General features: G+C 38.5%; 9 protein-coding genes across 13 annotated transcripts in view; 8 read left to right on the top strand and 1 right to left on the bottom strand.

Annotated features, from left to right (window-relative positions):
* The window catches only part of LOC119886428 (CMRF35-like molecule 8), a 5,791-nt gene extending 658 nt beyond the window's left edge, over nt 1-5,133 (top strand). Inside the window, exons 2-5 of the mRNA XM_038697144.1 lie at nt 1,124-1,216; nt 1,356-1,433; nt 2,487-2,539; nt 4,478-5,133. Coding sequence (XP_038553072.1) covers nt 1,124-1,216; nt 1,356-1,433; nt 2,487-2,539; nt 4,478-4,780 — 527 coding nt within the window. The 3' untranslated portion in view covers nt 4,781-5,133. The remainder of the gene's footprint in view (nt 1-1,123; nt 1,217-1,355; nt 1,434-2,486; nt 2,540-4,477) is intronic.
* Nucleotides 5,134-11,827: 6,694 nt separating this feature from the next.
* On the top strand, nt 11,828-40,278 carry LOC119886260 (receptor-type tyrosine-protein phosphatase S-like). Its single transcript, XM_038696884.1, has 20 exons — nt 11,828-11,922; nt 17,752-17,897; nt 19,476-19,617; nt 20,963-21,151; nt 22,631-22,741; nt 23,145-23,414; nt 24,440-24,549; nt 25,117-25,311; nt 25,626-25,751; nt 25,842-25,989; nt 26,125-26,270; nt 26,548-26,692; nt 27,676-27,815; nt 31,382-31,523; nt 33,312-33,500; nt 36,456-36,566; nt 36,970-37,239; nt 38,124-38,233; nt 38,781-38,988; nt 39,657-40,278. The coding sequence occupies exons 1-20, from the start codon at nt 11,883-11,885 to the stop codon at nt 39,668-39,670; spliced, it is 2,952 nt and encodes a 983-aa protein (XP_038552812.1). The 5' UTR covers nt 11,828-11,882; the 3' UTR covers nt 39,671-40,278.
* On the bottom strand, nt 40,277-56,827 carry cand2 (cullin-associated and neddylation-dissociated 2 (putative)). Its single transcript, XM_038696925.1, has 24 exons — nt 56,626-56,827; nt 56,021-56,164; nt 55,686-55,840; nt 54,524-54,647; nt 53,804-53,861; nt 53,061-53,259; nt 52,743-52,848; nt 52,512-52,654; nt 50,276-50,586; nt 49,392-49,533; nt 49,130-49,248; nt 48,200-48,355; nt 47,712-47,933; nt 47,364-47,570; nt 46,636-46,823; nt 45,330-45,495; nt 45,112-45,252; nt 44,381-44,520; nt 43,746-43,928; nt 43,295-43,389; nt 42,447-42,616; nt 42,207-42,371; nt 41,687-41,794; nt 40,277-40,768 (listed from the first exon to the last, which is right to left on the bottom strand). The coding sequence occupies exons 1-24, from the start codon at nt 56,691-56,693 to the stop codon at nt 40,538-40,540; spliced, it is 3,741 nt and encodes a 1,246-aa protein (XP_038552853.1). The 5' UTR covers nt 56,694-56,827; the 3' UTR covers nt 40,277-40,537.
* A 732-nt stretch (nt 56,828-57,559) lies between these two features.
* Nucleotides 57,560-63,684, top strand: sec13 (SEC13 homolog, nuclear pore and COPII coat complex component). The gene is given in 10 exon segments (XM_038696901.1): nt 57,560-57,705; nt 57,908-57,952; nt 59,005-59,047; nt 59,050-59,119; nt 59,414-59,565; nt 59,847-59,980; nt 61,354-61,487; nt 61,593-61,713; nt 62,195-62,341; nt 62,611-63,684. Coding segments are annotated over 10 exon segments (960 nt in total). The 5' UTR covers nt 57,560-57,702; the 3' UTR covers nt 62,722-63,684.
* A 2,746-nt stretch (nt 63,685-66,430) lies between these two features.
* LOC119886279 (deoxyribonuclease-1-like) lies at nt 66,431-74,522 on the top strand. Its single transcript, XM_038696908.1, is given in 10 exon segments — nt 66,431-66,545; nt 68,606-68,691; nt 69,879-69,967; nt 70,502-70,588; nt 71,265-71,365; nt 71,455-71,567; nt 72,269-72,423; nt 73,445-73,494; nt 73,497-73,540; nt 73,665-74,522. Coding segments are annotated over 9 exon segments (801 nt in total). The 5' UTR covers nt 66,431-66,545; nt 68,606-68,610; the 3' UTR covers nt 73,746-74,522.
* Nucleotides 74,523-75,113: 591 nt separating this feature from the next.
* On the top strand, nt 75,114-88,658 carry LOC119886280 (deoxyribonuclease-1-like). The gene is made up of 9 exons (XM_038696909.1): nt 75,114-75,259; nt 79,972-80,057; nt 80,605-80,693; nt 81,094-81,180; nt 82,048-82,151; nt 83,580-83,692; nt 86,698-86,852; nt 87,595-87,691; nt 87,812-88,658. The coding sequence occupies exons 2-9, from the start codon at nt 79,977-79,979 to the stop codon at nt 87,869-87,871; spliced, it is 786 nt and encodes a 261-aa protein (XP_038552837.1). The 5' UTR covers nt 75,114-75,259; nt 79,972-79,976; the 3' UTR covers nt 87,872-88,658.
* A 3,311-nt stretch (nt 88,659-91,969) lies between these two features.
* On the top strand, nt 91,970-102,798 carry LOC119886278 (deoxyribonuclease-1-like; the record flags this gene model as incomplete). Its single annotated transcript, XM_038696907.1, has 9 exons — nt 91,970-92,313; nt 93,452-93,537; nt 94,120-94,208; nt 96,718-96,804; nt 99,824-99,924; nt 100,058-100,167; nt 101,220-101,374; nt 102,489-102,585; nt 102,712-102,798. Coding segments are annotated over exons 2-9 (807 nt in total), but the record flags the coding sequence as incomplete, so codon positions are not given.
* A 3,188-nt stretch (nt 102,799-105,986) lies between these two features.
* On the top strand, nt 105,987-114,962 carry LOC119886275 (deoxyribonuclease-1-like). 2 transcript variants are annotated; one of them, XM_038696902.1, is made up of 10 exons: nt 105,992-106,143; nt 107,174-107,266; nt 108,574-108,659; nt 108,756-108,844; nt 112,417-112,509; nt 112,864-112,967; nt 113,273-113,385; nt 113,939-114,093; nt 114,516-114,612; nt 114,738-114,961. In XM_038696902.1, the coding sequence occupies exons 3-10, from the start codon at nt 108,579-108,581 to the stop codon at nt 114,879-114,881; spliced, it is 876 nt and encodes a 291-aa protein (XP_038552830.1). In that variant the 5' UTR covers nt 105,992-106,143; nt 107,174-107,266; nt 108,574-108,578; the 3' UTR covers nt 114,882-114,961. The 2 variants fall into 2 exon arrangements, with proteins under 2 accessions (XP_038552831.1, XP_038552830.1); XM_038696903.1 differs by lacking the exon at nt 107,174-107,266 and having other exon boundaries at nt 105,987-106,143; nt 114,738-114,962.
* Nucleotides 114,963-125,463: 10,501 nt separating this feature from the next.
* Nucleotides 125,464-133,576, top strand: LOC119886272 (deoxyribonuclease-1-like). Of its 4 annotated transcripts, XM_038696900.1 has the most exons (12): nt 125,464-126,391; nt 126,478-126,543; nt 127,372-127,468; nt 128,503-128,635; nt 128,751-128,839; nt 129,694-129,780; nt 130,027-130,139; nt 130,227-130,339; nt 131,381-131,535; nt 131,612-131,708; nt 131,795-131,927; nt 132,706-133,576. In XM_038696900.1, the coding sequence occupies exons 4-12, from the start codon at nt 128,555-128,557 to the stop codon at nt 132,819-132,821; spliced, it is 984 nt and encodes a 327-aa protein (XP_038552828.1). In that variant the 5' UTR covers nt 125,464-126,391; nt 126,478-126,543; nt 127,372-127,468; nt 128,503-128,554; the 3' UTR covers nt 132,822-133,576. The 4 variants fall into 4 exon arrangements, with proteins under 4 accessions (XP_038552828.1, XP_038552825.1, XP_038552826.1 ...); XM_038696897.1 differs by having other exon boundaries at nt 126,478-127,468; XM_038696898.1 differs by having other exon boundaries at nt 125,464-127,468.
* The last annotated feature ends 10,603 nt before the right edge of the window (nt 133,577-144,179 follow it).

Raw genomic sequence — 144,179 nt, forward strand, 5'->3', positions numbered from 1 at the left:
ATTTAGCTGCTGCAGTTTCAGGGTCCTGATATTGTTCATGCTGCCTCACTGTCATGACTTACTGTTAGACTTGAATATAACTGTCTGATCTGGTCACCAAACAGTTGTTTACTATCATATGCTGATGGCTCTTTTCTAACTGTACTGTCTCTAACTATCTGTACCAGTTTTTGGGACTGTCACAGTGTGTAACAACCGTAAAACAGCTGAATTGGTTTTTCCTTTCTTGTTCTTGATCAAAAGCGCTCCACCCTTCATCTTGGCCCGACCTGAACAAATATGCCACATAACACACTGGATTATAAACACAAGCCAAAGCAAGAGCATCATTCCGAAACAGAATGCATCACAAAAATTGTTTGATCTCGATGATCTTGTTTTCATAATTATTGGAAGCCAAAATCACAATCAGATCCCTCATACTGTATGTGAAGAAGGAAACTGTTGTTTATTACTTCTTTGTAAAAGCATTTCACTTTTTTTTTTCAAATGGCAGTCAGCTGTGATATCCTGACGCTGACTAAGATCACCTGATGTTGTTGCTGTTTGTGCTCATTTTCATTTCCTGCACGTCTCAGAGCAGCATCCTGCAGTGATTTGACAGCAGAACTTTATCAGCAACAACCAAAACCCTTATCAAGTGTTCAGTTTCATCAACACAGATTTAGTGTTTATGCATGTTTTATAATCTTTAAGGATAAGCTGAAATTTTGTCTTGAATGTACAATGAAAGTGTTACTGTTCACTGTAAATATGATCCATACTGGCTGTGACGAGAACTCTCTGTCAGAAAGCAAATGAGAGCATTTCTCACACTGAGACTATTCCTTTAAAAGGCTGTTACACAATAGACCAAGTGTCCCATTAAGTCATAACAGTAAGTCAGCATGAACACCAGGAAACTGAAGTAGCTGAATGGATTCAGTCTCATTCATTATCATTTATTCATTATTTAGTTTCCCATTTTTATTGTGTTTCAGAAACACGGGAGACCAATTTAAAAGATGCGAACATTTGTGCTCTCGGTGAATCTATTAACAAACCCAAGAGAAAAAGAGAGTTCTGTGGAATCGGACCTCTAAGGGTTATCCTTTTGCCAAATTAAATTGTCTTTTTTTTTCAGTATCACCAGCAGTATCAACAGCAATGTCACCGACATTATCCACATCTCTGGTTTCTTCAAACCAGTCAACTACTGCGTCTGCAGAGAATTGTGGTAAGAGAGCAATTTGGATATATTACACCATCTGCTGGAGAAGAGCAAGAGGAGGGGGGGATATTTTAAATTAACCGCCCACTTAAATATACTCAACACAGACAGCTGTGGATGATAATGAATCTGGTTTATATTGCAGGTGACCGTCAGGTCGTCATTACTGTGATCGTCTGTGTAGCTGTGCTGCTGCTGTTTGTGCTGATTTTGATCTACAAACGTAAGAGTTATTACCATTTTCCAGAAGAAACACACACAATGCCCTGGGTAACCCTTTAGCATCATTTTTAGACGTGTAAGGCTCGGCGGTCAAGTTAGCAACGCTTAGCAACAATAAATATGCAACATCCAGATAGACTCTCAAAATAAAACAATAGCGTTTCGAAACATCAGCATTTTGAAACATCACATTATTAAAGTCGTGAAACGTTGCAATTTGGTTAGGTTTAGGAACAAAACTACTTGGTTTGGAAAAGATCATGGTTTGGGCTAAAATAACTATATACGTCACTTAACGCGCAAGTTCACTTACGTCACGTAACTTACGAAATTTATGTAACTTGCTTAACTTAAATAAAAATATTTAATGTTGACTTTTTGTTTCACACTGGACACGGACCCCAGTCTCCTGGTACAAAGTCCAGGTGCTGGTCCTCCATCCACCCCAACCACCTCCTTACTCAGTCTTTTCTATTAAATATCATATACCTGCCTTTACCGTCCAAAACTAACGCTACAGTGCTTCCACCGAAGCGTTGAACTATGATGCTATAGGGATCCCCATTGGGTTACAAACTGATGCTGATGGGTGTTAAGTCAGAACTTATTCAGCAAAAGTGTTTCCATCTCCCATTTGGCACATTAACTATTTCTTGACAAAGACTAAAAAGCACCTCAAGCGAGTGTTAAACCTTTCTGCGAAATTAAGGAAGTTTTTTCAAATTTTGCATATTTTGTATTTCCATCAAACTAATGCGATACTTCTTAATGGATATTTAAAAAATGTATCTGGAAACAAAGCTAATAACACAGTCTCTGGGCCACAGAAATGACAGAGATCCCATTCTTCCTATTACAAGTCAGTGTACCATGATATGGATTTTGAAACTTTTGAAACTTTTAAGATAAAATTACTACATAACGTTGCTTTACGGCTTAAAGTTTAAGGCTTAAAGAGACTGTGTCTCAATTTGATGAAAAGCATGAAATTAATCCATATGTGTCCTTCTGCTTGTTTACTTAGTTATTGTTCTCTTACATTTTCTTCTGCCAGGATTTTCACATTTAAAGAACACAAGAAATGGAGCAGCAGCACAGCACAAACAGGTCAGTGTATAAATGAGACTGTCCTCCATAGAAAAACGACCATATAGGTTGTTTAATCCACACAAAAGTACAACTCATGTTTACGTTCATTGTGGCAGCGACCTCTAGTGGCCGTACAACACAAACACATGACAAGGACGCTCACTTGGGGCGGCAGTAGTCAGTCCATAAGCATTAGGCTGGGAACCGGAGGTCGCCGGTTGGAATCCAGCTCGGACCAGAGTTGTGGAGCGTGACTGGTAGTTCACCTCCTGGGCTCTGCCGAAGGAGGACTTGAGCAAGCCCCTGAACCCCCAACTGCTCGGGGCGCCGTACTGACTGGCAGCCTCTGACACCCTGACATCTCTCAGTGTGTTGCTATGGGTCGTGTTTGAGCATGTGTGTGTCTTTCAGACCTGTGTGTATACTAACATAATAACAGAGTGAAAACATTGAGTTTCCCCTCTGGGGATTAAATAAAGTATGTCTTCTTCTTCATCTTCTTCTTCTTATAAATAGCCAATGTTGTACTGCTGTGGTTGTGGGGTTGGTGGAAGGAAAGCAATTAGCTGCCTTTCACCTGGGTTCTAGTGTGAAACAAGATTGATTTGTTTTTTTAATAAAGTTAATTAGCACCAGCTACCTTAGCTTAGAGTTAGGTTAGCTAGTTAGCTAACTGCGTTAGTCTTAAAGGCGTTGACGGCCCCCCACAGCCCCCAACCCTTACCCTAACCATCACAGTCTGTAAATGCATGCATGTTGAACGGTGAACCCTACAGCTATTCAACTTCTGGGACTCTCGTTTCATAGAAAAAAATATAAATTAACACTGGCCATCAAGGATGCTCTTCACTCTTTCAGTGACAGAATCTCTTTTTTCTATATGTGGCGAACCTGTTGTGTTTGTTATGAATATTTTACCGACAGTGGTCAGATACAGGAAATATGTTACTGTATGATATAATGTATATGGGAATGTTTTAAAACTTAAATTATAATACAATATTGTTAATAGCTATTGTTCTTTTAAAGGTTCAGTGTGTAATATTTCTGAGGATCTATTGACAGAAATGCAATATAATATCCGTAACTATGTTTTCAGTGGTGTGTAAAGAACTTACATAATGAACCATTATGTTTTTATTACCTTAGAATGAGCCATTTCTGTCTACATAACCACGGCCCCCCCCACACCGGCCCGTCTGGCACCAACAACCATGCCACGCTCAAAATTGCTTAAATCACCTTTCTTTCACATTCTGACATTCAGTTTGGAGTTCAGGAGATTGTCTTGACCAGGACCACACCCCTAAATGCATTGAAGCAACTGCCATGTGATTGGTTGATTACATAATTGCATTAATGAGAAATTGAACAGGTGTATGGCATATTTCAACATCAAGGTAATTCAAAGTGCTTTACATAAAACATAAAAGGAACAGGGAAATATAAAAAGTTTTAAAAGTTAAAACAGGCAGGTCTCCCACCTTTGCTTATTTTACTCCTTTGATTCCCCATCTCCCACTCTATCCCCCCTTTAGTTACTTAGGGACTCTAATCTTAAGGGGACTCTAACCCTTCTTTAGATACAGTCATCACTGTAAACCCAGATTTCCACGCTACAAACTCTGGTAAAAGCAATTGACAGCGGGCCCAGTCAACAAGTTAACAACGGAGAAACCGGGGACTCTAACCCTTGTAATTTCGCTTGGCCCTGTTAACTGAGAATCAGCTGTGTGAGATGGTAGAATCAAAAGAGCAATCTAATTTGCAACTCTCACCACTAGATGCCACTAAAGCTTAAACACTGAACCTTTAAATTTTAATTTTATTTAAAATCCGTTACTCAGACCTGTTTAACTGACAATGTTGAGCACATTTTGAATGGAGAGTTCTTATTTTATGGATTTAATATGATTTTGTCAGACTGTATTTTTTTTATTTTTTCTATCCTGGTAGGATCATGTCTATGAGGAGATACAGCAGCACATCCAGACACCAGACCCAGGAAATAAGATAGACACGATTTATGCCACTGCCACCTTTCCCACAAACCCGTCTGCCTCGCTGCATTACTCTACCATCAACTTCCAAAGCAGCTCTGACAGAGTTAGTGGTGAGGCAGTGACCTTCAAACCCAGCTCTGTTGCCTGCAAATATTCTCTTTTGAAGCAAAATCCAGCCTACTGTACTGTCGACCTGCCGTCCAGCTCTTCAGAGGATCCTGTCTACGCAACAGTCAACAAGCCACAGCAGCACTGAGCAAAGATCAGCACTGTTAGGAATTTATGACATTTACTACATGGCCAAAATTTCAGGTCATTCATTTCTGATGTAGTTGTTTACAATGAATCCAGCTCAGACTTCATGAACTTCACCAAGATATTCAGATGTTGGACCTTGTTGACTTAACATCTCATCTCTTTCATTTCTCTGCTGATGATACCTTGCTTTAACTTTAACAGGATACTATCTGTGTATCTGACCACATTCAAACTTGAAAACCAATGTTTCTTTCTTAGTTTTTGCCTTCGTTCTGATTTCTCTTGTTGTATTTGCTAGTGTCATGTAACTGTGTTCATTACTGCACCTATTTATTTGTGTTGGGAAATGTTGCCTGGTTTCAAAGACTGAAGAAGAGATACCGGGATGTACTATATGTCAACCTGGGAAGTTGCTGTATACAGGCTGAGGAGTGACGTCTGGCATCAAACAGTGGCATGGGAGGTCCTAGTTTTTCTTCTACATATTTGTAGGATCCATTTTACTTTGTGCACTTTTTACTATGTATTGCTTAGTAGCCCCTGTTTATGATTACACTGTTCGCTATGCTTAATCTGATTTCGACTGTATAACTCTTAACTGATGCTGAATATATAATAACAATAAATGTGTTGTATCACAGTTAATGTGTCCACATGTCATCTTTCTTGCAGTTTTTTGTATAATTTATATTTGATAAATAAGAAAAAAATTCGCTGGGAAATTGTAGCACAAAATGTGTTAACTCCAATGTTATAACTCAAATTAAGCGAAAAAATATAATTGTGCTCAATTTTATTTTGATTTTCCCAACTCACATTTTAACACTTCACAGGAATATCAATGTTACAAATTACTCTCTCAGCTGCTTAGATCAATGTAACTTTTTTGATGTCACGGTTTTGAGTGGACAATTGCTGTTTCGGGGAGGGATTTAGGGAACAGGCAATTATCTTAGCTACCTTTTGAATAAAGGTATATGGTAAATGCCCCCAAAATGTAAAAAACATGTGCGCATACAACTCTTCAAAATCTGAAGAAGGTTAACAAAGGACAGTTTGTTATACATATGTTTTTGTACTTTTAACTTCAATATAAGTAGATTTTATAAGACAGCCAAATACTCTTCATTTAAAACATGTCTGATGAGTCATGTTTGCAATGCCTGATGGTTAACTTGCTATTGACTTCTGAGAGCATCAGTACCTTGGTAGTGCAGGTAGTTTTAAGTGGTTCTAGTAGTCCGAACAGCAGCAGGAAACAAAGAGGCCAGTCTAGCTAGCATCAGGAAAGTCAGCATCTACAAAACGTTTGTGAATTGGTGCTATATTAATAAAAATTAAATTTAATTGAATTAATTAAATTGAAAAAATAAAAAAACATCAAGTTTCCCAAAACAGAATAATATCAGGTCCCTGAAACTGAAGCAACTGAAGCAAATTCTCATGTATTTAATTATTTTCACCTGTGCTTTTCATAATTTGACATGGTAAAATGTCTATGTTCAAAATAGTATTTTTTCCACACATTAACTGAACTTTATTTTTTGGTGTATTCATTATTTAGTTACCTGTTTTCATTGTTTTTCAGAAGCAGAGTCAGAAATTGAAACTGGAGGCTAGCTTTCAAAATGTTAACATTTGTCTTTAAGGCAGATATACTGTGTTAACAAATCCATTAACAAACTTATCCCAGTACATCCGTCAAATGTTTAGCGAAATATTTAATGTTTTAGTTTTTTCAGTATCACCGGCATCATCCACATCTCCTCAACACAGACAACACTGGATGATGACGAGCCGTGTTGAATGTGTTTTAAACAAGTCTGGATTTTTAATTTGTGGTTTATCTTGCAGGTGGCTCTCTGGTCGTTACTGTGTTGGTCTGTGTAGCTGAGCTGCTGCTGTTTGTGCTAATTTTAAACATTTTCTACAAACATATTGCATATTAGACAGGCATCTTCACTGTCTGTTTTTAAGTCTCTTCTTAAAACCCACCTCTTTTCTCTGGCTTTTTGAAAACTGAAGTTGACATTTCTTGTTTTAGTTGTATTGATTTTATTGTTTTATTGCATGGTTATTTTATTGTATTGTTTTTATTTGTATTTTATGCATTGTGGGAGCTTTGTCTTTAGTGTTGTTTATGTATTCATTTATTGTTTTACTGTACAGCCCTTTGTGTCCACTTGGACTGTAAAGCGCTCTATAAATCAATTTCGATTGATTGATTGAGGAGTCACACAAGCACACACACATAAAACATGAGACATTATGTAAGAGCAAATAGACAGAAAGACGAAAAAGAAGAGAGAAGGGTATAAAACCAGACTGAACAACCTCAGTTTTAGTTCTGCATTTTTATTTCCTGTTAGGTGTCTTGCAAAATAATAAATGACTCTTAGCGGAACCGAACTCTGCCTTTTCGGGATTTCGGAGACAAATATTTTCCCCAGGAGGTGGATGACACCAAAAATAGACCTAAAGAAGGAACAGTATATGTTACTGGCCAAGATTTCAGTTCATTAATTTTTGATGTAGTTGTTAAATTTAAATCCAGCTCAGACATCAGGAACTTCACCAAGATATTCAGATGTTGGGCCCTGTCAATTCAATGTCGCACAGGATCTCACTCACTTCATCATCCACATTGTTTGAGTCAATAAATTTTTAACAGGACTTTGGCACCAATCTGCAATGACTAGATTAGTCTTTTATTTGTCTTTGCTCTTGAAGCTCAGCTTGTAGACAGTTTCAATCTATATTATAGCTAAGTATTATCTCATTACCTGATTTAACTTATCACAGATACTGTATATTGTTGACCTGGTCTAAATGAGAACCCTCTCCCAGAAATAAAAGAAATGTGCTTCCCCCACAATTCTATGAGATTTATAAATGAAAATACAGCCTTCCTGTGTTACCAATGAACTTGTGCTTGTGATTGGTTGAATCATGGAAGGTGCAACACAAGGTGATATATATATATATATATATATATATATATATATATACAGTGAGGAAAATAAGTATTTGAACTCCCTGCTATTTTGCAAGTTCTCCCACTTAGAAATCATGGAGGGGTCTGAAATTGTCATCGTAGGTGCATGTCCACTGTGAGAGACATAATCTAAAAAAATAAATCCAGAAATCACAATGTATGATTTTTAACTATTTATTTGTATGAGACAGCTGCAAATAAGTATTTGAACACCTGTCTATCAGCTAGATATTCACACTATTCGTCATTGAACAGGGGAGGGGGTCTACGCCACCACTTATCCCCCACTTACAATGCTGTCCTTTCATCACTTCCCAGGAAACTCAACAAACGTAACCCATTGGCCTCAGGTGAAGATACCAACGATGGTCGTTCAGTCTTGGCCACAGGTAGTCTTAACGACTGTAACGACTGTCGTCACAGCAACAAGGAACACTAACGAACCAGCGGTATCGATGACCCGGGCCAACGACCCCACTGAGGTTAAATAGCTGAGTTTCCCTGCCAGTCAGTCAGAACTGAAGAAGTCCTTTGGATAAGGGACGAAACGTCTTCCAGTATCTTCAACCAAGTCCAGTTGCCCTTGATTTTAACCTTCGTTGGATAACTATGACCTGGATCACTGAGAATCTTCATAGACAACTTTTTGGTCATAATTCCACTAACTGTGTTTTGAGGAAGAAGAATGATGAGTACCATCCCAAGAACACCATCCCTACTGTGAAGCATGGGGGTGGTAGCATCATGCTTTGGGGCTGTTTTTCTGCACATGGGACAGGGCGACTGCACTGTATTAAAGAGAGGATGACCGGGGCCATGTATTGTGAGATTTTGGGGAACAACCTCCTTCCCTCAGTTAGAGCATTGAAGATGGGTCGAGGCTGGGTCTTCCAACATGACAATGACCCGAAGCACACAGCCAGGATAACCAAGGAGTGGCTCTGTAAGAAGCATATCAAGGTTCTGGCGTGGCCTAGCCAGTCTCCAGACCTAAACCCAATAGAAACTTTGGAGGGCGCTCAAACTCCGTGTTTCTCAGCAACAGCCCAGAAACCTGACTGATCTAGAGAAGATCTGTGTGGAGGAGTGGGCCAAAATCCTCCTGCAGTGTGTGCAAACCTGGTGAAAAACTACAGGAAACGTTTGACCTCTGTAATTGCAAACAAAGGCTACTGTACCAAATATTAACATGATTTTCTCAGGTGTTCAAATACTTATTTGCAGCTGTATCATACAAATAAATAGTTAAAAATCATACATTGTGATTTCTGGATTTTTTTATTTATTTTTTTAGATTTTGTCTCTCAGTGGACAGGCACCTACGATGACAATTTCAGACCCTCCATGATTTCTAAGTGGGAGAAGTTGCAAAATAGCAGGGAGTTCAAATACTTATTTTCCTCACTGTGTGTATATATATGTGTGTGTGTGTATATGTATGTGTACTATTCCCTTCTAACGTAGTATTCAACATAATGATAAGGGTCTGCACTGCCAGAATTCTACTAGAAGTAGAACAAGAACAATGTAGTGATGAAACATGCTCTGTTGTGCTGTTTGTTCATTTTCAACTACTGTAGAAACAAGACGATGCAACGTGGCGACGTCCAGGGAAGGGGGACCCGCAGTTATGTAGATATAAATGACTCATTATAAGTTAATAAAAACATGATGGTTTATTATGCAAGGTCTTCATACACGACTGAAAACATAGTTATGGAGCCTATATTTCATTTCTGTCAATAGATCCTCAGAAATGTTACACACTGAACCTTTAACTTTAACATTCTGAATATCTAGATACATTCATTTTCTATTTAAATCGCCCAATAAGCACAGTTTCCTGTGGTTTAGTGATGTCTGCAATGATGTATGCAATAACAGTGATAGAAAAACATGAGGGGTGGATCTTTCTGTAAGTGACCTGAAATACAATGACACTACTGCTAAGTTTTTCTGCTGTTTGGTGCTTTGCATTTGGGTTTTGTGTAGGTTGTTGAGATTTTTGCTGAAAATATCTGCCTTCCACTGGCAACAGTGCACAGTAAAGTTGCAAACCAAAACAACGAGCTGAAAGATGCTAAAATGCTCCAAATACCTGAGAGGAATTGCAGAGTCAAGCAATAATTCTCTGCAAACCCTTTTTCTTAATCCACTGTTAATATAAAAATATTGATTCTATGCACTTTATGTGTTGTTCTAATGCATTTCTTTGCCAAATCGACCACTGGAGAGCATAATCTGACTGAGGATGTTCAATCTGACCGAGATGCTTTTCTAATCCAGTTTTGTTGAATGACTAATTATTATCGAACAAGGAGACACTATAACACAAAGTCTGTGTTAAAACAATGCAGGTGGCTGTGATGATGGCTGTGTGTTGTTTAAAATGACAATGAGACATCAACGATCCAGCCCAGTTTGACAGTCCATTAGGTTAAAGGATCACAGTATCTAACAAAGATCTGAAAAATGATCACAGCATCAATAGTTTTATTTTTGGTTGTACTGATTGTGAGATAAACAGCAGAAATACAGCGATCCAGTTACAAAGAAATGTCTGCTTGCTTATGTTTCATTTGCCAACTCAGCTCCTTACCCGAAGACTTCCTTTTGCAGTCTGGCAAAAGCTGTTCCAGGTTTATCTTTTTGCCAGAGTACTCTGAAGGTGTTTTTTTTTTTCTCTGTCAACAAAAAACTCAATAAACCAAAGCAAAGCAGATACTGACACATCATAATTCAGTCAAATGAAGTCAACCAAAGCTGATTATACATGAGAACCTGTTTATGAATATAATATAATTCCAGCATTCATCAGCAGTAATTTCATGAGGGTTTGTGGTATGGGTGGAGACTTAAATGGTGTTGTGGTTAGCAGCCTTTCGGTTTTAAATAGCTCTTCTGGTAAAGGGTGAGAATGTTTCACTTCCAGAGATAGATGTAGGAAAAAGAAATGGCAAGAAAATGTTTCAACATGGGCATCATCCATGTAGTCACAGTCATCACAACTGTTGTTCTCACATTTCTCTGTGTAGGCTTGTTAGATTATAACAGCTTCTGGCTTAAACACAGCTACTGATCTCCTGCCATTAACACTGCCGAACACTATCTGACTATTAAAAAGTACTTATTTTCTTACTTACTGCTCTTTCCTGTCACACAGCATCACACACAGAGGTCTTTGGGAGGTGGGAAGGTGCCCTCTAGTTTTTGTTAGAATTAATACATAATAAATTAAAGTGGCTATGAACAATATTTATTTGACAGTGTGAAAGGTGTTGCTCACAGTGATGAACCTGCAGAGAATTATCAGCTTTTTATAATCAGATTTAAAATTAATTTCAGGTCAGTGTTTAGCTATCTTTTTTTGTTATGGCTGAAGCTGTTTTTAATTAAAAAGCTGTAAATATCTACTCTACCTGCTCAGCAGCAGACAGCAGACCGATATAGTGGAGCATTTTGCAGATGAAAAGTCAGATATTTCCCTCAGGAGCTGGTGGAGACCAAACACAGAGCTGAAAGAGAGGATTTTGGAGGTCACACAAACACAACTCCAAATGAATTACGGTGTTTCTCTGTAACGGCTGGATTTGCAAAAAAGTAATTGTTCAGCATATCAACTTAAAAGTGGTGATATGTCAGTATTATTTTTACAGTTTGCTTCTGCTGCCCCTGTAACAGGTTTAACTAATATCCAATATACAGTAGTTGTGATAGCCTCTAGTTTTATGTAAAAAACCTAACTTTAATGGAATAATGTTCCCTCAGTCACCTGTTTTACATTGAGGAAATGTGCAGATACACAATCTATTATGTAGTACATCATTCACAGTTTGTTAACATTTCTCGCGGAAATATAATATTTTATTGTTTGTCAGGGCACAGTACAAGTTCTTTGTCTCTCTCTCTTTACAGTGATTTCCTTTTGTAATGAAGTAATGTCTAAAGGGGAAACAGATGTGGCTAACACTTAAAGAAGGATAGAAAACTGGGCGGTAGTTTTTGGGTATATAAGACTACTTCAGGAAATGCAGCTGTCAACATAGTGGAGACGAACCAACTAACTGTGGTAAAATAATCTCAGAGGATCTCAGCGTCCAACAAAATGAAGACAATTCTTCTCCTCTTCCTCCCACTGATAACAGGTAAAGCGTTTTGTGCTATTGGACTACTGATTTTAGAGATTACACTTGTAATATCAGCCCTGCTTCTAAAATAATTAATTGGTTGGGTTTTTCAAATATTCTGTTTAATAAATGTATCAAACAAGGTAGTCAACTATCTTTATTTGAATATGTGCATGAAGTGCCTGGTATTGTAACTTAAATTGTAAAGTAATAAAGCAAGAATCCTCCACTGGAGAGACGGCAATTTGTTTAGCTGAATCTTTAAAAGCCACACAAACACGCACACATGTTTAGACTTAGACTACGCAGTAACTGAAGGGAAAATGTATGACATGTACATCGCTGGGAACATTGCACTGTTCTGACTTTCCCCTGCAGTATGTAGATTATAGTTTGTCCACCAGAGAGCACTGATTTCACTATAAAATGTTCCACATAGAACATCTTGGCGGCAATTCTTTAAAAACAAATTGAAGGGGAAAAACCAGGAGCACAAGAAGTCTGTAAACAAAGAACAAAGCGCCAAATCTCTGTCCATTAAGTCACACTAAGGATGAATTTAACAAAATGGTGTCCGCTTAATCAAATATAAACCAGTCGTCACCCAGCACAACACAGACTCCATTTAAGGATAAAAACCAACAACAAAGTTTTATGTGCTGAAGCCCATCAGGACAAACCAGAATCAGATCGACTTGAAACACAGTCAACAGCAGAAAGGCTTGAATTAAAGAGGCTTTGGCTTTGTTTTGGAACCGACAAAACTGACAGAGTTTGGGCTTTTATCTTAGGTTAAGTGTGTTCGTTTTAGCGAAATCTAGGTGGTGATGGCTGCTAACTGTAATACATTTCTACAATGGCCAACACAGGACAAAAGATGTCATCTCTGAGACAGCAGAGACTTGCCAGTCAAGAAGAGTAACAGTACATGAAATTACAATCCAATTACATATTTTACAACGAAGGGGTCACGTATTTTACACCACATATCAACCTCTTGCGCTCACCTCTTAGGGTTGTTTCTGCAGCAGATTGGCCTTCTTACTGTGTGAAATGTGAATTCAAGTTGCTCTTTCTTCTATTTTAACAGCTGTTGCTGTGGTGTTGTTAGCAGCACTTGATTTGGTCCCTACCAAAGTGGATGATGCCAGTGTTTTCTCTTTCACTAACACCCAATCACTAGGCTGGACCAGGATCGTTGATGGCATGTCAGCCATCACCTGTGGAGGAGACAGTCTTGAGAGCATCATGTCGTTTCAACAGTTTAGCCATATAATCTGCTTGTGTAGCTTCTGCTTCATCTTCGTGTCTATGAAGTGGCTTCAACTGTGTGATCATATAAGGTTTCCCATATAAGATCTCAAAAGGTGAAAAACCTCTGTCTGTCTTAAGGTCATGCATGCTTAACAATACCAGAGGATGGTATTGTTTAAAATGTCATCCAGCTCTTTCCTGTCTCATCCATTGCTTTCTTAAGCTTCAGTTTAATTTACCCATTTGTTCTTTCCACAGTTTATGCTGATTGTTGTTGATGCACAGTGATTCTTTAAGCATATTCCCAAGGTTGCTCAAAGTTGTTTAATCACTTAATTTACAATATGTGCACCATTATCACTGTACAGTATTTGTGGTATTACAAACATTAGAAAAATATCCCAGTCAGTGCATCTGCTTTAGCTGTTGGAAAAATCTCAACCCACATTGAAAACACATCAACAATTACCAGACAATACGTGTTGCATTTGCATGATGATTAATCTATAAAATCCATTGTTAATGTCTGAAAAGGTTGGTCTGGTTCTGGAAACTTGCCTGTCTGTCTTTATTTCCATTTCCTTTTCTCTTCTGGAGGTGCTTGTGTCTGCATTTTCTTTAGTGTCCAATTCACAGCTGGTGTCTGTCATGAAAGAGTAAATTGAATTAGTTAGATGAAGTTCTGCAGCTCTGTTTGCTTCTTCATCTGCTCTGTGATTTAATCTTGAAACGTCATCTTTTGCATGTGTGTGTGCTGCACATTTACAAATAGCAAGCTTAGACGGTAATTAAATAGCATCTAAGAGATTTAAAATGCCAAATTAAACTGAGATCTCAGTGTGTTATTGGCTTCCCTATAGATGTTACTATGCCTCTGTTAGCCCACTGCCTGGCAAATGTGTGACACATGGAAAATGCATCTGTCTGTCTGTATAAACTACTAGAGTTTTATCTTTTGCTAGTTTACAGGTTTCAGTCAGTGCAACGAGTTCAGCTGCTTGTGCAGAGTAGTGTGATAGTAATGGTTTAGTTATCACTGTCTGTTATTGTCACGACAGCAAATCCTGATCCCACCGTTTGTCCCATCTGTATGCTTTTTACATGAACCATCAACAAACAACACGAAATCTGGTTCTGCAAAAGGTGTCAGTCATGTCAGGTCTTGCTGAAACACACTATTAGTTATTGCCACACAATCATGTGGTTCACAATCTCCTCCAGTAGGGAGCAGTGTAGCTGGATTAAGAGTCACACATCTCTCAGTGATTATGTGTGGTTCAGTCAAGACTTTCATCAAAGAAATTATATTGTGGCATTGTAGTTTTGTTTGTCGGTGTGGCTCTGTTCTGGGATCTCCTTGCTCTTCTACACACCTACGTGAAGAGCCATGAGGGAGAGCAGCTCCCTGCCCAACCATGTGAATACATGGGAAGCCTGAGGCAGAGAGAAGCAGTAAAGAACCCCTGTACAGAACAGAGCAGGCATATGCAGAATTACATAATTAATTAGATACTAGATGGGCACTGAAAGGTGGTGTTAAACGGGCCCGGGGCTAAATAGCTGTTTATTATAAGGCTGCAGCCTCTGCTGCCTCTTGCATACATACACCACTTGCTGCTAATATTATTTTTGTCCCTTTTCAACAAATTGATATGAACAGATCATTTTACATAGCCTATTCACAATTAAGCAAGTGCAGGAGTGTGTGCCTTCCGGCATTTGGTCCACATCAACCTATAGACACATATTTTCATTTCCGCTGTATCTCCAGGCAGAGGAAATTCTTGCGTTTCTCATTCAGGGGAATCCGATCTCACGTTTTCTGATGGACTCTTTTGAATTTCCTTCAGAACTTTTCAAAGTAAAAGCTCTCAGTTAAACACAACCTACTGCTGCAAAATCGTTCTCACGTTTTTATTTTGTTGGCACAATCACTTAAGAAGAAGTGATTATGTGAGTGACTTTCGCTATCATGATTTTGATCTGTTTCAGCACCAGCTGCTATAATTAAAAAAAAATAAATGCTGTGCCGCTATCAAATTAATCTGGCCATGAGCCAGATATAATTGCTGGCAGGCCAGCTTTGGCCCGCGGGCTGCCTACCACTGCTCTATGTTATAAAAGCACACTGCACTAATGCTAGGCTGTTATTTAGATGTTCAACAAACTAAATGAAAGCATTCTGTCTAGTCTAAGTGTCTAGTCTAATTGCTTTGACTGATTGCCATGTAGCTTCAAACTGGCACATTGTTACCTGCAGTGAATCACAGCAGAGACAGAAGGAAGGAGGACAGGAGAAAGGACTAATGCCATATGCAGTGCGCTGTCTTTGGCTTTGGTACCTTTAGAATTGCCTGTTTTCTTGCATCATCAAGCTTTCTTCCTTCAGTTGAAATGTTATGACCTAGATACGTGACCTGGGGTCGACAAAACTGCAATTTAGCTTTACTAGCTTTATGGCCTTCCTGAGCTAGAAACTGTAACAATATAGTGTCCTGTTAACACTGTTATTTTGTTTCTGACCATAAAAGGATGTAGTCCAAATAAAGCAGAAACTTACTGCCTCTTGGCAGTAAGTGATTGGAATTTAGCCAGGTTTTGTTTGGTGATTTGGACAGAAAAGCTCAGTAAATCTGCACATGTACACCTACATAGCCATCTTTGTCGCAGGATAAATCTGTCAGTCTCAAAGAGGTGCTTGATATTTAGAAAAATAGTTTTTAGTGTATTTGGGTGTACCTGTAGTACACAGTGCAATGGAGCTCATCTGAATCTTAAAGAATGGCTTTTGGGCTTACTACATTTTTAGCTTTGTCCATTAAAGATTTTACAACATTCTGTGGTCCTTTGTGGATCCAACCAAGGGAAAAGTAATAGTTTATTATAATGTGTTCCAAGAAAGCAATAAAACCTTCATCGCCATCTCACTATTTTGAAACCATTTTTACTTGGAATAACTCCAATTCCCAAGGTTGATATAACATCTCTATCAAGCAAATCAGCTGAACAACTGATTGAGACAATGATCTGTTATTCAGTTTAACGTCCTTATTCACAGTCAACAAAATGTACTGCAGCTGAAACATGTTCTGCCAAAGCATTACCAGTAGCTGAGCTTATCAAAATGGTATCATTTGACATTTTTAGACCCTGGGAGTGTTTTTAATCTTAAAACTGGTCTATCACAATGAAACTTTACCAGTCACCCTCCCAGAATTACATTTACATATGCACTGCTAATACATAACACAAATTCACTTCATCTCCATTTTGATTGTCTGATTGCTTTTTGTGCGTTTCTACCTGATTCTGCCAGGTCCATAGTCAGTCATGCCTGGTCATCATGTCCACCTCCTTTCCGTCCAGGCTATGCACAATTTTCATATGTTATTTCATCACTAAAGCTGAGCTGGGACCAGCAATGGAAAAAGGGCTTACGTGACCTTTGAGGTGGTATAGGGCCCCGTGGCCAGAAGAGTGCCCCCTACACTCACTGCTCGCTAGTGGTGGAAAAAAATCAATACAATACAATAAAATGATGAAAGGGAGCTCTCTACATTACACATCATAATAAGCATAGTGGTTATTTAATTTTGTCATTTATTTTGGAACATCAGCTGCCCTGATTGTTCCGCTCGCTCGGATCTCCCGTGACATCTGACCCTGACTGACCCTGTGACGTCACGCTGGGTCAGCTTGATTTATTTGTCACAACAGGTTGTAATGAAATTTAGTTTGTAACTCTCTTCTGCTACGTAGCAGATAATATACATATATAAGCAAATAAACTATAATCAGTGGAGCAGTGCTGAGGATGACTTTGAGCTTAAGAGCCTGATAGCTTGGGGGTAAAACCTCTTTGCAGTCTGGTGGTGCAGCAGAGAGCTGAGTTTGTTGATCAGCTTCGTGAGGGAGATTGCGTTGAATGCTGAGCTGAAATCCACAAACAGCATTCTGATGTAGGTGTTTTTCTCAAGGTGTGTGAAGGCTGAGAAAAGGGCAGTGGAGATGTCTGGAGTAAGTCCTTATAAATCCTTTCTGGCACAGAAATATTAAGCTTCAGCACACACAAACACAAAGCCACACACGTGCACAACTATGCTGAGAAATAGGTGCATGTACTCCAAGACTTTGTTTCACATCGTAACACACACACAGAAACGAACCACAGTGTTCAAACATGTTTGAAACCATTATTGTGCTTCCTCTTTTGTTTTCACTTAAATTACATGCACACACACCTCCTGGCATTTTCCCTTTTCACACACTCTTGTTTTAGTACAACAGATGTCAAACATACAGTAAGTGTTACAAATTTGTGAATGACAGATTATAGTAGTATATTAAGTGGAAATCTGGTGCATTTAGAAAAACACAATAATCCATTAGAGAATATGTACATTTAAATGTAAAAATGCTTATAAGTAAAGTGGTAACAATGGTGATGTGAATGGTTGTCATTTTAAGAGCATTGTATAAATGTCCATCAAATCTTCTTCATCTTCAAATCTCCTGTACTTATTGACATGTGCATGTACACACTCAAACAGCAACATTGGGAGTTTGAACTTTTTTACACATCTTTCCGAACAGCAGGCCTCAGATTTACAAGAACCCCAGAAGACCAAACAGGAGTCGATGGGGGAGTGGCCTCCTTTGTGTGCCAGGCCACAGGGGATCCACCACCCAACATCGTCTGGAACAAGAATGGCAAAAAAATCCTAAACGAGAGATTTGAGGTATGATGCTGAGATGCTAATGAAGGTAGTGTAATTTTGTGTGTTTTCTATGATAGGATTGATTTCTTCTCATGCTAAAATGCTCTAAACTGAACTGGTTACCATCCCACAACAGAGCTACAACAGATGTTCATTGGCTGTGCGGATCGGTTCTGTAAAACAGTGGCTGCTGCAAAAATAAGAATGACTGTTGTTCCCATTAGTTTCTTTGTTTTTTAATATAACTTTCTCACAGCAGACATTTTTGACTTTGCAAGCATACGCGTAACACATGCTGTAGAACTGCTAATGGACAGTTAATTATTAGTATTGACAGAAAAATAATTGGCAACTGTTTAATTAATTGTTTAAAGGAAAAGTTTTGGGAAACACAATTATGCTTTCTTGCCAAGAGTTAGATGTGGAGATATATACTGTCACTCTCATGTCTGTCCTTTAAATACAGCCAATATACTGCCAAAAGTTTGGGGGCACCTGCCTTTACATGCACATGAAGGTTAATGACATCCCATTCTTAATCCGTAAGGTTTAATCTGGAGTTGCCCACCCTTTGAAGCTATAACAGTTTCAACTCTTCTGGGAAGGCTGTCCACAAAGTTTACAGTTAGGTTAGCCAGATTCAAAACCCCGGCTCATTCAAAGCCGGGGTTGCTGACTCATTCAAAGTTACTAAATGGAATAGTGCCATCATTAATGGTGTCAGATACACCTGTGCTTTTCCTTTAAAGAGAAGGGCACGCTGTGAGAACGATGTTAGGGTTTTAGGTTTTTCTTGTCCTGTCCTGTCAGTCAGGAGTCGATGTGGGATTTCTTTTTATTGGTTTTCAGTCAGCGAAAACCTTCTCATAATACAGAATCCCAATCTACATGCATAACCGTATGCTAGCACATTTAAAATCTACAGTCCAGTATTTCTGATAAACGCATTGTTACATATACTGAATATGAAAAGGACATAAGAGATAATATAATGTATTCTTAACTAACTCTCTTCTCCGTTCTTTCAATTCATTTCAAAATTACTTATAATGAGTGCATTGCTTGTCTGGTGCCACCTGAAGTCCATTATAATGTGTGTAGCGATTGATCCTAGACTGTTGATCATTGATCTTCACAGGCTCTGTCCACTCGGCTTCTCTCTGCAGACAGAAATTCATTATTGAGTTGCAAAGTTGATGGTAACATCAAAACCAAACCAAAAAGATGTAAACACAACATATTATCAGCTTTTAAATTGTAATGGTAAATAGTTGCCTATACAAACAGCAGACACAGAGCATCATTAGTATTCTTTTGAAGTTGTGTTTGATGAATGTCATTTCAATGTTCACTCTCTTTTAGCTCCTCCGGAGGGAAATATTTGGCTCTTTAACTGCTAAATGTTCCACTGTGTTCACCAGATAGTCGCTAATTTTCCATAAAACCTGCTAGGGCATAAACAACCAAGCGATGAACCAAAACAGTGAGCTTTAATTCTCTGTAGGTTCGTCGCTGCAAGTGACACCTTTTACTTTACGCATTTTGACCCATTGTTAATCTATTATACTGACTAAAGCCGCTGTCTTTTCCCTCTTACAGGCAACGGAGTTTGACAACGGGTCCGGCTCGATCCTGAGGATCCAGCCACTGAGGACTACCAGAGACAAGGGTATTTACGAATGTCACGCCTCCAACTCTGCAGGAGAAATCACCGCCTCCGCCAGACTAAGTGTGCTACGAGGTCAGTGTGAACACACATGCAAGCTTTGTTTCCATTCAGCTTGCTGTGAAGAAAATTGAAAATCATTATACTTGGAATCCACATAAAAAATGCCGTCTTTACACAACACTTTGCTTATTTCGTAAATGCGTTTTGTGTGTATCACCTGACTGTGACTGTAACTGACAAAGCAGACACACTCTATTGGTTCTGCGCAAAATTGAATAATGAATTCTAAAGTAGTGTATTGCACACTTTTAATTGAAATGTACTGCTATGTACACAAGAGTGTAATAACATGTGGTTTGCAAACACTTCAAACAAATAAGGTGCTTTTTACCAGCAGTATTCCCTTTACACAGTAACAATAAAATATTTCTTATCAATCTCAATTTTACATTAATGTAATCAAAACAAATAACTATTAACTACTATTTAATAGGGCACAATCCATAATTAAAGCTGCAAGCAGTATTGGGCGGGCCCTCATGTGAAGCACGTCGATGAGTGCCGCAGCTCTGCCTTAGTGGGTCTGAATTTTACGTGAAAAGGACTTAAAAGTCTCTTCCTGTGTCCCCTATGTAGCACTAGAGAGCACCTGGTAACTATAAATTATGTCTCAGTATGTCAAGTGTGGAACACATTGTGAAAATTTATATGAAAATCACATGATGATCGTCACACAGAGCTTACTTCCTGTTGCCAGTAGGTGGCGCTGCGACTATAACTGAGTATTTGCTTGTAGCTGTGCAGTATGTACAGTGAAGTTAAAATACTGTTTCGTGGGGAATCATTGATTTTGTAAAATGGGCCGATGGGTGCTGTGGGATTCAAAAAAGGAATATAACAAAAAGATCCTCAAAAGGAGGATTAACAACTCTAACTACACGGGAAAATATATAAGGGTAAATCAAAACCTCTCTAACTAAATTACTATGAAAACCAAAAGGCCATTTGAGAGTTTGTGAAAAAATGTTGCAAAAAATGTGCAGAGATGTCAAAATATAAAGTTAAAACTGCTGGTTAAATGGTAAATATATAAATATACCTAGTGTCTGCTCTACAAGTAGTAGTAGTAGTAGTAGTAGTCGTAGTAGTAGTAGTAGTAGCATGAATGTAACTAAACCCGCTGAAAAATGTGACAAAGCATAAACAATGAGAGTTTTAGTATCAGTCTTTTATTTACTATAACAACAAAAGTTACTGTAACAGCTACTTTTGAATAGTGTTAAAAAACATCTTGTATGAAATCATTCAAATTAACACAATTGAAACATCTGTTGGGATGGGAACCACCGCACTACACTACCAAGCTGAATATGTGAGTAATGTCCAGCTCTGTTTGACTCATCTTTAATCTTTCCAGAGCACCAGTTGCCCTCTGGGTTTCCCTCCATAGACATGGGTCCCCAGCTGAAAGTTGTTCAGCATTCTCAGACCGCCACCATGATCTGCGCTGCTAGCGGCAACCCTAACCCAGAAATTACCTGGTTCAAGGATTTCCTGCCAGTCAATACGTCAAGTAACAACGGACGAATCAAGCAGCTCCGCTCAGGTAACCGATGCTTTTATCCCTCCAGTCCCTTAAATCCTAGTTTTTATTTCTACCTTAAGGTTTTTTGTCCTCCCACTTTGCTTGTATCCCTTGTTCAATATACACTCTGTCTTATCCTCCTTCTGCTCACGCCCACAACCTAATTTTTATTTTCCGTTCCTACAAAGTTTCTGTTGTTCTTGCCCTCATTCACCCCTTTTCTTATGCTGCTTCGCACTCCTGCTGCCGTTGTTACTCCCTCAGTTATTTGTTTCAGCATTGCATGAAGACTACGTTCTCAGTAGCGTTGTAGTACTCGAGACCCGTTTTGGTCTTAAAACCAGTTTGATGGTCTTGATTTTGCTGTCTTTCCATGTTTTTGCGTTTTACTTTGGTAGATCTGTCCTTGTGTGTTCCTGTGAACTTTACTTCCTGTTTATTTTGGTCATCTCCTGTACCTGGTGTGCTTGTCCAGCTTTGTCTGATTACCTGATGTATCTCAGCTGTGCTTCCCTCCCTGCTCGTTTACCTGTGTATATATTGTCCTCAGTTTTGTCTTTGTCATGTCCTTGTATTGTCTGCGTTGAAGTTGAGTGTCCTGCCTTGTACCTTGTTTCCTGGTATTCTGGATTATTCCCTGAGTTTTGTGGATTTGTGCCTTGGATTCCCTTTTGTTCTTGTTTTTGGATTTCTTTCCCCCCGGATTTATGTTTTTGCTTTGGAGCCACTTTCTGTTTGAACTTGAGCCGCTGAGCTCCCAGCATTAGCCTGTTTGTCTTTTTGTAAATAAATCTTTGTTTAAACTGCATCCTCCTTGCCTACGTTTGCATTTGGGTCCACACCTCCGCCTTCACTCCGCCAATCCTGACAATATCAATAAATTGCTTTTGCATTGTCTGATTTACTTTGATTGGATATAAAATGTATTTCTTCAAATGCAACCAATAACCCTAATTGAAAATATGCTGTTTCCGTTAACGACTGTCACCCCTACCCCCGATAATAAGCATAGAAAAGGAGTGTTTGAGACATCCACATTTTATTGTGTGCCATGTAATGTGGGGAACTGGTCCTGGTCTCGACTTGGTTTCAGCCCCTAAAAGTCTTGGTCTTGTCTCTGTCTCGATAAACTCTTGTCTTTGTCTTGACTTGGTCTCGGTTTGGGCGGTCTTGACTGCAACACTAATTCTCATTTTTTGTAGGCTTTTTATCAGTGCTTTTATTGTTTGTTTTTGTTTTCTTCCCATTTCTGAATCAGGAAGCCGACCCTTGTTTTAGCTCACTGTTTAGCCTTGTGTTTCTCAGAGTTCAGCTTGTTTTTGCTGAAAACTCCCTCAGATTAATTTCTTCTTACCTATGTTGATGTATTTATAGACTATACCAATTATCTGACATCTTCCACGTCTGTGTAATTGCTCTTTCTTCCTCACTATCTTTCTATGTGACTGACTCTCCTCTCTATATCTTCTACTTCTCCTCTCCATCCCTCCATCCATCCAGGTGCCCTCCAGATAGAGATGAGTGAGGAGTCAGACCAGGGGAAGTATGAGTGCGTTGCCACCAACAGAGAGGGGACACGCTACTCCAGCCCAGCTAACCTCTATGTCAGAGGTAAGATGGGGGTTAAAAACCAGCCTGTCCTGTGGGAACCAGAGTCCAATGGATGTGACAATGGATGTGTAGATTGCGACATCTATTCCAAGAAAATATTCATACGTTTTTTTACAAAGACATCTTCTGCTAGGAATGTGTGTTTATCAATCAATGTGATGAAACTTACATTGGTTTTATAATTCTTAGCTGTATAGACATAAAACAGGATGGTTTTAAAACGAGAGCTCCCAACACCATGAATAAAACATTTTGATATCACATGCGCCCTAGTGGTCTTATAATAAATTATAATCATACAGACCCTGGTTGTCATTCACTGCCCTGCAACTCGGTGAACAACACAGTCACGAATTTATAATGACCTCACTTTTCTCCGTGTTTTCATTGCTATCTGGTCCAGTGCGTCGTGTCCCCCCTCGCATCTCCATCCCACCAGCAAACAGCGAGATCAAGCCAGGGGGGAACATCAACATCTCCTGTGTGGCTGTGGGCTCCCCTATGCCGTACGTGAAGTGGATGCTGGGAGCAGAGAACCTGACGTCTGAGGATGACATGCCCATAGGCCGCAACGTCCTGGAGCTGACTGACGTACGCCAGTCAAACAATTACACGTGTGTCGCTATGTCATCACTTGGTGTGATTAAGGCGGTGGCACAGATTATTGTGAAAGGTGGGTTTATTAGCATGTATATGAGGAGGCTTATGAGTGCGGGAAGTGATGGTTTGACCTTTCCCTCGGTGAGACTTTGGTTCTGACTTTATTCATAAGATCATTTTAAGGAGGACAAAACCAGTAGAGCCAGTTGAGGTGGTTCGGGCATCTGGTAAGGATGCCCCCTGGACGGCTCCCTAGGGAGGTGTTCCAGGCACGTCCGGTTGGGAGGAGACCTCGGGAAGACCCAGGTGGAGGGATTATATCTCCACACTGGCCTGGGAACGCCTCGGAATCCCCCAGTCGGAGCTGGTTAATGTGACTAAGGAAACGGAGGTTTGGGGTCTGCTGTTCTAACTGCTGCCCCAGCGACCCGACCCCGGATAAGCAGTTGAAGATGGATGGATGGAAAACCACAGCATAGAATTCTTCTCTCTGGGAATGAGCACTGGGACTATGTCTAGTACACTAAAAAGAAAATTTACATCACAAAAGAAATATGATGTAAGACTAGTAGGTAAAGTAACTTCCATCGCTCTGTTTTTCTATATACCAAATATCCATCCATCCATCGTCAACTGCTTATCCTGCGTACAGGGTCGCGGGGGGCTGGAGCCAATCCCAGCTGACATTGGGCGAAAGGCGGGGTACACCCTGGACAGGTCGCCAGTCCATTGCAGGGCATCTACCAAATATATGTTAACATATACGTATAATATATTTGGCATATACTATATTTACTTATACACTGTATATATTTATTGTATATACATATGATCCAACAATATTCAAAATCAGAAAAGGAATTTAATCAATTAATTACAGTATGTGAAAATAACACATTCAATTAAATATGGCCTACAGTCTCTGAAGTGAACTAGGAACTAACTATATTTGTTGAGTTTATATATTTGTCCAATTCTTGTAATTGTTGTGTAGAGTATGTCAACTGTATAATTTTAGGATACTGAGTCTATCACATGATTTCCTAACTATAAAGGTGTAAGTGTGAAAGATCTCTCTCTCTCTCTCTTCTGTCTCAGATCTGCCGAATGCTCCTGGTACCCCTGTGGTGACTGAGAGAACCGCAACAAGCGTTACACTCACCTGGGAGTCTGGCAACCCTGAGCCTGTTTCCTACTATATCTTACAGGTGTGTAACAGATGCAGAAGGGTTATTGCATTATAGCTAAAGCTGCAGTATTTGGACATAAACGGTTATTGACTGCCTAAATCAGTAAGTAGGGCTGCAAAAGAAAAATGTTCATTGTCTCTCCTGATAGTAATAAAATCACCTGAAATTGCTCAAATGTAATCTGGTGTTTTAGGAGTACTCAAGGACACACACAATGAAATGAACAATGAAATAGAAACTGCTTCACTAAAGGGATGACTCAGTACTCCATTCACAAAAAGCAGGACACCAACACCTACCTGTACATTATATGTGTAGTTCTGTATTTTTTGGCATACATCTTGGTTGGTATGAATATATTCCACAAGTGTATGAATGTTAGTTTCTGTTTGAGCACTTAGGCTCAGTGTATGAATGTGTGTGAATGGTGAATGCAATGTAGTGTAAAAGCGCTTTGAGTGGTCACAAAGACTTGAAAGGCTCTATACAAATACAGAGCATTTACACTGACATAGAGCTATATGTAGAGCTTTAAATCAGCATATTTTTGCCCTCTCTTGCTTCTTCCTCTCTTACTTCCTCCAGCACCGTGCCAAAGGTATAGAACCATACAAAGAGATTAATGGCATCACCAAACCACTGTACAGCATGGGCGGCCTCAGCCCATACTCTCACTATGACTTTCGGGTAGCTGCAGTTAACACCGTTGGCCAGGGCCCCTCCAGCGAGGTGGTGGAGGTTCTCACAGCCGAGCAAGCTCCCTCCTCGCCCCCTCGACGGGTCAGTTTCATTGAACAAATCAGAGTCAAAGAAATTTTATTCGTTCATCGATATTGCATCTATCATTTGAAATTGGCAATTTGTTCCTGCATGACAAGTAAGTTGACTTGAATGCTTAGCTGTAATTTCAATCTATTGTTATTGTGTATCATAGAATAACTTCACCTCAAGCTTGCCTGTTGTTCTGACTGACATAACAGTGTGTTACATAAATCCTATTTTAGGTTGCCTTTACTTCCCAACAATCCAACTTGCTTCAGTGTACATTTTATCCCAGGGCAGTGTTGCTGAAGTTCTTCCTGTCTGCCCTGCAGGTCAGAGGTCGTATGCTGAGCACAAGAACAGCAATCATCCACTGGGATGAACCAGATGAACCTAACGGACAGGTGGTGGGAAACAGAGTCTATTACACCTCAAACAACACGCTGCCAGTCAACCAGGTGTGTACCTGCAATTGCTTGGTGTCACTGACTTTTATTAATCACAAATGACTGATAACTTGTCTGTGTGTGTGTCCTTGTGTTGTGCAGTGGGAGAAGCAGATTGTGCGCAGCACGAACTTCACCATCATCCATGATTTGACTCCTAACAAGACTTATTACATCAGAGTGCTGGCCTTCACATCTGAAGGAGACGGCCCCCTGTCCCAGGACCTGCAGATTATGGCCAAGACTGGAGGTTAGAGACAGGAAGCAAGAGAGGGATGTCTTGATGGTTTTGCTTGCTGTTAGACAGACACAGTTATACTGAAAACATATGCACTTACTCTCTGCAAGAATAAAAGACTAATCCTGTTTTTCCTAAATTCTGTAGTTCCATCCCAACCTTCAGAATTTATGGGTGTGGCCAAGTCTGAGACCAGTATCTTGTTGTCCTGGGTAGCTCCACTCCAGGGTGATTCCGACAACCAGATCACAGGATATGATCTGGTCTACCGACGAGCTGACGACACAGAGGAGGTAAGATAAGAGGGAGAGACAGATGGATTGGTAGCTGAGAGGACTGTTTTGCATGACTAATAGGTTAATGGGATGGTTGGATGGATAAGATTAAAGGACAGATGTGTGAATAGATGGCTGGGTGGGAAAAACACAAGAACAATTGATTTTCACATTGAAAGTTAACTCTATATAGGGAATTTAAAGGATACTTTCACCCTGTGGAATAGTTAATTCAGCCTGTTTCTTTTGTTTTTCTCACAACCTGACGTCTTCCACTGTCCCGTTGTCCTTTTAGACGAAAGTGAGCTTTGAGCCTACCTCCTCTTACCTGCTGAAGTACCTGAAGCCTTTCTCCACCTACACCTTTCAACTGGCTGCCAAGAGCAAGCATGCAGTTGGGGTGTACACCAACGAGATGTCCATTGACACGCCACAGACACGTAGGTCCAACCACAAATACTGTGTGTGTGCAGTGTGTGTGTGCTTGAGAGACAGAGGTTTCCCTTCTGACAATCCAAAAATGAGAACTGCCACAGAAACTGAACCACAAATACATGAAATGCCAGATCTGACCATCATATATTTGTGTGTTACTAACAGTAATTGATGAGACATTTGGCAGTTGTTGCTTTTTTGCATTGTCACAAAGGGGCCGTCATGAATCCAAACATTATCTGAATGATTCCCACAGCTTATTCTTGACTGGCTACTCTCTACTGCCTCAGACGACGACATCCACTAAATCCGTGATTTCTGCTGTCAGCAGTCTGTAGTATCTTTCCCGACTTCTTCTGGCTGCATGGTATAAATCCATAGGCTGTTGGCTCTCGTGCTAAATAACACGCGTGTGCGCTCGTTCAGTTGTCCAAATGTCACTTCTCTTCTTACTTCTAATAAACCAGAAGACTACTCAGAGACTGTATATTACTATTATTATTATTCCCTCTTCTTCTTCTTTGTACGTATTCAATGTAGTGTCCAGCGTCTCCAATGTAGTGACCACCGGAATTACACAAGCAGAAGAAGAACGCCATGATGACGAAACACGCTCTGTAGCGCTGTTTGTTCGTTGACAGCTACAGTAGACACATGACGATAAAATTTCACGCAATCCAAATAAATTGAGACTTCAGACTCACTACGATCTGAACAGCCCCATTGTCAGCAAGTTTGACTCGGTTACCTGGGGATTTGAACCCTGGATCTGCAGATCTCTAGAGTAGGTGACTTACTGACTTAGCTACTGATGAGAGGCTCTTCCTACACACCTTCTCACAAGTGGAGGTAGTGACATCAGTTTGTCAGTTCAAATCTTCCTCATCTTCAAATCTCCTGTACTTATTGACATGTGCATGTACACACTCAAACAGCAACATTGGGAGTCTGAACTTGACTTAACTTTTTTACACATCTTTCCATACAGCAAGATTTACACGAACCCCAGAAGACCAAACAGGAGTCGAGGGAGGAGTGGCCTCCTTTGTGTGCCAGGCCACAGGGAATCCACAGCCCAACATCGTCTGGAACAAGAAAGGCAAAAAAGTCAGCAAGCACAGATATGAGGTACGATGCTGAGATACTAATGAAGGTAGCGTAACTTTGTGTGTTTTCTCTGATAGTATTGACTTCTTCTCATGCTAAAATGCTCTAAACTGAACTGGGAATGGGTTACAACAGAGGGATGTGTGGATCGGCTCTTTAAAACTGAAAACAGTGGAGAGATTATATGGCTGCCAGCATTTAGGTTAGCCAGATTTAGAGCCCAGGTATTGTGCATTCTGACTCACTGTAAGTTACTAAATAGAATAGAGCCATCATTAATGTTGTTAGTTACACCTGTGTTTTTCTTTGATGACAAGGGCCCGCTTTTTAGAAAGGTGTATTTTTAATAGAGGTTTGAATCTCTGGGCGCCTCACGATTCGATTACGATTCAGAGGGCTGCAATTTGATTATAAAACGATTATCGATGCATCTTGATGCATTATTTTTTTCTATACAGGATCCCTGGATAATTACTAAGCATTTAATTTGCTAATTAAAATCCAAAAGAAACATCTCCTAATCAGCTTAAAAGGACTAGTTCCCTTCATTTCATTAACAACCAGTTGTCAGACTCCTCTAAAAAACTGAAAAATATTTATAAGGATGTACAGTATGTGTACAGGACAGAGCTGTACACCAGTGTAGTCTAAGCTTGTGCCTGATGTTCCCAACACTTGACTAGCAGGTTAGTTAGTAATGACATACAGCTGATAATTAATATTGCTTCGTTAAGTTACTAATTTAGCTAACGACAGAAACTTAAAGCTAATATATTCCTCCGCTAACTTTCACCGTCACGTTCCGGTCCGGGTGCTGCACTTTGGAGAGTTCCGCCCTTTGCGTTTTGTCAACATTGGTATCATTTAAATAATTGATTTCTAGACATTTGTTAATCGATTCATAATCTTCAACATCCGCTTCGTGATGCATCTAAGAATCGATTATTTCGCCCACCCCTAATTGTTAGTACTGTATGTACAACCCGTTCTCACTCCACAAGTTGTCACAAATGGACCCATGGTCAAGACCCATCGGTGTCAGGTTGTAACGCACTGGAGATCCCTATAGTGTCATAGTTCAACACATTGGGGGAAGCCCTTTAGCGTCAGTTTTTGAAGGTAAAGGAAGGTATATGATAATTAACAGAAAAGAATGATTAAGGAGGTGGTTGGTGTGGATGGAGGGCCAGAACCCGGAAATTGAACCAGGAGTCCAGAGCAGAATCCAGGAGTAGTTTAGCCGGGCGGTTGTCCAGGCGGAGACTGCACGGGATGAGTGGTGTTTCCGGTAGCGGAACTAGATCTAACACCTTATTATGTGTCAAGTTCTGTGTGTTTTTAATTGATTACAGCTCAGCCCAAACTTGAAAACTGCTTTTCTCTCTGAAGAACGCAAAGGACAACTCAATCTTTTCACTTCTTGATTCTTTATTTTCTTTGAGATGGTTTGATAGACCAGTGATGGAATAATATGGTATAGTTTCTTGAATGTGACTTGATAGATCAGTGTGGGGCAGTAGGTATAGTTTGATAACCTTTAAAATACACAAACCAAAACATGAATTAGTTACAGATAAGTCATGAATCAGTCACACATAAATCACAATACCGCTTTCTCACAGAAGTAATAAATAAATGCTATTGAATCTTCAAACCAAACTAAACACGATCCTTAAGTCTAACCTAGGATTTTAACAAGAAAATACCAATCCCGTAATTAAACTCATGCACGTTACTTCTATCAAGTTCAACATTCACATAACAAATCCCCATTACTTATTTTAAATTGCAAATTACAATCCAAGCAGAACCTGAACATTTAAAACTCAATATATTCAAACACAGTCAATCATAAATTGTACTACCAGTTGCGTCTTTGAGTGATCAGGAGCTGTAATCATAGTGTCCTTTTCCAGGAATAAATGAGAGAACCAACCGAACTCTCTACAAACATTTCAATGCCATGCTCTCTCTGTGGGTGCGCAGGCAAATATAGTCCCAAAAGACCTGGGTGAACCTAGGCTTGGATTGCTCAGTACAACTAAAGCAAAGTAACCATAAATTGACACAACATTATGCAAAATTCACTTTTAATTTTAATTATAGCAACCAAATGCTCTTCTTCTACAATCGGCCTAATCTAATTAGTCTTATTTAATTCATTGTGTTGCTGTTTGTTTCCAGCCTATAGTTTGATACTGATTCATTTTAAAATGTAGGAAATTTGACTGTTTTGATCTGTAATGAAATTAAGAAATTGTAAAATCAATAAACAACATAACTTCCACACTACTGCTGTCATCACTCAGTTTAAAGTGCTCCCCACAGCTGAGGGCTTCATTTTGGAAGTGGTGACGCATGCATAGTAGAAGTATAACCAGTCGGGAAAAACGCTTTTTAAACCATATTTTGGTGCAAAGTTGTCAAAATTTTTGAGCGATTTTTATCAGATTTTAATGCTGATTCTAATGATGTAGTTTTTATGTCCCGGTGACCAGTAAGAGTGCAGTTCTGTCTCTCTCTCCATTCATTTAGATAGGAGCCTGGTCTTGTTAGTTCGAAATAGCTGCCTGGAAGTTTTGCCGAGTGGCATGAATAAAAGAACTTTGGTTAAACTACTGTTTTGTTATCTCGAGAACTTGAGAAAATGATCATAATAAAACAGAGTAAACATTTTTTTTTTTTAATTGATGGCCGCTTAGGGCTTCTGTACATATACTATCTAATTGTACTTAACAAAGAGATTAGTAGATGTCGAGTTTTGTAACATTTATTTTATCTGGTTTATCAAAGCCTCCGGAAAAGCACTGACTACTAAAGAATATTGTCTAATTGAGCAATCCAAATTAAATTATGTTTTAAAATTTAGACTTATGCTTATACAGCATGTTACAAAAGAGAGGTTACCTAGTGGCAGGTCCTCTGTTGCTTTGAGGATTACCCCTAATCATTACTAATGTTACTCGCTGCAAGTACAACTTGCAACAACAGCAGGTGGTATTTTTATCCCATTTAGTAGGGTTTAACCTGAACCTTTTTAACTATGGTACAAATATCCTGAATATGAAAAGGACCTGACTTGACCCCTCAGCTTTGTTTAGCAAATTAAAAACTAGGAAAAGACCTTGAAAAATGTGTCTGAAAATGACTTGCAAACAAAGTTGATGGTAACTAAACCATAAAAGATGTAAACACAACATTGACATATTACCAGATTTTAAATAGAAATGGTAAAACGTTGCCTGTATAATGATCCAGCAGACACAGAGCAACATTAAGATTCTTTTGAAGTTATATTTTTAACCGCCTGACGTAAGTTCAATGTTCACTCTCTTTTAGCTCCTCCTGAGGGAAATATTTGGTGTCTTTAGCTGCTAAATGTTCAATTATGTTCACCAGATAATCGCTAACTTTCTCTAAAAGCTGCTGCGGCCATAAACAATCAAGCGGTGAGAGTGAACCAAAACAGTGAGCTTTAATTCTCTGTAGGTTCGTCACTAAGTGACACCTTTCACTTAACGCATTTTGACCCATTTTTAATATATTATATTGACTAAAGCCGCTTTAACATGTTTTCCCTCTGACAGATAATAGAGTTTGACAACGGATCAGGCTCGGTCCTGAGGATCCAGCCACTGAGGACTATCATAGACGAGGTTATTTACGAATGTCACGCCTCCAACTCTGCAGGAGAAATCACTGCCTCCGCCAGACTGAGTGTGCTACGAGGTCAGTGTGAACACACATGCAAGCGAGAGTTTCCATTCATTGCCGTGAAGAAAATTGCCAATCATAATACTTTGAAGCCACATAAAAAACAGTCTTTATACGACACTTTGCTTATTTCATAAATGTGTTTTGTGTGTATCACCCGACTGTGAAGGTAACTGACAAAGCAGACAAACTTTATTGGTACTTATGTTTAACATTCCTCTAATTTAATGTTTGCATCCAGAAGGAATACTACAACACTAGAGTGGTTTTAAATCAGTTGACTTCATAAAGTCTTCGTAAAGTGTAAAGCATATCATTATATAGGTAGAAGGTCTTTAGTTTAAGATTATAACTGTCGGTGGGGATTGTATCACTGGATGGAGTACACAGGTATAATCGAAGTCAAAATCAGGTTTTTATACATGAAACTTGAGGATTGGAGGGATATGTCCTCAGTAGGGCTGATCCCGAATAGAAGACCCGATGCTTCGATGGGCGGAGCCTGATTCGACTGTCAATCTCACACTCGAAGCTTCACAGCGAAACGAGGATCATGCCATTTTGACTGTATGGGGGTGCTCAACGTACCAGTTTTCTCCCAATAAGTTAATATACAGCCTATTACAATATAAATTTAAACGTTTAATAAATAAATAAACATGTGAAAAGAAAAAAACTTTCAATAAATGTTTTTAAAGTGCTGAATAAATCAAAAATTGTAACCGTAACCATGGGGGGTCAGTGCACATGTGTAGGCGTAGCGTGCCTGTGTGTAGTGGCAGAAGAGGAACACTGGCTGAAGAGACGGAGCCCCAGCTTCACAGGTGTTGTGCCAAGTTGTCCACACCTTGCGGGACTTTCGGAAATTTGTCACCATTGATGAACCACACAAAGAATATTATATTGTTAAATAACAGGCTAGACACGCGAGTAACCATGTAGTGCACGCACTTGTCTATGATATAGAACGTGTATGTATGTATATGCATGCGAAGTATTACATTTTGGCCTAGGCGGCTTCTCATACTTGTCGGCAGCACACAAATCTCTACACAAGAAAGACCGGTGAATGGGTCTTCAGAAATTTACAGTGTAAGTTACACTGACTGACCTTGGAAAAGGTATCATGTAAATATGCATATAGAAATATTCAAATGTATGTGCAATTATTTATGGAGACAATTCACAATAAATGTATTGCAACAGTAGACAAATCTACTGAGTGCAAAGAGCAGTGTCAGTGTTGGAGCTCAAACCCTGGCCCACTTCCCCAACTTTACACTGGTATTAACAAGGCCAGTTACAAAAATGTCCAAATGTCTAAATAAATGCTACACAGTACACAAAACCTGCAAGGCAATCACAAATGTGCTCTGAGGCATGTGGCACAGAGGCAAGCTAATCAGTTATAAGACCTGAACTACATGCTGCGATTGAGAGTTTGTAAAAAATAAAGTTAAAAGTTCTGGATAAATGGTTAAAATACCTAGTGTCTGCTCTACAAGTAATAGTAGTAGTGGTAGTAGCATGAATGTGAACTTAACTTAACCCACTGAAAAACGTGACAAAGCCTAAACAATGAAAGTTTTAGCATCACTGTCTTTTATTTACTGTAACAACAAAAGTTACTGTAACAGCTACTTTTATATATTGAATAGTGTTAAAAAAACCATCTTGTATAAAGTCCATTCAAATTAACACAATTGAAACATCTGTTGGGATGGGAACTACAGCGCTACACTACCAAGCTGAAGATGTGAGTAATGTCCAGCTCTGTTTGACTCATGTATTTAATCTTTCCAGAGGACCAGTTGCCCTATGGGTTTCCCACCATAGACATGGGTCCCCAGCTGAAAGTGGTTGAGCATTCTCGGGGCGCCACCATGGTCTGTGCTGCTAGAGGCAACCCTAAACCAGAAATTACCTGGTTTAAGAATTTCCTGCCGGTCAATACATCCAATAACAACAGAAGAATCAAGCAGCTCCACTCAGGTAACCAATGCATTTATTGCTCCATTCTTTACCTTCGCTTCAATCCTAGTTTGCTTTTATCCCTCTTTCAATATCCACTTTCTCTTATCCTCCTTCTGCCGATTTTTGTAAACTCTTCAAGGCCTTAAAAAGTGAACTCCCAAGTTTCTCTGTTGTTCTCCAAACTCTCTTTGGTCTTCCTGGAGCAAATCACCGTCACAAAGGGTTTAATTATTTTCTAACTAAAAACATTTTGAATTAACAGCATCAGTGTGCAACATGTCCCTAGTCATATCTTATTACATTTCTTTACATGCAACATTTGCAAGGTAAACCCAGGTGCTCACTGCTGCAGGGACAGACTGGGATTAAACAATGGCCCTGGACTTTGATCCAGACCTGCCCACCAGAACGTTCCAACGTATACTCCACCACGGGCGCTAATGAACTCACATACAAACAGGTCCAGCCTCTAATACAACCACCTACCAGCATCACAGCCATTGATCACTAGGCTGCAGCACACCCTGGCCGTAACCAGCTATGAGGTCACATAGCGAATTTCAGGGTGGGTGAAATAGGGTGAAGCGTCTCCCCATCAAGACAGACAATGTGTGCATTTACGCACGAGCCACAGCAGCATAACCTCATATTTAAATCTCCCGACAAGCTGACTGGATCATCGGATCTAATGTTAAATAATATGCTGTGTTCTTCTATACACCCAAAAGGTCACACACACACAGTCCAGTCACACTGGAGGAGGTGCTGCGCTCTACATAAATACAATTTTTAATAGGCCTAGTGAAACAAAATCGAAAATCAATATGTATGTGGCGTACAGCGTTGATATTGAGGTGGGCCGCCACAAATCAATCAATGTATGGGAACTTTATACTGTTCAGCTGCCCTATCTGTGGCATCACTGTCCTCTCTGTCTAATCTTTCACCCTTGAACAGGGCTGTGGCAACTTTCTCTTCCCGGTCTTAGCATCGAGTTGGTTACTTTTTTACATGTACTTGCACTTCGGTTAAACTGTGCTTTTCAATTGTCTCTTGTAGCTCGTTTTCCAGCTGTCAGTGTCACTGTGGTGTGTGAGTGAGATGGATGGGGTGGAGCTAAGGGCTCCATAGACGTTCATATGGAATAGACCAACAGGCCTGGGGAGAAGGGGGGTAGGCCCGTGTCGCTCAACCTTCTGCCAACTTTTTCACTTTCCACCAGCCCCGAGTTCGGCCGGCCCACCAGGATTTTCCCGGTACTCCAGATGGCCAGACCGGCACTACACTTCTGTGATTAAACAATCAAATGACTTCCTTATTTCATGGAAAGTGTGTCTTTGTGTGGGTGTGAAACTGACTCACAGACATTGTATCCATGTGAAAATACATTCACAGAATTTTGTTAAATTAAAAAAACTAATTACTTGGAAGAACTCACATTGAACAAATTCCTTTCCAGTCAAGCAACTTAATCCATCTCAATCAGTTTTTCATTAGCATCAGTAGTGTGTAGTGTGTAAAATACTTCCAAGCCCTCTTTCTACTTCCAGGGACCCAAAATCTCTTGTGATTAGACACCCAACTCCCTGGCTTCTTCTTCTTCATCCTAGAGGTAGTTGGCCTCAATCTGACCTGTGCACCTGCATCCTTTCCAAGAATTACATTAACATTCTCCTCTCCTCTCCTTTCCTTTCCCACTCCTTCACTTATTAAATTATTCTTTCCTGCACTCGTCATTCACTCACCCACTTATACTCTCTTCACTCAATGGCGATCAAGTTTCAAACTACTAGACATTGATTGTACGTTGTAGTATGTATTTCTTAAGCCTGGTTACTACTGCTTAGAAGTGAATTATATAAATCATGTTTGATGTTTTGTAATTTTGCAATAAGGGCTGTAATTTCTTTGTTTATATTTACTTTAGTCAATGATGTCCTTCCCAGAATGCTTTATGACAACGTCCAGAGAATATGCCTGGGATATATAGTTGATAGATACTTTTCTTTTATCACAGTAAGCTGAAAATCTGAGGGTTTGGGACTGTTGGTTGAACAAAACAAGCACTTTTGGTCCTGGGATATTTTTGATTAAATGATTAATGGATTATTGAAGAAAATACTCAGATGAATTAGTAATTAACACGCACAAATGTGCACATACATTTCTTCATTGTTTTTTACCATTACTTTCTCTCTTATTACTGATAAAAGCCTCAAACAACCACTTTTTTGATTAAGTTTTTATTTTACCAACCCATCTCTAAAGAACCTCTGGTTGACATTTTTGACGTTTTTTCTGTCACAAAAAAGCATTGGTCCTTTCCCAAGTCTTTGAGTATTTTGTTCCTTTTTTTATCTGTTGGCCTTGATTGAGGTCGGTTGATGATCTTTATCTCCTTATTGGGTGTGTTTTAAAATGACATCACACTCCTGATCCCATTGATGGATGCGAAAGGGTTGGGGATATTTTATTGGCAGGACAACATCTTTGTAACATTTTATCCTTGAAGACTAAAAAATGATTAGCTCCCTAGTATATCTTAATTTTCAGCAAAGACTTTTCAGAATACTGTAATTTTCACTGGACTTCACATTTTGGTTTATTTGTTTCTGCCTTGCATGAAGACTGCATTCTCTGTTTTTGTAGGCTTTGTATCTGTGCTTTTATTGTTTGTTTTTGTTTTCTTCCCATAGCTAACTCAGGAAGCTGACTCTTGTTTGGGCAAATTCTTGCTGACAGTGGTAGAAATGTGTTAATTTGTCCCAAAAGTTTGGCTGAAAAATCCCACAGATTCATTTACCCTTTGTGCAGTTCTAACCATTTCTGTTTTGATGTATCTAGACTATACCCAGTTATCTGATGTCTTCCACATTTGTGTAATTGCTCTTTCTTCCTCACTATCTTTCTATGTGACTCTCTCTCTCCTGTCCCTATCTTCTACTTTTCCTCTCCATCCCTCCATCCATCCAGGTGCCCTCCAGATAGCGATGAGTGAAGAGTCAGACCAGGGGAAGTATGAGTGCGTTGCCACCAACAGAGATGGGACACTCTACTCCAGCCCAGCTAACCTCTATGTCAGAGGTAAGATGGGGGTTAAAAACCAGCCTGTCCTGTGGGAACCAGAGTCCAATGGATGTGACAATGGATGTATAGATTGCGACATCTATTCCAAGAAAATATTCATACGTTTTTTTACAAAGACATCTTCTGCTAGGAATGTGTGTTTATCAATCAATGTGATGAAACTTACATTGGTTTTATAATTCTTTGCTGTATAGACATAAAACAGGATGGTTTTAAAACGAGAGCTCCCAACACCATGAATAAAACATTTTGATATCACATGCGCCCTAGTGGTCTTATAATAAATTATAATCATACAGACCCTGGTTGTCATTCACTGCTCTGCAACTTGGTGAGCAACACAGTCACGAATTTATAATGACCTCACTTTTCTCCGTGTTTTCATTGCTATCTGGTCCAGTGCGTCGTGTCCCCCCTCGCATCTCCATCCCACCAGCAAACAGCGAGATCAAGCCAGGGGGGAACATCAACATCTCCTGTGTGGCTGTGGGCTCCCCTATGCCGTACGTGAAGTGGATGCTGGGAGCAGAGAACCTGACGCCTGAGGATGACATGCCCATTGGCCGCAACGTCCTGGAGCTGACTGACGTACGCCAGTCAAACAATTACACGTGTGTCGCTATGTCATCACTTGGTGTGATTAAGGCGGTGGCGCAGATTATTGTGAAAGGTGGGTTTATTAGCATGTATATGAGGAGGCTTATGGGTGAGGGAAGTGTTGGTTTGACCTTTCCCTCGGTGAGACTTTGGTTCTGACTTTATTCATAAGATCATTTTAAGGAGGACAAAACCAGTAGAGCCAGTTGAGGTGGTTCGGGCATCTGGTAAGGATGCCCCCTGGACGGCTCCTTAGGGAGGTGTTCCAGGCACGTCCGGTTGGGAGGAGACCTCGGGAAGACCCAGGTGGAGGGATTATATCTCCACACTGGCCTGGGAACGCCTCGGAATCCCCCAGTCGGAGCTGGTTAATGTGACTAAGGAAACGGAGGTTTGGGGTCTGCTGTTCTAACTGCTGCCCCAGCGACCCGACCCCGGATAAGCAGTTGAAGATGGATGGATGGAAAACCACAGCATAGAATTCTTCTCTCTGGGAATGAGCACTGGGACTATGTCTAGTACACTAAAAAGAAAATTTACATCACAAAAGAAATATGATGTAAGACTAGTAGGTAAAGTAACTCCCATCGCTCTGTTTTTATACATACCAAATATATGTTAACAATATATTTGGCATATACTATATTTATTTATGCACTGTATATAAATTTATTATAGATACATATGATCCAACAATATTCAAAATCAGAAGATAAAATTAATTTAATTACAGTTAATTACAGTATGTGAAAACAACAGCTACTTGAAACAGTCTTTGAAATGATAAACTAACTACATTTGTTTTGTCCAATTAAGTTTATATTTTTGACCAATTCTTATTATTGTTGTGTAGAGTATGTCCACTGTATAATTCTAGGATACTGAGTCTATCACATGATTTCCTAACTATAAAGGTGTAAGTGTGAAAGATCTCTCTCTCTCTCTCTTCTGTCTCAGATCTGCCGAATGTTCCTGGTACCCCTGTGGTGACTGAGAGAACCGCAACAAGCGTTACACTCACCTGGGATTCTGGCAACCCTGAGCCTGTTTCCTACTATATCTTACAGGTGTGTAACAGATGCAGAAGGGTTATTGCATTTGCACACAGTTCTTAAGAATACTAAAGCTGCAGTAGAGTTTTATATGGACATAAACTGTTAACAGCCTAAATCAGTAAGTAGGGCTGCAAAAGAAAAATGTTCATTGTCTCTCCTGATAGTAATAAAATCACCTCAAATTACTCAAATGTAATCTGGTGTTTTAGGAGTACTCTCTGCCCACAGGGACACACACATACATCTATATCTATATATCTATCTATAGGCTGCATGTCGAAGTGTCCTTGGCCAAGATACTGAACCCCGACTTGCCCCTGATGGCTGTTCCACCAGTGCATGAATGTTAGTTTCTGTTTGGGCACTAAGGCTCAGTGTATGAATGGTGAATGCAATGTAGTGTAAAGCACTTTGAGTGGTCGCAAAGTCTAAAAAGGCGCTATACAAATACTTAACATTTACATAGAACTATGCGTAGACCTCTGCACAATATTGGCTAATGCAGCTAAATCAGCATATTCTTCCTCTCTCTTGTCTCTTCCTCTCTTACTTCCTCCAGCACCGTGCCAAAGGGTCAGAGGACCCCTACAAAGAGATTGATGGCATCACCACAACACTCTACAGCGTGGGCGGCCTCAGCCCAAACTCCCACTATGACTTTCGGGTAGCAGCCGTTAACACCATTGGCCAGGGCCCCTCCAGTGAGGTGCTGGAGGTTCGCACAGCCCTCCTTGCCCCCTCAACAGGCCAGAGTTTCATTAAACAAAGTAAAGTCGTAAAATTTTATTCTTGCATCAATATTGCATCTGTCATTTGAAATGAACAAAACAGCTGTTGAATTGGTGTGATGCGTGGATCGGCTCTAACATTATCTGAATTCATCTGTATGCATAAATGGACTGTGTGTGAGACCTTTTGGATGTGTAGAAGAACACAAAACATTATTAGATACTGACCCATGTGAGGAGATTCAAATAGTCAATGAAGTTATGCTAGTGTGCCTCGTGCATAAATGGTGTGTCTCTTATTGGGGAGAGCTTCACCATATTTCCCCACTCGTTATTAAGAATGTTTTTATTTTATGATCCGGGCTGCCTGTCCACACATCACATTCAACAATAAAAACAACCGTAATATCAAAGGGAAATTTCATTTAGGAATGTGGTTAGAACAGCGCCTTACAAAGTGCTAAACAAATGGTGAGGGTCAGAAAGTTTGATTGCACTTTTGATAATCTTAACAAATGCTTACTTATGCATACAAAAGGAACAATGTAGAGACCTGCTCCCTAGCATGAGTGGTATTTTCCGGCTGTATGTCATGCCTCTTATAAACGTCACAGCTGCCGAAAAGACTATTCAAAGAATAGTATGAATAGTGTTTATTGTCACTGTTACATATTTACTGACACTATGTATTTTCCGTTCTTCCCCAGATGAAATGAAATAATATGAGGAGATACAGAAGCAGAGCAACTCTGACAAATGTGTACCCAAAACCAGCTACTCTGTGATCAGCAATCTTCACCTTTACCTGTCTGATACTTTTGTATATGCATTTGATTGTGCCTCTAATAACAGTATAACGTAATGCCAAAGGTTTTTATTTGTTTGTCTTGTTGTTGTTGTTGTTGTGTTTGGACCATTGCAATTTGCAATATCCTCAGAACTAATATGCAATCTGTGAAGTATTTCACTCCAGTTTTAGAGCATTTAAAATCACAGAATTTGTTCTCTTGTAAGTGTCAATTGTTTATTATGAGAAATGTTTTGGCTCTCAAGGAGCTTATGACATCCTTGCATTTCTTGAACATCACTGTTTGTCAGTCAGCGATAGGGCTGGAATTAAATGATTATGTTCATAGTTGATTAATCTGTTGATTATTTTCTTGATTAACCAATTAGTTGTCTGAAAAATTCAACTTGTGGTATTCTGTCCGGCTGAAGTCACGTTTCCTTCCTGAGTAAAAGATAAAGATGTGTGTGGTGATGTAACATGATGATTTAAACCCAGTGGCATATCAGATCAATTGAGTCAAAATAAACTGCACTGAAGTGTTGCTTCCACTTTATTTCATGTGAACCCAAATTAAACCCAATTCTTACTGGGAAGAACACGACATGGACAAAAAGAAACTGCAAAATCCATTTCAGTAAGCTCACCATATGTCTATCACAAAATGTATCTTTGTCAGACAGGAAGTTCATCCTAAAAAGCCCAAAGTTGAGTTGGAAAATATATAGTTTTCAAAATATACGTAGCTGTGATTGTATAACAAATTTGAAAAATCATCATAATAAAACATAATTCGGCATTCTAGCTCACATCCATGCTCTCTGCGGGCCCTAAGCCCCCTCCCTCCCCTCCCTGGACGCTCTGGTAGATGGATGCCATGTCAGCGTTTGTTCTGATCTGGTTTGCAAAGTCAGCCATGGTGGGACTCCTCTCTACCTCAGGCACGGCCAGCAGGGCGGCGACAGCGCGCATGGCCGAGCGACGCAGCTCCTCCTGCTTTTCAAACTCCTGCTTCACAGAACCGGCCTTCACCTGCGGGTGGTGGACACGGTGGGGGTTTAATTCACTGTGATTGCATAGTTATCCACAACGTAGTCCTCAATGCTACATGCATTATATATTTTATAAGAAGAAATACACACAGTTCTGGCCATCCCTCTTATCAGTTATGATATTTTTTTTATTTTTTATTTTTTATTTGAATATGTACCTCACATGGATGCCACTCAAATGTTGGAGTTCAGAGGGCAATGCATTACACATAAGCAGTTTATAACAATGTAGCATATTTGCCACTCAAAATTTGACAATAAAATGATACCGTGCCACATTTCTGTTGTAAATGTGTCCAGAGAAAAAATTGCTAAAATGAAATTAGGAGCAAAACAACCTTGCTGTAGCAGAATCTAGGACCAGCTTGCACTTGGCTTTTTCTAACATAACCTGTAATGACATCCATCTCCTTGGACTGGAAGTATCACCTAGGAGCTTACGTATGAAGTAAACTAGTTAGCCAGGCATGCTAATGTTAGTAGCTTGTGTAAACAGACACTGTTTAACTTAAGTTTTCTTCTGTGTTTTTGATTGGACAATTACTGTTTGAGGGATTTAGACTACCTTTTAAGTTAAATAAATAGTGAATGCCCTCAAAACATAAAAAAATGAAGAAGGTTAACAAAGAACAGTTTGTAATACAGATTTTTTTGTTTTTTTCATTCCAAAATAAACATATTATATAAGACAGCCAAATATTCTATATTTTAAACATGTCTGACGAGTCGTGTTTGCAAAGCCTGATGGTCAATTGCTACTGACTTTCAACTCAATTCAATTCAATTTTTTATATAGCACCAAATCACAACTTTATCGCTTTATCATAAAAGAGCAGGTCTAGACCATATATTATTTACAGAAACCCACTTCTTCCCAGACTTCTAAGAGCATCAGTACCTTGGTAGTGCAGGTAGCTTTAAGTGGCTCTATTAGTCTGTCCAGTCTTTGGAGAACAGCAGCAGGACACAGAGAGGCCAGTCTGGCTAGCATCAGGAAAGTCAGCATCTACAACACACACACACAAATAAGTGAGAGGACTGAGTCAAGAAGATGAAGACTAATGTTTGTAGTTGCTGATTCATATGTATAAAATAGTAATAAACTTTATTTATTAGGATATGTCCGAACAATTTTACAAATTAAGAACAATATGAGCAAAGATGACCTAAAGACAATACATTAAATAAGCACATCGCCAAATAAATGTAAATATTTCCAACAACTTTCACAACAAGAAATCGTAAAAGACTGTTCTGTTTGTGACCTTGCTGTGTGTGTTATGTGTGACTTAAATCTCATAGTGAAAATTGAACTCGATAGATTGTCATGGTTGTGCTAACCAGAGTAAGGAGGAGAAAGCTGCACCTACCTCTGATGTGATCTTTTAGTTTTGTATTTTCCAGTATTTTCTACCCACCCTGATATCATAGTGATCTTTGAGTCCTTCCTCGACATGATCTAAGAAGTGCAGGACGTCCAGCCCCTCCAGGCAGCTGTCCAGCAGAGTGTACATACACTCAAACGCTGCTTTACGCACATCCAAACCATCATCCACAGTGTGTTTGAATGGACCCATCTCCACCTGCAGAGCAAATGCAGAATTACACATCTACACATCAGACATGAAGGTTTTCAGCTTCCTGACCCGCCAACCCACCTCTCTGATGAGGTCCTTCCTGATCTGGGTCTCCTTATAGAGGTGAGGCAGCACTGACGCTAGGAGACCACGGATCAGAGATGGTTTGTTATGAGCTGCAGAGTTAAACATCACCAAAGCAACACGGCGCACGTTGATGTCGTCATCCTGCAGGGTCTTCAGGAAGTCACCTGCCAAACAGAGATGACATCATTGCTATAGCTATAAAGGAAAATTTAGTGTGTGTGTTTGTTTTTGTCAGAGCCTATTTATATTTTAGATGTTTGAAGCCAGTAAAACTGAACAGGTTCTGTCTTTTTCAGGTGTTTAGTTCAAGACTGGGATGATTGAAAGATTAAGTCTCATTATTCAAGTCTGTCTGAAAGGCAACACACATGTCCAAAATCACATTGAGATAGTGGGTTTTATACTAAAAAGACAATATTTGTAAGATACACACTTAAATGCAGACTCCTGAATCATTTACCCAATCATTTACACTGGAATGGGATCTCTTCACAGCCAGTATGGACAAGAGGAATGATTACAGCGACCAAAAACTCAATGTGCATATGTGCAATGTGAGAACTGCTTTAAAAACACAGTGGAATTAAAAATGCCTCTGTCCCTGTGTTATTATCTCTCATTACATGCTAAGCATGTGTCAAAACTCTTCTTAACCTCGGGGATGGTTACATAAACATAAACTAATGTTATTTTGGGGGACCCTGTCCATCATGTAAAACCACCATGTTAAAGATGCTGTAACTTCCGTTTCAATGTAATTTTCAAACAAACGTAACTACCAAAAATGAACAAACCTTTAAAATTAGAATTAGGTTCAGGTTTGTCCTCCAGGTGTGTCTTACCTATGCAGTCTTTCAGCAGTGAATCTATGGGAGCAGGGTGATCAACAATAGTGAACTTGATAGCTGTCACTACTGTGCTGCGAGCAGAGGAGAACCTGTGAGGGGGCGGGAAAAGGGTTCTTTAAATTATTGTTTTGTTTGTGCTGCTTTATAAATGAGCCTTTAACAGAATGTTAAAAAGAATGGTGGGCAGCAACAATATCTTCATCACAGTATGAGACAATGTTACTGGCAGCATAGAGTAACTTCAGAAACTGCCATCTTCATTTGCTTGTTTTGTAATTTAAATGTTCACTATTGTCTCTTTATGACAATCTGACCAGTATTCCTAGAGACACACTGCTCTGAAACAAAGTATTGGATTGACAGACAGAACGATTGGCCACCAACACTGTGCAGCTGTTATTTTAGTAAAGATCAAACCTTGACACACACATTTCCCTCCTCACACGTCGTACCAGCTTTAAGTTGCTGTTTAAGTTTTGGTAACAGCTGGGCAGCGTTGACTAAGGTCAGTTTTCCCAGACATTCAGCCACCAGGTTCCTGGTCCCCTCCTCTTGACACTCGCAGTTCTGAAACAGCAAAGTCCAGATAGAGTCCACATGGGGCGAGAGACTAGGGGCTGGACAGGCACTGCAGACAGAGAGAGAGAGAGAAAGTTATTCAGCAAGTGGACAGAAGAGGAGAGTAGAACATTTTACCAAACTTTAAAGGGAATCTGATTAAAGCTGCACTTTGTATGACACAAAGTATGCCTGTTTTACCAGCTTAAATAATAAAGTGGGGCTGCATAAAATATAATGTTGCAAATTCACACATTTTGCCAAAATTAAACTCTGCTTGGTTAAAAACAAACCCTGATTTAATAATGAAATATAAAGGTCAATATTTTTCTTTCACTGCCACTTGATGGCGCCAAATTGAGATGTAGCTTGGTGACGTTTTGTAACACAATAAATTCAGAAAGATATGAGAAAAAAAGGGACAGGTAACACTTAGGAGAAAAGGATGTAATATGCATTCAAAGATTAAAAGTTCAATTAAAACACACTTAAATGGACACAGAAACCCATGAACACACACACCTGATAACTTCTTTGAGGGAGTGCAGCAGCAGGTATTGTCTCCGTGGCTGGGAGGAGATCTCCTTCAGCATGAAGGGCAGGTAGTCGTTCAGGCTGCCGACCGCCATGCTGCCTAAAGCGCAGGACGCTGCCGTCTTCACCTGAAATCACAAACTTGACACTGTTAATATGAAAAAGTAAGTCATATTGTTTCTTCACCTGCCTTCATCCAGGAAAAGGTTTGGCTGAACATACATGCTGAACATGTTCTCAGCTCACCAGGTTACAGGCGAACCAGAGAACCTCACACATTGAACCATCCAGAGATGACTGAATGCTTCACTAAATTAAATGTTGAAAACATAAATATGTTTTTCTAGTTTCAACAGAGAGTATAACTTAAACAGTAACTTTTCACATTCACATATTTGAACGCTGTCCTATTCTTCAGAACATTATTGTCATCTGAGCAAGATTGATGAGGAAAGACAGTGGGATGCAATTGAAAGCTCCGTAAATAGCTATATGTGAACCGTCTCTTTGATTCTGGCTTATCAAATGTAAACATTTACAGATTTTCTCTGTTTTATATCTTTGTAAATAGGACAATTTTACCATTTGGACTCATGCCAATCATTATGAATGATTAACTCTGGGCTCTGGGAACATGTTTTTAGATATCTGATAGATGGACTGATAAAACTTAATGAAAATAATCATTATTTGCAGCCTGGGAACTGTGTACATCTTACCTCCTCATTGGTGGAGGAGATGGCCTCCAGGATGACTCCCTGCACCTCCTTACTTCCTCCCAGGCTGCCGCTTCTCCCCACCTCCCCGAGACACAACAGGGCCAGGACTCGAGCAGACTCTGGAGAACTAGGATTCTTTACCTGAGGAGAGCAGGGGAGATCCAGCAAAATCCGGACAGAAGGTGATGGACATTACGAGTGTACAAACACTGACTCACCTCCTGTATGAGGCTGGACACAGTTCCTGGTGTCTCTTTGGGGCAGACGGAGGACAGAGCAGCCACACAGCGAGCCACAGAGTGGTGGGACTGTCTGTGGATGACGATGCTCTCTGCTGAGGACTGAGAGTTGTGAAACGGATCTGTGAGAGACTTCAGCAACTGACTGAGGAGGAGTGGAGAGCAGAGGAGAGAAGAGGAGAAAACAAGAAGGAGAGGAGAGGAGAGGAGAGGAGAAGAGGAAACAAGGAAGATAGGAGGGGAGAGGAGAGGAAATTAATATCATGATGTCAATTCCCCCCCAAAAAAATCAATACATTACAACAGTGTTGATAAAACTTCCGGCAAAATGCAGCTTTGTTTTGTTTACAAATCTTTATTTCTGCCTTTATATTTAATGGAGATCTGCCAGATATTTAAAGGAGAATGCTTAAAATCAAAGCAGCAGAGGTCGAGAGATTCTGTCTCTCTGTCTTAGTCTGAGGGTCAAGCTCCAAAACTGTTGGATCTTAAATAAAACAACCAATAGCATCTTCTCATTAGACTCTCCCTACCTGGTAAAAGGCCATGTCTGTCTATCTCTGCACCCCAAGTTTGTAACGCAGACCTGCTATAAAACTCTCACAGCCCAAGCTGAGAAAACCTCTTATGGCATGAATATGGTTATTTTCTCAGACTTGACGAAGCTCCCCCTGAACCACAGAAGACATATTATAACTATTGAGATTGAGCAGGACTCCCTGTGACTAGTGAACTGATTATGTGTAATCAGTAAACCCTTTAAGGGTCATTTTGTAATCAGCTTAACGCACACACTTGAGACTTGAGGTTCTCCAATCAAAATAGTCTGTAACGTTTAAATATGCTGTTCTATGTATTTACTGTCCGATAAGGGGTTCCTGATCACCTAAAGGAATGTCAACACTGTGAGTTTTGGAAAGTGTTCATGTCACTTGATAAGATAAGTTCTGTTTACAAGCCTGAGGGAAACACTGGATTTTTGCATTCTTGCTTTCTTTTGCAACTTTTAAACCACGAAAATAGTCACATTTAAATATTGTCAGAGAGAACTGGCTATCTGCGACTAGCATCCAAAAATATCAGATTCATATCAGTATTAAAACCCTGTGTGGGTTAACAGAAACATTACAAACCATTAGCAATTATCCCAAACTCTAAACAGTCTTCCCACAAGAAAACTGTCGACTTGAGTAAACACTTTTCCTAGTTTCCTGTTGTTGTGGGGACATTTGGTCCTAAACAGATCCAACACACAGCTCACCCATACACACACACACCATCTTACCTGTAGCCCAGGTTAGTGGTTTTGGATAGCACCAGTGCCTGCAGGAAGTCCAGTATGGCTGCCAGCGCTCCACCCTGCAGCAGTGGAGAATGGACGAGCCTGAAGACTCCCGGCAGCACAGAGGAGCAGATCTTCGCTAGAGAGGTGGGGCAGGCTTTGGCCATGCAGGTCAGCAAGGTGACGGATACCTAAACAGATCACACTACATTTACAGTATACTACAACATGTAATATATATAACAATGTTGTTGTTTTGGTTGTTTGTCTGTTAATTAGCTGGATAACTCAAAAACGACTTGAAAGAGTTCTTCAACGATTTAACATTGCAAAAAGGATCAAAACTGATGCTGCAGAACCAGAGATGCTGTCTCTTACTGCATGCCTTCCTCTTTCTTTTAAAAACCTGGTGCCTAAATTTCCCACAATGCAACTTCATCACAGCCAGTTCATGTGAGCTCATTTCTTCTTCACTAATCTTTCATTACAGGACCTGGCCTTTTCTGCTTTAAGAGATTGTCCACTATTTTAAGGTGAAACTTAACAAAAAAACATGGGTATATGGCTATATCCATGCCTCTTTATTACCCCTTTCATTTATTCCAGCTATCCTTGACCAGATCACCTTGAACTCAAAATAAGCCAATCTTCAAACATTTGTTATTCTATAAATTTAACACTTCACCTGGTGGAAGGATCATCATTAATGTGTGTTAAATTCAGTGTGGTACCTGTGATACATGCATATCGTTCTCATCCACCAGACCAGGAAGCTCGCTCAGCACCGGCTCCAGTGCTGCGGGTTTGATGCTGGCACCGTGATGCGTGACCAGCGTGGTAAGACACGCCAGCGTGCCGAGCTTCAGAGCGCGCTGGTTCTTCCGCAGGAAAGATCCCAACACAGACAAAGCTTCTGGCAGGATGGACGACAAGTTAATCTGGACAGGAGGGTGGGGAGAAAAGACCGGAGAAGAGACAGAGAGAGAAAAGTCCTGTTATTTTGTTAGTCGCTGCTTTTTTTCTTATTCGGAAAAGTCTTTATTAAAAAAAAAAAAGTCAAATAAAGATTCACACTGAACCTTTAATGGAGAAGCAGCTATGAGGGTGATGGTCCTAACTGCTGTCAGTCTTGTGATCTCATTCTTTAACCTCTCCAGAAAGATCGCCAAAACACCCTGCAGCTCGGCCGCCAGGTGGTCGCCAAGGTGACATACCATGTGACCCATGCAGGAAATAGCCCTCTCTTTCACTTCCTGGTCGATGTCTGTTGCTTTCAGCCTCTTCATGGTTACAGAAAACACCTCGGAGAAACACAATTTTATGATTTTTCAAACTCTTCACAAACCAAACGATACCAACAGATGAGCTGTTGACCGTCTCTTCAGCTGAGCGGACACTGTGTGGTATTAGTGATCTTGTATGTTTTAGGCCACTTAAATTTACCAGCCTTCTGGGTGATAGAAACAGAGTAATACAGTTCTACGGTTATTATAGCCAGAGTTCAAAATAATTTACAGGAAAGTGTGAAACACAGCAAAACTGTCCTGTCAAACCTGACCTCTCGTACCTCTCTGACAAACGGCTTGGGGTCGAACTCTCCCGCTGTGGCGGTCTGTCCTTGCGGTCTCATCACTCTGACCAGCTGCTGGGTGACCAACAGAGCCTCTGAGGCGATCTTATAAAAAGTGTCTTCTACACACGCCACCACCGGGGGCAGCAGCACCTGCAGGGGCGATACACAGAAGTCTTTACATGTTCATTTTATTATCTAAATAAGCCATAAATACAAATACAAAACGTTCCAATACTTTTGTAAGACAATGATATTGCATGTTAACAGGCTGAGGTGATTGGTTCTCCAGCTACTGGCTCCTACAGGCGATTGCCTTCTTCCAGATAACACTTAACTGTATAATGATCCAAGCAGTCGGTATTGTATGGTGCAAAACCTTGTTTCCCAACAAGCCACACCCCCGATCCTGTTGTTTGTATTGTATTGCTTTTTGGAAACCAATGATTACTTTTTACTTCATTACCTTTATTTGGTAAATTATTGAGACAATGAGACACATGAGACAATTCATTTTCCAAAGCTGTGAAAGAAACTTTCATGTGCAATTTCATGTTCATCTGCATTCGAGCAGACATTATGAACTCTTTATTATTTCTGTTAGCACGTAGCCACAGGATCAGGCTGTTTTTCTAAGTATGCGTGGAGGCACAAAAACAGAGGACTGTGAAATTCTGACTGATGTTGTGCAATGTTTTGCATAAAAACCTAGAAACAGACTTCTTTAAGTGCAAAAGTAGAGAAGAATCAGATAACAGAAATGAACTGGCTCCCTGAGCCACAAACTGAAGATATGAAGCTAAACGCAGAGATTGTAGTCTGCAGGTTTACATTATTTATATGAACAAAGCATCTTGATAATATATGCATATTTCACAACCGCCTGCAAATATCCTGAAGCAAAGCTTGAAAAGAGGTTTAAAGAACCTGCATGTGTGGCTGAAAGGCTTGAGGAGGATGGGAGAGGAGGAGGACGTGGAAGAAGGAGAGAGCATCGATCCTCATGGTGGAGGAGGTGGACTTGTCTGTCAGGGAGAAGACAATACCTGGAGGAGGAAGGAGTGGGCAGGACGTAGAGAAAATGAAGCAGTTGAATGAAAAAACAGCCACATTTTAGATGAGGTGCAAACGAAAGAGAAATAAAAAGCAAGAATGAGGGAGCTGGGAAATTAAGTGTGTGTGTGCTTACCAGGTATTAGAGCAGGTATATGCTGCTCCAGGGCTCCGGGTACAGTGTGAGCCAGTTCAGTGAGGAGACAGAAGCAGCCCTGTCGAGACTTAATGCTCTTCTCCTTCAGCTGTCTGTGGAGAGCCTTCACTATCGCTGGCACCTGGACAGACAACACACATGTTGATGTTGTTTATATGGAGGTTATGCTTTTTAAGGGGGTGCACAGTATGGTTAAGGTAAGAGAAATATTGTGATTATGATAAAAAGGTTAAGGTTAAGGTGGTTAAGGTTTGTTAACTAAATCATCTGGTCCCTTAAGATTCTGGGCTGCTAAAATCAGGCAACAAGTAATCACTGACTTTTAAAATTAAACAAAACACAAAACAAGCAGAAACTTCAGATTTCCAGGAGATATATTGGGTTGTTTTTTAGCTTTAGTTTTACTCTGGATTTAAAAACCTTTTGAATTACAATTGATATCAACTTTTGCTATTGGCTTTGTGCACTAGTGTACAACAGTGAGGAGATGAACATGCTTCATTGTCTTTTGTCTGCATACCTTATTAATTGTTTGGGCTTAACTTACTATTTAACATTGCACTGAACAAATTGTTCAGCAACTGAATGGTGAAAACTCAGATATCTTCTTAAATGTTTTTTCAGGAATTTTGCAGCTTATAATGTTATGTTTTAAATAGTTTTACTATAAAAACTACAAAAACCCTGGTTACTTGCTCTGGCCAATGATAATTTAACTCAAAAATGTTCCAAAAATGTCTGTATAACTTAAACTCTGGTCCACTCCACCATCCCCTTCTCCCCTTCAGAAACAACATTTCATCTTTCACACACTGTAAATGCTCATTGCTGCATCTCGTAATTGTTGTAAAACCTTTCTGTACCTGTGACTTCAGCATGGCGACAGCTGGCTCTTCCTCCCTGGTCACCCCTGAGTCTGAACAGGCAGTGATGAGGCCATGGTGGCCTGATCCCACTCGTGTTTGTCTCAGCAGCATTGAAAAAGCAGCAAAGACGTCCGCCCTCACGTTCTCCTCGCGCTCCTTGAATCGGGCCAGCAGAGCGGGGCAGATGGAGGAGTAGAAGGAGAGGAGAAGGTCCCGGCGGGTGTTGATCAACGCCTCCAGACACTTGATCGAGGAGCGCCGCACCTTCCAGCTCATATCATCATCGTCACTGTACTCATCGCCTGACTCTGGGTGGAGAGATAAGATAAGCTATTCATACTGGAAGAAGCCTGACTTTAGTTTAAGTTTAATTCACTTTCACTCACTTTTCATGTATCTCTTTTATAAATGAGTAGCTTATTAATATCTATGAACCAAGAGCAGCACTCACTCAATCTAAACGAAAACACAAACCAATTGTAAATCTTTGTTGCTTTATCACATACAGTAAAAACATGAGACTTTCTTTAGACGATCTTCATCGAGGGAGGCCCCATACTTTTGTTTTATTTTGTTTTATTTTTTACTACCAACTGTAGAAGCTGGTAGTAAAAAATAAAACAAAATGTGTTGCCAGTCGTGCTTCTTGCACATTTTTTGTTTAACGTTAATAATTTAGTTTTTTCCGGCAGTGAGAGTGGGCAGCTATGATTGGGGTCAGACATGCATGACGTATTTGTATTTATTATTTATAGCTTGTTTGGAAAAGTGCACCGAAGTAAGTTAAATGCTTCAATCCCAGTTATTATTAAAATTAAATAAATAAAATTATTATTATTTTAAAGTTTTAATAATGTAATAATAATAATCTTTATTTGTAGAGCACTTTTCAAAAACAAGTTACAAAGTGCTTTAACAAGTGTAAAGACAATAATACCCAAGAGACAATAACACAAAAACAATACAAGGTAAAAGCATGAAAACACTGAAAAGACTAAAATACAATAAAATAAAAGGGATAAAATAAAGTCAAATAAGATCAGGAAAGGGGGTGGCACGGTGGGACGGTGGTTAGCACTGTCGCCTCACAGCAAGAAGGTCGTGGTCGTGGGTTTGCATGTTCTCCCCGTGTCTGCGTGGGTTCTCTCCGGGTGCTCCGGCTTCCTCCCACCATCCAAAGACATGCAGTCTAGGTTAATTGGCAACCCTAAATTGTCCTTAGGTGTGAGTGTGAGCGTGAGTGGTTGTTCATCTATGTGTGGCCCTGCAATGGACTGGCGACCTGTCCAGGGTGTACCCCGCCTTGTGCCCGATGTCAGCTGGGATTGGCTCCAGCCCCCCCCCGCGACCCTGTATGCAGGATAAGCGGTTGACGATGGATGGATGAAGATCGGGAAAGGCTCTCCTATAAAAGTATGTTTTAATTCTGTGGATCTGACGGGCAAGTATATTTGTGTGTCATCAGCATAAAATAATATGGATATGGTTTATGGATAATATGTCCAAGGGGAAGCAGATACAAGGAAAACAAAATGGGTCCTAAGACCGACCCCTGAGGCACACCATATTTAACTGGACAGAATGAAGAGACATAGTTGTTTACAGACACGCAAAACTTCGTATTTGACAGGTAGGATGAAAACCATTCTAGGGCAGTACCAGAGATCCCCACCCAGTGCCTCAGTCTGTCTAACATGATGTTGTGATCAATGGTGTCAAAAGCAGCGCTAAGGTCCAGGAGTACCAGGACTGAGCACATGCCTTCATCAGCAGACATTAAAAGGTCATTGGTGACTTTAAGCAGGGCAGTCTCAGTGCTGTGGTACTTCCTAAAACCAGACTGAAACTTTTCAAATAATTTGTTATTTTCCAGTACAGTGAGCAGCTGTTTGGACACAATTCTTTCTAGAATCTTTGCAATAAAAGGCAGTTTTGAAATTGGTCTAAAATTTTGTGGGAGGGAGGGATCTAAACCAGGTTTCTTTAAAAGTGGGTTCACGCAAGCCGTTTTAAAATAATCAGGGACACAACCAGTAGATAGGGAGCTGATCTCTGTTTTCAACAGCTCCCTATCTACTGGTTGTGTCCCTGATTATTTTAAAACAGCTTGCGTTTTTTTAGCACAACAAAGCAGAATTTACAAAGGAAGCACCAGATGAAATCTAAAACATATTAACAAACCAAAAGAAGAAATACTGCTTTAACAGAAAACGACAAAAAGAAAGACAAAGACCTTCATCAAGTCCGTCCTCTATGTCCATGCTATCTTCTTCCTCCTCCTCCTCATTGTCATAATTATAGTTGGGGTCAAAGGTCATGAACTTAAGACAAAGCTTTGTTACTGTGGCGACATGGGGAGACATCTCCTTTGGACACCTGTCAATCAATGCACACAACATGAGAAACGGACACAGATGACACGGTGTGTGTGTGTGTGTGTGTGTGTGTGTGTGTGTGTGTGTACCTGCGTATAAAGGCTTCAAAAGCCTGGAAACAATATTCTCTGAGCTCGTCGTCCTCCACACCGGTAAATTTAACCACCATGGGGATCAGCTTCTCTAAATGCTCACCTGCAGAACACACACACACACATATAAATTTGAAATCTGCGCTATCCTAGAATAAAAAGAAGTAACTCAGAATAGTGCAATAAGAAAGAAAATAAGAATAGTATAATAAGAATCAATAATTTAAAAATCTATATGAAAACTGAAAGGCGACCAATGAAACGACTGTATAAGGGCTCGCGAGCACTCGAATGAGACGCAGCAACACATCTCACCGACTCGATGGCCGCCCTGACGGCTAACAGTTGCCAGGCACTGGATGTATGTCCTCATCATTGAAGTGGGCGGACCTTTGGCCAACTCTGTCAAAAGGTGCTCAGTCAGCTGGGAGAAGAGGGCGGGGCTACAGCAGGGCACCAGGTGACCGAGAGCCAAGATGGAGCGCTTCCTGACCGCCATCCTGGCGCTGGTTAACTGACAGAGCATCAGGGTGAACAGTGATTGAATAAATTAATAAATGGACAGATGGACAGACAGATGAGAGATGGGAGGATAACAAATAAAAGAAAATACAATAAAAGAAAACATGGCTGCAGGTTGCAACATCCAAGCACAATATGTCACAATGAGTGAAAAAGAAAAGAAAGGAAAATCATACACATAATATACTGTTTATAAGTTACGATTATAAATTAATAATAGTTGATAATATTCCCATACTTTTAGCGTAATTTTAAAACAGCAACAGAGATTACAAACAATATTGAACTTATTTAACTTAACAATGGAGGTTAATAACGTTTGTGACTGTGATGAATTACTTATCTCATATAATAAGAAATTCACCATGAAATGTCACAGTTATTCAATTTTTCTGTGTGTAAAATAAAGACATGACACTTTTAATTAGTACATTAGTGCTGCAAAACCGACTATAACAAATACTACTACTGCTGCTACTATTTACTTTATTATTATAGATTATAGCATTTAGTGTTAAAGTCTGACTGTTTCTTACCTGAGGCAGCAGGCTGGAGAGCAGAGAGCTGTGGAAACTGACCAGTGCACCGCTCAGCCTGGAGAAAGATTAAAAACCCAGCAACAATCATCACTAGCATCATCTGTGACTTCTTCTTCTCTCAATATCACGTCCTGTCAGGTCATGTTGTTGATCATTGGATAAACACTCGAGCAATCAACTACTTTTGTTTAATATTTAAACCTGATCTCATTTTGACAAAGTATTCTTTTCTGTTCACCAGTGTGTCAATAGTTCTTACTAACATTCAGTGTGATTCAATGTTGAAACAAGTCTGTGTCAGCCATGCTAGCAGTACTTCAGCTAAAATGCTAACATGTTGGTGTTTAGTAGGTACAGTGTTTACCACGTTCACCATCTTCGTTTAGCTGTTACCATGCAACACTTGGTAATTACCACTAAACACCACAAACAGCTGGGGCTGATGGGAATGTCATTAGTCATAAACCAAAGTATTGGATAAATTAATATTGTAACCTTATGATGGTTCAATCCATCTAATTACTGTCAAGACATTTCACCTGAATCAAAAAAATGAGGATCACCAAAGTCAGTAGGATTGGAGAACATGAGTGTCTGTAGAAAATGTCATGTCTATCCATCCAGTAGTTATTGAGATATGATGAACTGACCGTCTGACATCGACAGAGCCACGCGGCTGAAAATATATATAAATAAATACTAATGTTTTGTTATTACCTTCCCAACATGTCCGACAGGATGTCCAGGGCCTCCAACTGAACTGACACATCTTCTTGTTTCCCGATGGCACCAATCAGCTGGGAGGTTATCTTCTTACACACACTGATTGTCAGTGTCAAACCTGGCAACCCACACATACGAGAACCCAGAGGGGAAATTTTGAAAAAGCTATGTGTAACATTAAGCAAAACACACGTAGGTAACTTCAGACTCTTTTATCTTAATTGTCTATGTTGGCACTGAGAAATATGAGAAATACAGTTATTCTAAATGCAGTGCATTTAAATTAAATTGAACAATCAATACAACTGACTGAAAAGTCAGAATTTAATGCTTAATAATGTTCGAGGTGTTGATTTATCAAATTTGTGGGACATTAAAAAAAAGACAGAAATGGTCAAAAGCAGCATCAGTGGACCAGCATCAATATCTGTATCATATATTACTAGATTGTATCTGCTCATGTTGTTTTACATTATACTTTTTAACACAATTTAATTTACTTAATTTAATAGCTTTACTATTTTTGGGTGCCTAACAACATCAGACAAAAGGACTAAAACTAGCCTGTGGCTAACTCATACATTTACATTTTTGTTTGAATGTTGATTAATGTACATTGTCCCTTCTCAAATGAACAATAGATGTGTCATAAGTTCATGATAAAAATAAACAAGTTTACAATTATGTTGTTGTTCTTCTATTTGTTTAACATGTGGTTATTTTAAGAATACTATACTCTAAGAATACCACAGGGCACTTGTGTAAACTAAGCTCTGAATGTAAAAGTGCACAGTTAAATTGACTGCGCTGCAGCTACACATGTGTAATGTCTGGTGTAATATATGTTTTGCTATGTATGTGAAACAGTGTACGAATATGCAACTTAGCTAGGCAATTCTTTAAAATATTATACCTAAAGCACATTTTAGTATCCTACTGGTAAGAATGACCCACTTAAAATAATATTTGTTTATTATTTTATAATATATTAAAATATCGGTATTAAAAGGCCTCTTCACACAGATTAATTTTAATATTTAAAGCCAAAATTCTGAATTTAAACATAGAAACATCTTTATAGTCAGATGGAAAGCTCGCATCTAAAGCTGGTCGTCACATAATTTTAAACAAGTAGAAAGCTGATCGCTGTCCTCACCTGACGAAGACAGCGGCAGCTCAGCGATCACAGTCTTCAGTCCCATGCTGGAAATGTCTCTCAGCTGCTCCTTGTCCGACATCATGTTTGAACACAGCGTGTCCACCATCGTCTCCACCTGAGGCTCCTTCACTTTGCTCACCAGAGGGGCCAGGCTGAAAATCAAACATACCCAGTGAATCAGCTTTACTGTGTGGAGTCCGAACAATAATGCTGTGATGATGTGTCATATGTTATACACCACAACTGAGCCAAGTATTTAAATACATACAAGTAAACACTGAGACTGTGTGCATGTGTGTGTGTGTGTGTGTGTGTGTGTGTGTGTGTTTTACCATTTAACAGCCAAGTTCTGCACCTCCCCGTTCTTGTCCTCCAGCAGCTTTAGCAGCATGGTCACCACTTTCCTCTCACTGTCCTCGTCCAGTTTGATGCTGTCCTTTTGGAGCTCCAGCATCAGGTCATTAGTGGCCATGAACCTGGTCACACACACAGAGAAGGGAGACACAGGAAGGGGAAAGAGGGATGACTTAAGACTAAACAGAAAGAGACAAAATGCAAAAACATACAAAATACCTGACTAGTAAAATTACAAAATGTCTTATTATGTTGCTGTGATATTACATTCCCAGCCGAGAACACACATAAACACACACACACAATAAATAGAAAATAGAAAAACTCAATTAATCAAGGTGATCAGCTGAGTAAAATCTGTATTATGTTGTTGTAGACACTCTTATCTCCCCACACACAGAGACATACTTTTTCAAATTTGGTAAAACTATACTTGTGATTACAAAAATCTAAAATTAAATATATTATTTAGAGGAAAGATACTGTGTAGTAAAATGACCCACACATACACTGAGCCAGGATTAAAAAGTGTCATCTCACTGTCAGACGCACGAGCTGTTCAGTAACAGTTACTCTGTCTTACCTAAAATCTTTGTCAGTAGATGTCATTTTCTCCAACAAGTTGGAGATGTGGTAAGACACATTCGACATCTTGGTACTTTGACAGCTGTCAGCGGCGCGATGAAAGTTATTCTGCGATAACAAAAATCTGGGGCGACAGATTTAACCCGAGAACATGGCGAGGCTGAAGGGGAGCGAGAGAAGCAACACAGGACGTCTAACCAGCGGGCAACTTGACACTTGGTGGGTCGAGATAAAAATAGATGTCAAAAGTTGAAAGTTGTTTTAAGGTTTATGGCGCTACCGTGTGGACACATTAAGTCCGGCACTTTTAGAAATCTGTAATTAAAAGTCACTTGGTGTTTTATTGTCTGTTAATTACAGTAAAACGTGAAATGTTAAGAGTAAATCATCGTTAATAGGCCTAACATTTAGTCCTAAACTTAACAACATACCAAATTGGATTAACCGTCTACATTTAGCTAGAAGGTTACATTTTATTTATTTTCATGTGGCTCTAATATGATATTATCAAAGTCAAAATCAACTTCATTGTCAAAAGGCACACAGAGGATTGAAATTGCGTTGCTCTCCTGACCCACGGTGAATGTAAGACAAAAACAAATAACAAAATCAATCATTTAAAAGCCAAACAGTAATTAACAAATTATTTACAATAGTAAAACGAATTATTTAAAATTCTTTACAATCAGTGTAACAGTTGAAAGAATCAGGTTTATTTATTACAAGTCTAAATGTACAACGCTTTATTATTATTATTATTATTATTATTATCATCATCATCATCATCATCATCATCATCATCATCATCATCATCATCATCATCATCATCATCATCATTATTATTATTATTATTATTATTTAATGATTGAACACAAATTAAACTTTTAGTATGTGGAACCTTTTCACCGTTTGTTGGTTCCGCCGGTGGAAACTATCGTCGGACCCTGTGGGTGGGAACGAAGCGTAGCGGCTTCTGTGCTTGTTGCCACGTCGGAATAGTTGATGAAACGGGTTTATTCAGTTTGAATAAAAGAAGGAGCATTTTTCTAGTGGGTTTCTTTTTTTGGCGGCAGTCATGGTGAGTGTAATTAATTAAAGCTGAGTATGAAACTGTTTGTTTACGGTTGTGTTGTTTTACGTTGACCGTTAGTTGCTGACGTGCCCAAGTGGCTAGCTGGTTAGCACGCAGGCTAACGGCACAGAGCTTATCCCTAAACCATTACAGTACATCTTTATATCTGTGTAATGTTAATGCTGATGTATTTGTTTGTCAATTTCAGGTTTCCGTTATCAACACGGTGGACACCTCTCATGAGGACATGATCGTAAGTTTCCTTCCTTGATGTAGCCCCTGTTAGCTGATGAATGAAGCTAACGTTAGCATTCGCTGTGGTTTATTGAGAATTTGTGATTTTCTAGCTTCATGTTACATGTAAGCGGTACGTGGCATTGCTTTTAAGGTTAGGATAAGATTAGGTTCAGGGTTAGTTAACGTGATGGGGAAACGAAACGATACTGCTGGTGGCTGCTGCTGCTGACATGTCAATATTAATACTCTCAGATCTCAATGTTATGATTTTTATTACACCGATTGTGCCACATGTTTGTGGAATGATCATGGCTAAAGTTTAGGAAACAATCTTACAAACCTACATTTCATCTCAGCGCATTAGAGAACTGTTTGATTTAACTTAGCATTTGGTTAAAAACATGGAAGCTGTGGATTCAGCAGTTTATTGTGTGCATTCTTACAAAACACCATTTGCCATCATCAGCATGTTTTAACTTTGGATTATTATTTCACTCTGACTGAATATATATATATATATATATATATATATATATATATATATATGGAAAAGTGATTGGGGGGAGTATTTTCTCTCTTAAGGTTAGTGTTACACAATATTGCCAAAATGTGATATTGATCATAAATATTGTGATAATGATATTAATTTCGACATTCTTAAACATATGAAAAAACTCAAAAGTTGATGGGCTCTGTTTCTGATGTTTCCTCTTCAATATCCGTTGTTGCGTTGTCTCCCTGAGCCTCACTCATCTTCTTAGTTTCTCTCTCTCTGCACTCACGCTGTCGAAGTATGCACTCAGTCACCTGGTATGCTCCATAGGATACGTTTGTGTAGTGGACCCGTGCGCTCACATTCTGCATGTGACAGGGCAACTGGCCAATGAAACATGATCATTATATAGCGGCTTCAAGCCGGCTCTAAATCAAATAAAACTAAGCCACACAGCCAACGGACGCAACTATCCACAAAATAGACAGTATATTGCACACGTTCCACAACATTTTCAACGTGATATTGTGTGCACCCGTATTTCAAGTCTTGTTGTCTTGTTCTGTCTATTGCAGCATGATGCCCAGATGGACTACTATGGTACCCGGCTCGCCACCTGCTCTCCGACCGCACTGTAAAGATCTTTGATGTCAGAAATGGAGGACAGATCCTGGTGGCAGACCTCAGAGGGTAAGATAACGTTGTTCCACAACCAAACCAAATCTGAAAGAAATCTGTCACTTAAGCTGCATTAAATTACATTAAATACATTGCACAAGTTAACTGCAGCTGCGTAATAAGTGGTGGTGGTGATGATTTATTTAGTACGCTTGACTTCTGTTACTACTCCACCTATTGTTCAATTATCATGTTAATATTGCAGTACAAAGGGCTGTACCATGGATATCACATTATTGGCATTTATTTGTATCACACACACACACTGAGGATCTAAACTAAACTTGGATCTCTGTGTTTGTGTAGCCACGAGGGTCCCGTGTGGCAGGTAGCCTGGGCTCACCCGATGTTCGGTAACATTCTGGCTTCCTGTTCCTACGACCGTAAAGTCATCATCTGGAAGGAGGAGAACGGATCCTGGGACAAGATGTATGAATACACCGGACATGAGTCATCAGGTCGGTAGCTCTCCGTGTGTCCAGGTGAAATAACATCGTACAGGTTATTTTGTATCTCACATTTGTGTCTTCATGAGTTTTTTTTCTCCGGTTTCTCCTCCCTGATGGTTCTTTAGAGAAAATGTCTGTCTGGTTTTTATTTAATCTTGTTGTTGTTGTTGTTTCTTCATCGTATTGGGGATCAGGTCAGTGATAGAATGACAGTGCTGACTGGTCAACGTGAGTGTGTTGGAGTGTTGTCTTTAGCTTTGTTTGTTAAATCCACTCTTGTGTGTCTACAGTGAACTCTGTCTGCTGGGGTCCCTATGAGTTTGGTCTGCTCCTGGCCTGCGGCAGCTCAGATGGAGCCATTTCCCTTCTTACATTCACTGGGGATCAGCAGTGGGACGTCAAGAAGATCAGCAACGCACACACTGTGAGTTTGAGGCACAGTTCAGATGGTTAAAAACTGTATTTTCTGTTTAACTTCAATAACTACTATATTTCAAGCAGCCTTTAGATGCAAAAACAGAACAGATGAATAATCACTGAAGCATTTACATTGGCATATTATATTACATTATATATCTTATCTAGCCAAGGTGTTACTAATTGTACCAACTCATACTGTACTAATTAATTTGTATTTTTGATATCACACCATAAGAATTCTTAGCGCGACAAATATTGTATTCATTTCATACGTGTCATTTACACTGTAGATACTGGAGACATGTCTCCCATCACTTTTTTTTATATAAGAATTTGTTAAATATGTTCTGGGAAAAAAAAAAACTAATGAAAATACTTTGAGAAAGGTTTATTTGCACAGTAAGAAAACATGCAATGCAATGTAGATATAGAAGAAACAAAAAAGTAAGTTAAAGTAACTGAAAGCTAAAAAACAAGCTGCTGATTACTGCATTATATTCTGTTTGAATAGTCACCTGAATTTTCTGTTTTACTATATATAAATAAAGACAAATCTTACATAAATTGGTGCAGAAAATGTCTCCAGAATGCAGGAAATTAAGTGTTTAATACTCAAAATTTTCTAGGACCCCCAGACCCCCATCTATATATTTCAGCATTGAATATTTTATCAAAATAGTGTTAAAATATCTTCTTGTATTGTTCTCGTGAATCCAATATTCTGCATCGTGCATGTGAGTTAAGTGTATCGTCACACCCCTAATCTGAACCCCTATGTCCCACTTTTCAACACAAAGTGACGTCCTTGATTCATTTTATGTTATCAGAGCACAAACACCTCCCCAAAAGCTATAGTGTATTAAATATGAATGTATTATAATACATTTTTTTATAAAATTCAGGTAACCTTTCTCAGGCTTAATATTCATACTGATTTTCCATTATATGGCACTTAAGTTTGCATTAAATTTCATCCTAGGTGGTATTAAAAAGTTCTTAAACAGTCTTAAATTTAACTTTGAGAATCTGGGGGGCACCCTGTCATAGAAAATAAAGAATATTGAATATCTAGTGAGTTGTAAATTATACATAGGCATAACATCATCTGAAACATGAAAAATGTAACTCAGAATAAGAACACAAACCATTTTTAAACATGTGAAATGATGTTGAAGATTGTATGTTTGAGTTAAGGACCCTTAAACATAAATGCTCTCTTTCCTAATACTGTTTTAAAGTTCTTCATCAATACGGTTCTTAACACTGTTTGTCTACTCCTTTTATTGTAACATTATTCTTGTAATGTAATACTGTGATCTGTGCTGTTCTTTTCAGGTTTGTCTCTGTTCATTAATTCAGTTGTAATTTTTCCTGCAGATCGGTTGTAATGCAGTGAGTTGGGCTCCTGCTGTAGTTCCAGGCAGCCTGATCGATCAGCCGTCAGGACAGAAACCGAACTATGTCAAACGCTTCGTCTCCGGAGGCTGCGACAACCTGGTCAAACTCTGGAAGTGAGTTACTGTTTAATAGACTTTGTGTGGCACGTGAAGGTTTCTCCTGTAAAATAAAGTACAGAGCAGAGAATAATCACAGGGTTTGTCACTTCTTGCCTCCAGAGAGGAAGACGGCCAGTGGAAGGAGGATCAGAAGCTGGAGGCTCACAGTGATTGGGTGAGAGACGTCGGCTGGGCTCCATCTATTGGTCTTCCCACCAGCACCATCGCCAGCTGCTCCCAGGTGAGACTTATTGGAAGTAAAGGGATCATAAATATGTGACATTTTCATTGAGACACTTGACCCGTCCAACAACAGCAGCACTCAACATATTTCAGTGTTGAAGAGAATCGCTGCCTAATCAATAAAACTGCTCTTTTTTTTTATCAGCAGTTTATTTAGTACATTAAGCTTTGGTGTATTTGTACCAGCAGGTGGAGCCAGAGATAACATCCACTTCAGCAATTTCTCAAGTAACCTGGTGAAAGCTGTAAAAAGCCTAATTCACAGACGCACAGCACTTATCTTAAACATTATTCAATAGGCTCCTTTTATAAAGCAAGATTTCATAATGAGTCAGAGTGGGAAAAAGGTTTTATTGGCAGCTACCAAAGAACCTTGATGAATAAAATCAAACGCTGTCTGCTGGGTTTCCTACCACCGGAGCTGAGCGGGATTCATTTGTTGAGATTTTGGTCACAGTTTCCTTTGCACTTTCTTTAAGGACGGACGTGTGTTCATCTGGACGTGTGACGACCCCGCAGGCAACACCTGGACGGCCAAACTGCTCCATAAGTTTAATGATGTTGTTTGGCACGTCAGCTGGTCTATCACTGGAAACATACTGGCTGTTTCTGGAGGAGACAACAAGGTAGAGTATATAAAGTAACACAGGCCCACCTAGTGTACCTTGTTTTTTTTCCCCCAATAATGTAATTGTGATCTGTGATTTTTCCTGATATATTTTCTCTAGTTAGATGCATCAAACCCAGAAAGTTCCCTCATGTTTTTGTGGTTCCAGATTTTATGAAAACAGATTTTTCATTTGTCAGTTTGATTTTTATGAAAATGTCATGCTAAAAATAACCTGTAGTGAAGGTGTTGTACCTGATGTCATACGTTTGTGTATTTCTCCTGTAGGTGACACTGTGGAAGGAGTCGATGGACGGTCAGTGGGCGTGTATCAGTGATGTCAGCAAGGGCCAGGGGGCCGTCTCCACCATCACAGACACACAGCAGAGCGAGCAGTGACACACACACACACAAATAACAATGACCCCGGACTCAAGGATGACCCCAATCTTCAAAGATGAATTAAGCGTTAAAGAATCCGCCGGACATTTGAACAAACAAACATTGTCCGCTAAGAATGAGCTACTTCTGTAATGTTTGTGTTTGAGCTTCAGCTCGGCTGTCTGGTAATGATATTATGAGTTATTAAGGAGTTCAGCTGTTGGACACCTGTTTGACCAAGATAAATGTTCCCAAATTTTATCAGAAGGAAAGAAACCTTCACAGTTGAAAGATGGAGATTCTTCATAAACATGACTGATTATAAACTAAACATATTTTTTATCAGATGCACGCCACTGTTTTTTTCCCCACAGTTTAGAGTTCCCACATGTACATAAACTCCGGTCCAAATATAACTAAGTAGACAGCATCACACCCCGACCTCTATCCTGTCCCATGATGCTCTGCTCCTGAAACATTCCACCTCCACCAGCAGAGAGCAAAACTATCGCCCAGGATGATCCCGGCAGTCCCTCGACTTTCAACACTTTATCACTTGTTGGTTAACCCAAACCGCTAAAGAAGCTTTGTATTGAGCAGAAAAACCCTCTTGAGCAACAATTAAAACGCAAAAACTGACTCGACTGTCTGGTTTTCACTTGTGAACGGCTCGTGTTCAACTTTAGCTGTTAAATTTAATAACAAAGGTAAATAAATGATTTATTTAGTAAACTTTTGATAAGTACACATTCTTTTCAACACATGCACGAGGCTGGTTGTCAGCAAATGTCAACAGGTGTTTAGAAATTCAGAACTTGCCTTAATTAATCAGCCGCTAACACTGATATGGCAACCAGACGTGAAGAAGTCAATATGAATGAGACATAACTGCAAACAGTTTTTGAGTGTTTTCTCTCAGTTGTGAGATCAGAAACCATGGATGTTTTTCATAATTGATGTAATTAAAGAATGTTAAAACAATATCCTGTTTATTTTTTGCTCCTGCTGTCATACTGTTTAATATTCCTGTAATTATAAAGGCTGCTTAGAGAGTTGTTTCCGTGGAGCCTGCAGTCTAGATAAGACAAAGCTGCAACAGAAATGTGCTGAAAGTCTGAAGAGTTATTCAGAGGATTCTATAATCCTGATCACCCTTTTAAAAATATGTATTTTAAAAAATGAACTTGTTCTCCAGACATGTTTTAAGATGTTAACAGTTTATATTGAATTCTTCTGTAAGTAACCAAAACACAAGCAGCTCTGTCGTCAAAACTTTAATGCAATACTTAACATTTTAACCTGTTCAATAGTAGAAAATCCACTTTAGATACTCAGTTTATGTTTATTGTCTCTGTTCATACAATATTAATGTTTTGCTTTTGGTAAATGTTTGTACATTATTCTGCTGCAAGTCTCTTGTTTCACCATGTACGATTTCAATCTGGAAACATGCGTGACTGTCACCCAAGTTTGCACCAGCTTCACTGGATGGAAGATTCAGAGTAACTAAAGGCTCGTGCAGACTACACTACTTTCAGCGTCAGCCGATGGCCGTGCTGTTCAGACTACACAACTTGTTGTCTTGTGACGGGAGTCTTGAAGTCGTTGTGGAGCTCACAGTAAGTAAATTTACTCAAGTATAATTTTGACTTACTTTTGTATTTCCATGTAATGCCACTTTATACTTCTACTTTACCACATCTCAGAGGGAAATATTGGAATATATATGTATAAATATATATGTGTGTGTGTATATATAGGAATATAGCCTATTGGAAATATTTGACATTTGATAATAACCTAGAAGTGGAAATATTTGTGGGTGGAGAGGATACAGTTTAAGTTGAGAGGAAATAGTGACGTAAAAGTGAATCAGTGAGATGTAAGATCTGTTTAGTTTCAAGGCAGTGAGTCCAGCTGACCGAACACAGCCATCTCTGTGGTTTGGTAGGAACTGCACAGCCTTGAAGCAGGTGCTGAAAGCATGACAAGAAGCAATATCAGTGCCATCTGAAACCACCAACCACTCACTCAATGACGAACAGAGCTCCTTTAGCAACAAGCTCACCACCTCAGAGCCAGGAAATGATTCAGTCTCTCGTTTGTGTTCACCAGTGGTGGAATATAACTATAAAGTACTTAGAATTTCTATTTTATTTTATGCAACTGTATATCTCTTTTCTACAGATGCAAGTACTTTACTTTCTACACCATTACTTTAATCTGACATCTTGTCCAGTTGAGGATCCGTGTCAGGTTTCTGATGTCTCTGAGTTGTTTGCAGTTCAACCAAAGAGAGAAAACCTTTCATGTGGTTTAATTTAAATCACTGATCAAGACCCCAAGAGGTGAAAGTATACAATATGGATAGAGAAAGTCCAAAAAACAAAAACAGATGACTCTATTGGAACTTTGTTTATTCTTCTTTCCTCTCCCATTAATTATCTCATGACTCCTCAGGTTTACCTGGTGACCCTTTGGAGGGGCCCGACCCCTTGGTTGGGAACCACTGGACTAAACTAACTAACTGTGTATAAAGTAAAACTACCTCCACCACACTGCAACAGCAAAATTATAGTAACGATAGTAGTATACTGCGAGTACTTTAAAGTAGTTCTGTTCAGTTTGAGTAAATGTGTTCATTTACATTCCACAGCTGCCTACTATTTAATGTTTATACATTTCTGGACGATCTAGTCTTAGTAATCACCATTCAAACTCCCAGAAGGTCAAATTGTATTTTTAGAAGATATGCATGCATAAATTGACACCATTAAAACTTAAACAAAAAAGATTAACATGTTTTCTGATTACAGGATTATTGTTAATCAATTACTTATTACTGTAAACCCAACTTTCTTTGTTACATTTGTTCATTTTAGCTGACGCTTTTATCCAAAGCGACTTACAATTGCTATACATGTCAGAGGTCGCACGCCTCTGGAGCAACTAGGGGTTAAGTGTCTTGCTCAGGGACACGTTGGTGGGTCACAGTGAACCCGGGTCTCCCAGACCAAAGCCATGCATCTTTTCCACTGCCCATCACCACCACTTGTTACACAGTACATTACACATAGCTGTGGTTTCTAGAGTGGGATCTCTGGGGACTTTCCAAGGTGATTCTCTGAACTGGTGTTTTCAAACAGAAAGGTATTTATCCAAAGCGACTTACAATTGCTATACATGTCAGAGGTCGCACGCCTCTGGAGCAACTAGGGGCTAAGTGTCTTGCTCAGGGACACATTGGTGGGTTTAAACCAAATACTTCACTTCTCTCTTCTTGGGAGTTACATTACATTACACATAGCTGTGGTTTCCACAGTGGGATCTCTGGGGACTTTCCAAGGTGATTATCTGAACTGGTGTTTTCAAACAGAAAAGTATTTAATTTTGTTGCAGGTGGCCTCTTTGATATCCTTGGCACAAAATTCTCCTTATCTCCCTTTTCTTGGTGATGTTTACTCCTCCGCTGACCTCCCTTATCCATTTGTCTACATTCTTGTTTATACTCCTTTACCCAAAAACTGTCCACACTCTTACAATCACACACACATGCCTGATGATAACTGATAATTATTTAGAGCAAACTAAAAACGTATTAAAACTCATAATGTATAATAAAATAATGTATGATGATGCTTCGAAAAGTAAGATGCACAACCCTCTCAGTCATTAACTGTGACACAACTGTGGGGGTTTGTGAGTGAACTTCCTGCCTTTCTTTCAGTTTTATCGGACAGTTTCTGCTGAAACTCTCAGTCCCGTCTGCCTGCTGACACAGCAACAAACTCTGCCGCTCTCCGTTGATTGAACATTTAATTTTGCTCGTCTCAATCAGATTGGTATGTATTTTTGCGTTTTTAATAGTTTTCTACTTTTTAGTGTAAAAAATAACTGTTAGTTTAACTGATATTTCATTTAACCTGCTGATATTTACTGTTGTGTATAATTATGAGTTTATTGATGTTCATGGTTCATTCATACAGAAGTACACTAATCATAGTTCATAAAATAGTTTGATTCTTATGGCATTATTATGAGTTTAATCTAAATATAGCAGTGTTTGATTGGTAAACGGTCTTAATGATAGTCAGCTCTGAATCATTCCTTTTACATATATTGCTGCTTTTTGGTCAGTTTGCTAAGTCACTGCCTGAGCGACCCAGATATCACCGAACACGAAGCAGGAGACTGAGTAGTAGTAGTAACGCCCACTTGATGGATGGAGTTCCAACCTGTTGGCTGCCACAGTGTAGATCGTTTTTTTTTTATCTTTTCCTGGAATAAAAACTCTTATTGCGCAGATTATCAGTAGACTCTAGAGACGTTTTTGACTACGTTATAGACTAGTTTGGCGAGCTGTTGGCTATTTTGACAAGTTATTTAAAGTGGTGGACGACAGGGTACGGGACCCTAGCTGGCCCAAGCCTGGACGTTGTCCCGTCAGACGTTAAAATGTTCTTTGTATGATGCAGTGCTGAAAGTATCACATTCAGACTTTATATTTATATGTTAAATATATTTGTAAACAGTGTTTCATTTAAACCAAATGCTTCACTTCTCTCTTCTTCTTTTCTTTATGTATTTTTTCCTGGTAAATCCATGTTGTGTTTTTCTCTCTTCATCCTTTCTTCTTCAGGAGTTCAGATGTTCATGTAATGTTAGGAAGATGTACACATTAGGGTTTTTTTAGTGGCGAGTGTTTGTTTGAATATGTCTGCAGATTCTACAGATGTATGCATCTTCATATGGTTTTTGGTCTGTACAAACATTTGTGAATGGCAAAAGTTTTATTTGTTTGGTGGTATTTCTGTAGATATTGTAAAGTGTATGTGCACGCATGTATGTCTGGAGAGGTACAGTATGTACATGAAAAGTAGAAGTGTCCTTAAATGCCCTAACACTTTTTCCTGTTTCCTGCCTCTGTCAACCGCAGAGTGTGTGCAGGGTGATAAGTTTAGAGTAATTCAGAGATTTGTTCTGGTAGCAAAGACATTGTTATGATATTTTGGTTACTTAAGTGATTTATTCTTCTTGGGTGAAGTTGGTGAGTTAAATGGGATAGTTTTAGAAGGTTTTGGGTGGATGTGTGAGAATGATTTGATTTGTATTTGAAGAGTGATGTTTACACTTCTACATTGTTTATTAAGGGAACTGTCTAAAAAAGTTGTATATGTTGTAAATCTTTTCCTGAAGAACTGAGTCAGTTTCTTTTATTTAGCTATTTATTTGTCTTGGTTACTCAGCTGGATAGAAATTAACTCAAGATTTGACAACTGCTTCCTTTCTGACGTTTTCAGCTTCTACTAAAACTTTCAGATGTGGCTTTTCAATTTCCACTTCCTATTGTTCATCTGCTCTCAGTTTCTTTCTTCTTCTTTCTCTCATCTCATTAGTCTGATGGTCCACCACTTTGGTTCAAACGAAAATATCTCATCAACTATTGAATGGATTTAAATTTAATTTCGTACAGACATACATAGTCCTGAGAGGAATAATTTCTTTGGTGATCGCCTCAGTTTTTCAACTGCTGGATGGATTGCCATGAAATTTGGTACAAATATTCACGTCCCACTCAGGATGAATTGTCAAATTTTTTTGATTCTTAAACATTTTCTCTAGCACCATCTTCAGATCAAACCTTTAATTTGCCCAACACTTCATGGCCAAATAATGACATTCCCATCAGTCTCAGCTGTGTTGCTGCTTTGTGTTTAGCCCTAACTAGTAAATGTTAGCATGCTAACCCGCTAAACTAAAATGATGGACATGCTGTACTTTCATCAGCAGGGTAGCATTGTCGTTGTTATGTTACAAGTAAGTACAAGTGCTTAAGTTCAGCCTCACATGGCTGTAGACTCTTGTTTAAATCTCTGAAGTTATGTGGGTTTTGTTTTTATAGTCAAAATGAAGATCGCAGCTTTCAATGTCAACAAAATGGGATGGAAAAAGGTCAACAACCACTTTGTGCGAAGAAAGCTTATCAAGGTATGTCACTGTTCTGGTAAAATCTTTGATGTTCGGTGTAATGGCAGAAATTTGTTTCTCCTTACATCTTATCTTTTATGCATGTACTTCTTTTATTACTTTAATTATTATTAATAATATCAGTACTATTACTGTTTATGTCTTATTTATATATATATATTTTTTTATCCTTGAAAAAGTATATTATTATACCATTATACATTCATTATATATCATTATATTAGCCTGTCCACAGATGTAGGTGTGACATTGTTTTAGTGTTTTCCTTTAACTGTTGAGGATCTCTGCTCCCCAAAACATTGAAACCAAGACTGTGTAAATGATTATGCCTCTCTTTGCTCTGGCCCAGACGCTCGAAGCTGCCGTAGGCGGCAGGTCTCTGGACCAGCTGATTTTCTGTTGTAGTACTTCTTTTATTAATAAATTCTCCAAAGACAAGGGTCTCTTGTAAGTCAATTAGTTGCTCAATACCTCACCAGCAATATACAATTTCCACGACATTCAGTATAATCCATCCATCCATCCATCCATCCATCGTCAACCGCTTATCCTGCATACAGGGTCGCTGGGGGCTGGAGCCAATCCCAGCTGACATCGGGTGAAAGGGGGTTACACCGTGGACAGGTCGCCAGTCCATCGCAGGGCACATTCAGTATAATAATTTATCTTATGTTATATTTTTGTGATGCTCACACAGTGTGAAAATACAGTGAAAGGAGCTTTATTTTATTATGTAACACAGACATAAGATCACCATGTTCAGTGTACTTATATGATCCCGGAAAGAAGAACGCTGTTATTTTACACTGTAGGACATGAGGTCAGATTTGGTGGCACAATTTCTGGAAAAAAAGTACGTATTGTTGTTATAAGAAACACAATACATTAATTACTGTGGTTTTATATCTGAAATATTAGTATTTATTTTAATTTACCTTTTTCACTGAAGACATGTCACAGTTAGAAAAGCTGTAAATGATAAAATGAATGATGGCTGAATTCCATTTTGCTGCTTCAGCTTCCTGGTTTTACTCATGCAGACTCGCTGTCGCACTGTCAGAACTTTCTGGGACATTTGAAAAGAACAAAGCCATTGTTAATGTTGTTACACCTGTGCTTTACCTAATATGACAATTCAAAATATGCTGTGTTGTACTCCTGTGACTCTATTGTCTTTATTATTGCAGATTGTGTCTCGGTACAGCGTGGTGGTGATGCTGGAAGTTGTGAATCTAAGTGGCATGGCCATGTTAAGGTTCCTCAGAGAACTCAACAAGTAAGTGCTACTGGACGTTTTTTGCTTTGCTGAATTTTTGCAGAAAATGTTGCACATGAGAGAAGTTTTCACTCAGGGCTTTCTGACAGAAAGGCTTTCTTCCAAACTACTATGTGCTGAAATTTCCTGTAACTGTTAAATTTGTGTTGCTCGGTTCCCTGTGTTTTTTTAGTTTGGAATAATTTTTTTTTTGATGTCTGATGTGTTGCCGTAAAGCACAACACTGTTCTGGCGATAGAAAACCTGTCTGGTGTCTCCTTCCTAAATAGTGCCAGGGAAAGCTTAACCGGGATGCAGCAGCAATGATCGTCGCCTGATATTTCAATCACACTATTGGATGTCAGTGTACCGTCAGAATGATTTTGAGCTTGCTATTTTAAGATTAAAAAAAGACTACCTGCTGTTGCTTTAAATGCATCCAAATGTTTTCACAATTTCACATAAATTGTCAAAGCAATTTGGGCATGGTTTAGTCTTGAAATTATCAACATGTATAAACTTATGAGAAATGTCGATGTTTGTGTTGTTTGACAGAAAGAATAAACGTAATCCATTCAAGATGCTGTGCAGTGAATCTCTGGGACAAAGCTCCTACAGGGAGAAGTTTGCCTACTTCTACAGGTATGAAGTGACACACTCACGCTGCTTATCTGCTCATCACAGTGTCATGAAGTTTTACAAATGTCCGACATCTCCAAACTAATTTCCATCTAGTCGCGACGCCCATCAACATGTTGTACATGTAAAAATGTAACCTGCCTGTCTCTGTGTCTGCATTAAAATGAATAAATGTGCAAAGGTTCAAGTGAGTTAAGAGTTATGGCCATTTAAATTTGATCATGTTTCTGTAGCGCCACCTATAGGTGAAATGCCAACACATTTGAGTTGATATGTGCATGTGTATCACAAAGAATTAGGCAACGAATTATAGGAAAACTGTAATTGTATTCAAATATTCTCATCCACAATTGTTTTCTTTATTTTGGTTTAGGGTGAGTGTATTCTGATTATTATGAACTAGTATTTCTTTTCTCCTCTTTGGTCGAGAAGCCAAAACCTGAAGAGCTTTATAAATGGTCACATGGTGCTGCTATTGGACCAAACACCTCATACTGGCCATGAACTGTAATACAGTTAAAGATAAAAACATAAAAGAGACACCCTGCATTAATAAACAAACAGATCAATAAAAATAACAAACATAAGGTAGTGGTAAGGAGGTAATTAGTAGTTTTAAAACAATGAAAAAATGAAACATAATGTTTCTGATACATGCATCTGTGTGTCTGTGTCTCAGAGAGAATGAGGTCAAGATATGGGACTACTACCAGTATGAAGATAATGAAGACGTGCTCGCCAGAAATCCCTTCATTCTGTGGTTTAAGTGTCCAAATACAGGTACTTCACAAGTGTAGAAATACAAATGCATACTGTATGTGTGTGTCCTCTTGTTAAGCCATACCTTATTGGCTGTGTTTGTGCTTCAGTTGTGCAGGACTTGGTGCTGATCCCAGTCCACACCAAACCTGAGGATACAGCGAAAGAGCTGGACGCTCTGGGTGATGTGGTCGAAGATGTGAGGGAAAGATGGCCCATTGATGTGGGTTGGAAATTATTATAATAGAATAAATATAAAGTTTGAAAAAAGAGCTTTTTTGGTGGAAATGACAGCAAACTGATAAGAGATTTGACACCAAACAGAAATGAAAAAATCAAAACGCTGCTCTGCAGAGCTAGTTTCCAACCGACACAACTAGAGTATTGGTCTTAAAATGAGGTATCGTCAGGAGCCTTGTTGGAGCATTATTATCTTGAGGATGACATGTGAATTTACGCACAAGGTTCAGCAGCATAACTTTCAAAGTTTTTATATCACGTGGATCAGTGTTGGGAAGGTCACTTCCGAAATGTAATAGGTTACCAGTTACAAGTTGCCCTATTATTTAAAACTTTAAAACTTTTTTCAATTACTTTATCAAAGTAATGTATCTTATTACATTAAATTACTTTTTAATTACTTTTCAAAATTTCTAATGAGTATTTTCAACTGTTAACCATTTTTAAAAGACAATTTAACTGGTGATTTAGTAACTGCCATTTAATTATGTTTTCTATAAATTTCATTGTAACCTAACGCTTAAATTATTGAAGTATGAAATTATTGTCTTTTGAATCTATTTTGGGGTCACGTGTTGTGTTTATTATGATATTTCCTCTATTTATCTATAGAGGTATAAGAAACTAGTAAGATTTGAGAACATACTTTATCTGTCTATGATTATGTTTATGGTTTTTCTGCAGAACATTATGATTTTGGGGGACTTTAATGCTGATGGGCGTTACCTCTCCAAGAAGAAGAAGAAAAATATTCGCATCTGCTCTGCTCCGTACCATTGGTTGATAAAAGATGGTGTCAACACCACGACAAGTGACAATACTGACAACACCTATGACAGGTATCTTTACATCATGTTATGTTTTGTTAGGGGAACTACAGTTTATTTTACTAATATATATATATATATCTGCCTCCACTGCATAAGAGTAGAGGTGAAAGGAAATTATTTCTAGGCATGGAAATGTTGGTCAGTCTGCCACTTTGGTCCAGACTAAAATATCACTACAACTACTGGATGGCATGTCATGAAATTATTGTCATTCACATCCCCTTCAGTAGGAACCTCACTCTCCGACACTTAAGAGACATGCTAGTGACAGATGCTGGTGCCAGGGGTGGACCGGTAATCTGGCCTACCGGGCAAATGCCCAGTGGGCCGACGCACCTATGGGGCCGGTATAACGTAAATTATTTATTTATATACCTGTTTAAAAAATGGGCCAACGTACCGTAACCCCCTCTGCCCTCTGTTCTTGTGTTGCGTGCAAAAAATAATAATATTCAGACTGATGCCACCAAATGTGCCACAATAACCGATATGTTTGCTACCGGGGCTGCACAAGCTTCAACATCGGGCACTTGAAGGAGTAAAGGAGAGTCCTACCACTGGTGATCACTCCCTGTCAAACAGCACAGCATTACTATTAGACATTGTTTATGTAGCATAGTTCTGTAATGCAGTCTCAACTTCAGCTAACTGTCCTAATGGCTGACATTAGTTTGTAAGCATTGTGGTGGCTAATCCCACCCTGCTGTGAAAATTACTTGTACAGTCCAGCCCTGGCTGGGGCCCATGTGTTTTAGCTTCCTTGTTTGCATGGGCTCATTACTCTGCAGTTCATTTTTCAATATTGGGAGCGCCAAACCAAATGTCCTTCCACCTGCCTGGTAATGATGCAGAGTCAGACACCTCAGACATATTTGGCTACTCCAGTTACAGTGTCAGTGAGAAAATACTTGTTTGTTAGGTGAACTGACCCTTTAGCAGAGGAAGTTCTACGAAGAATGTGTTTGTGAATTTTTTACAGTTTGACATTTCCACATAAATCCCTCATTGTCACTGCATTTTCTGCCAACAGGATTGTGGTGTTTGGCGATTACATGTATAACGCTGTTGTGCCCAACTCAGCCAGCCTTTCAACTTCCAGGACGCCTATGGCCTTTCTAATGCTGATGTAAGACTGTCTGGGAATTTACATGGAGCTTTTGGACTGAGATCATTTATAACACTTTCAATTAATAAAGTCATTTTTCCACCTTGATGTTCTGCAAATAAATTTGTGACTTTTTTTCTTCCAGACTCGAGCCATCAGTGACCATTACCCTGTGGAGGTGGAGCTGGAGGAGGAGGATTATTCACTGTTTTACAGTTACTATTAATGTTGAATATTTTAAGGTAGCCATGCTGTGTGTCTATTTTATATGCCTAGTTAGATTAGGATAATAATTTACATGTTTATTAGAATATTTTTAAGGTATTTATTGAAAGATACGCTGAACGTTGAGGTGCAGTTCTATATAACAAAACACACACACCTCACATTGTGCGAAGAAACACACCCAGGCTGGAAGGAGGAGTCTGCATGTAATGTCACACACAGCACACTAACCTGTGTGCACGTGTTAATATTGACCCGCTGTGTGATTGTTTCATGCATTTACATTTCAATTTATTTCTTTAGAGGTGTTCTTATTTATTTAGAGGTATTGTGTTGTGTAAGAATGCATCATATACTATATTCTGTGTTATTCAATATGTATCATCTATTCATTACATTACATACATTTAGCTGACGCTTTTATCCAAAGCGACTTACAATCTCTATACATGTCAGAGGTCGCACACCTCTGGAGCAACTAGGAGTTAAGTGTCTTGCTCAGGGAGACGATGGTGGGTGTATCCCAGTGGGGGATTATTCATCATTTATTCAATTCACTATATCCTATGTTACTCATAAACTTGTATGAGCATGTAACACCCATAGTTAGATTAGACTAAACTTTGAGTTGCCACTCTGCCCTCTGTGTGAGGCCATAACTGACAGTCTAAGAAAAATGGCCCTCAGACCTAAGAACACAAATTACACTAGTGGAACTAGCAGAAGGCTTACTCTGGTTTTGTCTTGCTTTGACAATAAACTATATTGCATCTGTCTCTGACTGACTCCGGTGGCTTCTTTTGTGCTCAAAGTACTGTCGACCTCCACTGAAACTTGTTAAACGCTGAGGATAGATCTGGGCTTTCTGCCCCTCAACAATTGTAGAGTTTCAGAGAGCAGGATTGGTGAAAACTCTACTAAGCCTAAGATGAGGGAAACTCTGGGTTACCTGTTTCAGAGACCGAGATCAGTTAAATCCTAGATACTCCTACAACTTATGCTATGAAGCTAACATGCGTCGGAGGAGGTTTACTTCAACAAACCTGTTTCTCTCTTACTCTTCCTGTGTAGCCTGAAGCAGCTTTCTGATCCACCGTTTTATCTTCTTATTTATAGTGTTGATTTCTAAGCACATATGGAATGCATTCATTTGCAAAAGTAACTCGTAGCTTTTGCTGTCAAATTTAGTTTAAGTAGTAAAAAACTACCATATTTTTCTCTGAAATGTAGTACAGCATAGTAAGTATAAGTACCTAAAAGTAGTTCTTATGTACAGTTTGATTAAATGTAAAATCCCCGGATGTTTACAGAACTGGTACACCACTTTTTTTGCTGATATTTGTCAGCCATTGATAATGACTCAACTCTGTGTTTGAGCGCCAACTTCTTGGCTGGCAGAGACACTTCCTTGTTTTCTGCAGAAAGTCTCAAGTCACGTCTGTCTTCCGTCATAGTAACAAACTCTGCAGCTCTCTGCTGTTTCAACATTTGATTTTGCTCATCTCAACCAGATCGGTGAGTATTATTTTTTTTGCTACAGCCGCACGTCTTGTTTTTGCCTTTGCTTGGGTTTAGCTAAAAACATCCCTCATCAGGTGGTCAAATGGTTTATCTGGTGGTGGATGTGCTGCTAAGCGAACCTGTAATCCTCTCCTTATGTTGTGTGTTAAGCAGATTGAGCATGTTTGACAAATGTTATGAGCGTATGTTGTGAAACCTTTCATAAACCAGTTCAACCTTGAGCTTCCGCTGTCTGATAACACACCTAACACACAGAGTTGTTGTTCACATTACATTCCATCTCTAACTCTGTATGACTTAGTTTTGCATTCAGTTCCCTCTTTTTCTCTGTGGAGAAGAGCAAAAAACTCTGGACTATGTTTTAAAAATCAAACATTCTTTTCCTATAGAAATGGGGTCAATCTGTTAAATGTAAATGCTCCGTATAGCACCTTTCTAGTCTTTTCGACCACTCAAAGCGCTTTTACACTACATCTCACCAGTCATACACATTCATACACTGAGCCTAAGTGCACAAACAGAAACTAACATTCACACACATTCATACACTGGCGGAACAGCCGCCAGGGTCATTTCGGCGTTCAGTATCTTGCCCAAGGACACTTCGACATGCAACCAGGGGTAGCCAGGGATTGAACAGCTAACCTTCCGATTAACGGCCAACGCCCCAACATGTTAGCGTGCATCACATTTTGGGATCCCTATAAATCATTATCAGCTTTTTTATGGTGACTGGTTTTGGAACAGATGAAAAGGCTTGTTAGTATTGGGAAAGAGAGATTTACTCCCATTGTGATTGAATTGCAATTGGAGACTAGCCTTGTGTGTGGCCATTGTGGGCTAACCACTTTTAGCAACATGGTGGTCATCTTAGCATGCTTCTTGCAATGGAGTGCAGAATGGAACTGACCAGCCGCGCGGGAAATGTAAAATGTGTGGTCTTTGATGTAATCAATAATGTGACATTTTGAAACCCGACTCTATCTGCATGTATCCAAAAGTCTGTGTAGTGTGTGTTGATAGAAGAAATAATAAGGTAATAAATATTTAAATATACATTGATAAATTAGTTGATGTGTAAAATAGGCTTTAATGTGATTATTGCTGATCAAATTGTAATATAGTTATGTGCAAAATTAAGGTCTGAAGTGGCAGAGTCCACGGCTGAATAAGGGAGACTTAATTCTGGGAGAAAAAAAAGAGTCTGCTCATACTAACAGAGCCAAGAGTGCAGCGCTGGAGGGGCACAGAGCAGGAGCTGAGGTGCAGCTGCGTTTGTGTCTGTGGTGTGTGTGTGTTTGTGTGGGGGAGGACAGTAGACTAAGAAAGGGAAAAAAGTGAGCAGTACATCCCTAAACCAAAAGTTATCTGAGAAGTTTTGTGATCTGTTGCACCTTTATGAAATATTTATAATAACAGCATGCTTTAGCAAGTTACTAATGAGTTGATAATAACAGAATGTATTAAAAGTTTTTTAACAATGGGCGGACCAGAAACCTCGAGCAGAGCCATGGCTCAGGGTGGGCGGCCATCTGCCTCGCCCAGGAGGTGGAGGAAGAGCTAGGCATGTCGAGCTGAACACAGAAAAATTAACAAAGCAGCTGCAGCTCTCATCTGAAGTCCAAGACACTGACTCCACCCCCCTCTGTCACATTGCTGAAGATAAAATAATGAGAAAATAAAAAAGACAGACAATCAGCAATGTGTAGAGGTCTACTGAGGATACAAACATATACATGTCACATCAGATGAGAAAAACATTAACACATACACACACTAGGCTACATTATATAGTACAATACCTAAACATATGCACACAAGACAGGATAGTGTTTAGGGCAAGTGATAAGGAATAGCAGAAAAGCTTCTAATTAACAGAAAAACACATACATGAATACTGCTCGCATTTAAACATGATTTTAAAGGATGTTTGTAAATTAGGAAATATGGACAACAATATAACTTAGATTAAATCAGCACAGCCCATACATATTAAGCTTGAACTAGGAGCTAGGGTGACAAACACCAATAATGTCAATTAATGTAGCTATAGAAGGGATTAGAATGGAAGGCCATTGATTTTGTTTTAGGTTAAAAAACATACGTATCTGATGTAACTGTTTTTTGTAATTTCTCAACTATTGGTTCACTGTCTCCTGAGTTAGTTATTAGAAGACAGTTTCCGCCATGGAGAGTCAGAAGGGAAAGCAGCCACTGCGTAAAATCTTGGTTTGTTTCATTCAGTGCGTCCTGAGTACAGTATGTGGAAAGCGTATGTACCTGCCCATCCTTCCTAAGATTACACTAAGTACTTCGAGCAGCACACCTGAAAAACTGCTTTGGGAAAACCCAACAGAAACAGCTGCAGTATGCTGGAATGACCCAACCTGGCGCTGTACGTCCCAACGCCCCATTCCCTCTCTGATACCTACAATGGGTTGTGTTGCTATTAGGACTGGCGCGCTGGCTGGATGAATTTTACGCACGATCCATGCACTACTTCAGCTGGGGGCTCTCTGCAGCGCCACACAACTTTCTTCCATCTCTATGGTATGGTTCACACACTGCGCGAGGAAATGCAGAGTTGCAAGAAGTTTGGGTTTGGCAGGTATTGCGTGACTCCTTCTTGTAACTGGCTCCAAATCAGCCCTGAGGTCAACCAACAGCTTCAATATTACATGGCTGGAGAGGCGAAATGTGCCCGTTATATGTTCCTCAGTCATGCCATAAATATCGACACCAATGGAAAAAACCCTTTCTAAATTCAATTCAATTTAAATTTGCTTTATTGGCATGAATGTTAATACAACAGTTTTGCCAAAGATTCAAGGAAAATACAAAAAAAACCCGATTCAATTCATATAGTTCATCGAATAAATAAAATAAAATATAGTTTTTTCCATATATTGGATATAGAATAATATTATCTAACATTTTTTATTTTTTTCTTTCATTACGCCTGTGTCTCCTTCTCGCAACGATAACAGCAACCTCTGCGCAACACATGAGGGTTTGCACCTTCCTTTCAAAAGTATTAAATACAGATGCTGTTGCACTCACATGAAATTGCTTTTAGGCTTGTTAGATCACATTCCGTGTAGTAAATAAATGTATTTGCATGTTACCCTCCCATTACTTTGCACAATAAAATTGAAACGCTCCAAATTGCATATTTATTAAGACAAAAGTAGTAACAGGTGATTTATTGCACTTTTGAAAGGCGTCATTCTCCGTGGACACCGTTAGTAGATCAGCTTACATGTTAATTTGCTGGTGATATCAAGTTTCCACACCTTTTTACTCACGTAAACCTTTAGTAAATCTGACCCCATAAGGGTATTACGCAGCTGTCTTACGGAGGAAGAGAGTAGGAACCAACTGTCTGAGATGAAGGCCTATCAAGGACAGTCAGATAATAAACTCTCTAACGAGCTACTTTCTCATTGGAACAGCCTTCATTCACCTATAGCCATAACAGTAGAAAAAGTATCAAACACAATGAAACATTAAAATATTAAAATTCCATCACAATACAAACTATCCCCTCCCTGCCCAGGGCCGGCCCTGACAATGTCGGTGTTTGAAATTCAAAATAGCAGGATTTATCCTCATGTTCAAAACGTTCTGCAAATTCAGAATCTCTCCCACATATCTGTGTTCTCTGACATGGCCCTGACAATTTAAGGCTACCTGCCTTATACTGCTGTACATTACGTTATTGCTCCGCTGGTAGTAGGCTATCCCATTTACACCGTTTACCGACACAGTTTGGGACTGCACGCTGCATGTGAAACCGAAACTAACTGAAAACTCACGACAAATTTACACATGTTAACTTCAGCAGCTCCAATAAAGTGCAGCTCACAGTCCCAAAAAGAGCAAGGTTGCGCATTAATTTTTTAGATGTTTATGTTGCAAAATTGTAGCAGTTACGTTACTACTCGTACTCACAACGCGAGGTGCACTTGATTAGTATCACGGCTGGGTGGAGTTGATTAGCGCCGAGTCTCTAGAATCTCTTGAGGCGGCCCCTGACATTTTGTGCCATAGGCAGCTGCCTATGTCGCCTATGCCACGGGCCGTCCCTGTCCCTGCCCAAGCTATACATGCATAAATAAAAATACACTAAGATAAAGACAGCTGTTTCCTTTCTGATGTTTTCAGGTGCCATTGACATTGTCAGATGGATTTTTTGCTTTTACTTCGTCTTTTTCATCTGCTGCCCATTTCTTTCTTCTTCTATCTCTCATTTAATTAGTAGGATGGTCGGCCCACCACTTTGGTCCAAACGCAAATATTTCAACAAATATTGAATAGATTTAAATTAAATTTGGTACATATAGGCCTATGCATGGTCCTGAGAGGAAGAATTCAAATTACTTGTGATCCTCTCACTTTTTCAACTGTTGAATGTCCCAATCAGGATGAATTGTAACAACGTTGGTGATTCTTTAACATTTCCTCTAGCACCATCTTCAGATCAAATCTTTAATTTGTCCAATACTTAATGACCAAATAATGACATCCCCATCGGTCTCAGCTGTGTAACTAAAATGATGGACATGCTGTATTTGCATCAGCATGGTAGCATTGTTATTGTATGTTACCATGCTATTGTTCACATTTATCTCAAGTACAAGTACAGTCTCACATGGCTCTAGACTCTTGTTTAAATCTCTGAAGTTATGTGGGTTTTGTTTTTATAGTCAAAATGAAGATCGCAGCATTCAATGTCAAGAAAATGGGATGGAAAAAAGTCAACAACAACTTTGTGCGAAAAAAGCTTATCAAAGTAAGTCACTGTGCTGGTAAAATCTTTGATGTTCAGTGCAATGATTTATCTTATTTTATATTTTTGTGATGCTCACACTATGTGAAAAGAAATATGTTTATTATGTAACACAGGTAAGATCACCACATTTAGTATGTTTATGTGATCATCACAGAAACAAGAGCTCAGATTTGGTGGCACAATTTCTGTAAAAATGATATAAACAATACAATGCATTATTAATATTACTGTGGTTTTATATCTAAAATATTAGTATTTATTTTAATTGACCTTTTTCATTGAAGACATGTTAGAAAACCATAAATGATATAATGAATGATGGCTGAATTCCACTTAGCTGCTTCAGTTTCAAGGTCCTGGTTTTACTCTTGCAAGCTCATTGCCAAGCTGTCACAACTTAAATTTGAAAAGAACAAAGCCATTGTTAATGTTGTTACACTTGTGCTTTTCCTAATATGACAATTCAAAATTTCTGTAGTGAAAAAGGCCTGATGCGTTGTATTCCTGTGACTCTATTGTGTGTCTATTGTGGCTGTGCTTGTTACAGATCGTGTCTCGGTACAGCGTGGTGGTGATGTTGGAAGTCGTGAATCTAAGTGGCAAGGCCATGTTGAGGTTCCTCAGAGAACTCAACAAGTAAGTTGTCCAAGGTAGAAACACTTTCTGCTAAAAGGGAAACATAAGATACTTACTAGCGTGTAACTGCAGGCATTAAGGACCCAAACAGGCTACTTTTAAGAGAGATCTGGAGCATTTTTAAGACCTTTTTTTTCACAGCAGGTATTTTAACTTGCCAAAGACATGAAGGCTGCAATGTTAGGCCTTATTTTGTTAATAGATTAGTTAGTCACCTTGTTGGCTACAGGTCTGCACTACGTTAAGATTTTATGCTACAGGAAGTGTTTTGCTTTTTAAGCAACTATTGCTTACTGCACTATTGGACCTCTACATTCGCTAAAAGCTCCAAAATTAATCAACGATTTGATGATTAAACTGTGTGTGTGTTTCAGTTCCAGTTGTTTGTGTTGTTTGACAGAAAAAATAAACGTAATCCATTCGACATGCTGTGCAGTGAATCTCTGGGACAAAGCTCCTACAGGGAGAGGTTTGCCTACTTCTACAGGTATGAAGTGAATAACTCACTGTCCTTGCTCATCGCAGTGTCATTAAGTTTAACAAATGTCCGACATCTCTAAACTAGACACCATCTTTTGATCGGATCACACCAGCCATGACACCTATCAACGTTTTGACGAATGTGAAGCAGAAGCGGTTGGCTGGCTTTGCGTTTGTTATTTTCTTTCACAAGAACGATTCTGAAAAATATACATTTTTAAAGTAAATGAATATTATCTAATTTAAAATATCAGATAGAATATTATGCACATAAGGGTGGCCAGTGGGGCCACAGACAGACAAACACATAACAAAAAAATATCTCCCGCCAAAGTACGTAAATCCACCAGGAACACAATTTGCCATGACACACACACAAGATGAAAACAATACCAGCCACGCAGTTGCGGCTGGTAATAACAGAGCTCACGCCTATAAAGGCTGCACAATTATCTAAATCTCTTTGATTCATTAAAGCTTTTTTTAAAGAAAACATTTAGAAAAATGTAACCTGCCTGCCTCTGTGTCTGCATCACAATGAATGAATTGTGCGAAAGTTCAAGTGAGATAACTTTATTGTTCAGGACTTATGAGCCAAAAGCTAAATTGCTTTAAAAATGATCACACAGTGGTTCTATTGGACCATACACCTCATACTGGCCATATATCTTAACTATAAAAGTTATAAAGAGATACCCTGCTAACTAACAAATAAATAAACAGATAAATAAAAATTAACAAACATAAGGTAGGTGACAGAGTACATCTTCAAAACAATAAAAAGGTCTGTATGCTAATAATGTTTCTGATACAGAACATGTGTGCATGCATCTGTGTGTGTGTGTGTGTGTGTGTGTGTGTGTGTGTGTGTCAGAGTGGATGAGGTGAGGATTATCGACTCCTACCAGTATGAAGCAGATAATAAAGATGTGATCGCCAGAGAGCCCTTCATTCTGAGGTTCCAGTGTCCATATACAGGTAATGGTGCCGAGCCGGACTGGGACAAAAATTCAGCCCTGGCACTGTAGACACAGTAGCCCACATTACCATGCATCCTCTCTCACCAACACACATTCACTACTTAGGCTACATGTGTGTACATGAAATAATTTGAGCAGTAGGCTTGGCATGTTGCCAACTGGGCCAAATGCTTTATAACTTTATATTTATTAATTGTTATTAAGCGTATTATTATTATTATAACCATAGTAAACTTGTGAAAGTGATAAAATCTCATCTTATCTGTCCTGTAAAAACAATTTATTTATATATATTCACGGTTTTCCCACAGAATGTAATTTTCTATTTCTAGCTTAGGTAATTTCTTATTTAACCTTTTTAATTCTACTTCATTCTCCACCTTTACTTTAGTGTTTACTCACTAGCCTACTTGAATTCTCTCTCTTTGCCTTCAGTTCTAATATTCCCCACACAAGCACACACCTACACCTCTGCTGCAAACACAGCAGCTTGCCCTACCGCTTTTTCTTTCTCTCGGCATTTGTCGGCTTTGTTGACTTTCTCCATTAGCTGCGGTCTTTGTTTTATAAAATGGCCAAAATGACACAGCACTCGCGATTTACACCCGCAATTCCGTTTTCAGACGGAGGTGTGCGGAGGAGGCTTGTTAATGAGGAAGCCTATTGAAACCAAAAACCAGTTGCACCTGCTTTACCTGTACTGTGCTTGTAATATATCCACCCTGTGTGTCTTATAACTATAGACAGCATACTCTCAGTGTGTCTCTGCAAAGTGCTTAAATAGGTCGCCAAATATACCTGAGCGGCCGTTAATATACCTGAGCCCAAGTAATGTCTATGTGTGGGAAACACTGATATTATTATCAATCTGACTGGCCCACCCCAAAACAAATGGTCTGGCCCCTCTGGCATTTGCCAAAATTGCTAGATGGCCAATCCGCACCTGTACTTGTGTGTTTGTGTGTGTGTGTGTGTGTGTGTGTGTGTGTGTTTGTGGTTTTACCTTGCTTGGTGAGGACCTCTCCATCAGACCATTGTAGTGAGGACATTTCTGGATTGTGAGGTTTTCACTTTTGGAGAGACCTTTAATAGACTGTTTGAAGGTTGAGACATGGTTTTAAGATTAAGGTCAGTGTTAGGGTTTAGGGAATGTTTCATGTCAATTAGGGTTCTCACAATTGTAGACATACAAATGCGTGTCTTGGTTAGCGCAGTTTGTAGAGTGAGTGCCCCATGTAGAAAGGCTGACTCCTTGCTGTAGCGGCCCGGGTTCGAATCCAGCCTGTGGCCCTTTGCTGTGTATCGACCACTATCTCTCTCCTTCCTTCTTCTCACTATCCACTGTCCTGTCAAAATAAAGGCAAGAAATGCATATGTGTGTGTCCACTTATAAAACATACCTTATTGGGTGTGTTTGTGCTTCCAGTTGTTAAGGACTTGGTGCTGATCCCAGTCCACACCAAACCAAAGGACGCAGAGAGAGAGCTGGACGCTCTGGATGATGTGGTCAAAGCTGTGAGGAAAAGATGGCGCACTAATGTGGGTTGGTTTTTACAACATTATGGACCAAGCCGAACAAGCTGTAAACACAACATTGGCATATTTTTTGCACATTTGCCTAATTACACAACCAACACGGAGAAACATTCATTTGGAGTAGTGTTTGTGTTGAATATTCTCTCTCTTTTAGGTCTATTTTTGGTCTTCTTGGGGAAATATCTGGCTCTTTAACTACTATGCTCACTAGTTAGTCTCCAAATGTGTCTTGTCTGCTGGTTGATTCTGGGCAGGTAGTTTACAGTGAGTGTGAATAAAACTGGAAACAGACTGATAAGAGCTTTGACACCAAACAGATACAAAAAAGTTTCTGAGTGTAAAAAAATCCAAACACTGCTCTGCAGAGCTGCTGGAAGTGTCATTGCTGGTTTCCACTTTCCAGTCAGTTGTGTAGGTAACAATGGTATTGCGCCCATCTGTGGGCCTATGGGAGTGTTGGTCTTAAAATGAGTTGGTCCCTTTAGTAATGTAATAGATTACCGATTACAAGTTACCCTATTTAAAATTAAATAATAGTGTAACTATTTCGATAAGTTCAAATTAATGTAACTAACCCCTAACCCTTCTGATTGGTTATCCAAGGAAGGTTAAAATCAAGGTCAAATGGACTTGGCTGAAGATACTCGAAGATGTAGCATGAATACATTTGATCTAATAAATGATTAAATACCAAATTATGATTTTTAATATTCAGAAAATATTAATTCTCGCGGGGCACCACCCTAGATTCCGTTTCGCCCAGGGTCTCGGGATTACCTGAGTATGGTTTTAATAATTATACAATTATTCACTAGTGATCAGTTAGTTAGTCAATTATCTTAAATCAGTCAGTCTCATATCAAAAGGATAAATTCTCGTGGCAGGGACTTGGAGATAGGCAATACACACACAATTCCTTTGATTACAGTGAAATTTATTAACTAATTAAGGTGAATATAAAAATTTGGTTAAATATACATCAAAGAAATCAACAATGGCTAAACAATGAGAATGTGGGTTCTATTGTGGGGAGGATTTGACTCACACGGGCGGAAGAGAACTAATGAAAGCAGTTAGATGATACTAACTCAGAGGAGTTTTAAGGACTAAAGATAATGGATTAACAGACTATTGGACATCACTGATCACAGTTTCAGGTGACCACGTGGCGGGGTCCGACCTCAGTGGGAGCAGTGTAATTTAGCTCAAAGAATAAAGCTTAAAAAGAACTTGGTCGTTCTTGAATTAAACTAGTGTAACTTAACGGTCTGATAACTTTTATCAAAACAAAAGAAAATAAAATAAAAAGCAAAGTAAAGTTGCTGGAAACGAGGGAAAAATCGATGTCGCGGCACTTCGCATGTGTGGCTTGAAAACGAACAAAGAGCCTTCGCTGTGCCGGGTCGAACTGCTTAGGGCGTTGCCGGGAGAGGGAGCACACTGGGCACGTGCCGAAGCGCAGTTGGAGAGTCAGGAACAAGCGAGGACAAGAGAGAGCGAGACAGCGTGTCGCTGCTTTTGTCTGTTGGGACGTGGTTCCCAGAGGGCAGGCTGGTTTCCGGTTTCCCGAGGGACCATCTTTCCTTAGACATATTAAAAGTTAATCAAAAATCTATTTGGGCGTATTGTAATCAAATATCTTCCCACAATCAAACCTTAATTATCAAACGTGTATACCGTTCTTAGTTTTAAGCTCTTGATAAAAAGGAAAACAATTGTCAGTGGTTCAACCTTAAGGTTAACTTAGATTACCCCTAAACAATCTCTTGGTCAGGAGCTGTAGTTATTTAGTCAATTTAGGTATTTTATTATTAAATTCGAGCTGGAAAATTAATCATGTATAGGATGACATTTCTGACATCATCATTTCTAAAGGAAGTGTCAGAAAGTGTTGTGAACAAGCATTGATTACAACAAAAATTGAATAAAGGTCAGGGAACCTTGCTGAAAATTAAAATAAACACCAACATGGTAACATAACTACTCAAATGAGTGGAGAGACCTAGTCAAGTAACTAAAATATGATTTAATTAAACAAGGTAATACTTTGAGTTTTGAGGAGACAGTACTTCGTTTACACAAAGGAATTCAGGGCTGTCCTCCTCTGGTGTCCTGGAGTTTCTCACAAATTTACATCTAGCAGTGAAAGGAGAAAATCCTTTGATGTGAGGTAATTAAACAAAGAGGAAGTTGCCATGGTTACGTGTGTGGGGGGCAGTTTAGGGTTTCCTGAAGAGTTCTGCTGTTCAGGAGAAAGCTAATCTCTGGTGAGTGTTTCTCTGTCATTTTAACAGTGAGGCACCACGTTGTCTGGCTGCGGCATCAGAGGTGGCAAGTTTTATGATCGAACTGCCCAGAAACAGCACTTAGGGAAAGCAACCTTTCAACCCCCCTCCGTTGGGTCGCTTCAGCTGTCTGTTGAGGGTTGATATCCCAAATCCCCTCCTCCTTCTCTCAGAGAGAGAGAGAGAAGGAATTTTGAGTCTCCAAATTATTCAATATAAAATGCACAAATCCACACTGTTTGTACACTACAAAGACATTTCATCTCTCATCTGAGATCTTCATCAGTTCTGACTGGGATACTCAGCTATTTAACCTCTGTGGGGTCACTGTCAAGATAATCGATACCGCTGTTTCGTTAGTGCTCCTGGCTGATTGTACCGACAGTTATATAATTATAATTAGCCATTTAGCTGAAGCTTTTATCCAAAGCGACTTACAATTGCTATATGTCAGAGGTCGCACACTACTGGAGCAACTAGGGGTTAAATGTGTAGTTCAGGGACACATTGGTGGATATGTTTCAGTGGGAATAGAACCTGGGTTTCTCACACCAAAGGCATGTTTCTTACCCACTGGCTCATCGCCACCTCTTTATGGTCTGATTAGTTTATTGCCCAAGATATTTTCTATATTAGGCTACTTATGACAGTATGATTCTGCAGGACTAATGGTTGTTATACTGTGTACTGTTACTAATTATATTTATGTTTTTTTTTCCGCAGAACATTATGATTTTGGGGGACTTTAATGCAGATGGGCGTTACCTCTCCAAGAAGAAAAAGGAAAAGATTCGCATCTGCTCTGCTCCGTACCATTGGCTGATAAAAGATTATGTCAACACCACGACAAGTGACACTGCTGACCACACCTACGACAGGTATCTTTACATCTTGATCTGTAGTTTTATGTTTTTAATAGGGGAACTACAGTTTATTTTACTAAAATATCTGCCTCAACTGCAATAGAGTAGAGGTGAAAGGAAAATATTTGTAGGCAAGGAAATGTTGGTCAGTCTTTCGGTTCGGCACTTTGGTCCAGACTGAAATATCTTAACTACTGGACGGCATGCCATGAAATGATATGCCATGAATAGCATCAGCTAAATAACTAATTAATTATTATTATTATTATTATTACATGCATTTAAGAAAATTTTAAATATTTTTTCTTGTAAAACCGAGAAATACTTTTTGAAAACATTTCAGATTAAGCATAAATCTCACCTTAGCACTAACATTATCGTCATTGACAATGAAACCAACTTTTTTATCTTTACACTATAACATTTCATTATGCAATATTGTATTGAATAAGGACAATTAAAGTTGAATCTTGTCCAATTAAGTTTTCTAGTGCTGCGTCTTCTATGGTGCACACAGCCATAATGGGCTCATCACTCTGCAGTTCATTTTTCTATATTGTGAGCACCCAACAATGTCTTTCCACCTGCCTGATAATGATGTAGAGTCAGAAATCTCAGACATATATTTGTAAATGTGAACAAGAGGACTCATATCTGCATGGCTACTCGAGGTACAGTGTCAGTGAGAAAATACTTAGTTTTACAATTTGACATTTCCACATAAATCCCTGATTGTGACTGCATTTTCTGCCAACAGGATTGTGGTGTTTGGCGATCACATGTATGACGCTGTTGTGCCCTACTCGGCCAAGCCTTTCAACTTTAAAAAAGCCTATCGCCTGTCTAACGCCAGTGTAAGACTGTCTAAGAATTTACATGAAGCTTTTGGACGGAGATCATTTAGAAAAATTTTATATAATAAAGTAATTTCTTTACCTTGTCTGCTAAGAGATTTATGACTTTTTCTCTTCCAGACTCAAGCCATCAGTGACCATTACCCTGTGGAGGTGCAGCTTTACTATTGCTATTATTAATTCTTTCATCTGCACTATGTACTGTACTATAAATAAAAAGTCTTAAGTCAGACCATCCAACCTGCTCATCAGCAAATAGCACAGTTATAGGCCAGGTGGTAAAAAGTTATTGTTTTACAAGTCACAAGTAAGTTTGAAGTGTTCACACTACCCAAGTCCAGACGGGTCGACACGGGCAAGTCCAAGTCAAGTCTCAAGTCCTAGCCTTTAACAAGTTATAATGTTCTCTTAATAAACTTTAATACTATTTAAAAAATTTAACAAGAGTGAAAAATTAAAAAAACTTTATTGAATAAAACGTACAGTAAAAAGTTTCACCATCCGTGTATGGTTCATTCTTTCATTATATCGTTTCAAAACCACATCGAAAAAAAACAACTTTTTGTTTTTTTCTGTTTTAAAACCAAATCGAAAAAATAAAGATTATTATATTAAATGTGTTTTATTTATGTGTCTTGCACTTAATAAACATGCAGCAAATACACTTGGCGTTGCCTATAATTAATATAATGAAAATTAGCTTGAACATCAACATAACTGTTTTTTAGTTAGAAAAACAGGAGGCTCAAGTTTAGTAGTACACAGTAAAACTCACTGTATGCTTGTACTGGGGCAGGAATGGGAACGCTTCAGAAGTTGCCTGTGAATCCTCTGGTTTTAAGAATCTGCATTAACAAAGTAATTCAGTGATATTGTCAGTACATCCAATGGTACACAGTAAAAACGAACTGTTAGAAGTTTATTTGACAAACTGTATATGAACAAATAATAAAGGGACTGAAATGTTCAGGGTTTTTTTGTTCATTATTTTGGCGTCATTTGGAGTAAAGGTTGGCATTAAGACAGGGTGACGAGCAATTAAAGGCAAATAAAGAGGTCTGAGTGGGTCCCTTGTCTCTCACTATAGCGTGCAATATATGCAAACCTTTGGTAGCCTTGGTGTGTGTCTTTGGGCCGAAAATTAGGTCACTTGTTTTCTACTCTTCCTGTGGCTCAGTGTTGACAGTTATTTAACGTATTTTGACAATATTGTCGGTGTCGTGGGGGCTGATAAATGTTGCCGTAGCCTTGAGAAAAAACCCTTGGTAAACATGTTTGAGTATTTTCTTATATCGCTCAGGTAACAAGCTGCTTTAGATCAGCCCCAAACAAAATGCAACCTGTTGATGTACATAAATCAATATGTGAGTGGAAATCCTGAATCCTGAATATTTGATTGGCTTGCAGGCAAAGCAATTTGCAAAAAAGTATATTTTGTTTAACCCCTTAACGCCAGAATTTTTTTTACGATCAAAAAATAAAAAACAATTATTTGTGTTTTCATTTGCTTTCAAGCTGATGTTAAATTAAGTGAAGATTGTTAATTTGTCATTACAACATAGAAAAGATATAAATTCAGGTATGTGTAGGTATGATGCAAATTAGCGACAACAGGCATAAATGAGAAACCAGGGCTTGCAAAAGGTTCCTGGGTTCGTATCAAATATGCACCAACAAGCATCGGGGGAATCCATGTGCTATCTTGGCTTGCAGTCTGCAAGGAAGAGGTATGATGCAAATTCGCGACAATCGGCGTCAAGGGGTTAATTTTATTTTTTCATAGGTGGCTATAATATGGTGCTCACTTCAACAATCATATTCGTCACAGGTGATATGAGATGTGACTTGAAAGGAAATAGCTTGAATGCTTGTGAGTGTGACCAATCTGTGGACGGGGCAGAACTGTTGTAAACAACAGGCGCACGCATACAGCAACCAGTTAGTTTGAAAACCAGTAGGGAGACAACACCGGTCACAATAAAATAAAACGCAGCTCCTTTGTTTTTCCATTTTGGGTTTAAAACAGCCAGATCACTGGTTTTATTTTGAATAACAAAAGACAGAGGATCAATCTCACAACTCTTCAGAGAGAGAAATCAGCTGGAGGTTGGGGGGGTTCCAAATATTAAAGTCTATCATTATTGCTTACAATAAAATCTTGGTTAGACCCCACAAATTCTGTATGCTGGCGCTCTCTGGAAGAAAATCTAGTTTATCCACACAGATTACAAGAATTTATTTATGCAGGAGTTCCCCTTAAACAAGCCAAAATGTGTTTTGGTCCAAATATTTGTAATCTCTTACTAATTTGGAAACTTGTGACCAACAATAAGTTTAAAAAAAAATTACATTATCATACTCCAATATTTCATAACCACAATTTATTCTTGGGTGATCGGACTGTGTAAATTATTTACTTGGACAGTTATTCAACATTTATGCTCTCTGTAAATTTCTAGATTTAAAGAAAACTATAATTTACCTGGATTTAGTTTTTTTTTATACTTACAGCGTCATTCTGCCTTAAAGGCTTATGTTCCATGGGACTATAAACTCCCAAAACATGACTTTATAAATCAACTTTACAGTGCTAACACCAAGGGAACTGTATCAACAATGTATTCCCAAATAAAAATAAAATGATTATACTTCCATTTCCCTTGAAATAGCTTGGGAAACCATTTGGAATAATATTAATCAAGCTTTTGGGGCGCGGAGAACGATTTTTTGCAGTTATTTTGTTGTATAAAGTGAATCAGATTATGCTATAGACCTTTAAGAAACTTTAGGATGAGACAGAGGTGGGACCAAGTCATTGTTTTACAAGTCACAAATAAGTCTCAAGTCTTGGCACTCGAGTCACAAGTCCAGACTGATCATGACGGGCAAGTCCGAGTCAAGTCTCAAGTCAAGACCAACAAGTCCCAAGTCAAGTCCTAAACTTTGAGTTTCAAGTCCTAAACAAGTCATAATTCGCTCTTCACCAAATTCAAAACCATTTCCTAAGTTTTTTCAAGTTAAAAATAAAAAAATCTATTGAATGAAGCATTAGCCTGTACAGAAAGAAGACAGCGGTGCAGTTTCATACAACAATCATTCTATAATTTCATGAATTAAATTAAATGTTCATGTAGGGCTGCTAATTATTTTGGTCAATATTGAGATCATAATTATTTAACAGCATTACTCATTGCCTTAGGAATAATTAATCTATTGAATTTTTAAAATGTAATACTTTGTTTTTAAAAACTCCTATATATGCATTACAATACAATACATTACATAATAATCCAACATTATTAACTTTAAGCAGCTTCTAGAGTGCAAGAGGATGAAAGCAGCGCAGTTTTCCCCTCAAGTTGACAGCTTTGGGTGATGGATGGGTCACTGAGGGGGCTGAGTGAGTGTGTACGCAGAGGGGAGAAGAGCAGGTGAACTACTCGAATTGACAAAGTTATGTTACAGAACGCTGCAATACAACCATGGTGTTTCATCAGGAGATGCAGTGACTTAAAACAACGGTGAGAAAACTATAAATCGCTGTGACGTTAGAAGACACAGACAGTGGATATTTTACAAGCAGGTAAAGCAACACTGAACACACCTGGTTTAGAATAAATAATATCCATTCATACATTAACTATACACGTTCATCCTTTAGCCTCTAGGCTAGTGTAAGATGCCACAGGCTTAACCTATTATTAATGTTGAATAGGAGGTTATAGCCATTATAACTCCCAGTCATGTTGGCTCGAGTTGAATTAAACATTACAGCTGCTGAGAGGGAGTTTGGGCTGGAACTGGACAGACTGGAAGAAGCTGCTGAAATGGAGACAAAAGATAAGATCTGAAACCACCAACCCTTCACTGTCTATGATGAACAGAGCTCCTTCAGTAACAAGCTCACCACAAAGAGCCAGGAAATGATTCAGTCTTTCGTTTGTGTTCACCAGTGGTGGAAGGTAACTAAGTACATTTCCTCAGTACAGTGCTTAGTACTGAATTACTATAGAATTTCTATTTTATGCTACTTTATATGTCTATTCTACAAAGGCAAATACTTTACTTTCTACACCATTACTTTTCTCTGACAACTAGTCCAGTTGAGGATCAGGTTTCTGATGTGTTTGAGTTGTTTGCAGTTCCACCAAGGAGAGAAAACGTTTCACGTGGTTTCATCTAAGTCACTGATCGAGGCCCAAAAAGGTCAAATTATACGATATGGATAGAGAAAAGTCCAAATTAATTATCTCATGAATTATCTTGTGGTTTACCTGGTGACCCTTTGTTTGCCCGACCCCTTGGTTGGGAACCACTGGACAAAACTAACTAACTGTATATAAAGTAAAACTATATCCACCACAAACAGCTGCAACAGCAAAACGATACTAATGATAGTTACATACTGCATGTATTTTAACGTAGTTCTACTCAGTTTGAGTAAATGTATTTATTTTCATTCCACAGCTGCTTTACTACGTAAATAATAATATGTAACTGCGTCACCACCTTTTTTACTGACGCACGGCTTCAATGTCATTGACTATAACACCGTGTGTGTTTGTCAGCCAACTTCCTTCCTCCCGCAGTTTAATCAGACCACTGCTCTGTCTGCTGACACGGTAACAAACTCTGCTGCTCTCTGTTGTTTCAACATTTGATTGACATAAAATTTGAGTATGTTTGTGCTTTTACTAGTTTTCTACTTTTCAATGCTTAAAACAAGTGTTCAGTATTAAGAAACCTGCTGGACTGACATTAAAAACATTCTTTGTGGGCTGCAATGATGAAATTATCACATTCAGTCTTTATATTTATTTGTTAAATATATATTTTAAACAGTGTTTCACATTAGTTTTTTGTGTGTTTGTTAGATTGAATATCTGTGGTATTTCTGTAGATATTGTAGTGTGATGTTTACTATAATGATTTATTGTTCTTGGGTGAAGTTGGTGAGTTAAATGGGGTAGTTTTAGAAGATTTTGGGTGGATGTGTGAGAATGATTTGATTTGTATTTACAGTGTGATGTTTACACTTCTACATTGTTTATTAAGGGAACTGTTGTGCACATGAAATCCTCTAAACAGTTGTAGAAGTTGTAAAAGTTTTCCTGAAGACTATTATTGAGGAACTGAGTCAGTTTATTTTATTCACTTATTTATTTGATTTGATCCCTGTTTAGTCTTTTAACAGCTGGAAACAAATTAACTCATCACTATGCTCAAGCATTATATGCATAAATAAATATAAAGACAACTGCAACCTTTCTGATCGGTCGGGTGTGGCTTTTCTGCTTTCCCTTCCTCTTTTTCATCTGCTGCTCATTTCTTTCTTCTTCTATCTATCATCTCATTGGTCTGATGGCCCCCACTTTAGTCCAAACGAAAATATATCATCAACCATTAAATGGATTTAAATTAAGTTTTGGTACAGATATGCATGGTTTCCTCACATTTTCAACCGTTGGATGAATTGCTTTGAAATCTGGTACAAATATTCATGTCCCACTCAGGATGAATTGTAACAATGTTGGTGATTCTTTAACATTTCCTCTAACACCATCTTCAGATCAAACCTGCGTGAAGTATTTGTCCAATACTTAATGACCAAATAATGACATTGTCATCAGTCTCAGCTGTGCTTTGTGTTTAGCACTAATTAGTAAATTTTGGCATGTTAACCCACTAAACTAAAACAGCCTCACATGGCTGTCGACTCTTGTTTAAATCTCTGAAGTTATGTGTATTTTGTTTTTATAGACAAAATGAAGATCGCAGCTTTCAATGTCAACAAAATGGGATGGAAAAAAGTCAACAAGTACTTTGTGCGAAGAAAGCTTATCAAGGTAACTCACTGTCTTATATGTCAATCTTATATGTTTAGAATAATGGTTTATTTTATTTCATATTTTTGTGATGCTCTCACTGTTTCAAAACACAGTGAAATGTACTATATTTTTTATGTAACACAGGAATAAGATCTCCTAAATTCAGTATGCTTATGCTTGTGATCATCACCGAAACAAGACTTCAGCTTGGTATTTTACAATGAAGGACACGAGTCCAGATTTGGTGGCATAGTTTCTGTAAAAATCATGTATTGCTGTTAAAAAAAAATTCAAATTACCATATTTGAAATATTATTATTGGTTTTCATTAACCTTTTTTACTGTTAGAGAAGCTGGATATAATATAATGAGTGATAGCAGAATACCATTTAGCTGCCTTTGTTTCCGGACCTTGTGTTGTTCATGCTGGCTCACTGCCCCAATGTCACAGCTTACTGGGGCCCTTTAAAGATACAAAGCCATTGTTATTGTGATTACACCTGTGCTTTTCCTAATATGACAATTCAAAATTTCTGATGTGAAAAAGGCCTGCTGTGTTGTATTTCCATTGTGTGTCTATTGTGGCTGTGCTTGTTGCAGATTGTGTCACGGTACAGCGTGGTGGTGTTGCTGGAGGTCATGGATAAACATTTATATGCCCTGAATAAGTTCCTCAGAGAACTCAACAAGTAAGTTATCTACACGTGGACAAATAGGAATCTCTTTGGAATGGGCACGTATTCATCAAAATGCTAACTCATAGGTAGAAAGACTTTTGCCAAAAGGGAAAATACTTGCTACTAGCATGCAACTGCAGAAAATGAGGACACAAACAGGCTACTTTTAAGAGAGATCTGGAGCATTTTTACGTCGTAAGACCTTTATTTTTTTAACTTGCCAAACACGTGTAATCAATCACAGTAATAAAGGCTGCATTAAAATTTCTAGGAAACCTAAATGGTTTTTCAAGGGGGAAGATTTCACAAAGATATTTTAAACTGCAGTGTAAGGACAGTCTTTATTTTGCTATTAGAACAGTTAGTCACCCTCGGCTACAGGTCTGCACTAGGTTAAGATTTTATTGGACATTTTTGAATTGTTGACTTCCTCTGTCAACAAGCAGCAATAACAGTGACGTCATTCACCCTATTGGAAGTCACTGCACCATCAGAAGGATTTTGAGCTTGTTAGTTTAATATAAAGAAATTGCCATACTGTTGCTTTAAATGTATCCAAATGTATTCACACTTTAGGCAAAGCAAGGCAAGTATATTTGTATAGCACATTTCAACAAGTTAATTCAAAGTGCTTTACATAAAACATAAAAGCAACAGGGAAATATAAAAAAGTTTAAAAGCAACATAGGGAAATTGAAAAAATACACATTAAAATATAATAAAAGTTACAGTGCAGTGTGCAATCATGGTTAAAAGAGTTAAATGGAAAATAAAAACAGGCTGAGCAAATAATTGAGTTACAATTATTTTGAAAAGAGAATAAACAGAGAAGTACACTTAATCTACTCTCTCTAGCCAGTCTGTACTCGGGTCCATAGCAATTTTTGGGTCCACTGAAACTCCCAAAACCCTCGGACACTACAGAGACACCAGGACATGTCTGTCAGCAGGCCACTTTTTATCCAGTTATACTCTGCACCCACCTGCATGTTTACAGGTGGACAGATGTTCTTGCAAATCACTCAGGCGTGAGATTTAAGACCACTCTCCTTATCTTTTCACTCAGTTACCTACTCATTTCTCACCGTGTAAATATTTAATTAAAAGCAATGGTAAAAAGCTAAAAACAAAGAAAAAGAAAACAGGACAGTAAATGTTACAGTGCAGTATAAGTTATCAGTCTACTAGTTAAAGACAGTGGTAAAAAGAAAAATCTTAAATATTTAATTAAAGGCAGTGGTAAAAAGAAAAGTCTTCAGTCTTAATTTAAAAGAACTGACAGTTTCAGCAGACCTGCAGTTGTCTGGGAGTTTTTTGCAGATATACGGAGCATAATAACTGAACGCTGCTTCTCCTTGTTTAGTTTTGACTCTGGAGACAGAAAGCAGACCTGCCCCAGACGACCTGAGAGGTCTGGATGGTTCATAACGAAGCAGAAGATCAGAAATGTATTTTGGCCCTAAACCATTTAGTGCTTTATAAACTAACAGCAGGATTTTGAAATCAATTCTTTGACATAGGAAGCCAATGTAAAGACCTCAGAACTGGAGTGATGTGATCCACCTTTTTGGTCTTAGTGAGGACTCGAGCAGCAGCGTTCTGAATCAGCTGCAGCTGTCTGATGGATTTCTTAGGGAGCCCTGTAAGGACGCTGTTACAGTAGTCGAGTCAACTGAAGATAAATGCATGGATAAGCTTTTCCAGGTCTTGCTGAGACATAAGTCGTTTAATCCTTGATATATTCTTCAGGTGATAGTAGACTGACTTTGTAACTGTCTTAATGTGGCTCCTCAAATTCAGATCTGAGTCCATGACTACACCAAGATTTCTGGCTTGATTTCTGGATCTTAACATTACAGATTGAAGCTGAGCACTAACTTTAAATCGTTCTTCCTTGGCTCCAAAAACAATAACTTCAGTCTTATCTTAAACACATTGTCATAACAATTCATTTAAAAAAAAGGCTTTATTGCGCATGTTATTTGGTGATTATTTTCTTTTTGTTCATCAATAATGCATCCGGTGAGTTTTAGTCTTTGTTGAAATTATCAACATGTTTAAACTCAAACGGAGAAATGTTGATGACAGAAATTAGAGAATAATGAGAGTTACAGAGACTGGCAGAGCAGACCTGGACTTTGTCCCTATACGGATTAAATCTAGCTTTTCAATAAACTGCAGAATATCATTACATTTATATTTAGCTAACACTCTTATCCAAAGTGACTTACAATTGCTAAGTATGTCACAAACCTCCTTATCCAGGGGTAAAGTGTCTTGCTTAGGGACATATTGGTGGATGTGTCAGAGTGGGGATTTGAACCCGGGTTTCTTACAACAAAGGCATGTCTCTTATCCACAGCGCCATCACCACCCATTCGCAGCAGTATGAATGATGTGACTAAAAACTTAAAAATTAAACACTATTGGACCTCTTCACGCACACAAAGCTCCAAAATTAACCAACGATTCAATGATTAAACTGTGTGTTTCAGTTTCATTTGTTTGTGTTGTTTGACAGAAAGAACAAAGGTAATCCATTCTGCATGCTGTGCAGTGAATCTCTGGGACGAACATCCCACAAGGAGAGGTTTGCCTACTTCTACAGGTATGAAATGGATAACTCACTGTCTTTATCTGCTCATCACAGTGTCATGAAGTTTCACAAATGTCCAAAATCTCCAAACTAGAGACCATGGATCACACAAGCCACATGGCTCATCAACATGTTGATGTCATAACCCACTAGCACTCAGTAGTCATGAGAAGCAGTGACTGACAGTCAAAAGCAGTTGGTTGGTTGATTCTGAAAATACCTAATTTTGACTTAAATTAACATTACCTAATGTGAAATATCAGATATTATTGCATATGAGGGGGGCCAGTGGAGCCGAAGCGGCACACCTGGTCAGACAGACATATAATAAGAAACATCCCCCACACACACAACACACACGGGAAACCAATACCAGCCACGCTGTCACAGCTGCACAGTTATCTAAATCTCTTTGATTCATTAAATATTTTTAACCTGCTTGCCTCTGTGTCTGCATCAAAATGAATAGTTGTGCAAAATTTCAAGTGAGTTATGTTGCTGTAGTGCCACCTATAGGTGAAATGCATAGGCTGTATATAGAGTTTGGCTGATAGGGTGCCGCCATGTTGAGTTTTTGCAACCAGTGGCACCAGACGTGACCATATTTGGACAGGACGGTGGAGCTAACAGCCATGTGCAGAGGTAGCTAGCTTGCTTAGGTACAACTGAAACATACTCTGCTTTATGGTCTATTTTAACATAAATGGGACTATAACATACTAAATGAAGACTTGAAACTCGCGATTGAGATCATAAACTCATTATGAAACTGTTTACTGAGGTAATAAATCAGCTGAGAAGTAGCCTCATTTTACCATTATTTCTAATGGAACCCGACTTCTTTTTGCAAACAAACCTGATGGTCGTTCGATAGAATGCAGGTTTTAGGAAACTTCCATGTTTGTCTCAGTTCTCTGACCGGAAGCTTCCCGCTTGGTGAAATTCCATCACATTTGAGTTGATAAGTGCACGTGTGTCTCAAATAGTTCATGTCTACATGAATTTGGTTACTAATTATAGGAAAACTGTGATTTTATTCAAATAGTCTCATCCAAAAATGTTTAGTTTTTGTTGGTTTAGGGTGATTCTGATTTGAACCAACGTTCTTTTTCTCCCCTTTGGTTCAGGAGTTATGAGACAAAACCTAAAGTGTTTTAAAAATGACCTCATGGTGGTGCTATTGGACCAAACACCTCATACTGGCCATGTAATGTATCTTAAAGGTTCAGTGTGTAAGATTTAGTGGCATCTAGTGGCGAGGGTTGTGAATTGCAACCATCTGTCCAGTCTAGGGCCCAATCCCAATGTGCCCCCTCACAGACTTTGAGCCGCGTTCCCGGGAAGTCCGTGAGGGATTAGGGCTGTCCCACCGTCAAGTGTGCGAGGGCTCTCTCTCGGACATTTTGAGCCCTTTATTAGACCCTTTTCATAAGTCCGCATTTCTGCAGACTTTGGCTGAGGGAATTGCCCAAAGTTCATAGCGGTATGACGTGAAACACGGGGGTTACCGGGGGAAGCCTGGAAGCGAGAGAAATATCATGGCAAATCTGCATTATTAGAGAATAAGAAAACAGTAAACAAACAAGCATCAACACCTACGCTGTTGTTAACATTGTTGAAAGTTTTCTTAACTTAAGATGGTACATAGATCACATGAAGTCAGATGAATGCAATCATCTTATTACAAACTACTTATTTTAGTTTTTGCTTAATGATGCTGTTTTGACCAATAATAGTGTATTGATTATTGACAAATATATATTGACATTTACCTCTCCTCCACTCTGTAGGGCCTACAGGATTTAAAAATCAGGCAAACACATAAAAGTGTGCAACATGTTTCAGCGTACTATATTATTATTATGTATTATATTTACTTAATTATTCAGTAAAACCATATATTATTGTGACTTGGCCCCTGACAGATAAAATGGAAAATGTAAGCCAAGAGTGTGAAACACTGTCACTGTTTCTGCACCACAGTCCATTGTAAAGCACACATTAAATAAAGTTTATATAAACACTAACAAGGGAAACATTGATTCTCTCTGTGATTGTGGACCATCGCCATAACTACCTGCCAACAATAATATCTGACCCGCGGCCAGATTATGGTGCTTTGATAGCGGCAAAAAATATAAATAAATAAATACTTTGATAGCAGTGCTGAAAAAGATCTCAGATATGACAGCAACTCAGTTACTCACATAATCACTCCCTCTTTAGCAAAATAAAAGCGCAAGAAGCTTGTTTACTGCAATGCAGTATTTGGAGTTGAATTGAGCTTTTACTTTGAAAAATTATGAACGACATTAAAGGAGTCTGTAGCCTGCTTGACACACCTCTTAAAGAGCTGTCAGAAAACATGATTCCCCTAAATGTCCTCTGCCTGGAGACACTGACGAAATGCAAAGGCGTCCGTAGGTTAGTGGATGAGGATCAAACACCGAAACAAAAACACTGCAGCGCATGCGAAACATTCGCTGCAGAATCCAATTGTTGAAGACAGAAAAAAAAATTGTTGTCCTGAGTTGGAATCCAACACTCAACCCTTGGGTTGCAAGTCCTGCATCTTAACGACTGAACTAACCAAGTAATGTTGATGCAGGTCAGTAGAACAAGAAAAAAAGTGCACTCTGTAGCGCTGTCTTTCTGTTTTCAGCTACTATAGAAACATGACAATGCAATGTGCCGACGTTATGTAGATATAAATGGTTCATTCTAAGGTAATAAAAACATAATGGTTTATTATGAAAGGTTTTTACACACCACTGAAAACATAGTTATGGATCTTATGTTGCATTTCTGTCGATGGATCCTCAGAAATATTACACACTGAACCTTTAAATATAAGTTATAAAAAGATAAAAGAGATACCCTGCTAACTATTAAACAAACAGATAAATAAAATTAACAAACATAAGGAGGTAATCAGTAGTTTCAAAATGAAAAAAGTAATGTCTGTCTGTACATAATGTTTGTGATACAGTATATGTGTGCATGCATCTGTGTGTCTGTATGTGCTTAACAGAGAGCATGAGGTCAGGATTATCGACTCCTACCAGTATGAAGATTATGAAGATGTCTTCGCCAGAAATCCGTTTATTCTGTGGTTCAACTGTCCAAAAACAGGTAGGCTACTTTTAGGTTCTAGGAAATTTTGTATGTCAGTTAGGTTCCTCATAAGTGTAGAAATGCAAATGCATACTGTATGTGTGTGTCCTCCTATTAAGCCATACCTTATTGGGTGTGTTTGTGCTTCCAGTTGTGCAGGACTTGGTGCTAATCCCAGTCCACACCCAACCAGAGAATACGCCGAGAGAGCTGGACGCTCTGGATGATGTGGTCGAAGCTGTGAGGCAAAAATACACTAATGTGGGTTGGTAATGAACAGAATAAATATAAAGTATGGTTATAGTTGTTACTCGGTGGGTTTGAGTGGAATAATTCATGAAATTGTTCTTTTTGAACTGCAAAACTTCTTTCTGTTACTGGCATTTTACACTTAGGTCTATCTCTAGACTGACCAGACGTCCCGAAAAACATTCGGGACAAACCCGAATTACGAGCAGATCACCCGACTCCTGTTCTGTTTGTCCCGAAAATCAGACTATATTGATCGTTGTGTGGTTCTCAAGCTACAGCAGGGGCTACAGGGCATCTGTACGTTGTGTCAACAGCATTGTTAAAGCCACAAAGTAACACATGTCCTCTTTCTCCTTTTTTGTTCTCTAGTGTAGATGTAGCTGCAGGCGGCCGCTGTCTGACACACACACATTGCGCAGACAGATGAGACAGGCACCGCACTGATAAAATTAATAAAAATAAATAAATTTATGTAAAAATAATAAAAAAAACTCTGTCCCAAATTTCACCTATTCTCATCTAGTCACCCTACTTACATCCCTTAAAGGCTTTCACAGAAGAGGTGGCCATGTTTATAGTTAGCATTACATATTTTTAATTGTAGACTAAAACAGTATGGACAAATGGACAAAGCCAAACAAGCTGTAAACACAACATTGGCGTATTATCACCTTGTAATGTTATGATGAACAGTTGCTTATTTACACAGCAACACGGAGAAACATTCATTTGGAGTCGTGGTTGTGTCGATTATTCTCTCTCTTTTAGCTCTGTTTTTGGTCTCCACCAGCTCCTGAGGGAAATATGACTCCTTAGCTGTTAATGCTCCACTATGCTCGCCAGCTTGTCTCTAAATGTGTCCGTCTGCTGATATATATGTATATTGATGATCGATACCGCTGGTTCACTAGTGCTCCTGGTTGTTGTAAGGACAGTCGTTATGGTCTGATTGGTTTATTGCCCAGAATATTTTCTATATTACTTGTTACTGTATGACTCTGGAGGAATATTGGTTGTTATACTTTGTGTTGTTACTGATGATGTTTATGGTTTTTCTGCAGAACATTATGATTTTGGGGGATTTTAATGCAGATAAGCCTTACCTCTCCAAGAGGAAGAAGAAAAAGTTACGCATCTGCCACTCTCCGTACCATTGGCTGATAAAAGATGGTGTCAAAACCACAACCAGTGAAAAAACTGACCACACCTATGACAGGTATTTTTAAATCTTGATCTGTATTTTTATGTTTTTAATTGGGGAACTACAGTTTATTTTACTAAAATATCTGCCTCAACTAAAATTGAGTAGAGGTGAAAGGAAAATATTTCTAGGCAAGAAAATGTTGGTCAGTCTGCCACTTTGGTCCAGACTGAAATATCCCTACAACTACTAGATGGCATGTCATGAAATAATTGCCACTCACATCCCCTTCAGGATGAACCTCACTCTTTGAAACCTTAAGAGATGTGCTATAGCAACAGACGCCCATGTGTTTTAGCCTCCTCGTATGCATGTCTGCTTCCCATACCCAAGGTCGCAAGCCAGTTACACATACTGTACATCACTGCGTTGACTACAACCACATAAAGCTGGCTGTAGACTCTTTTTCAGAAACGGTGTCCCCATTAGCTACATAATCCGAAGCCCTGTTTGGCTGGTTCAGGGAAAAATGTAGGGAAGCGGCTCTGCGCTGCTTTTTGGTGAAGAACTAAATCGTACATGCGTTAAATCTTCTTTTTTTTTTTGCAAAACCGAAACATACTTTTTTAAAACACTTCTGATGATAAATCTCACCTTAGCAATAACATAACTGTCATTTCCAGGGTAAACAACTTTTTTCTGTGTAAATGTCTATAGGTATATCTTGTAAATATAATTTAGTTTTCCTTATTCCCTCCCCTTTAGTGCTACTTTTACTTTGTTCTGTTTTATTTTATTCTATTCTTATATAAATTTTTTTCAATAAATGTTTTGTGTGTGTAGCGTGGAGGGGGCTGTAACTGAATTTTATTGTACAATATTGTATAGTATAAGGACAATTAAAGCCAAATCTTGTCCATTTATGATTTGTGCTGTGTCATCTATAGTGCACCAAGCCATATTGGGCTCATTACTCTGCAGTTAATTTTTCCTTAATGTGAGCACCATAAGCAAATGTCTTTCTACCTGCCTGGTAATGATGCAAGTCAGTCACCTCAGACATTTCAGCATGGCTACTAGAGGTACAGTGTCAGGTAGAAAATACTTATTTATTAGGTGAACTGACCCCTGACATTTTACAATTCGACATTTACAAATAAATTCCTGATATTGTATTTTCTACCAACAGGATTGTGGTGTTTGGTGATCACATGTATGATGCGGTTGTGCCCAACTCAGCCCAGCCTTTCAACTTCCAGGAAGCCTATGGCCTTTCTAGTCATAGAGTAAGACTGTCTGGGAATTTACATTGAGCTTTTGGACTTTTCATCATTTATAACACACTTAAATAATAATGTAATGTTTCTCCACCTTGATGTTCTGCAAATACATTTGTGACTTTTTTCTTTCAGACTCAAGCCATCAGTGACCATTACCCTGTGGAGGTGGAGCTGAAGGAGGAGGTGAAAGAGGATCAAGAAGAGGAAGAGCTGGAGGAGGAGGAGGAGGAGGAGGAGGAGGAGGAGGAGCTGGAGGAGGAGGAGGAGGAGGAGGAGGAGGAGGGAGAGAGGAGGAGGAGGAGGAGGAGGAAGAGCTGGAGGAGGAGGAGGATTATTCACTGTTTTAACTTTAGTGGAGAGCGGGGTAAGTTGTCTCGTGTAAGTTGTCACACTGCTCATACTTACTGACTTCTTGTTCTATGGTCAATTTTTTGCTTCAAAAATAAAACATTTGCACTTTACATTTTATGTAATACAACTTTGTTAGGTATGAATGTTAAAAATTTTAATTTTGCACAATTTAGAGGAGACAACAATTTGATATTTCAGCTGAAGTGCTATGTTAAGCTAACCCTGAGATTTAGCCAACATTAGCACACGTCAGTTTGGGGAATGTTGTCTCAATGACTTTGGGGCAAGTCGTCACAGGTGACTACTTCATACAGTCATTAATTTAGTTAGGCAACAAGGATCGTAGACAAATAATTAAAAATATTATTAAATAATATATTAAATTTATTTGTAATTGTAATTAGGAAATGTGTAATTAGGAAGAAATTAAGATTGTTAGAAATTATCAACACAATTTCAGACAGTATGTGGGTGAAGTGTGTGAAATGCAACAAATGGGCCCATGATGCTTTCACAGACACAGATATCCCTCGTACAAAAATGCACATTAGTTGCATTAGTGTTTAAACACCACATCTGTTTTGTTAAGAAGTTAAAGGAGACCTATTATACTGAATTTCCAGCGCTATAATGTAGTTCTAGCTTTGAATGATTTGCATGAAAGCATGTGTCATCCTGCGCTGACACATCGCTAGCCATTTCTGTGTGCGAGACTTTAAAAAAAAATACAGACTATGGCCCAAGATGGCAACAAACACAGCGCAATGAAACTGGAAAAATATATATATATATTTGGGAAATAATGGGTTATTTAGGGTGATCCGTATAGACAGACTGAGCGTAGCAGTTGCCAGGAGGAGTGTACAAATGACCATATATGAAAAATCGGCTCTGTAGGACATCATAAGTAACTGAGAGTAGAAGAAACTGAAAAACCGAAGCATTCAGAGCAATGGGAAATCAGAGGTTTTGGCTCACAGGGATTTCTTTTAATATGTTTACCTAATTTTTTTGAAGGTTGGCCGCATTTAAGATGAACATCTGACATTGTAACATAATAGATATGATAGAAAATACAGAAAAGCATAATAGGTCCCCTTTAAACATTTATGCAAGTTATTTGCAGTATTCCATTCAATTACCATAGATCTATTTACACTCCAGAGAATGATTTTAAAGTTTAAAGTAAGGTGGCCACTGTGTGCTCTGCTAGCATTTTAGTTTTGATTGAAAGGACCGATTTCCAGATTCTCTAGTCAGGATTGTTTTTACTTTTAGTTCTTCTATGAATTTTTAATTTTATATATTAAATTAATATTCACAATTAAGTAGTTGTATTGTTATTGTTTGATAATACAGTGTGACAATTTACCTGCTGATGGGGCAAACTGTCACAAGTGCACACTCTCGGTTCAACAGTCTACAACTCCATAATGAGATAAGATATGAAGATGTGATGAATACAAAATATGTGCCCAATACTTCATTCTTTGATTTGGTATGAAATTTGTGCCATGTAGATGTACGGTGTCCAGTAAATGTTAGACAGTGTGAAAAGTGTGACAACATACCCCGCTATCCCCTACTATTATTAATTCATTCTTTCATCTGCACTATGTGGGAAACACATAATTTGCTTTGTTGCATTAATAAATTAAAAGTCGGAAGTGACTTGAAGCAAGAGCGTGTTCTGTATTAACAGTTACCATACAGTTAACCATAATCTTATTCTGACCTTAACCAAAGTTTCTTTTGTTGACTGAACATAACCACATGCAGGACTCAGCATATGAGCCTCAAAGTCTTCCATTGTTGTAAGCCAACCATATGAAGTCCCTACAACTCATGTACACAAACTGCTCACCAGACTATATATATTGCATTCATCAGGTGACACAAACACAACTCTTAATGAATGATCATGTTGGTGTGTACTTACAGTAGGCCTATATAAAGTAGAAGTAGCCTACATAATGCACGCAATAATGGTTTCTGTAAAACCTTATATCATTAGGTCTTTAATGACAATGATTACTGTAAGCAGCCATTTCAGCTCCGGCCTGCTGTCTTGTTAAAATACTGGTCAGGGGCTTTAATGCTCACTTCAGCACAAGAGATGACATCAGTCCAGTCCTCCAAAACCACTGGCTCCCTCTCAACACAGAATCCAGTTTAAAATCCTCCTCATCACCTACAAAGCTCTCTGTAACCTCACCCCCTCCTACCTCACCGACCTCCTACAACGTCACTTCCACCCGCAACCTCAGATCCACAGATTCCAACCTCCTTTCTCCTCTCACTTGCCCCAAGTACTGAACCTGGGGGGACAGGGTCTTCTCCATCGCTGCCCCCTTCCTCTGGAAAGCTCTCCCTCATCACCTCAGACGTGTCACATCACTTACAACCTGCTTATTTTATGTTTTATGCTGTTTTACTTCACCTTTTTAATAATTAGCTCTAGTTGTTTTTATGATGATGTTTTTATTGTCTTTTTTTACCATGTAAAGTGCTTTTGAGAACCTTTTTAAAGTGCTTTATGAATAAAATATATTCTTATTATTATTATTATCAAACATCCATGGAGGGGCTTACTGTTTTGCTACAAGATCATGGACATATGCAGTTACCCAACAGTGTGTGTTGTGTGTTTTCTCCACTATATTTATTTTACAGCCATAGTTACTAGTTACTTTAAAGACTAAGATTAAAAAATACATTGTAAACTAAAAATAGCATGCTCAATTACAAGTAAACAGATCCCAACCTAGTGGTTGCTACCCTCATATGACCCTCCGAGGGGTCATGAGATGATTAATGGGAGAGTAAAGAAGACAAAAGTCCTGCCAAGCAAATTTAAATTTATTTGACTGTTGCTTTTTCCTGAATTATTGGATAATTTGACCTTTCTGAGCCTCAGACAGATGTAGATTGATATGGTGTTGCCTGAACACAGTACTTGAGTAAATGTAATGACACGCCCCTCTTTTACCTGTACAGCATTCAGCAGAACAGTTCTGACAAAGCTCCACCCTTCACCTAACTCACCTGAAACAAACCAGGAAACATTTTGTTCTCCTTACTCACTACAGAGAGATGCAGACTGAAAAGCAGACGTTTACATTCACCTTCAGACCAAGCTAACAACTTCCTCTAAGTTCAGTTACAGGAGAGAAAAGTAGAAAACTGCTGCTTCAACCTGCCATTTCAACACTGGTGAGTTTGACTAAAAACACCATTCAGAGTGAAAGTTAGTAGAGATGGGAGGGGAGCAGTGACTGACTGTACTTTCTGTCTGCTGTGTTTATTTGGCAGATTTATGCAACCTAGACAACCTCCACATTGTCTACCAGTCATGTGTCAATGATATTAATACACTGAAATTGTTCCTTTATTAGAGCAAGTCAGCACGACTTTAGCAGAAATAACAAAATTGTACACATTTAGGATAATAACTCTTATCAGCTAGTCACAGTATTAGTGTCTGTGACAAAGGAGAACAGGATTATTTCTGTTGTTTCAAACATCCAGGAAGGAGCTTCCTGTCTTCCTGCAAGATCGTGGAAACATGCAGTAACAGTAACTCTGTGTGTGTGTGTGTGTGGTGTGTGTGTGTGTGTGTGTGTGTGTGTGTGTGTGTGTGTGTGCAGCAAAGAGGGCAATTAAATTTCAAACCGTTGGACGGTTTCCTTGCGCCACTTTTTACCCGCCACTTTTTATACGAAGCACTTCATTGTCATCCATTGTGCCTGTAAAATCTAATGGTCAGTTTAATTCATTACCAGCTCTTTGATTTATCTATTTAACCATACTCTTTGTAATTAAATAAGTTTCAAGTCAGCTTAACTTTAATTGTCTTGTCAAGAGCCGTTATAGAAGTCTTAGAACTATATTTTTTTACACATGGTACGCTTATAAAAATACACTGTACTAACTAAAAATATCCTACTCATCAACAAGTAAAACGTTCCAAACAAGCCTCAACTAGAATCCACTAGACCCGGAAACCACTGGTTTAATGTTAAACATATCGTATTTTATAAAGTTATCATTAAGTAACTAGCTTTTGCTGTCAAATAAATGTAGAGAAGTAAAAAAAACTATAATATTTCCCTCTAAAATGTAGTACAGCATAGTAAGTATAAGTACCTTAAAATAGTTCTTATGTCTGTGTGTTTGAGCGCCAACTTCTTGGCTGGCAGAGACACTTCCTGCCTCTCTCAGTTAAACAGACTGTTTTCTGCAGAAAGTCTCAGTCGCGTCTGCCTGCTGACACAGTAACAACCTCTGCGGCTCTCAGCTGTTTCAACATTTGATTTTGCTCATCTCAACCTGATTGGTGAGTATTTCTTTCTTTCTTTCTTTTAAAATAAGTTTTAATTTAGCAGATATTTCATTTTTCCATGAAGTGATGCCAGTACATAATTGGCGGGAAACCTGCTGGACATTTGTAAATCTGCCAAACTGACATTAAAAATAATTTTTTCTACGCTGCAATGATTAAAGTATCACACTCAGGCTTTATATTTTTACGTTAAAAAGCATTTGCATGAAATGCTTCACTTCTCTGTGAGTTCAGATGTGCATTTACTTTAATGTTAGTTTTTTTGTGGGTGTGTTGGTTTGAATATGTGTGCAGATCCTCCGGATTTATGCATCTACATTTATTTTTTAGTGTGTGAAAGTTTTGTTTGTGGTATTTCTGTGGAAATTGTGTACAAGTTTGTACAATATCTACAGATACATGCATGCGAGTACATGTGTGTAGGTATGTGCATGAGAAGATGCATATATAAACGCATATATAATAATAATAATAATAATAATCAAAGAGGTTAGTCCGGAGTTGAAAAGCTTTTTAATGCCCTCACACCTTTACAGTAACTGCAGACTGTGTGCAGGTTAATAAGAGCAGAGAGAGTAATTCGGAGATTAAATCTAAGTAGTTAGTAACTAGTAGCCAATGTAAAGACATTGTTGTGATAATTTATTTACTATAATGAGTTCTTCTTTGGTGAAGGTAGTGAGTTGGGTGAGATGGACTGTGAGAATTATGTTATTTGCATTTACGTATACTTCTACGCTGTGTATTAAGGGAACTGCTCATGAGAATCATGAATGGATTAATAGAAAATGAAAAAAGAAAGCTTTTAAAAAGTTGCTAATAGTTTTCCTCAATACAATTGTTGAGCAAGAAGTTATTTATTTCCTCATCATGAATTTCCTCTGAAATTTGAAACAGCTGGATACAAATTAACTCACCTCTCTGCCGAAGCTAAACAGAAATACACTAAGATAAAGACAACTGCTACATTTATGATGTTTTCAGGAGCAGCTGAAATTGCCAGATGGCTCCTCTGCCTTTTCATCTGCTGCCCATTTCTTTTTACTCTTTTACTCTCATCTCATTAGTATGATAGTCGGTCCACCACTTTGACTTTGGTCCAAATTAAAATTTATCAACAACTATTGAATAGATTTAAATAAAATATGGTACACATGGTCCCAAGAGGAAGAATCCAAATTATTTTGTTGATCCCCTCACCTTTTCAACTGTTGAATGTCCCACTCAGGATGAATTGCTAGCTCTGCTGTAGACTTTTAGTCTTGTTTAAATCTCTGAAGTTATGTGGATTTTTTTTATAGTCAATATGAAGATCGCAGCTTTCAATGTCAAGAAGCTGGGCTGGAGAAAAGTCAACAAAGTGCTTGTGCGGACAAATCTTATCAAGGTAACTCACTGTGCTGATAAATTCTGCTGTGAAAAAGGCCTGCTGTGTTGTATTCCTGTTGGTCTTTTGTGAGTCTGTTGTGTCTGTGTGTTGCAGATTGTGTCTCGGTACAGCGTGGTGGTGATGCTGGAGGTGGTGGATCAAAGTGGCAAGGCCATGGATAAGTTCCTCACTGAACTGAACAAGTAAGCTATCACACGGACAAACAGGCTAGACAGTGATTTTACAGGGATGCCTTTGGACGGGCTTGTATTTATCAAACTTCACAGAATGCTAAGTCAGAAGTAGAAACACTTTTTGCTACCTCCAGTTTAAAGAGAGACCTGGAGCAGTTTTAGTCAATAGACCTTTTTAGGTATTTTGACTTGCCAAACAAGTGTAATTAATCACAGTAATAAGGGCTGAATTCCACTTAATTGTCTTGCGACGGGTTCCCACCTAGAGGTCTGGTTCCTGAACCAGCACCAGGATCATACATTGTTTAAAAACTGGTTTGGTTGTTAAAACCAAAAGCTAAAAATTGTAAACAAAAGTCATGTGGTGGAAATGTCTTTCGATATTTGGTCCAACAGTTGGCGGGTAAAAAGACAACAAACCCCTACAAATTTCTACCTGGATATGTTTCATCATGAAGCACTCTTACTCTCTTGGTGTTGGTCTGGAGTGCATATCAGCAGACTTTAGAGGACCGAGCAACAGGGTTGGGGAGTAATGGATTACATGTAATGGCGTTACATAATCAGGATACAAAAATAATGTAACTGTACAGAAAAAAAGACGTAATTAGATTACAGTTACTTTTTTGTTGGTTAGTTTTTGTAAAAACTGGGATTACACATAGGGATTGCTTTAAGAACAAAGTTTCCATGAAACGGAAAGCAGTGCTATTTTCTGTTTACGTGTTTCCTGTAAAACAAATCATTTCCTGCTGGGTCCCCCCCGCCCATGGCGAGTGCATGCACCTCGCAGGAGTTAACACTCATTTAGTCTATGCTGAGAAAAGAGGTGGATAAAAAAATCTCGGCAGGTAGCCTACAAAATCTGTTCTGCCGAATTATGCATCCACCTCTTAAGGTCCTTTTCAGACACTTTGCTGTGCACAATGATGAAACACGGATATCACCACATACTTTTGCTGAATCTCAGGAATGCTACTTCTACTAAGTGTACAACTCTAAGCCAGATCCTGCCATATGACATATAGGCCGATATTGATTTCATTGGATTTTATAATTGTATGTTTCTCTAAAAATACATAGAGCAGACAACACATCTGTAATACTCTCTTGTCTTTATTTGCATATTTGATATTGAAGTAATCCAAAAGCAACTAAAAGTAATCAAGTTACATTACTTTTATTTTGTGGTACTTGGATTACATTACTGATTAAATTTTTTAACAAGTAATTAATAATTGTGCTGGATTACATTTTTAAAGTAATCCTCCCAACCCTGCCGAGCATAATAATGTCTGTAAGACAAGGGGTCTTAAATAACTTAATAATGCAAGCATTTTGAGGAAGAAACTCTGTATCAGACTTATCACAGATTATTCCACGACTTGTTCGAATTTGTCATACAAAGTGTACCAGTGAAATTATTGCAAACATGCAAAAAAAAGCCTATGCCAAACACCCATCATAAAAGCAGCATATGTTTACAGAATCCATGTTTCTCCTTGAATTAATGAATTATACATATACAGTATATCCCTACATGCTACATAAATATAAAAGTTCAATATATCAAAAGGTGCAGACCCTTCAACATGAATAAATATCACACAGGCTCTAATAATAGTTAGCCTTTTTTATTATTGTATATTATTAGGGCTGGGCACGTTAACACGTTATTGTTGCATTAACGCATTAATTAATGACCACGGACAATTATTTTATCGCACGTTAATGTGTTTTTAAAAAGTTTATTATTATTTTGAAAGTCCGTTGCTCACTGGCTCTGAATACACATATAGTCAAACCATGGGTCAAACCATAACATTAAAGTAAAATATCCTAATTCAAATAAAGTGTAAAAGCAATAACTTTACAGACATTTATCATTAAAGGTTTTACAAAGAAACACCGTCATTTTACAGATTTTTCCTGAATTATTACATACTAACACCTTCAATAAAAGCACATGCTCAAGATTTTTAAATCAGCTTTATTTTGGAAGAGAAAGGAATTATAATTTTTTTATAAAATTAAAACCTTAAATAAAGTACAATATTTAATATTAAACTACTGCACTGATTAGCAGTAAAAGAGATTCTTCAAATTGTCAAAAAATATAAACTTTAAGATTACTATGAAATATCCTCAACTGAAAACATCCTGACAAAATACAAAATAAGTTGATACATCTATTCTCACTGTTTCAGAAAAGTGGGGTTGGAAATAATATAAATACAAATAAAGTACATTGATTCTATAACAATTGTATTTAATGTATTCAGATGTAAATTTACAATATTAACAGGTTATCCAGAAAACATACCACAACAGGTCAGTGAATCTGTGCCAGTCCTCCTCCAAATTGTCAGTATTCAGCTGGATCCTTGGTGCATGTGGGGGGAAAAGGGGGAAAAAGGACACAATAACATTCACTGAAAAATTCCTTATAAAGTAGGATGTCATTTTTTACCATGTCTAATCAAACTCTATTTAAATGGTCTGTACCTTGCTAGTGCAATCTACCAAATAAAATAGCACCTGCATTAGTTACCTTCTGTGTTGTCATCTGTGAGTGAAGAATGATGAACTGGGCGATGCATGAGAGGGGACGATAGTTACAGGCTAACCTGGTCCTCTCTGCTTAATGAGTGAACATGACAGTTTGCTCAGTCACTTTACTCAGTGCAATGATCATTTACTTCTCATGCAGAGTTTGTTTGAGCTTTGCACTTGCTGACAATATTAATACATACTAGCAACACACAGTAAAGTCCTGCTATTACATTGAAATAGATGCTAATAGCGGTTAGCATCACAACATCTTGATGAAACACTACAAAAACACACACAGAGAGCTATTTACCTTCTTCGGGTTACAATATAATTAATTAATTAATAATATAATTATAGCGGCTGATGCTCAAACAGATCTCAGTCATGACAGCAAAAGTTACTCACATAATCACTTCTCTAAAGGAGACCTATTATACTGCTTTTCCAGTCCTATACTGTAGTTCTGTGACTCCTGTATGGCAACTTTGCATGATTCAAAGTTCAAAAAAATATTTATATTTATATTTTTTCTTATATTGATTCTTCATGTAGGCCTTCATTTCACCCTCTGTCTGAACAAGCTGAAAGCAAAATTTGCTTGTGAAGCTGGCTCTTTCTGTGTCAAGTCAAAATGGATGATGTCAAAAAGGTCTATTTTTCCAATGCATTCAAATGTATGTAAAATGTCAAAACAATCACACATGGCTTTGTCTTTCTTGAAATTAATAGCTAGCAGTAGTCTTATAGTAGATAACTAGTTTTCCTCAAATGTGGACAGAAAAGCTGAGCAACATGTTCTATTTTTTTGAGAAAAGACAGGGACAGAAATTAAAGAATAATGAGTTACAGAGACTTGCGGGACAGAGGCAGATGTGAGAGGCAGCTGTAATTACCTTTACAGATTTAATTTAGCTTTTAAATAAACTTATTTTGTTTGCATAATCTTATGAATAACATTATGAATGTTGTGACTAAAAACAAATCAAGAAATAAAACACTAATGGACCTCTACACTGACACTGTTTCAGTTCCAGAAAGAACAAACGTCATCCATACGCTATGAAGTGCAGTAAATCTCTGGGACGAAGCTCCTACAAGGAGAAGTTTGTCTTCTTCTACAGGTATGTAGAAACTCTTAAAACGTATCTGCTGAACATAGTGTCATTAAATATCCCAAATGTCTAACAACTCCAAACTAGAGATCATCTAGTGATGGGATCACACCAGGCACGATGCCCATCAGCACGTTCTGTTTTTGCAATATCCTGCTAACTAACAAATAAACTGATAAACAAACGGATAAATAAAAATAAGAAATAGCTTATAAGGTAATTGACGGGGCAAAGAATACATCTTTGAAACAATTAAATTAACAACAAAAAATTTCATTTAGTAAAATAAGGATATTAATGTCTCTCTGTACTGAATGTTTCTGATGCAGCCCATGTGTGCATGCATGTGTGTGTGTGTCTCAGACAGGCTGAAGTGAGTGTGATCGACACCTACCAGTACAAAGAAGGTCATAAAGATGTGCTCGCTAGAGAGCCCTTCATTCTGAAGCTCAAGTGTCCAAATACAGGTATGTGTGTGTGTGTGTGTGTGTGTGTGTGTGTGATTGAATTGCCTTGCTTTGTGAGGACCTCTCCATCAGACCAGTGTTGTGAGGACATATGTGGATTGTGAGGTTTAAACTTTCGGACAGACCGCTAATGGACTGTGTGAAGGTTAAGACTTGGTATAAAAGTTTTTGATTAGGATTGGGGTCTATGTTAGGGTCTAGGCAATACGGGTTCTCACAAGTGCTACACGGGTCCTACAAATGCAAACTGTATGTGTGTGTTCACTTATTCATCCATGGCTCACTGAGTGTGTTTGTGCTTCTAGTTGTGCAGAACTTGGTGCTGATCCCAGTCCACACCAAACCAGAGGATACGCCAAGAGAGCTGGACGCTCTGCATGATGTTGTCAAAGCTGTGAAGAAAAGATGGCGCACGGATGTGGGTGGGAAATGAATAGAATAAATATAAAGTATAGTAGTAATAATAGATATTCTTTGATAGGTTTGAGTGGAATAACTCATGAAATGGTTATTTTTAAACTAAAAATGCACTTGCATCCACTGAAGCCTCTTCCAGAAATAATGTGCAAGAGGTGGACATGTTTACATGTTTATATAAAAAAAAGATAAGTATTGTAGGCCTATATATTATGGACAAAGACAAACAAGCTGTAAACACAACACTAGCATATTATCACCTTCTAAAGTTTGCATCATTACATATATTTTTATTAATCTCTATTCGTTTTTCAGAAGACCAAATAATCATTAATCATAATAAGAAGGCTGTGGCCATTTACTGGTAACAGTACTTCTTCATATCTGGTACATACTCTGATCCAAAAGGAGTTAGTATAAAGAGTTCTTTGTTATTCTGGGTATTATAAATAATGCTCAGAATATTTTCTGTATTACTTATTACTGTATGTCTAAGGAGGACAGTTGGTTATATTACTTGTTTTGTTGTATTTGATGTCTATATTTTTCTGCAGAACATTATGATTTTGGGGGACTTTAATGCAGACGGGCATTACCTCTCCGAGAAGAAGAAGAAAAAGATCCGCATCTGCTACCGTCCGTACCATTGGCTGATAGCTGATGATGTCGACACCACGACAAGTCACTCTAATGACCACACCTATGACAGGTATCTTTACATCTTCTTTTCTAGTTTTATGTTAACTGAAGAAGTACAGTTTATTTTACTAAACCATCTGCCTCCACTACAATAGAGTAGAGCTGTATGGAAAAAATTTCTGGGTGTGGAAATGTTGGTCACTCTTTCGGTCCGCCACATTTGTCCAGGCTGAAATATCTCAACAACTCCTGGATGGATTGTCATGAAATTAGCATGATTCACATCCCCTTCATGATGAATTGTAATAACTGTAATAATAAGACTCATATCTGCATGGCTACTCGAGGTAAAGTGTCAGTGAGAAAATACTTGTTTATTAGGTGAAATGACCCTTTAATAGAGGACGTTCCATAAATAGTATGTTTGTGAAAGTTTTACAATTTGACATTTCCACATAAACCCCTGATTGTGACTGCATTTTCTGCCAACAGGATCGTGGTGTTTGGCAATGACATGTATAAAGCTGTAGAGCCCGGCTCAGCTCAGACTTTCAACTTTCAGAAAGCTTATCGCCTGTCTAAAGCCAAAGTAAGACTGTTTGACATTTTGCATTGAGGTTTTGGACTGTATAAACAATGAATATATATACAATAAAGTTCATAGTCATTTCTCCATCTTGTATGCAAAGAGATTTATGACGTGTTTTCTTTCAGACTCAAGACATCAGTGACCACTACCCTGTGGAGGTGGAGTTGAAGGAAGAGGAGGAGGATGACGGGGAAGAGGACGACGAGGAAGAGGAGAATGAGCAGCCCAAGGACGATTATTCTGCATTTTACCATCCTTATTATTATTAATTTTACAAACACATTTAATTTTGCTTTGCTGCAATATAATAAATTAAAAATTATCTTAACCATTATCTTACTTTGACCATTGACCAACCATAAAAACATTTACATACCATGGGAATATTCCCATAAAAATACTAATTTCATATTGTTATTTTTCACATTATGCTTAATTATATAACACTCAGCACCCCATCTTGACAGAAAAAATTTTTTGCAAATTTATTAAAAAAGAAAAACTGAAATATCACATGGTCATAAGTATTCAGACCCTTTGCCGTGACACTCATATTTAACTCAGGTGCTGTCTATTTCTTCTGATCATCCTTGAGATGGTTCTACACCTTCATTTGAGTCCAGCTGTGTTTGATTATACTGATTGGACTTGATTAGGAAAGCCACACACCTGTCTATATAAGACCTTACAGCTCACAGTGCATGTCAGAGCAAATGAGAATCATGAGGTCAAAGGAACTGCCTGAAGAGCTCAGAGACAGAATTGTGGCAAGGCACAGATCTGGCCAAGGTTACAAAAAAATTTCTGCTGCACTTAAGGTTCCTAAGAGCACAGTGGCCTCCATAATCCTCAAATGGAAGACGTTTGGGACGACCAGAACCCTTCCTAGAGCTGGCCGTCCGGCCAAACTGAGCTATCGGGGGAGAAGAGCCTTGGTGAGAGAGGTAAAGAAGAACCCAAAGGTCACTGTGGCTGAGCTCCAGAGATGCAGTCGGGAGATGGGAGGAAGTTGTAGTAAGTCAACCATCACTGCAGCAATCCACCAGTCGGGGCTTTATGGCAGAGTGGCCCGACGGAAGCCTCTCCTCAGTGCAAGACACATGAAAGCCCGCATGGAGTTTGCTAAAAAACACCTGAAGGACTCCAAGATGGTGATAAATAAGATCCTCTGGTCTGATGAGACCAAGATAGAACTTTTTGGCCTTAATTCTAAGCGGTATGTGTGGAGAAAACCAGGCACTGCTCATCACCTGTCCAATACAGTCTCAACAGTGAAGCATGGTGGTGGCAGCATCATGCTGTGGGGGTGTTTTTCAGCTGCAGGGACAGGACGACTGGTTGCAATCGAGGGAAAGATGAATGCGGCCAAGTACAGGGATATCCTGGACGAAAACCTTTTCCAGAGTGTTCTGGACCTCAGACTGGGCCGAAGGTTTACCTTCCAACAAGACAATGACCCTAAGCGCACCGCTAAAATAACGAAGGAGTGGCTTCACAACAACTCCGTGGCTGTTCTTGAATGGCCCAGCCAGAGCCTGACTTAAACCCAATTGAGCATCTCTGGAGAGACCTGAAAATGGCTGTCCACCAACGTTTACCATCCAACCTGACAGAACTGGAGAGGATCTGCAAGGAGGAATGGCAGAGGATACCCAAATCCAGATGTGAAAAACTTGTTGCATCTTTCCCAAAACGACTCATGGCTGTATTAGATCAAAAGGGTGCTTCTACTAAATACTGAGCAAAGGGTCTGAATACTTATGACCATGTGATATTTCAGTTTTTCTTTTTTAATAAATTTGCAAAAATTTCTACATTTCTGTTTTTTTCTGTCAAGATGGGGTGCTGAGTGTACATTACTGAGAAATAAAATGAACTTTTTTGACTTTTGGAAAATGGCTGCAATGAAACAAAGAGTGAAAAATTTAAAGGGGTCTGAATACTTTCCGTACCCACTGTATATTAGTTCAACCAAATACCACTTGGTTTAAATTGGCAGATTTATGCAGCCTAGACTACCTTCACCATTATCTACCAGTCATGTGTCCATGATATTAATACACTGAATTTATTGCAGGTTCCTCTATTAGAGCAAGTCAGGACGTCTTTTGCAGAAGTAACACAACTGTACATATTTAGAATAATAACTCTCATTTCTTCCATGATATTTAACTGGTAACTGTCTCGGTGATCCATATGTGCAGAGTAATGTCTGGTTATTAATTTTAAAATAAGTTGTTTAATAATATACAAGGAGGAGTCCTAATGTTCCTACCTACCTACCTATGTTCAAACTGTGAGAAAGGGGAACACTATTCTGTTGTTTCAAACATCCAGGGAGGAGCTTCCTGTTTTCCTGCAAGATCATGGAAACATGCAGTAACAGTAACTCTGTGTGTGTGTGTGTGCGTGGGCAGCAAGGAGGGAAATTAAATTTCAAATCGTTGGACGGTTTCCTCCCGCCACTTTTTACCCGCCACTTTTTAAACAAATCAATTTCCACCTGACGAGACATCCATCCCTCACTGTAAAATCTCATAATCAGTTTAATTCATGACCAACTAATTTCTTTATCATGATCTATCTTAATCTTTGTAATTTTATACAGTGAAGTTAAATTTAATTGTCTTGTTCTCACATTCATCCATTTCAGAAGTTTTTGACTCAATTTGACTAGTTTATACACTATTACATCTGAGAGGATAAATATTGTAGTTTCTGACTTTCTTTTTATTTTACAGCCATATTTACTAGTTTGCATAAAAAAAACACTTACTAAAAAATAAAGCCTGCTCCATTACAAGTTAAAGGTTCCCAACCTATGGGTCGCTACCCTCATGTGGCCCTCTGAGGGGCTGTGAGATGATTAAGAAGAGGAAAAAGAAAAAGCCCTTCAACACAAATTTATGTTTTGGACTGTCAGTTTTGCTTTTTTCTGAATTATTGGATAATTTGACCCTAATTTGACAGATATTGTAATGAAACCTTTTGAGTTTAGAGGGGAAATGTGTTTTTGGTGAAACGCCGAACATCTCACAGAGATTAGAAACATGACAAGCAGCCCCAGCTGCTTTTGTCAAGTATTTTTATGTCAAATCTCAGCAGTAACTGGGAGCTTTAGCTGTTAAATACATGTATTTCCCTCTGAAATGTAGTAGAGTATAGTAAGTATAAGTACCTGAACATAGTTCTTTGTACAGTTTGAGTAAACATACTCAGTTACATTCCACGACTGCTTACAGAACTGGCAGGAAAGAATAATAATTATTTGTCTCACCACATTTTTTTTGTTGATATTGCATGGATTCACTGTCAGACATTGATTATGACACGACTCTGTGTGTTTGCACGCCAACTTCTTGGCTGGCAGACACACTTCCGGTCTCTCTCAGTTAAATAAGACGGCTCTTGGCAGGAAGTTTTAGTCACATCTGTCTGTGGACACTGCTGTTCCCTGCTGTTTAAACATTTGATTTTGCTCACCTCAACCAGATTGGTGAGTATTTTTGTGTTTGTACTAATTTTCTTCTAGCTTTCAGTGCTAAAAATACGTTTTAATCTAGCAGATATTTCATTTCTCTGACTTTTCCTGTTACTGCATGATTTCCATGGAGTGATGCCAGATCAGTATTGGCGGGAAACCTGCTGGACTGACATTAAAAATATTTTTTGTAGGTTGTAATGATGAAAGTATCACAATCCACTCCTTTTTTCTTCAGGACTTCTTATGTGCATTTACTGTGATGTTAAAAAGATGAACACATTAGGTTTTTTTGTGGGGTTGTTTGAGCATTTGAGCAGATTTGGGGGAGATGTGTGAGAATGATGTTATGTGTATTAACAGTATGATGTTTATACATCTACTCTGTGTATTAAGGGAAATGTTGTGCAAAGGTTAACATTAATATATAATAGATAAAGACAAACGAAATCAACCTAACAAGTAGCAAATATTTTCCTCAAGACTTTTATTCAGGAAATGAGTCAGTTTACTAGAAGGAATTTATTTCCTCACTATGAAGTACTTTTCCTTTCCACCAAATATTTCCTGATATTATAGAAGACTTTCATGTGATTCTTGTTGTATCTTTGAACAGCTGGATGCAAATTGTGTCACCTCCCTGCCCACACACTAAGATAAAGTCAACTACTGATGTGGCTTCCCTATTTTTCCTTTTTCATCTGCGGCCCATTTCTTTTTTCTTCTATATCTTATCTCATTGGCCTGATGGTCGGTCCACCACTTTGGTCCAGACGGAAATATTTGACTATTTAATTGATTAAAATTAAATTTGGTACAGATATTTGTGGTCCACGGAGCTCCTCACTTTTACTCTAGCGCCACCAGGAGGTTAATATATTTTGGTATTGAAGTGAAGATTTGGTAAACATTCATTTCTTTGGTTTAAGACCAAATTCCTGCAAAACAAATGACATTACCATCAGCCTCAGCTGTATATCCATCCATCGTCAACCGCTTATCCTGCGTACAGGGTCGTGGGTTCAGCTGTATGTTTAATGCTAATTAGCAATGTTAGTATTTTTACACACTAAACTAAGATGTTAGACATGGTAAACATACCTGCATCAGCATGCTATTGTTCTCACTCTGAGCCAGTTAGTATGCTCATGTTTGCATTTATCTTAAATACAAATATATAAGTACGGCCCCACAGCTGCTAGCATGGCTGTAGACTCCTTGTCTTGTTTAAATCTCTGAAATTATGTGGATATTGTTTTGTTTTTTTTTAGGAAAAATGAAGATCGCAGCCTTCAATGTCCAGAAACTGGGACTGGACAAACTCAACAATCGGGTTGTGCGGACAAATCTTATCAAGGTAACTTACTGTGCTGGATCAGGGTGCGATAAAATCCCTGATGTTAAGTATATTGATTTATTATATTTCATATTTTTGTGATGCTCACACTGTGTGAAAATACAATGAAAAAGGAGCTATGTTTTGTCATATGACTACCACACTGTGTGACATCAGCTCAGATTTGGTGGGACACCTGCACAGTTTCTGTAAAAAGTATGTATTGTTGTTAAAAGAGTCAGAACTGAAGAAAAAATGTCTTCTAGTATCTTCTACCAAGTCCAGTTGCCCTTGACCTCAACCTTCTTTGGATAACTATGACCTGGATGACTGAGAACCTTCACAGACATCTTTAAAAAAAATGCTACTCCTACAAACACATTTTATTATTACTGTATTTGGCTCTGTCTCTTAAATATTAGTATTCATTTTCTATTAACCTTTTTCACTGAAGACATTTTGGCATGAAAATCTAAAATAATGAAAAAATGATGTCTGAATTCCATTTAGCTGCTCACGTTTCAGGGTCCTGGTGTTGTTCATGCTGGCTCACTGGCTCACAGTCACGGCTTACTGGTCAAAAGAACAGAGTTCATCATTAATGTTGTAACACCCGGGCTTTTCCTTCTCCTGTGACGAGTCAAATTACTGCTGTGAAAAAGTTCTATTGTGTTCTTGTTGCTCTTTCAAACATGTTTATTTATTGTTCTATTGTATTCATCTCTATACATCTTCCACTTTCAATTCTAAGTCTGTTCTAAACTAATATGTAACGCTGGTGTTTTTTTCATACTTTATTTCATTATATGAGCTAGAGGTGTGTTGGCTTTGTTTGTTGCAGATTGTGTCTCGGTACAGCGTGGTGGTGTTGCTGGAGGTGATGGGTCAGGGTGGCAAGGTCATGGACGAGTTCCTCACAGAACTTAAGAACGATAGGTGAGTTCTCCACATGGACAGATACAGTGCTTCCCAGGGGCGTTTTTGGAGATAAACAGCTGAGCAGCAGATGCTACCAACATAATGAGATGACATCACTTATAGAAATTTAGTCCTGCTTAAGATTTTGAAGAAGACAGCTTTGTGCAACAGATGCATTAACACATCTATCTGAAGTCTGACTGTTGATTAGATCTAAACTACAGTAAAGGTGTATCTTTGTGAAACCGGCTGCTACTGAGTAAGTCAAAATAGCTGCTGTCATAAAGGTCTATTTTTCTAATGCAAGTGAGACTACTTAAATGCTTCAAAGAGTATTCACACTTTAACATACATTTATCAAGAAAAGCTGTGTGTCGCAGTTCCATTTGTTTGTGTTTTTGGACAGAAAGAACAGACATCAACCATTCAAAATGAAGTGCAGTAGATCTCTGGGACGAAGATCCTACAAGGAGAAGTTTGTCTTCTTCTACAGGTAAGAAGTGAATAAATCACCCCCACTGAAAAAATAAAACTAAATCAGTATCTGTTCATCGCAGTGTCATTAATTTTCACATGTCTGACACGACTCACCTCTGCCAAATCTGCACAATCCTCGAAATCTGTTGACGTAATAAAACATTTCATAAAAAAAAGTTGTAGTTGTAATTTGATCATGCTGCTGTGGCACCACCTATAGGTGAAATACAATCAAATCAGAAGTACAAATGCATGTGTGTGTGTGTGTGTGTGTGTCCACTAGCTAAGCCATGCTTTATTGGGTGTGTTTGTGCTTCCAGTTGTAAAGGACTTTGTGCTGATCCCAGTCCACACCAAACCAAAGGATGCGGAAAAAGAGCTGGACGCTCTGGATGATGTGGTCGAAGATGTGAGGCAAAGATGGCGCACTGATGTGGGTTAATAATGAAAAGAATAGAATAAATATAAAGTACTGTAGCAAAAATTTTAAAATTTGTTAACTAGAAATCTACTTGCTGTTACTGGCATTTTAAACTTGCATTCCTTAAAACAGGGGTTGGTAAATACTGTAAAATTGGCATCGGCCCAGTTTTGTTTAAGCCATTAGATGGCGGCTAGAACATAGTCAAATGATAGTTTAATACTAATTGTTAGAATGCCTCCTTTAGCTCAATCAGCAGTGCACAGGCCTCTAAATTAGGGGAATTTGTGTTCAATCCCCACAGTACACAAATACAATTTCTCTCCCTCTTCAACAAAGGAATTATGAAGAGACTGCTGAGCAGGCTGGCAACCAAACAATAAAGTTGTGGGCCGTAAAACCAAAACGAAGAGCTAAAAGAAGCTGACAAGCTCTGCAGAGCTGTGGGGTGTGATAATTATCATATTTCATATAATTTTTTTTAGTTTGTTTGACATAGAAAATAATTGTGAAGCCATTTCTAAGAATTTTCAGAATGTTTAGGTGTTGTTACATGTGGTCTTCACCGCGAGGCGGATCAGCTGTCCTGCCTGTCTCCCTGTAGCGCTTTTTTAGGCATCTAAATGGTACAGAAATTACTAATTTATTGCCCTGGCAACGTCGGCAGTCCTTATGCCTCCTTGCAACATGCCTAAGGCACATTCACGCAAGTGAGCAGAGACCCTTGGTGACCTGTAACCTACCGTTGTTGTTGTAGTAATTTGGATTTTTACAGAATTATCTTTAAAGTATAGTGTCCTGAAAAGGGCATGTTTCTTTTTCGTTGAGTTTAGTTTGGTAGTATGCGGATAGGAGCAAACCCATAATGTCAGACTTGAGGTGGGGAGGCTATGGCTATTGGCTATAAACAGTATTACTGCAGATCTGGTAGATAATCTGATCCAAAATGAATCAGTTGTTTGTTATTGTACTTCTGTGTGGATAATATACATTACTTAATGTCCAGAATATTTCCTATATTAACTGTTGACTTATGACTCTGGAGGATTTAAATACAATTGACTGTTATACTTTTATGTTACTGATGGTGTTTGTGGTGATAACTTATGTTTATGTTTTTCTGCAGAACATTATGATTTTGGGGGATTTTAATGCAGATGGACGTTACCTCCCCAAGAAGAAGAAGAAAAAGCTGCTCATTTACTCTCCTCCGTACCAGTGGCTGATAAACGATGATGTCGACACCACGACAAGTGACAATACTGACCACACCTATGACAGGTACCTTTACATCTTGTTTTGTAACTACAAGACATTAAACTTCATGTCAACTGAGGAAATATAGTTTCTTTTACTGAACTTACAACACAACAGAAGTAAGTGGAATTTATTATGTAGTGTTTACAGCAGTGAAACACATCATAAAATATTTCTAGGGATTGAAATGTCGGTTCTTCTGTTGGTCCACCACTTTTGTCCAGACTGAAATATTCAACAACTATTGGATGGATTGCGATGAAATTTGGTACCAATATTTCTGATCCTAAGAGGATGAATCTTAATGACTTTAGTGAGCCCATGACTTTTCATCTAGCGCCGCCATCAGGTCCAAATCTTAATTTGTCCAAATACCTGTAAAACAAATGTGCTCAAATAAACCCGATTGTGACTACATTTTCTGCCAACAGTCTTTCGACTTTCAGAACGCTTATGACCTGTCTGATGCCAAAGTAAGACTGACAAGTTGCATTGAGGTTTTGGACTGAGAGTATTTACAAAATTTTAATAAAAAAACATTTAAAGTAATTTTTCCACCTTACTGGTCTGAAAAGAGATTTTTGACTTGTTTTCTCTCGGACTCAAGACATCAGTGACCATTACCCTGTGGAGGTGGAGCTGAAGGAGCTGGACGGGGATGATGACGATGATGAGGATGACGATGAGGAAGAAGAAGAGGATTAACATCAAACAGATGAGCCCAGAAGACACCCAACAAGAAGAACGGTAGTATTTTATTTTAACGAAACTGTATCAGTAATTGATTCCTTCACGTGTGTGTCTGTGTCTGTGTCATTTGTCTGTTTAGACACTCTACAATGAGTTTATCATCAAAAAATCATGGTCTTAGTTTAATTCATATAAAGTTTATAATGAGCAGGAGTGTTTGTTGTATAAACAGGTAGTCGAAACCACAGCCTTACTCTAACTAACCTTACCTAACTAAAGTGCCTTTGTTGACTAAAACTAACCACATGCAGGACTGAGGATACGATCCTCAAAGGCACGTGTTTTTGTACGGCGACCATCCAACCTGATCACCTCCCTACAACACCTGGATCCTACATAAATGCAGCACTTCCAACATTACAAAAATATTACCTATGATCAGCAGTAGACGAAGTATTCAGATAGCAATACCGCACTATAAAAGTACTCAATTACAAGTAAAAGTTCTGCATTGAAAAAGCCACACTACAAGACCTGCTCAGCAGCAAACAGCCGACAGACTCAATTAGCGATTAGCTGGATCATTTAGGTATTTCCCTCATAAGCTGGAGACTAAAAACAGAGCTACAAGAGAGAGAGAGAGATCATGTTTCTCTGTAAATACTGGAGGTCAACACATAATTCAGTTATTGCAAGTTTAAGCAAAAACATGCAGGTTTTAACAGCAAAAATGTATGTAAATATATTTAGGCTACTACAGGTAGTAGTACTGAAATACTGTGTGGCATGAAATGTGAAAGAACCTCATATTTGTAGGTACTTTCTTGAATAAATGCACTTAGTAACATTTTACCACTGCCTGTGAATTATAATCCAAACCGCAAGTTTGGGGAAACAAATACAAGAAGCTGCTTGTTTGTCTGTTTCAGCCTGTGAATGCTGTCGTTTTTTAATTCTGCCACAAGGGGTCATCAAAGTCAGGAGCTTTAATTATGGCTGCTGGTCTCAGATGTTGACTGAAGCTTCTCTAAAAAAAAAAAAAAAACTTGACTCAACAGTTTTTTCTGTTTTGTTTTTGTCTTTTTGTAAATTAACCACTAACAGTCAGAGAAGGAAGGATGTCCCTACAGCTGCAACGATAACCTCAAGATGATGACACATACGCAGATGCATGGCAGAGCACATTAGCCTAAACACATACAGCATTATATCACTACTTACTTATAATCATCCTCATATTGCTTATGGCTTTGGATTTGTATTATCTGAAATAAACTAATCATGAAAGGTTTTTTTGTGCTTTCTTTGTTTTTATATAAAGACTGTTTCTGTTTCATTGAAAAGTTCTCTGCTGTGTTTAGTTGTTCAAAAGAGAACATGGCTGTTTTTAAAGGCTTGGTTTACTCAAATTACACAAATTATCTTTTACCTCTTGTGGTATAAACTGTCCATTGTAAGTTTAGGACATGTGGCTTGTTTAATGAAAATCAAACACAGATGCAGGGATATGACCTACACTTAATAGGGATCAGCAACAATACGATCTTATATATTGTAGTACAGTTTTTAACCACATATTGAAGTAATTGTTTCCACAGTTTAGCAGTGACTTCGAGTAAAATGTCGAAACTGCAGAGTGACAACAACTTTTTGAAAAGCAGCTCATAGTTTCTCCTCATAAAACCACTTATAGATTTTACATTTCTGTTCATTTATAGATTAAACAAACATGATACATCATGTTTTTGAGGTGTATGGTGTATTATCAAACTTTGGCTGTATCGGTACTAGCTGTTTCCCCCTGCCTCCAGTCTTTATGCAAAACTGACAACGTCCAGATACAGCTGTGTACACGTGAAATTTATAATGATCTTCTCTCTGAAAGAAAGCAAACATGCATATTTCTTCATGAAGGAATACATTTTAGTTTTGATTAAGGATCAAGGTAATTCATTTATCATGTTATAAGGTTGTACAACGAAATGAATCCCTTCATGCTACAGAAATCTAACATAACAGATAATCAAATATAGGCTAGGCTACATTAAAATATGGGAACATACAGAATAAAATACAAAATAGCCATAAGCTATATTCATACACGTGCTCACGCAGGAAATTATTCTGCAGTAATTTAAATTTTGCCTGGGAGAATGTAAACAGCAGCAACAAGATAGTCATGATAATGTTGTGTTCCCGCCCCATCCAGGCAGCTATTGGTCGGTTTCCACAAAGGTGATATTGAAGACTGCATCGACTTCGTGAAAAGTTGAACATGTTTTAGCAAAAGGACCCGATGAGGCAGACCTTCCGTCCTTGTAGTAGGCTATTTTCTCTTTGGATGCTCTCTACTTTTAGGGTCACAAACGCTCAGCAGCTGGTAGGGATGGATTTTACCTTAAGCTTTGTTGTGTTATCATCTGACTCTATTGGTTTGCTCTTTGCGCCGTTTTGGAGCCAGGCTTTGTGAGGTTAATGTTGCTTAGACACGCTGCCGACAGGGAGAAAAGCAAGCAGGCGAGAAGGGGAACAGGTGAGCGTAACGTGGTGCCCCCTGGGTAATGCAGTTTATTTAGGAACCCAAGGAACCTGAGATGGAAAGGGAAGAAAATACAGACAACCTGGGAGAAGCGCTGGAAAAAGTCGCGGTAGGCCTACACCAGAGGCTTCACTGCGACCAACTTCATGAGGTTATCTGATTACCCGTTGCTTGGCCAGCCTGAGTCCTTGACAGGTATCGTCCTCTCCTCCTGGGCGATCAGCACCCGCCTGGTCCGGTACACCTGGCCTGGTGGATGCTACTCCTAAAGCCCCTGCTTTTTAATCCAAAACCTACTTTTCCGGTGACCGTAGGCCATATAGGCCTAGTTTTTTTAGCACAAAAATCTAATAGACCTGATCCGATTTTCAAGCCATAAATATAGGAAACACTGACCGCATTTAATTTTTAATCTGTCCGATGTGTGTAACCAGGAAGTTACTTGACTGAATCAAATAATAAGCCTATAGACCAAACCGATTTTAAGGCAGGCCTAATGAATATAGCCTATGAGCTTGAACGTCAATGTTTTTTTCCCCCTCAATAAAATATTTTGTAAAATGTCGCGTTAAAAATCTTCACTTGCGTGAACAGATAAACTCTTACAAGAAGCAGGAAGTATAGGCTACTGTTGCCTTGGATACAGAGAGACTGCGGAAGGTGAGCCACGTTTTTGTTTACAATGGTGAAAATTAAGTTCGCCGAATTAAACTAATAACACTTCATATCATGCTGTTTGCCATTAGGCCTCAGAGACCAACGGGAAGATTCTCAGGAAAGATCTTTAATGTTCCCGTTTGGATACACACACAGTGAGTTAACGTTAACAATGTGTGCTGCAAATTGAGCCTCGTTTTTATTTTCCCAAAATACTTTGTTGTTGAATTGTTCTAAATGTTCAGGATGGTAACTAATAATAGTAGGCTTATCGTGTTGAAGAGATTTTTATTGTATTTGACGTTTATTTGCACTTCAATACAATATTTTGTCCACACATGTTTACTTATTTTAATTTGTTCTTTTAATCCATGAAGTTGGTGCTTCATACTGTGACTGCATTTGCATTGTTTTCTTTTGTGTGTAACCTGCTTTTGGAGGCATAATTTATTTTTGAGGACTGAATAATAAACATATATATATGGTCTACATATGTACGGTTGTTTAGATCTATTTATCTTTTGAATTAAAATTTTAAACACATGAATGTAATAAACTGTAAGATAGGCTGCTGCAATGTTATTTAATGTTAATAATGTAAATAAAGTAGACAAAGAAATGGCAATGCTAGGTTGATGCTATTCAGATGTGTGTGTCAAACAAGTCTGGACACACCACTGAGTTAGAAAGAGCAGCACCTGCATGGCAACCATTGCCATAGTCAAATAAACTGCCAAATAATCTGTTTTCTACAGAGTTTGCAGACAGCAGAGTGCTGTGGTGTTTGAGGTAAAGGCCCAGCAGCTCTTACAGGCAGGAAACACTTACATGTCTTGATAACGTAAAGCGACTGTTTGGTGTGTTATAGATTGCAGCATGCTGTGTGTGTGTTTGTGCATGTGTGTGTGTGTGTGTGTTGATGTGTGTGTGTTGATGTGTGTATACCAGTTTTGTGGCCAACAGAGACACTTCCTGTTTCTCAGGGCTTCTTCAGTTGCCCTGTTGTCAGCAGAGTTCAGTATCACTCTGTCTGCTGATAGGAACTGCTGCCACTTCATTTTGTGTATTTCAAACAGACTGGTGAGTTTGTTTTACTTTCTACACTTTTCTGGACTGAAAAGTACTTTTGAATCTTTGTTTTTACTTGGTATTTTACACTTGATAAAACCTCTAGTAACTTTGTCCGCGTTCGACTGAATGGAAATCCGAGTACTTACAGAAAAAAAACCTGCTTTCAGTTCAGTTTCATTTTAAAGACCGCAAAATGAAACTGAATTGCTCTTTGTTGTTGTCTTTCTTTTTAATCATCACAATGTACAGTTTTAAGGGAACTTAGGTATGAAGTACTTTGTTCTTTTACTGTACTAAATTTCAGAGGGAAAAATGTACTTTTCCCTCTGAACCACATTTATTTAACAGCTGTTGTTACTAGTTACTTTACAGGTTTAAGAAGCTAACACCAAACATGCCATTATCTTGTAAAATATGAGATGAAAATGCCCATAAAGTTGTTTAAATTTGCACCAGCTCGACTAGCTGTGATGTTAAAATCCTACTTGTATTTATTGTAATGCAGTATTTTCAAATTGTGGTATTTTTTAAGGACTTCTTCCTCCACCAAGCATTATTAAGGTTTCAAAAAAGCATTCAGCCCATTCATACCTATATCAAAAACAAAAAACTGCTTGAAGACACGTGTTAAATAAATCGTGATCTTACAGAAGTTAAAGTGAAATCTTTTAAAGTCTGATGATGTTCCTACCTGCATGTGGAGGTAGTGTCTCATTATGCATAATACTTCCTCTCAACTTGATTAAGGTTGATTGTAAAACAAATATTCAAAAATGTTTTCTGCATGATTCCCTTTTCACTTCAACTCTTATCTTTATAAATAAAGTCACCTCTGCTGTATGCTGAGGCCATTATCACAGGTCTGACCTAGATTAGATTTACTGTTAAAGTGTCACGCCGACATTTTCACTTCCAACAAAACCAGCTGCAGTGTTTTTTTTATCAGTGTTGATTTTTTAGTTTCACATGCCTCAATTTCTTTTTTATTTTGCATCTGTTCCCCATTTTCTCCCTCTATCTATATTTTTTTTCAATTTGTACAGCATGTTCCTTTTATTCATCTTGTAAAACATCACAAATCACCTGAAGTGAAAAATGAAGATAGCTGCTTTCAATGCAAAGAACCTGGGAATGAAGAAAACCGCAGACCAGGCTGTCGTCAAAACCCTCACCAAGGTAACGCCTTGATTATTACTTTATTGATAGGACACTAATGATAATGACAACATATTCACCCAGTAGGCCTATGTGCAATGCGTAGCATTAAAACAACATGTTGTGTTGCTTCTAGATCATGTCTCAGTACAGTGTGGTGGTGATTCTGGAGGTGGTGGATAAGAGCGGTAAGGCCATGGAGAAGTTACTTCAAGACCTCAACAGGTGAGTTCTCTGTGAAACATGAGCTCTTTTTTTCTTACATGTTAAACATTTCTGTTTTCCACAATTTAACAACTTAGAATATTATAATGAAGCCCCAAATAATTGAAAAAAAGTGCGGTTGATTTGTTAGTAAAAGAAACATGATGACAGACAAGGAGCACGCCTGAATAAAAAAAACTAAATGATGTCTGGCAGAGCCTTAATTTCAGGCCAGCAAGTATAAAGAGGCTGAGTAGCTGTAATGTTAACAGAAACATTTTGATCTAACAGAGGAAATACTGATGATATAGCTTTCAGTTTGTCTGGGAGTTGGAACTTCAACACATGAACTCATTAAAATCATCATCAGGTCAAACAGTTTTACTTAAGTTTATGACTAAATAAATACCTACAAAACCAATGACATCCCCCTCTTCTTCAGCTGTACTTTGTGTTTAGTGCTAATTAGAAAATATTAACTATGATGATAGATGTCATTTACACTGGTGGCGCTGGGAAATGTCCCCTCCACATTTTGAAGTGGCTGATTTTTTTCCCCCATTACTTGAAAGCATTTGTTAAAAATGTTCTGAAAAATAACTTGCACCAAGAAATATTAATTAACAAATTAAAATGCTTTGAGAAAGGTGTATTTGCACAATAAGAAAACCTGCAATACAATTTGAATATAGTTTCCCTTCATATAAAAATGACATTTCCCCCGTAAATTGGTGCAAAAAAATGTCACCACCACCATGTCGTTGTGGTATTTAAAACCACAAACTTAGTAAAATGTAATTACACATCTGACACACAATCAAACGTCATGTAACATTATAGAACTCTTCTTTGGTGTTGTTTCTGTTTCCCCTCAGCTCCAACCAAACCCGTCCCTACTCCATGACCTCCAGCAGCCAGCTGGGACGAGACACCTACAAGGAGAAGTTTGTTTGTTTCTACAGGTACAGAGAGCCTAGCTTCACTGTCTACCCTCTAAAGCAGTAGCTCACTCGAAAATAAAAGCCATTATGAAGTGTAGCCATATGTTTGCAGCACATGTAGTTCTCTGGTGCTGGTTATGATAATAGCATGTATTGAAGAGAGGTTGACGGCACTCTAAGCTTTTATTACAGATGGTCTTTGTCAAAGCAAGTTCATGACACGTATACAAATATATCACTGTCTTGTTACATATGTGTGTGTCTCAGAAAGGATGAAGTGAAGCTGACAGATTGTTACCAGTATGAAGATAATCAAGTTGGAGATGTGGACGCCTTTGCCAGAGAGCCCTTCGTTCTGCGCTTCAGCTGTCCAACTACAGGTCGGTGCTCCACACAATCTCTGTAAATATTATATCTTTTTGTCTGAAAGCATTCGTTTGTTTGTATACTGTGTCTGTCTATTCCAGTTGTGAAAGACCTGGTACTGATCCCCGTACACACCAAGCCAGAGGACTCGTTGAAGGAGCTGGACGAGCTGCATGACGTGGTCGATGCTGTCAGGAAGAAGTGGGGAACTGATGTAGGTTTGATAGTTTGACTCTGTACAAACCAAACATGTGAGGGTGGAACGAGTTTGTTGCGTTCGTGACTCAGAATTTACTGCCTGACTCCGATTACACCTTTTTCATGGTATTCAAATGAAATTCAAAGCAGGTTAAATTTACAACAGAATGTTTTTCACTGCTGCTATAACAACAGATTTGCTTACCTAAATTCTTACAAAACACTGAACTCAGAGTCACATTTTGGGCTCTATTTCTGTGTAGCAGCTCAGTGTATCAGGGATGCAATTTTGTTGTGACGTACTTGGATGCAGGGTGGGATCAGAAAGGCTGTGACTTCCATGGCAACACTATCAGTCTCTTTCTCACACTCAAGTTGCTCATCACAGCCACGTTTCTACAGCTGTCGAATGCAACTCAATGTTCATTTACTCAAGTAACTGTACGACTGCAATTTTGACATACTTTTATTATTTCAAGGGGAAATATTTTACTTGACACAATTGACACAAAAAATGTGATATCCTTAAATAATATGATGCAGTACTAAACTACTAATCTAGCCAGTGGTCTAGAAAGTTTCTTAAATTGGCTATAAATTGATGATTTACAACATTAAAATGCATTTATATGAATTGTTAGTGAAAAAAAATGAATAATATAATATACTATATTAATAACACTGAATAATGAGTACATTTGATACTTTTAATTGCATTTTGCTAATAATACATTTATTTTCTGTCCAGCTCTGCAGGACCATGAGTTATTCTGACCCTCACCTGTAACACACACACACACACACACATGCAATCACTGTACAAAAGTCCTGGTACTGTTATTTAAAGACTTAACTTTAAAACTTAACACCGAACCACTGGAGGTCAACAAAAACAAGTTTTTCAGGGGCGATTAAGTTAGTGTTTAATGGATGCCAACTTTAGGAATGAGCATCAGCATCAATAGAACAACTTATGATAAAATAATTGAAGTAATAAATTCCCGAAAAGATTTGTTTCTATCATGACATCTAATTATACAGATTATTTCTTTCGCAGAACATAATGATTTTAGGGGACTTTAATGCAGATGGACGGTATCTCTCCAAGAAGAAGAAGGATACGATCCGCATCTGCTCCGCCCCTTACCATTGGCTGATAGCTGATGATGTCGACACAACGTCTAGTAACCTTAATGACAACACCTACGACAGGTAAGCCACATCTCATTGCATATTTTTATCTTGTGTAATTGATAAATTGTTGTTAAAGACTGTGATGCATCAACAGGATCGTGGTGTATGGACAGACCATGCTGGACGGCGTCGTCCCCGGCTCTGCCAAGTCTTTCAACTTCCAGAAAGCGTTCAACCTGACTGATGAGGAAGTAAGGGTGACTCATGTTTGTGTTGATCAGTACAGTTTAACACCAGGGCCAGGGTATTGAGAATATTTCTTTAATTGCTTTACAAGACCCTCGGTGTGAGTGACCACTACCCTGTGGAGGTGGAGCTGAAGACCAACAAGAAACAGAAAGCACCAAGACAAAGGAAGACAGCTGTTCCCGCAAGGACAACATCCACCAAAGGAAAAACTCAGAAGAAAGGTATCACTCACACATATACTGTGTTTATATTTGGCTTTCACCTTTTTGCATTTCACATTTTGCATGAGTGGAATAATTAAATGAAAAGAATGAATGCATCATACATGATCACACTTCTATTAGATTCCATTTAATTCAGTTTGATCGATCACAGTATCAATACACTGTGATGCACAGTGGTGAAAGAAGTACTCAGATGTTTTAATTAAGTAAAAGTACCATGCAACAATTTAAGAATACTGTAGTTACAAGTAAAAATACAGAAGTATTATTATATCAAAATATCACAAGTAAAAGGACTTAAAAATGTGAAAAATATGAATTATTATTATTATATTACAGATTTTAATGCTGATGCATCAATTTTAAAGCAGCATTTTACTGTTGTAGCTGCTCAAAGTGGAGCTAGTTTTAATATATGAAATCATCGGAAAAGTTTAGTGGGGAATTGTCTTTGTAGTGGAACATCTGAGAAGGCCAACCAAACACTTTGTAAGGCTGTAATGCTGGAAACCAGTGGTTTAATCTTGTTTCATAAACGTATGTTTATGTATAATCTTAATCTGTATCAGATGTACAACTTTGGTAAAAAATTACTACATAAAATTAAAATAAAATAGAGTTACAGTGCAGTAATAAGTTCCCTTAAACATTCATCAGTAACTAATACTCACAGACAGAATAATTAAACCCACCATTAATGCTTTTAATGTTTGAATTTTCATTATTTACTTTACATTTCAATTGTGTTCTGTTAATGTGAATTAAACACTAACAGGACCACAGAAGAAGAACACTGAGCCAGCAGCACCACAGAAGAAAGAGAAGACAACAAAAGGGAACAGAGGACAGTCATCAGACGCACCAACAAAGAGAAGACGTTTGAACAAATGAAGAACAGACTTTAAAGGATGTTGCATCAATCAGTAATTTTAAAGATGTCTTACTGTTTCAACATTATAATGTGGAGGGTGTTGCAGCTTTGATACCAGAAAGTACAAAAAACCTCCGAAATAAATCTACTGTGACACTTTGATAAAATAAAAAAGGTTTAAAGATATCTGCTTTAAAAGCAACCTATAGTCAGAGAATACAAAATGACAAAGAATCTGTACATTCTTTGTCAGAAGTGTAAATTATATTTTTTCTAGACATTTGTATTCATGATGAGCTTTTTGTCCAATTGGCAAAATGAAATGTCTTAATGTTTAAACATGCATATTCTGTAAATTAATGTAAAATGGAGACATCCAGGTGGGCCCTGATAGAAATGGTCACCCTTCCAAAATTCTCCTGATCTGTATGTTGATGAGCAGTTGAATGCGTTATGAGAGATTAGTTCTCCAGCTCCCGGAGTTTAAAGGAGGTTTAGATCCTCCAAATTTTCACCATTACCGCTGAACCTGTAACATCGCTAGACTCGTCTGTTGTAACACTTTTTTATTGAACATTCATTCAGTGGTTGTTTGTGCTATTCATCTCAAACTTTGATAAAAAGCTACCCATATTCTTATTTAAAAGAGTTTGTTATTTAGACATCGACAACATAATCCCAGAATGTGGGATTACTGTTGCAGCGTGTTTCTGTTTCTCCAGTAACACACCAAGGTGTCTATAAAAGACAAATAAAATAAGCATACATAAAAGAACGGTTTAAATTAAATAATTGGCCTTTTACTTTGATAATTGTATAAAAGAGACTCATGAACGCTGGGCGAAGTTTAATGTGATTTTGACTGACAAAGACCAAGTCTGGGAAGATGTAGATTTAGAATAGTTTATTGCATGGTATGGAGGTGAGCCGAAATGATGCAGGGATGGGGAAATGTTCGAGGGGTGATGGATGAAAGGAGGAATGGGGTCCGTGGCTTTTGGATGTAGGAGGGGGTTTGGGGAGGGATGTGAAAACTGAGTCAAAGGAGAAGGGAACGAAAAAGGGGTTCTTAAGTACTTTAAGAGCAGTGAACACTATCCGTCTACATTGTCAGCAGTAAATCAGTACTTTGGAATGGACACACCCATGTGAAGTGACAACATTCAACAGAGGAGGTCTGAAAAAGCTCCACCCCTCACCTGCCTACCCAGAGATAAACCAGGAAACAGTTTGTTCCCCTTCTTCACTTCACTTAGCTTCAAGAGAGACACGCGGACTGAAGAAGAGATGATCAGACTCACCTTCAGACCAAGCTAAAGACTTCTTCTGAGCTACAGGAGAAAAAATAAGAAAACTACAACACTGCTGCTTCAACCTGCTGACGCTCCACACACTGAAGGTGAGTTTGACTAAAAACACGATTCAAGGTGAAAGTTAGAGGAGGGAGGGGAGCTAGGACTGATTGTCCTTTCTGTGTTTTCAGCTTCACTCAGAGACAAAATGGCTTCCAGGTCAGTGGAGGAACTCTGTTGTCCAGTCTGTCATGATATTTTTAGAGATCCTGTTATTTTGTCATGTAGCCACAGCTTCTGTAAAGACTGTCTGATGAACTGGTGGAGACAGAAACAAGCACGTGAGTGTCCAGTTTGTAAGAAAAGATCTTCAAGGGAAGACCCACCTTGTAACCTGGTGTTGAAGAACCTGTGTGAGGCCTTCTTTTTGGAGAGAGATCAGAGAGCTTCAGAGGCTCTCTGCAGTCTGCACTCTGAGAAACTCAAACTCTTCTGTCTAGACCATCAGCAGCCAGTGTGTGTCGTCTGCAGAGATTCAGAAAAACACAGCAACCACAGATTCAGACCCATCGATGAAGCTGCACGACACACAAGAAGGAACTTCAGGAAACTCTGGAGTCCTTAAAGGAGAAGTTAAAGGTTTGTGAACAAGTTAAAGTGAAGTTTGATCAAACAGCAGAACACATTAAGGTCCAGGCCGACACACAGGAGGCAGATTAAGGAGCAGTTTAAGAAGCTTCACCAGTTTCTAGATGAGGAAGAGGAGGCCAGGATGGCTGCACTGAGGGAGGAAGAGGAGCAGAAGAGTCAGATGATGAAGGAGAAGATGGAGGCTCTGAGCAGAGAGATAGCAGCTCTTTCAGACACAGTCAGAGCCACAGAGGAGGAGCTGAGAGCTGAAGACGTCTCATTCCTGCTCAGCTACAAAGCTGCAGTGGAAAGAGTCCAGCAGCGCCCCCTGCTGGATGATCCACAGCTGCCCTCAGGAGCTCTGATAGAGCAGGCCAAACACCTGGGCAACCTGACCTTCAACATCTGGAACAATGACGAGGTCTCTTACACTCCTGTGATTCTGGATCCAAACACTGCTCATCCAATACTCATCTTGTCTGAAGATCTGACCAGCGTGAGACGAGGAGAGAGACAGCAGCTTCCTGACAATCCCGAGAGGTTTGAGAAATACTGGTCTGTTCTGGGTTCTGAGGGCTTTAAGTCAGGGACTCACAGCTGGGATGTTGATGTTGGAAACAGTACAGACTGGGAAATGGGTGTGTTAGCAGAGTCTGTCCAGAGGAAGGGACTCATACAGTCTGGATTATGGGGAATATGGTTCAATAAAGGTAAATACTCAGCACGGTCACCACCAGCTCCAGTCACTTCTGTAAGAGTCCAGACGAAGCCCCAGAGGATCAGAGTGAATCTGGACTGGAACAGAGGAAAGCTGTCGTTCTGTGATCCTGATACTAACACACATACACACCTTCACACACACTTTCACTGAGAGGCTGTTTCCATACATTACAACTGGGGATGAACTGAAGATATCCCCAATGAAGGTCTGTGTGACCGTAGAACAAAGCAGTTAGAGATAAAGATTACGGTTATATTCATTATGTTTATTTCTTAAAGGGGAAAGTCTCAGAATTTAACCTGTTCAGCTGCACCAGCTCCCCCTGCTGTCTCATTATACCAAAGATATTTTTGTAACATATAGACAAATATGTCACCACCTAAAACATTTGTGTTGTGTAAAATCATATCCACAAAAATACAGTGTTATTTGCAAATACACACAATTTAATCTGTACAATTTATTTGTGTATATTTACAGATCTCTGCAGTACACATTGGACATAATTACACAAATGTGTAAAAAGAAAGTTACACATGTAACATGACCCACAAATTGACAGGAAGTAATCTGCAAATGTGTAAATACAGTTTTGTGAGTACACATCACCATGTGTTTTTGTGGATATGATTTTATACATCACAAATGTAAAAATACACATTTGCAGATAGTGAAATATTTGCGCATCATTGTACACATTTGTAGGGGTTACAAATATTAAAGTCCAATTAAAACTTCCATAGTTGTCGACCTTTTCCTATTACAAATTATTTCACTTAGTTTCTGCTCTTTAAGTTTGGTATGTTTAGCCTTTTCTTTAATCAATAATGTGTCATTTTAAATTGGAGCCGTGAAAACCAGCAACTACTTTGTATAAACTGAAAAAAACAATTTCATGTGTTCAATAAAACTTTATTTTAAATGCTAGTCCAAATCATAAAGTTTCCAACATTAAAATGAGTAATTACAAAGTATACGTATGAAATATTTGTACAATGTTCTGTTTGATGTGATAAAGCGATGGCACGGCAAGCGTTTGTGTAATCTTGTGAGACTTGGTGCAATTCAAACACGGCAGTGCACAGCTAAACAACATTTCATTAAAATAAATAATCCGCCAATTAACAAATAATAGTAGTCAAACCACACTGGAGGACCTCGAGGATGAGTGTTTGGAGGACCTTGAAGTTTACATTGACCAGTGTTTTCACCAAGTGGTCATGGGGAAATGAATGAGAAACCGCACTGAAGACTCACCTGGAGCCATAAGCAGAGGTAGCGTGGGAGAGGTAATGACTGAAGCTAACGTTACTGAAGCTAATATCAAAACACTTACATGAGAGGATGATGTGATAAAAGAGCCAGGAGTTGTTTAAACACATTAGGTGATATATTATATATATATATGGGGGCAAGATGGCTGCTGGTTAGGAGGGCTGTGCAGTTCAGCTCTGCAATCTATCGAATATCTCAAAGACAACTTGACATCCAAGTGTTTGTTCATGATCTGCACATAGATGTTTAAGTAATGCTTGAACTTGCAGTATTATACCTTCTAAGCACTTTTTTACAACATGTGCTTGGGTAACCAGCAAAAGGCCTACTGAATTACCTGAAGTCTCAGCAACTAACAATCAGCAACAGATAAGCCTAATGCGTCTGATTGGAGATATGCAACAACTGAAAGCGATCATTAAAGAAAAGGATGAGAAGAAGCGCTGGAAAAAAGAGTGGAGGACCTGGAACAGTACACAAGAATGGTTGATGTGGTGATATCTGGACTTGAGACTACTCATCGCACTTATGCACGGATAACAGCAGGAGACAATGAAGGGGAGGACGCACCACCAGGTGAACTACTCTCACTTGAGCAGCAAGTTATTGAGTTTTTCAGCAGTAAAGACATTTAATTGGACAGCAAAACTATAGCTGCTTGTCACACAATCCCACAAAAAAAAGAATGCAAGCTTACAAAAACAGAAAAATAGACCAAATATCATCATCTGATTTGTGAGTAGAAAACATAAAATTGAGCTGTTAAAAGTTGCAAAAAAACTAAAGGGCACAGATGTGTTTGTGAACAAACATCTAACCAAGAAGAATGCAGAGATTGCTCATCAAGCAAGGATTCTGAAGAAGGAGGGAAAAAAAATACAGGTTACATGGACTAGGAACTGTAAAATAATGATAAAACTTAATGGTCCACCGGAGCAGGCTAAAGGGTTTTTTCACTGATTCACTTCAACAGCAGGAGCATGCAAAGTAATTTTTTTAAAAATTAAAAGTTACTTGCAAACCTTCAAGGAGAAATTTAGTGTGGTAGCGATTTCCGAAACTTGGATCAGTGAAGAAAAAGAACTGTTGGATGGTTTAGATGGATATAAATGTTTGCCCAGAATAGGTACAATAAAAGGGGGGAGTGGTGTTGAATTGTTTGTAAGGTCTGGTTTAAAATGTAAAGTTATTGTTAACATGACATTTTCTATTGATAATTTGATGGAATGTTTATCTGTTGAAATTAAGGGCAATAGATCTAAAAATATGTTAATTAGTTGTGTTTATCGGTCCCCAGCTTCCTGTATAGATAAGTTTAGTAAGACAATATCAGAGATGCTCGAGAAGCATAATGAAAACTTTACCTTTGTTTGTGGAGATTTCAACATTTATTTATTCAAATCTAATGAGCATACTAAAATATCAGAATTTGTTAATACTATGTTTAGTTTAGGTTTCTATCCATTAATATTAAAACCAACTCAAACGATAAATAAAGATAGTGCCTCATTGATTTTTAATATTTTCATAAACAAATCTAATGTGAAAACAAAAAGTGGACTTTTAGTAACATTTAAGAATGGGAAAACAAAATTTAAATTTAGTTAGATTAAAATTACCTGGAGCTATGAAAATAGAATTATTAAATTATAACTGGCAAAATGTTAATGTTAAAGATGTTAATGATTCATATAATGCATTCTTGGAAATATTTACACAAATTTATGATAATCATTGTCCTTTGAAAAAATGTAAATAAACAAAAAAATAGGTTGTCACCTTGGATGACAAAGAGTTTAGAAAAGTCATGTAAAAAGAAGAACAAGCTATATATGGATTTTATTAAGTGTCCAACCAAGGAAAAAGAGGAACAGTATAAAAAAAAACATATATATATATATATATATAGACTAACATTAGTACTAAGAAAGCAAAAAATAGGATTACTATGACCAGCTATTGCAAAAATAAAGACATGATATAAAGGGTACTTGGAGGATCATCAATAACGTAATGAAAAATCATAAAGACAGAGACTTCCCATTGTGTATCAAACATAATAACACAACAGTAGAAAATAAAGAGGCTACTGTTGATGCCTTTAACCAGTATTTTGTTAATATTGGTCCAAATTTGGCTAATGAGTGTAATGGGAATTCCAAACATGTAACCCTGGACTCAGGGAGACTCATCTCTGATGTGGCACTGAATCTGTAAACGTAACAGTCAAAATATCTCTGTTTTCTGTGTTATCCAGACTTCAGGGACAATGTGTCTCTGTGGGATGATATGATTGACCCTAAAGCTGGGTAAATAACAGGCTCACGGAGCTCTCCTCACTCATTCGAGCATACGTACATGTACACGGCGTATGTGTTTTGAGTCCTTCTGCAGAAGACTTGAATAAAATTAACAGAAAGACAAGTGTTTGGCTGAGCTGTTTATTGAAACACGCAATTCCCACATTGCGTGTTATATAATAAGGAAAGTTTAATAATGAATATATCAGCCTTACATTTAATAATATTAATACGATGTTTCTTGGAGGAGTATGTGACAGTGATGTTTTAGAAGTGGTAAGAAAGTTTAAAAATAAAAAGTCTACTGACTGCAATAATATTGATATGGCGCTTATCAAAGAAGTCATCCACTGTATTATTAAACCCTTCACCTACATTTGTAATAGATCTTTTTTAACTGGAACTTTTCCTGATGAAATGAAAATAGCAAAGGTGTTTCCAGTTTATAGAGATAAGCAAACACTAACTATAGACCTATATCACTGTTACCCCAGTTTTCAAAAATACTTGTTGAACATGTTGCAGCTGCAGTTGACCAAAAACTCAACACAGTGGGTGTGTTTATTGATTTGCGTAAAGCATTTGACACTATTGACCATGCTTTATTGCTGAAAAAAATGTTAACAATATGGTATGGGGTCACACATCAGTGGTTAAAGAGTTATTTAAGTAATAGATTTCAGTATGTACAAATTAACAATACACAGTCACAATTAGAAACGTAATATGCGCTCTTCCTCAAGATTCAGTTTTGGGACCAAAATTATTAATTTTCTATCTTTATAGTATCCACAATGTTGAAATTTATAATGTTCGCTGAAAACACAAATTTTCTGTAATGGAAAAAATATGGATGAATTATTGCAATAAGTTGAAAAAGAATTAACTGTGTTAAAGAAGTGGTTTGACTATAATAACCAAATTCTTAGGTGTGATCCTAGATAATAAATTTAGTTGGAAACCACATATTGAATACATTAGAAGCAAGGTAGCAAAATCAGTCGGAATATTGTAAAAAAACAAAAGATCTAATAAATAAAAAAAGGCTTTAGTTATGCCTTATCTGTCATACTGTTCAGAAATATGGGGAAATGCAAATGAAACATACATAGATGTGTTAATTAAGTTACAAAAAAGAGCTATTACACTTATTAATAAAGTAGGATATCGCGACCCAACCAACAAACTCTTTATTCAAAGTAATACCTTTTAAAATTCACAGATATTGTATATATAAAAATATTGGAAATAATATACAGAGCCTTTAACAAAAGTCATCCATCTGGTATTCAGAATTTATTTAAGTTAAGAGAGGGTACATATAACCTAAGAGGCCTGTTTATGTTTGAATGTGGAAAAGAAAGAACTACCGTATTTTCCGCACTATAGGGCGCACTGGATTATAAGGCACACTGTCAATGAATGGTCTATTTTCGAACTTTTTTCATATATAAAGCGCACCGGACTATAAGGCGCATTAAGCGAAACAAAACAGTCAGATAAGTCAGTCAAACTTTATTAAAAAACAGGTACAGGTTCCACCGTGAACACGTCACCCGTTCATCACAGAGCACATAGAGACGAACAACCATTCACACGTACGGACAATTTACTGTCACCAATTCATGCAGATACAGGGATGTGTTCAACACACGCACACACACACACACGTTAAATCAAACATTAGCTTTTTCACAATAACTCTCAAAATTGTTCAGTTATAACACGTAAAATACAACACAATACACTCACTTTTTCAGCTCATTCCTCGTCCACAAACCCCTCAAATTCTTCATCTTCAGTGTCCGAGTTAAACAGTTGGGCGATCACGGCGTCCAGCATGCCCGGATCCCTCTCGTCATTATCCGAGTCAGTGCCTACTGTATGCATTACTCTGCAACGCTCATGACTACGAGCGCAGTGTACCACACAAAATCGCTTTGCGGTCATTAAGCACAACTAGTCCATATATAGGGCGCTCCGGATTACTCCGAAAAATACAGTATTTTCTCTTCTCTGCCTTCCTCATTGACTTGGCATTCAAACTGTAGGCTAGAAAATGTGTGTGTAAAGGACCTCTTCAGGAGTTTTGTTAAAAAAAAATATTGAGCTGCAGCTTACAAATATCAGAAATGTTCTGGCAGTTAGCAATTGGTCAGGTTCATTCCTCATCAAGATGCATCAGGTAATGGGCACCTACAGTTTTGATTGTTTCATGGCTCCATCGGACCATCAGGAAATTGGCAAACCCTTGTTTAGGACTGATTGAGAATGGCTTAAGATGAGGGTATAATCTGGGCACCCACTGCCATGTTTATGCCAGGTTTTTGATACCCTTTAAAATGTTTGTGCCACTCATACTGATCCTCTGGCCTCATTCAGGGTAGTCCACAAGGAGTTAAAGATCACCACTAACCTAGCCACCAAGCTGAAGACCTGCTTGCTTGATATCAAAGATGTATGAAAATGAAAAAGCAACATATGGCTGTGCAATGACTTGACGAGTTGTTCTGAACCTTGCTTGCCCTTCTTGATGGCAGCTGTGGTGTGAAAATGTCAGGCCAGTTGGTTTGTTAGCATCTTCCTCTCCACACAGTACCTCACCTCTTCATACACAGAGCCGACGGAACAAACCAGTAATTCATGTTATGCAATGTGTCCAGCTGGTAAGTTATAACAAGGAACTGCATGCATTGGCCTTGTGTTGAAGAATTATTGTGGAATTATCACAGGTTAACTCATTCCCTTTCTCCGTTTCTCCACCGTTTCCCAGGATATCATAAGGTCGGTAACTGTGTGGATCGAGCAGGACAGTACATATGTAAAAAATGTGGAAACGACGAATACACAGAAGTACCAAACTTAATACCGAAATGCCAGAGGTGTGACTCGTGTAGTCGTAAGTATCTTGTTCAAATACTATAGATTGGAAAGTACCTCGCAGTCCCATGGCCTTTAATGGGCCTTTTAGAGTGTTGTTAGTGCGCAGGGATCTCAATCTACTCGACAGTTGGGTGGTAGAAATACATGCTTGTGGGGAAATAATATATTGGTATGACATTTTATGGATATCTAAATAAAAATATGATTTACCTCTTTTCATAATGAGAATTTATTCTGATGAAGTACAGAAAAAGAAATAGCAAAAAATATATGGTAATGATGACTCAAGCAATTGTGTGTTTGGGAAGTTGAAATTCTGCGATGAAATATTCTAGGAGGTTAAATCCAAAGTAGCAGGTTAAGGCTGTTTTGTTTCATAAAAGCAACATCAAAATAATTCACTGATTGGTATATCCATTTTAACTCAAGGTTATGTTGGATGTTGTCTTAAAAGTCAGTTCTGAGCTGGAACAGGTTTAGCATACATTTGAATAAGATTATAAGAAATTGTCAGGACTGTGTTTTGATTTTTCCCCCCCAGATATTGAGAAGGAAATAAAACCCTGCACCTTTAATAGTAATGTGGTATGTGACTGTAAGGATGGATACTACAACTCAAACCCTAATCCCCATATAAGGAATTGCCAAACATGCAGATCTACAAGATGTGGAGGGAGGTGACGCCATCTTGACTACCAGCAAGATCCACTTATTCAGCATGATAAAAACACTCTCAAAGGGAGACCATATCATGTTTCAGAATATTCACATTCACCCTCATATTTTCTTTTTCAGTGTCTGTTAATAATGAGGACTACAAAAGGAAGTGCAAGCCCTGCCAAAAACAAAAACTAAGACATGTTTAGATTTTTTTGTAAGAGAGTGGGAAGCCACACAGAACTGTAAGGGAAAAATCAATCTGCGTACTGTAGTGATAGCTCCCACTAAGTCTTAGGAGCTAGAGAAGGTTTTCATTTGGCACCTTGCAATTACAGTATGTTTTTGCCATTATGTTCTTTTGATGAACTTGATGAAAATGATGAATTTGTCTGATTCATTATTATCACTATTTCTTGATCGTTCTATTTGTCTTAGTTGCTATATTTGCCTTTTACAATATGTTTTTCAAATATATATATATATATATGTTTCTCTTTCTGTTGGAGAAGCTCTTCTAGCATCTGATTTGCTTGGTGTGGTAACTTTTATTTTAGACTACAACATCCTTTTAGTCTGATTGTGTCAGGTCTTTCAGACAGTGGTAAAACACATTTTGTGAAACTGTTGATTGAAAATGCTGATGAGCTAATTTCAAAAACAGATTGAAAACGTATATATAATTTTTATTTTTTTCTGTGTTGGCAGCCATTGTTATTAAAATTAGAAATTTTGTTGACGGTATACCATTATCTTTATGCATTGATACAATACTACCTGTAGATAAAACAATTTGCTTATTATTGATGATTTAATGAATGATGCTAGTAATAACAATGAGGTCCAAAGTGTGTTTACAAAATATGGGCACCATAGAAATTTCAGAATTTGTATCTCAAGGCAAAATTAGCCATACTGTTAATTTTAACACCGTTTATCTTGTTTTGTTTAAAAATCCTAGAGATAAATACCAGGTCTTGCTTATGGTTAGAAAAATGTTTCCTGGGAAGAGTCATTTTTTTTCATGGATTGTTTCGATGATGTTACGAGTGTTTGATTGATTTGAAAGCTAAGAAACCTGATGATTTCAGACATCAGAACTGACTTGTTTTCAGACATGTCTGTTTTGTATGTGCATAAGAGAAAGTAAATAAACACGCCTGATGGCATTAGTGTCCCTGCCTTGCCTTTTCTTTCTAAATAAAATCTTTTCTATTTTAAATGTTTTGTTTTTATCTAACTTTTTGCATCTCTTGCTCATAAAATGTTCCCTGTAATATTTTGCCATCATAGTCTTTTATCCTGTAAACAGGAGGGTCCCTTGACACGCATTCCTTTACAGTGAAATTTTTATCAGTATAATTTTGCTCTACCTTTTTTTTTTTTTTAAAGGGCTGCGTAGTTTTGAAATTCTTACAGTATTGCCCACCTTATATTTAAAACAAATTACTCTTATCTTTTGTTTTATTCAAGTTGTTAAATACATCAATCGGTTTCATTTTAATACTATGATGATAACTATGATTGTAGGAGGTGACTAAATCCTGCAATATATCTACGTATCGTTTAGAATTATTGGCTGTTAAATAACGCCACATTTTAGATTTCAGAGTCCTGTTG

Source organism: Micropterus salmoides, unplaced genomic scaffold (assembly GCF_014851395.1).
Source record: "Micropterus salmoides isolate LMB-PRFRI ecotype aquatic unplaced genomic scaffold, ASM1485139v1 Ms_hic_scaffold_4, whole genome shotgun sequence".
In the NCBI taxonomy this organism is placed as follows: Eukaryota; Metazoa; Chordata; class Actinopteri; order Centrarchiformes; family Centrarchidae; genus Micropterus; species Micropterus salmoides.

What these genes read in the sequence shown, in the direction of transcription:
- LOC119886260 (XM_038696884.1), top strand. Translation starts at nt 11,883, where the DNA reads ATGAAGACAATTCTTCTCCTCTTCCTCCCACTGATAACAG. An exon ending in CTTCCTCCCACTGATAACAG is followed by an intron (nt 11,923 to 17,751) that starts GTAAAGCGTTTT and finishes CTTTCCGAACAG; the next exon opens with CAGGCCTCAGATTTACAAGA. An exon ending in AATCAAGCAGCTCCGCTCAG is followed by an intron (nt 21,152 to 22,630) that starts GTAACCGATGCT and finishes CCATCCATCCAG; the next exon opens with GTGCCCTCCAGATAGAGATG.
- LOC119886275 (XM_038696903.1), top strand. Translation starts at nt 108,579, where the DNA reads ATGAAGATCGCAGCTTTCAATGTCAAGAAGCTGGGCTGGAGAAAAGTC. An exon ending in AAGTTTGTCTTCTTCTACAG is followed by an intron (nt 112,510 to 112,863) that starts GTATGTAGAAAC and finishes TGTGTGTCTCAG; the next exon opens with ACAGGCTGAAGTGAGTGTGA. An exon ending in AATGACCACACCTATGACAG is followed by an intron (nt 114,094 to 114,515) that starts GTATCTTTACAT and finishes TTCTGCCAACAG; the next exon opens with GATCGTGGTGTTTGGCAATG.
- LOC119886280 (XM_038696909.1), top strand. Translation starts at nt 79,977, where the DNA reads ATGAAGATCGCAGCATTCAATGTCAAGAAAATGGGATGGAAAAAAGTC. An exon ending in TGCGAAAAAAGCTTATCAAA is followed by an intron (nt 80,058 to 80,604) that starts GTAAGTCACTGT and finishes TGCTTGTTACAG; the next exon opens with ATCGTGTCTCGGTACAGCGT. An exon ending in GGAAAAGATGGCGCACTAAT is followed by an intron (nt 83,693 to 86,697) that starts GTGGGTTGGTTT and finishes TTTTTTCCGCAG; the next exon opens with AACATTATGATTTTGGGGGA.
- cand2 (XM_038696925.1), bottom strand. Translation starts at nt 56,693, where the DNA reads ATGTCGAATGTGTCTTACCACATCTCCAACTTGTTGGAGAAAATGACA. An exon ending in ACGATATGCATGTATCACAG is followed by an intron (nt 46,824 to 47,363) that starts GTACCACACTGA and finishes TGATCTGTTTAG; the next exon opens with GTATCCGTCACCTTGCTGAC. An exon ending in TGTCCAGCCTCATACAGGAG is followed by an intron (nt 45,253 to 45,329) that starts GTGAGTCAGTGT and finishes TGCTCTCCTCAG; the next exon opens with GTAAAGAATCCTAGTTCTCC.
- LOC119886272 (XM_038696898.1), top strand. Translation starts at nt 128,555, where the DNA reads ATGAAGATAGCTGCTTTCAATGCAAAGAACCTGGGAATGAAGAAAACC. An exon ending in TTACTTCAAGACCTCAACAG is followed by an intron (nt 128,840 to 129,693) that starts GTGAGTTCTCTG and finishes GTTTCCCCTCAG; the next exon opens with CTCCAACCAAACCCGTCCCT. An exon ending in AATGACAACACCTACGACAG is followed by an intron (nt 131,536 to 131,611) that starts GTAAGCCACATC and finishes ATGCATCAACAG; the next exon opens with GATCGTGGTGTATGGACAGA.